This window comes from Sander lucioperca, chromosome 1 (assembly GCF_008315115.2).
Source record: "Sander lucioperca isolate FBNREF2018 chromosome 1, SLUC_FBN_1.2, whole genome shotgun sequence".
In the NCBI taxonomy this organism is placed as follows: Eukaryota; Metazoa; Chordata; class Actinopteri; order Perciformes; family Percidae; genus Sander; species Sander lucioperca.
The window spans coordinates 28085288-28207183 of NC_050173.1; the positions used below are offsets into that span (position 1 = coordinate 28085288).

Consider the following 121896-nt stretch of genomic DNA (forward strand, 5'->3'; position numbering starts at 1 on the left):
TCTATTAGAACTCTGGTCTCTCGCTGTCTCACACACAATTAACCCCCCATATCTAATACCCCTTTGCTGTTGGCTGCAACTGGAAAGCAAGGTGAGCCTGTATGTGGGACATCACAGAGCTCATTAATGCGACGGTGCAATCAAATCAGGTCAGATGGATGCAGTGGCGCCTAGAGGAGGGATTTGATAGCCAGCTCAGAAATGCCTTATAACAAGTTAATTAGACATTCACTTACTGGTCCTGCAGCTATCCTATCACTTGATAGTTCCTTGATAGGTTTGGGTCTTGAAAATTGAGTGTCACAGACTAGTGCCTTATCAGTCCAGTGAAGTAATAGTCATTAGGATTAGAAACAGCCCACTTCTTGACTTGAAATTTGTGGACAAAATACAACAATAACGAATAAACCAATTTGCGGCCAAGTGAGTGAAGATTGAAACATGAATTAAGGTTTTAGGTATGGGTATTCTTCTAACTCTTGCAATATTGACATGGCCTATATTTGATGCTTGGAGCAGGGACATAGCTGTGTTTGAAGCCAAGTGCTGGATATATACACGTTCTTTTCTTGGGGTAGTCTGGACAATAACAAGTAGAGGTCTTTAGTTTGTTTTTATCTAGGGGATGACTGGATGCAGGTTTTAATAGCAGCTATTCAAAGTCAAGTTCAGTGATCAAATTTTCCTGCCCACAGTTTGAGCAACAAACTGTTCAGTATTTATTAATGTTGTTAACATCACAATCCGTGATCAAAACAAAAACAGGAAGGCAAACCACAACACCAAAATATAGGATTAGAAACTGCTGTCACTCTGAAATTCATGGACAAGTGTGTTAAAAGAGAAACTAATATATATATATATATATATAAAAAATACATTTTTGTAATTATCAATTGAGAAAATCTAATTCTTTATATATTCTTTTATATTTTAATTTACTAGTACATCTTTCATTTTTCTCAATGCCTGCCTGTAGCTTAACTGTAACTGAGTTGTGTTTTTGTGTTAAGTTCTAGGCAAAGAATAATGTTACCAATTAAAACTAATTTAGCAAATTGATTATTTATTGTAGCATTTACTGGTACTTTTATGCGAGTGTGTTCAAGTGTGTGTTACAATTTGGAATAATGTTTGGTATATAAGTGACTATGTCTGTGCAATTATGTTATTAAGTTATATAATTAATTCATGAAATAATATAAACGGGGAGGTGGCTGGTTCAAAGTGAGAAAACATTTAGTACAGTACTTGGTTAAGTGAACTGGAAACTCTAAATTGTGTTTGCCTTGTGATAGACTTAAGACCTGCCAAGGTTGTACCATGCCCTGTGCCCAATGTATGCTGGGAAAGGCTCCAGCCCCCTGTGACATTGAACAGAATAAGTGGGAATAGAAAACGGATGGATGGATATAGTTAATGTAACAGTAACATCTGTCTGTCCCTCTCTCTCATTCCTTCTCTCCATTCAGGGTTTTCCAGGATTATCATTCTTGTAGTGCTGCTGTACTGTCACAAGGGTCCTAAACTCTGATACGTCAGTTCACAGGGGACCTAGTCCTTTTCCTCGAGCTTTAGTTTCAGTCATCTAGGCCCTATCCCTCATGGCTGCCGTCTCAGGGGAAAAGCCCAGACAAAGTGGCATCTGTGGAATTACAGGAAATCAAGGGTAACAAGATAACTTTGAAGAAATAAGAGCTCCTGGCTCAGTTGTTGCAATGGTAATTATGTAATTCACTACACAGTGCACACTACATTTGTAAAGGACTATACACACACTAAACACTAAATGACACTAAATGTAACCAATGAATAATCAATATATCAGCAAAGTGAATAAGGAAATTTAGTTTAACCTTCATCATCACCTAACCAAGGCATCGTAGTATTATTTACTCTTTCCTGTAAAGTAGCAATATCTGCAGTAAATTACGAGTGCCATACTGCATTTAAACACAATGTATATAAAAGGAATTAGGCTTTTTTCACCTTCATCAATTTGTTTTTTTTCTGCCTGAATAGTAACAACTTTGTTGTAGAATATTGGTATTCATAGTCTGACTGTTGTCTGTTAAAGACCCTTTATACAGTAGCTGGCCCAGCTCTGGGGCAGGGTTATTAGCTCTGCATTAAGATGAAATCCATAAATTCGACAGTTGTTTCCCTCTATGGTGATGCCAGAAAATGATGGAAAGATGTTGGACAACCATTGTCACATTGTGACATCAGTGCATCTTGTTAAATCCATCCATGCAATCCAAGGTTTACCGATATAGTAAATATGGAGAAAAGGGCATGGCAGGAAGGTGGGCAGGGTTGGACCTACACAATGCAGAGGGTTCAGTGATTATTTTCCTGTACTTGAACAACTTTATTGCTTAAATTAGTCCTGGCAAAAAAATAGTTTGTATGTTAGCTGCTGTTGCACACATAGCCCATTGCTGACCAGGTCTTTTTTTATCTGCTCTCTTCTTTTCCTGCAGCTCACTCAGTAGCAAAAATGTTCAGCTCACCTGAGACCAGTGGCAAGGTCACTGGAGATCAAGAACCCAACAGTTCAACTTTATTTATAAGGGTGGGAGTGGGGCTATGCCTCTGGCTGGCAAATGGCTGAAAACTACTTTGGTTAGAACAGATGTGTCAATTGTAAAAAATAAAAAATAAACCATTAAAATGTAGTACTACCATTTTTGGAGATTCTCTGAAAAATGTGTCACGGTCAGCTTTTAAGAAATACAGTCACCAGGAGGTCTAAGAACTTATTAAATCTAGTGATGCAGTTGCCAATTTAGGAGCACTGCTGTAAGCAGTTATGTTTTCAGCTTTGCACAATTTCTGTGTTCAGAATGCGAGCAATCACTTTGCTGTGCTGCAGTCAGTGGGTGATTCGAGTTCACTGATTGAAAGCTGTAGTGTCAACGGTGTTGCAGCAGTAGGTGGGACACAGTGTACAGCAAATATAGCATGTGATTGGCTGATAATGCATACTGTAATAATGCATGCTCAGTCACAGCTGATTTGTAATTACATCTTTGATACTGTCCACTATTTCTTTAATCATTCTGTCAACCAAAAGCCGAATTAAGCATTGCATGTCTGTCTTCAAAAGTCAATTATTGCCTGTTTTACATTTGGAAATGCTTGTTATGAATTTAGATGAAATGAGGCAACATCTTGTGTAGAAAGCAGTGCATTATGGGCTTTGTTAGTAATCATAATAAACTTAGGTTATTGTTTGTTTATCATGCACATTTAGGGAATTAATTTCAATGATCAATTGAGGAGTACAGCAAAACATTGCTTTTCTCTGGCAATCAACCAGTGTAAATCAAGGCACTCATTAAGACTAGCATTGTAATTTCTTGGTGGTGTTACACTTTGATTTACTCTCATCGATAAATAAAATACATTCACTGCTGTTTGATTATACTGTGTTCGTTATTCTGAAGTGATGAGATGAGGCTGTTAAGAAGGTAATGTATGATATACTTGAAAATGTAATCTAGAATAGATGAGAGTTCTTTACCGTCTGTAATGTAAGGCTACGTCTTATTATTCTTGCTGTATACCATACCGTGCTGCACGAATTGGCCTGGCTTGGCAGATTTGATGGCTTCAACAATAGGGAAATAAAATAATTCTGGAAACGTTTAGCCCAGTGGTGTTTTGAAAAAGGCCATTTCAAGAACATAAAGAGCCAGAGGGAACATTTCTCGGAGGCAGAGTTTCTTTTGTGTTGTATCAATTTCTTATGGCATGCTGTTGTTACCCTTCTCTAGTGGTGCATAAAGCCCCAAAACATTCCTTTAGGAGCCAACCTCAAGGGTTTTTTAACATTGAGTTGTAAGTCAACTGCTGTGGGATTGTACAGTTCATGTCATTCCTCAATGTTAGAAGGACGTGTAATTTGCTTTTTTGCAAATTTGGTTTGTAATACATTACTGGGGATATAATTGTACTGTATATGTTTCAAAGCAGTATTTCTCACAATGTCACAGTCACAGATGATAATGTAAAATAAAGCGCTATCTGATCGTTGATGATGAATTTATGATGAGCAGTCCACCAGAAACTAAATTAAGTTTTTGTTTATGAGAACACAATCAATAAAACATGCATCATCTTCATCTTACAAATAAATGAGCTTTCCAGGGAGAAAAAAGGCATCTAGATTTGCTTTTGCATCTTCGAGAGTTTAACCTCTCAAACACATCTGTCACATACTAATTAATGGAAGTAGCTAGTGAATGGATTGCTGTGTCGTTCCATACAGAATATTACTGTATGTAATTAGAGTGACATTCACTGACAAGGAAACAATTAACAGTTCATTCTAAAGAAACTCTTCTCTTTAAAAAATATCAGGATTATTCAAACTAAATCTCCCACTGGAGCAAATAGATTTTTTTCCGTATCAAAGTTTTTATTGAAATTTCTTTTGTAAACAAGTATCTAGGGATTCTTTCAATGGCTCCACGCTAACTGAAGGCATTGCCCAAAGCATTTAACTGATAGTATCAAGCTTAGGCTAACTAAGTAATGTAATATTGATGAGGGACAATTATCCATAATGGCATACAGCACTTTCTGGTCTTTGTCACCTATTAGCTATTTTAGTAGCAAAGCCTGGACAGTAGTGGAGATTCATTGCTAATAGCAGCTACAGCCACAGCAATTCAGTTGGTTAACAGATTCATAATCTATTTGATCCTCTCATGGTAAGTACTGAAAAAGCACTATTTTTGCAGCAGCAGTGGAAGCAGCAATGTTTTCTTTTGGTTTATCAGACCTTTTGGAGTTCACATGGAAACATACTGATGACAAATACATCTGTTTGTTACTTTCTGACGACCCTTCATCTGCATAGAAATGCTACAAGGTCAAGGAGAGATGTAAAATAGAATTCATAAGGATTTAGAAAATGACAGCCACAGTGCTGAGAGAAACCTAACAATCAGTAAATACCAAATACCACACTATAATGCATTAAAAAAAAGACTAAGCAGCCAGATATCTAAGTTAAGATTGTGAGTGAGTGAATGAGTGAGTGAGTGAGTGAGTGAGTGAGTTTGTCCTTTGCATATATTGAGAACCGTTCAGCCGATCTAGTTCACACATGCCGGTCATATTGCTGAGGACGTTATGACGTGCTTTGTGTCGAAATTAGTGCAAGTAATCAAAACAATTTTCCGCCATTTTGAATTCTGTCCACATCTGTTTTTTCGCTACTCCTGCTACAGATTATAAGCAATCATCACCACATGTGGTACAGTACATCTCTGGACCAAGCAGGAGAATGTTTTTCAGATTTTTCATGTTCCATACAAAGTTTTCTCAAATTCTGTGGGCAGTGCTTATATTACAAAAAATGTCATATCTCCTGAATGCTTTGCGCTATTACAACCACATTTGGTGGAATTGTGTAATATTAGAGATGGTAAATCAATTCTTAGATGCATCGCGATTGTCTCTCAAAAGATTAAGTCTCAATGCAAAAAAAGTCAATAATTGATGCAGAGAAAAAAAGTATTGACATATATGCCAGTATTTAAGTGCCTTAACTGTTACAGTAAGAATTATGCCAATGAGCCACCAGTGAATGTTGACATTTTTCAAAATAAATGAAAATACATACATTTTCTGCATTTACACCCCTAATGCAAGTTGTGTTTAACTAAACTAAAACTAATGGAAACAAATTAATCTGTTTATTTTAATCATGGATGATTACAAATAAGCCATGTTTTAAAAGTAGTAAGTAGTCACAGAGTGAGACAAAAATAATTCATGTATAGAATAAATAAAAATGTATGCAGCGATAATCGTATTATAAATCATAAAGTAGCCCCTAGAATCATAATCGAAAGGTGCCTAGAGAATCCAACCCCTAGTAGATAAACAAATTTGGTGTCATTTGGCCAGGTGGCACTGTAGCAGCCTCATCTAACTATAAAGGAAGGACTGTCTGTCTAACTGTGTATGTATGCATGTATGTATGACTGTCCTTCACATGTCTCAAGAAACATTCATCCAATCGATTTCACACTGGGCAGTTGTATTGCTGAGGACCCAAGCGAGTGCATTGTCGAGTGTGAAGTTGATCGGATGAGCGGTTTTTGAAAACACTGCAAGCAGCACCTCCATGGGCCAAGCAATCACCCCGCTCCGAACTGGCATGCATTCGGAACAGGCACGCCCCCCAATAACGATGTAAGCAGGGATACCGGGTGCAAAGCCCGATCTTTACAGGCATACACACGTTTTATTATAACTTTAATAGCTTTTTATTACATTTTGTGCATGACAAATGTTACCAAACAAAAAGATGTACTTATCGAAAGTCTCATCTAACAGGGTTACAAGTATGTTTTAATTCCAGGAGAAGCCAAATAAATTTGCAGCAGATTTTCTGCTGTTTCTACTGCTGGAGCCAGTGACACTAAGTGGTGTTTCTAATCTACTATAGTAATAGTTGACCCTCATTAATATAAATTGGGTGGACAAAGTGTTTTAGAATGTCGCAGGGAAAAGTTGCAGCAGTCTGAACCGGCCCGTCTCAGCTCAACTCAAGCCAGCTGTGTGGCTGCAACTCAGCTAGGGTGACCAGACATCCCGAAAAATTTGGGTTGTCCCGAATCCCGAATCCTGCCATAATTGTCCCGAAAATTAGAGCAAAGTCTCAAGAGCAGACTCTCGAGTAGTTATAGTCTGATAGAACATTAAAAACTGTTCATGGTGATTGAGTCGTCCTGCAGCCAGCTCCCGTCGGCTGCTTATGGGCTGCAACAGTACATAGGCCCTACGTAGGTGGCTAGGCGCGAATTTTGATAACACGCATTGCTATTTTTCATTCATTCATTCATTCATTCATTCATTCATTCACTCACTCATTCATTCATTCATTGTTGAAATGGAGGTTCAGTCAGACGTCAGGCTGCATCCTAGCAGCAAACTACATATAACCAACAGCACAACTGTACAGACCAACACTTTGGTCTCATCCTTCTTTAAGCGGGAGGATAACTCCATTTAGGCTATAATAAAATAGCTGCTGCTGAGCTGACCTCTGTGTTTCACTGTGTGACCCAACATAATGACACTTGAGTTCATGATTTTAATGATTTTTTATTTGTATTTTCGGGTTTACATGACAGACAGTTGAGTTTCTGAATAAAAATAATAAATAATTTTGGTGCAGAGTTTTGAAATTCATGTTAAGTACAGGCAGCCACGAGAAGGAGTGATTGGATTTTATGTTGCTGATGTTAAAGCGCAGTCATTGGGTTTGTTTTATTTGTTTCATAATGACACTTGAGTTCATGATTTTAATGATTTTTTTTTACATGACGTTGAATTCCTGAATAAAAATAATAAATCATTTTGGTGCCGAGTTTTGAAATTCATGTTACTTTTTCAGAGATTGAGGCATTTAAGCAATGGGACATACAGTAAGAGGAGGTTCTGACTGAGGTGGGTACGGCTGTGATTAGTCGGTGTGAGCAAGTGGAAATATGTTATAGCTGTGATGAATAGCTACACTCACCTAAAGGATTATTAGGAACACCATACTAATACTGTGTTTGACCCCCTTTTGCCTTCAGAACTGCCTTAATTCTTCGTGGCATTGATTCAACAAGGTGCTGGAAGCATTCTTTAGAAATGTTGGCCCATATTGATAGGATAGCATCTTGCAGTTGATGGAGATTTGTGGGATGCACATCCAGGGCACGAAGCTCCCGTTCCACCACATCCCAAAGATGTTCTATTGGGTTGAGATCTGGTGACTCTGCGGGCCATTTTAGTACAGTGAACTCATTGTCATGTTCAAGAAACCAATTTGAAATGATTCAAGCTTTGTGACATGGTGCATTATCCTGCTGGAAGTAGTCATCAGAGGATGGGTACATGGTGGTCATAAAGGGATGGACATTAGGGGTGCACGATTCAGAAAATGTCACGATTCAATATCGATTTTTAGGTTCACGATTCGATTCAAAATCGACTTTCAAAAACGATTCTCGATTACAAAAACGATTCACAGTATGTAAATGTAGTTACTTTTCCCATGTGATTGCACAATACATACAATTTAAAAGAAACAACAAATTAAATGTAGTTTGATATTACTTTATATGTCATCATACAAAAATAAAAACTTTTGCAACTAAAAACTGCAAAAGTGCTAAGCTTTGGCCAGCTTTCAAATACATTTAATTCAAGTATAAAATAAAACTGTTAAATAAAAACAGCTTTTACATTTAGCTTTAAAGTGCTGTACTGAGATCAAACAAAAAATACTGCTATTTATTTATTTTTATTTTTTTCTTCTGATTATGACAAGAGTGCCCAGGCGTCAGTGTGAATTCGACGCAGCGCCATCTATGGGAATGGCGAGGTAAACTCATTTCAGGACAATTATACATGCCATTACAAAATGAAAATAAATAAATAAATAAATAAATAAATAAATAAATAAATAATATATATGAATCGATTTTTGAAATTCTATGAATCCATTTTTAAATCGGTAGAGCTTGAATCTCGATTTGAATATGAATCGATTTTTTTGCACACCCCTAATGGACATGGTCAGAAACAACGCTCAGGTAGGCTGTGGCATTTAATAATAGAATCCTGAGGACATTTTTACAATTCCTTGTCCGTCTGGTTTTATTTTCTAAAAAAGCTTGTAAAACATCTATAGTCAATCAATGTACATCATTTTTTTCAGGAAAAACTGGGCTATTAGAATATTTGTGCTGTAGTGAGGTCACTTGAATGTAAAAAAAAGGTTGTATGACCTTAAAAAGAAATAAATAAATAAAAAGGAAAATGAATCTCACAGATATATATTGATATCACAGACAGATCAATAAAAGCCAAGCCAATCTCCTGTCTAAATCAGTTCCCATGTGTCTTGGGTGAAGAAATAAACATTATAACTTATACAGTTGACAAAATATGTAAATTTTTTCAAAAAAAGTCCAGACGCTTTTGCCAATAATCAAAATAATAATGTCATATTTATTGATATCACACACACAGCATAACATAAAAACTATTTACATTTCTTCAAAAAAGGCCCAAATGTATCCCAAATATCTAAACAGTGTTGCCATTCTTCTCTGTAGAACGGTAACTCTCTTTTCCACTACATAGTCTTTGTGTGACGGACCTGCCTTCCCATTGGTTGAAAAATGTCAACACGCTCTCACAAAGCATCATGGGAGATTTATACTAGACGGTAGCACAGAGCTAGCGGCAGAAATGACCGAAAACGTGATAAATTATGGACATCAAGTGGATAAATCTTGGATGTAAGAGTTTGGATTTATTGCTGAACAACTCTGAAAAGAGGCACAACTTCCAGGCTGGATAGAAAACCTTCTGTAAAGGCTACGAAGACAACAAAGACACCCCCGTGATGGGTAACTCCTTAGCTTTTAGCAGGAAAAAATCAGTAAGCAGCTACATAAAACTGTTATGAAATTATCTAAATATTAATCGGAGGTGCCGTGTGACGTCGTCAACGATGCCGTAGGGCTCTGGGGGTGATGCCCAATTAGTACTAAGGGGCCTAAAGCGTGCCAAGAAAACATCCCCCACACCATTACACCACCACCAGCCTGCACAGTGTTAATGCCACATTCTATTTACCTCGCAACTCGGTTTTAACGAGGTCAAAGTCGTAAACATGCCCCCTGACCTCGTATTTACAAGCTCGGAACTCGTACAACCTCGCAGTAGCCAGAGTTCAAAATCCAACATGGCTGCCCCCTGTATCAACAGTTGTGAAAAGCTGCAGTAACATAACGTTATAAGCACTTCTGTCTTATTTGTGTCACTAAATCAGTCGTTCACACAGGCATGTTCAACTTCTATCTGTGGACATGTTGTTACGCTGTTTGCATGCACAAAAAACGGCGTAATGCGTTGTTATCAACAGGTATTGCTAACAATGGCTAACCGGGCTAGAGCTAATGAAAACAATGAAAATCCGACTTTTAAATAGAACGCATTCAACTCGGGTATGACGTCATTCCCAGCTCCGGCTTCCGAGTTCTGAGGTAAATAGAACGCGGCATAACATGGCATGACAGATCCATGTTCTCATTCTGTTTACGCCAAATTCTGACTCTATCATCTGAATGTCTCAACAGAAATCAAGACTCATCAGACCAGGCAACATTTTTCCAGTCTTCAACTGTCCAATTCTGGTGAGCTTGTGCAAATTGTAGCCTCATTTTCCTATTTTTAGTGGAGATGAGTGGTACCCGGTGGGGTCTTCTGCTGGTGTAGCCCATCCGCCTCAAGATTGTGCGTGTTGTGGCTTCACAAATGCTTTGCTGCATACCTCGGTTGTAACGAGTGGTAATTTGAGTCAAAGTTGATCTTCTATCAGCTTGAATCAGTCGGCCCATTCTCCTGTGACTTCTAGCATCAACAGGGCATTTTCGCCCACAGGACTGCCGCATACTGGATGTTTTTGCTTTTTCAGACCATTCTTTGTAAACTCTAGAAATGTTTGTGCCTGAAAATTCCAGTAACTGAGCAGATTGTAAAATACTCAGACCAGCCCATCTGGCACCAACAACCATGCCATGCTCAAAGTTGCTTAGATCACCTTTCTTTCCCTTTCTGACATTCAGTTTGGAGTTCAGGAGATTGTCTTGACCAGGACCACACCCCTAAATGCATTGAAGCAGCTGCCATGTGATTGGTGGATTAGATAATAGCATTAACGAGAAATTTAACAGGTTTTCCTAATAATTCTTTCGGTGAGTGTATGTCAGCCTCAGTGAGTGACCTTGAACCTCACTCAATAAGTATAAAGAGGTTGGCTCTATTAGTACATTCAGTTCCCTGCCATTGAAATATTTTTAGTCAATTATCTCTGCTTAATATTTTTTGGACAGATAAGCCCTTCAGTGTAGTTCAGTGTAGGGTTTTTTCAACCTGGATGGTGTATGTATGTATGTATGTATGTTTTTATGTCTAAGTGACTAATAGGAACAACAATCTTTGAAATTGGTCCAGTATTAAGTAAGATCGCTGCAGTCGGCAGCGGCTAAACAGGCTACAATGTAAGTTATGGGGTAATTGTAAAGCTTGTATTTACCGTCACAAAAGTGCTCGTTTTGCCACGGACAGGTTCAGATTAATATTCTAAGTGTCTGACAACATTATGGAAAGGATTTCTAAGTAGGTAGACCTTTCTGTTAAAGAGTGAGATCCCTTTTTCGCGTTCCCTAAATCCACCAGACTCCATGTAAATAAACAGTAATTTTAGCATCGTAAAATACACTTCATTCAAATTCAACAGAAACACAATAAAACTATGAAAAGCAGTTTTGGGTCGTCTTTATCACTTTTCCAACCATCCCAACTCTTGTTTTGGTTGAAATAAACACAGTTTTTTACAAGTTTTTTTACAAGTGAAAATACGTTGTCTCTACACATGCTAACAGTATTGCTTTTTTAAGTGGAGTCTGGTTGGTTTAGCACTTTTGTGAAGGTACAAGGTGGACAATTGCCCTATTAATTTACACTGTAGCAGCGTTCTTGCTTACTACTGGACCAATTTTAAAGATTGTTGTTCCCATCAGTCACTTAGACACAAAAACATAGGAAAATAGGGTCCAGGTTGAAAAAAACGGTAGTTACCCTTTAAGTAAGAGTTTAAAAATGTGTTATGACAATTATTAGCTGACGAAATGCTATATGTTTTTAAAGGAGGGTGATGTAGGGCTGGGTGTTGGCAAGGACCTCACGATTCGATTGATACTTTGGGTCATGATTCAATTCGATATTGATACGATTCATAAGCATGTGATATATGTGCAATATTGATATGGTTTAGAATTAATTGACCCAAAAACTTATTTCACCATTTCATTATTCTTTATTAATGAAAAAAATAATCATTCACAGTACTGTATGCTGTAATGCATCATACTATAATGGCAGGAGTCTTTGTTCGTATGTCCGGATTCTGTCCGGTTGTCCGACCCGCATGCGCGAAAGTGTCTTTCATCTGCAGTGCATGGCACAGTTCAGCTTGATGCATTTGGTTTCACTCCACATAAAAGGTTTTGTAACTACTGTTGCAGATGAAATTTCCATGAGCAAAGGCTTGAGTGGCTTTTTAGCACAATGCAATTGTCTTCAACCTGTGTAAATGTTCTTCCTTAAAATACAGGGGGCATAAGTAAGTACACCCCTATGTTAAATTCCCATAGAGGCAGGCAGATTTTTATTTTTTCCATAAAATCATCTTTTTATTATCTCTTTATCAGGATGCATAGTATCTAGGATACTATGCATCCTGTTAAAGTTCCCTTGGCCTTTGGAATTAAAATAGCCCCACATCATCACATATCCTTCACCATACCTAGAGATTGGCATGGTTTGATTTCAGTTAGCCTAATAGCTGGTTTGATTTGCATTGAGAGATGATTTTATGGAAAGTACCCCATGCCAATCTCTAGGTATGGTGAAGGGTATGTGATGATGTGGGGCTATTTTAATTACAAGGGCCAAGGGAACTTTATCAGGATGCATAGTATCCTGGATCCATGAAATAACTGGCCTTTAAAAATAAAAATCTGCCTGCCTCTATGGGAATTTAACATAGGGGTGTACTTACTTATGCCCCCTGTATTTTTTAATTAAGGCATTAAGATCAATTTCCAAAAGATGATTTTTTTATTACTCTTTTTAGTCAATTTTAGCATGGGTTCATAAACTTGTGCGTGCCACTGTATTGAATGAAAAATCTAATAGCATTGATTACGCTTAAAAAGGCTGTTGCTTAATTGTTGATGTATAAAACTTGAGCTAAAATGATCAGTCGCTTAGTCAATCTACAGTAAATCAGTAAACAGTAAACAGTAACATTTTTCAAGTAACACAGCCAAACATTGCCTAGTCCCTGCTTCTCAACTGTCAGTTTTTAATGCTTGTCTCTTTTTGTATATTACTGTAAATTGAATATCTTTGAATTTTGGATGGATGGATGGTTGGATAAAACAAATTAAATTTTTGATAAGTGTTTATCGATAAGTCGTTCATCTATCAAATTTCAGAAAAGTCGATAAATCATAAAAAATAATTAGCAGATTTATCAATAATAAAATAATTGTTAGTTGCTGCCCTATAAGCAACATACTTTAGCAAAAAAAAATTACAATTACTTTTGAAAATGTCCAGGCCTAGGTAATAGCGTTGTGTTACATTAGCAGCTCTGTTAGATAATGCAGAGTACCAGCAACCACATGCACGTACACTTAGCCCATAACATTTGATATGTAGACACCAAATGGACAGGTGGGACTGTGGCTTCAGACACCAAAATAGCCGTCTGCATTTGAAAAATAAAGTCCCCTGAAGGCACACCGCTGCCAGCCTGTTCCGAGTGTGTTTGTTTCAGTGTACGAGACAGCAGAAGACGTATGTATTTGATGTGTGATATGATGTATTTGTGCAAGGGATGTCAGTAGTTTTGAGAGTATACTACTTGTCAATTTGTTTTTGCATAGCATAGGTTATCGAAGTTATGAGAAAGAGAGAAACCGAGATAGAAAGAGATTAGGGCAGCAAGTAGGGGTCCTAGGGAGAGAGTGTGATTAGTGTATTAAGCATGCATCAGAGCCCCTCCGAGCTGTCTCTGCACAGACAGGCCATCTAGATGAATAGCTTTAATATCCCTGTATTGCGATAACTGAGCAACAGTTGTTTCCCATTGATGGTTTAGGGGGATGACAGACGACCTTTGGAAAGCAGTATGACAACCCCCTGTCCTTTCCACCCCAAAAGCCTGTGACCCGTTGAGACCCTGGGGACAATGAACCAGCAGCACCAGTGGGAAAAGCCCATGTATGCTAGAGGAACAAAGGCTGCCTAATGCACTGGTTTCTCTTTTCATATCCTGGTGGGGGTAATCTGACCTTCTGCCTCTTGTTTCAACATGGTGAAAGCCGCAGCGGTAAGACGTTGACCTCTCGAGCCTTGTCCTCAAAGAATCAGATGATATTCAAATACAGTTAGAAAAAAAAGGAAATTTACACAGAGATATGATAAATGTTTGAATTCCCTCCCATCTTTTAAATGCAGACCATGCAATCTTTTTTCTTTCACACGTTTGTGTCAACATTTCAGCCGAGGAAATGCTGACACTGTGTTATCAGTTTGTGGAAATGCTTTATGAAAACAGACCATTACTCTTCAAAGCGCCATGATGAGGCCCATCATGATGTTTCTTTTAAGCACAAAGAGTCCAAAATGTGTAAAGGAAATGGAATGCATTAATTTCAAACGCTGCCGCTTGTTCTTTAATACTTTGTCAAGCCTTTGTATGTAGACATAATCAACCTGAATAAGAACCACTCTCTCTCACATCTTAAAAATAAACCTTCTCTTTCAAGCCCAATTTACATCACTGCTGGTAACTGCCTTGTTGCTCACACCATCAAATGATTAACGGACAAACTAGCAGAGAAAGACCCAATCAATTAAAAATAGATACATTTGAAGTAAGCAAAAAATAACATTTAACACAGTGTCACAGGCAGGTTTACCTTTTATCCTCAAAATAGGTTCCATTTATCATAATTAGCTGAAGTGAAACCTTTGAAATCATGTGCAAATGTGTAATTTTAAATAAGTAATACTTAGAATTCAATTTATTTTCAAAATTGTATAAAGATACTTTTAAAAATGTATTGTCCACTAATAACAGAAATATGACGGATTCCAATCTTCACTTTTTCAACTTCTGTCTCTAGATATTGATACTGGAAGAAACAAAGTAATTTCAGTCATCTTCCACTTTCTATATACCCTCTATCTTTTTCCTTCACAAAAGATGGATTTGAGTTGTTCAAGATCTAGCTTGAGTGATGACCATCTTGGGAAATGAAATATTTGTTGAAACTCTGTGCCCTTGAAAGTTAATTCACAAGAACACAGGAGGTACGGAGGGAACCGTGAAGAAGAACAGTAATGGGTTTTCTATTTTACTTTGTCAACCTTTCTCTTGTTTCTTTCACTTTGCAGTACCATTCATTTGATGTTCAGAAATACATAATCTCTTTTTGACTTAAATTAAATATGCTCATAATAGTACATAGTGAAGGTTTGCCAAATTCATACTAGGGCTGCCACGTTTAGTTGGCGTAATCGATGACGTAGACACTGAAAATGCTTCAACATCAATATTCAATTCACCATAACAAATGTTTTTCTCAATATTACTAAACTTAAAAAATACAAACATTAAACACGTGATTGCTGTATCATGACCTCAATCCTTTTTGGCTCCAGTAACTGGTCAGATCAGTGGCTCCTGTCAAGGCTACTGTTTTAGAAAATGGCGGTTGCAGCAGAGTGAACTTGCTGAACTGGACAAATATGATGGAAGCGGTGTGATCGGTTGTGCCAAACCTGAATGTTAAGAAATCAAGCTTGCTTTCTTTGTTGCTCTCATACATTTGGTATTTTATTGACTAGCTACGGAATTGACGCCATAAAAGGCACAGTATAGGGGGAGTATTAGGATCAGGCTATACTAGGGGTTGGATGACTTCAGATTTTGTAAAGTCGACTCTGATGTGATGAAAGTCAAGTCAACTAGTCGCTGATGACATCATTGGCATTTTTTTAAGTTATTAGCCTAATAAAATCACAGGAGGAGGGACTGCTTTGCATTCTATACCTGTATTTTATCACCCTTTAATATCAACCCTTGTATTGATTTTCTTAAGAGGTTTGCTTTGTGTAGCTTAGCCTTTCTAGCATTTTGCAACATGTCCAATTTATCAGCAAGCGCTTTGCAGTGAGCTTAACCAACGTTACCCATTTATCAATTTGTGCTTCACAATACTCACAGCACTGGGTTTACCAGCGGTAACTTTACGCACACCAGTCCCGGTAATTATGTCCGACGCTGCGTCGCGCATCTCCGTAATAGTCAGTCAATCAAAAGTTTGCCGTAAACAGCTGGACAGCCTGAAACGTTAGCATTAGCACGTAGCTCCTGTGTGTCCTTACACAAACAGCTGACTGCAAACGTCCTTTAGCGTAGCAGTAATCCAAACAGCTACAGGCAGCTCTCCTCGTCCTCTTACACATCTCCTTACGTCATAAATGTTCCGTGGCTTTCAAATGAAGTTCCAAATGAGCTGGGTTTTGACTAATTTTGCCAGCGACAGTGCTATAGGTCTATGTTGTTAGTGACAAAACCACATGATCAGCGACTAGTCGAATTCAAGCTCAAAACATCATTGTGGGTGAGTAAAGTCCACTAGTCAACTAGTCTGTGCAACCCCTAGGCTATACAGTGCTATATTTGTGTCAAGGATGATGAAGATTTGCACTTAAATAGCCCTGTGTATGGCTTTATCAAGCAATGCACACATGATCCTTTTTAAAAGCCCACTAACATTTGTGGATTTCTCAGCTTTTTGATCTTTGATACTAAACCCCTCAAGCAGCAAAAGTATTTAGTTGAGTCGAGAGTATTTTTCATGAAAGACATCTTTGTGCAGAGTGGGTTTTTTGGAGGAGCTACTAACTGCTTTTAAAGTACTCATAATATGCTTTTTGGCTTTTCCCCTTTCCTTTATTGTGTTATATATCTTTTTTGTGCACGTTATAGGTTTACAAAGTGAAAAAGCCCAAAGTCCACCCCAAACGCACTTACCATCTCCAACAGAAAGCACTGTTTACAAACTGCTCCAAACAACTCTATTGTAGTCCAGCCTTTACTTCCGTGATGAAGGTGCATCACTTTGTAACACATGTTAACGCCCTCATACTCTGCTTCTGACTGGGTAGTAGTCCTTACCTAGCTACTGCGCATGTGCGACTCCCAACAAAGATTGAACAGAAGTGAGATGCCTCACTCGGTAGCTAAAACAGAGAGCTCAACACAAAGGGTGAAAAGAGGAGCTGCAGCAATGTGCAGTACAACAAAAATATGATTTATTTGAAAATTAAACCATGTAAACCTATTCTGATATAACCTCTATACAAGTATGAACCTGAAAATGAGCATAATATGAGCACTTTAAAGGAATGGGCAAGAGCTGATTGGACTGGTTGTCAGTGACACCACACCATGTGGCACTGATTCACATTTGATTAACAACCAAACGGTGTTGAGGACCATCAACCAGCAGACATTAAACATCATAGGCAAGGAAAAGTGACATCCTGAAGACTCATCACCGAGTCCATTCTATCCTTCACCGTAACTGACTATTTTGCAGCAGCCATCCAACATGAGAGCACCAGGCTGCATCTAATCAGCTGAGAAAATCACTGTATGCAACTCGCCCTCCTTCCAGGCCTGTGTGACACCAGGATCAAGAAGTGCACTTAAATACACATCTCTTCTCTGTCCCCTCTCACAACAGCCAGCGCATTTTCCAAACGCTCTCAGCTGAAATGCTATAGAACTGCCAACACCAGCACTACCAACAACAGCTTTTTTTGGTGCCAACTAACCAAAGAACAAAGATCTAGACCCCTATGACTCACCTACGACTGACTGATGCTTAACATAACTAAGTACATATGTGCATATGTACACTGATGTAAACCTGCACATCAGTCTCTCCCATACAATTAGAAAAGCTGTGCATGAACTGTATGTACACCATGTACATTTTCTGCTATTAGATTATTTTGTGTTGTACATTTGTATCTGCAAGGTTCTATTCCTCATATTTCGGTACACTCTGCCATCCATCTTACCTTATGTAACTGGCATGTAATTGGCTAAAGCAACCCTCCAGTATGAATTAATTACATGTGCACATGTACTTGGCAAAAAATAGGTTTGATTTTGATTATGAGGTAAATTGAGTGGTTTAAGGTCTACAGCAAAGATAAAGTCGATGTAGAATTTGTGTGGAAGTCTGCCATTTACTTTAAAAAAAAACATTGCAAAACTTAGAAAATGCTTCTGTTTGCTAAGTGCAGTCCTCCTGCTTAGGCTTATGTTTGATTTTAATAAGCAAAAATACAGTATGTACAAACCTGGCAAAAAAGCATTGTTCCCATGCGCCAACGCAGTTTTTTTGAACAGACTTTTTATTGGCACTGTTAACCAGATTAAGTGTAACCTGATAAGACAAGCTGATCTACATTTCTTAGTAGCACAGTACAAAGAATGTCTCCTTCAAATAGGTACAAGTGCTTGTCTTTTGTTTTATAATATTCCACAGATTGCTATATCCAACATCTATTGACTAAAAAGAATTATGAAGCTTTATACTTAAAATCCTGATAAAAAAAACTGTTTGCAATGAAGGTATGAAGGGAAAATAAAACTAGATTTACTTTACTTGGACCTCAATGATGTTTCACGTCCCCTTTTCCCTTTTTCCAGATAGCCAATTGCAGACCACAGACATGAGTAATTGGCCAAAAGTGTCAGTGGTACATCTAAACCACCTCTTTGTTTACACGTCTCTCCTGTCTTTACAGCTCCTGCAGATGCAACAGCAGTGTGGTGTTCTCGGCAGTAATTGCAAGTAGTGCGAGGGCCAAGGCTTTCTGTGAGGCGCCGAGGTGGCTCAGAGGTGACTGCAGTCCCTGCAGTTTGAAGTACTGTCTGCTTGAAAGGGAAGTTGACCTTGACAAGACAGAAGCTTCTCTTTGCCTTGTGGGAAGCAAAAGGGAGGGCAAAGGGCGCCTCTGTCTGCCCACATCGCATTACTTAGACCTAGTGGCAAATTGTCACTATGGTACACACACCTCAGCCAAAAAAAAAAAAAAAGAGAGGTTTCAGGGACAGAGGCAAAAGCGACCTCTCCAAGGTTGGACAGTCATTGCCAAAGGGGAGTTTTGAGTTGATTCCACTGGTACCACTACCATGGTTTATGGTCTCCAGGCAAAACAAACTCAGATGATGTGGTATTTATTCTTTTTCCCCCAGTAAATAAAGGTGTGAAAAAAATGCCTAAAGCAGTGCCCTGGCACTATTTATGTTAGGCTGTATTTATTCCTTTAGGTGCATGTCAAGTATACTATCTCTAAAATGGCTTATATATTAATCATTATATTCACAATAATGGAATTAATAAGTCAGCATAATTACCATCTTAATGGACCTTTTTCACAGCAGACATTTTGACTTGTCATAGTAGGAAGAGCACAGCTGAAATTGATAACCTTAACGATGGCTCAATTCCATCAAGTGTCCCAGTAAGTTATTTCAGTGAGTCAGCATGTACAATTCCAGGGCCTCTCCTAAGTGGAATGCAGCCATCATTAATGGTTTAGAATACACCTGTGCTTTTCCTACTATGACATGTCAACATGTCTGCCGTGAAAAAGGTCTATACAATGTTATATTTTTCATGTTTCTAAGAAAATATTTATGTCCAAATGTTATTCCCCTTATAATCTATAGGTCAATTTATTCTTTTTTATTTTCTGTTAAGAAAAAAATGTGATGGACATTACAGTGCAGCTGGGCTTCTAAACAGGTACTGTACCCATGTGTAGCCTTTTAAAGTGTCTTTTTGCAATCGATCTGATATTACATTTCATACAGGAGCCATTTAGTGCTGTTTATTTTTGCAGTGTCTCTTATATTAGATGTCAAACTGGTTGTTAGTGGCTGCCATCCCTCATTCATTGTCATACTGCCAGCATTTTTCAACTCACAATTTGCTTCCCATAAATTCGACTCGTAATTTGTGGTTCAATTAAAATGCACTATTACCTGTGTGCCAGGTGGACCAGTTAGATTAGATCTTATATGTGAATGAGGGGGTGCTTGTGTCTTGAAAATGTATTTCAAACACGGTCTCAACTTCTTTTAAAGACTATTTCAAAGTATTCATTACAACAAAATGGCTTAATATGTCGAGTGTGCGTTATTGTTCTCATAGTATACAGTATTTTTGCAGCCATGAGACACTATTAGAGAAATATGCAGATTTGAAACCTTCCGCAGCTCTCCTGATCACATTGTTCCAAATTCCACATCTCTCTCCACTCTCTCCAGTTTGCCAAAACAAATTAAGTTCATAAGTTCTTAGGGAGGGTAATTTACACTCCCTCTCTCTAATCTCAATATCTCCCAATGAATAAAAACCCAATTCTACCGCAGTGTAATTCTAACTACAGTGGCCGGACCTCTGAGAACATTTCCTTTGGACCAGATGAACTGTGCTCTAAATGCATCGTAACACTCTGTTACAAAGAAATTCCCGTTCTGCTGTTTATTTTGTAATTGAGGGCCTTAACATGTAGGCTATATTATGTTTGAGGAAAATCTGATTCAACTGTAGTGCATCCCCTGCAGATGTGAGTAAGACCCTGCTTGTAGTAGCTTATAACTACTGTGACAAAATACTTAGCGGCCATTTCTAAGGCTGAAAGAGTGCTATAATTATATCTTATTTTTTGCTTTCCATACTTTTTCTTTCTGTATGACCACATTCAAAGAAACATTATCATTACTATCCATAAAACAAGTCCGATCAATTTGCTAAAATCATTGTGCATTAATAAAACAGAAGTAGGCTACACAAACTGGCTTGGGTATGTTAAGAATAAAATAGAATAGATTGCCATTATATCACTTTATTGTCAGTGTGCTTAAAACAATGAAAACCTGTTTAGCAGCTCTTCAGCAGTGTGCAACATAAAAGTACAAGTAAATAATAGGGAGGCAGAACATCGGTATCGGACGATATTCTCCTTGTTGACTGCTATTGGCCAATAAGATGGCATTCACCAATGGCAGTGGCCGATGTTTGTGTTGTTTTATTAGTTATATAGCAGGCTACGAGGGCTTTTGAAGCAGTTATTTCTCATGTGAAAAAAGATATAAAGTATTTAAGGTTGTTTCATAAATGTGTGCTTATTCAAAGATAGTGTAATAAAGGGATGAATGACTTTAAAAACAGCTCAGTTATTTCTTATAATTACGCATTCTTCGTTATCCTGTCACAAAAGGGGAAACAACAACAAAACATTGATATCAGCTATCGGCCAAATTGTTATGTTAAAACATGGGTATCAGCCCAGAATTTCACAATTGGTGCATCCCCAGTAAATAAGTAAGTAAATACAGTTTTTTTTTAAAGTTCAAGTTAATAATAGCAAATTAAAATGGAAGCAAATGTATCTAAAGACAAGAAAAAAAAAAAGTACAGTACAATGTTGTTTACCCCTCCCATTCCAAGACTAATCAGCCTTTTGTCCCCATGATATTTTGAAACTTGACTAAAGACAGATTAACTTTTTTCAAGAAGCCCTTTCCTCGTCATCATTTGCTGTTATTCTCATTTGTCTTAACCACACTGCCACTGACAAAACTCAGCTGTCACCCACAGAATCACTGTGTTGCACTACGTCATGTATAAAACACAATATGTAAACAACAAACTGACTACAGTCCAGTCTGCTGCTGACAGCTTGCTTTCAGTCAGATTTAGTTTAGTTTAGTTTATTATTTCAGGACAATGCACATTTGATGAACATATACAGAAGTACACGTAAAAAGTGCCAGATTATAGCCCAAAGGCTAATTTCCATCTGTAGTCCATTACAATAAAAAGAACAATAAATACACAGCAGCAACATTTGCTATATCAAACTAGTTAAAGCAGGACAAAAGAGAAGAAAAACAGGATAACACATTAATAGATGTTAAAACAGAAAAAAAACTAAACAATTCATTAGTATGTGTTAAAACGGAGACACGATTCACCAATACGCTCTACTGGGCTGATACGGTACAGCATGCAGTCAGAGGTGATTGCACGTTTGATTAACTCTGAGCCACACCTTTACCTGGCTCTTAAAGGTGGCCAGAGTGGGACATTCCCTTACAGTTCGGGGTAGTGTGTTCCATAATGCACTACCTTTAATAGATAGTGCATTATGGCTAAAAGAGGTTTTTTTAAAAGGAACCTCACAGTCCTTGTTTACAACAGCTCTAGTAATCCGAGTCTGTTTGTATTTAATAAACTCTTGAAGTGGTGGTGGCCCCAAGCCATGTAGTACTTTATAAATTAAGCATATTGAGGAAAATTTACAGAAATTATCAAAACTTAATAAGTTGTATTTTTCTAAGATCTTGCAATGATGATAAGAATAAGGTTTTTTATCTAGAGTTTTGAGTGCCTTTTTATACAAAAGCTCAATTGGTTCTAGGATAGTAGAACCCGTCATAGACCAGCTGGTGATGCAATAGTTCATGTGTGAAAATATCATCGAGTGAAGGAACATCAGAGCAGCTGCATCTGACAGAGATCCTCTAATTTGCTTAAAATTAAAAAGATTGAATTTAATTCTTTTTGATATCATTTTAACATGATTTTTAAAAGAGAGTTTGGAGTCTATAATCACCCCCAAATATTTAAACTCATTAACAACTTCCAACTCCTCTGTGCCTAAAAACACCCCCGATCGAGATGGTGTAATAGTATAAGGTTGCTTCGACAAATATAAACAAACAGTCTTTTTTGCATTTAAAATAAGACAAGATCTATTGAGCCATGTTTGTATATGTGTAAGAGCTGTTGAAAGGATGCGTGCTGCCTCCTCAGGATTTTTTGCTTTTGTAAAAATTACAGCATCGGCAGCGTAAAGCTGGACATCAACATGTAAACAGTATTTAGGTAAATCATTAATAAATAATGAAAATAAAATGGGCCCCAGTATGGACCCTTGAGGGACTCCTACTGGACAACCCATATAAGCAGAACTAACCCTGCCCACCACAGTACATTGCTCTCTATGAGACAGGTACGAATGAAACCAATTAATAGCTTGAACCGAAAAATCTAAATGGGACAATTTAGATAGCAGGACGTTGTGATTGACGGTATCAAAAGCTCTTTTTAAATCTAGGAATACGGCACCAACACATCCATTTTTATCTAAGTAACATTTGATTTTTTCCATAAACATAGCCAATGCAGTCTCGGTTGAATGTCGCGGCCAAAATCCAAACTGCATAGGATGTAAAGGTTTGGCTATTGCTAAGGAATTCAATAATTTGTTTAGTAACCCATTTTTCAATGACTTTAGAAATTATAGGTAGAATGCTAATTGGTCTGTAATTATTTATGTCAGATTTATCCCCAGCTTTGAATACTGGGGTAACTGAGGCCAATTTCCACGCCTTAGGGACAACTGAATTTTTGATAGACAAATTAACCAAATGCATGATTGGATGTGCTAACGCCTCCTTATTTGATCTTATAAAGCTAGTATCGAGCCCATAAATATCCTTGGCTTTGGAATTGTTCAGAGTCCTAATGATATCAATAACTTCTAGTTCTCTGATTTCTCGAATGTAAAATTTAGACTGCACATTTTCAGAAAGAATAGGAACGTGTTGATCAGAACCCTCAGAAGATACAAATTGTTTCACTAAATCTTCTACTGATTTAATGAAGAAGTAGTTAAACTCTTGTGCCAGGACAACAGGGTTTATGACCAGCTGATTGTTCATTTTTAATTCAATGCCTTTAGTTTCTTGCTTGGGTTGTTTCCCTGTCAATTTATTTATATTCTGCCATATGTTTTTACTGTTACCTCTAGCATTTTCAATAATTTGAATAAAAAAAGTTTGCTTTGGCCTTGCGTAACTCAGACGTCACTTTACAATGGGAGTCTCACAGTGGATGTGCACTGCAACCATCAATAGGTTTGGTCCAACAATAAAATGACAAGACAGTTACCAATTATATGTTCACTTTATAACCACACTGAAAGTTAAGTATTGACATTCTGTTGAAAATTTCACAGATTCATGCCCCCCAGGTATTGATCCTAATGGCACTTTACAAGTGAATGAATCTGAAAATGTTTTCTGCAGGGTAACATGTAGTACTAGTACTATTCCAGTTATAATCAACAATAGACCATACAAAGTGTTGAATCCCCTAAGTAATAAGAAGTTGACTGCAAACATAGTCAATTTAGCATCCAGTTCACGTCAGCCACAACCTGCCCCAAAAAATGAGACAATGTCTGTAACTCGACTCAGATCAGTTAAATCACAGGTAACCAAAAGAGGGGCAATACTTAACAACCTAATTGGAATTACAACTACCACTGCAATGATAGAACAGGATAGGAAAATTAGATGCGGTCTACTAAATATCAGATCTCTGTCTTCTAAAGCAATACTAGTAAACAAATTGATATCCGATAATCAAATTGATCTATTCTGTCTAACTGAAACATGGCTGGGACATGAAGAGTATGTCAGTCTAAATCAGGGGTGGCGAACCTGTGGCTCTTGAGCCGTATGCGGCTCTTTGCCTGCTCTTTTGAGGCTCTTACTGTGTGGCTGGGGGCTGTGTTATTGGTGGATTTTTTTTTTATTTTTTTTTTATAAACTTTTTGAAACATTTCAGATAAGTGCAAAAAAAAATGGTATGCACTTGCCAATACATTTGCCAATTATTTTAAAATAAAAAATAATGCAGCAGACTTTTTAGGACAAATTCTGCAACCCGAGGAAAAAAAATCTGCCACAGATCACCTTCCTCATTAACCCTTTCACTGCTGAATCAGATTGTTTGAAAGCCCCTCTAGTGACAAACGAGTGAAAGAGTCGCTTCGAGTGGCACAACCGAGTTCTAGCAAGACCTGAAAAGGATTGTGGATAACAAAGACTGTCAGATTTTCCACTGAGTCAATCTAAGTAAGAAAAAAAACTATGAAAACTGCTATGTATTGTGACTGTCATCAGACCTGGAAGTCACTGTTGCTGTTGTAGTGTGGACGTGCATGTGTTGTGTGGCTTTTTGCTATGCTGCAGGGTTTTTTGTGGCTCTTTATGCTGAACTGGTTGGCCACCCATGGTCTAAATGAAGCCACTCCTCCCACTCATATTAATACTCAAATTCCTAGAGGCTCAGGCCGAGGAGGGGGAGTTGCAGCCATATTTGACTCAAACCTGTTAATTAATCCTAAACCTAAACTAAATTATAACTCTTTTGAAAATCTCGTTCTTAATCTTCAGCATCCAACATGGAAAACAGTACAGCCTATTATATTTGTTGTTGTCTACCGAGCACCAGGTCCATATTCTGAATTTTTATCGGAATTCTCAGAGTTTTTATCATGTGTAGTCCTAAAATCAGACAAAGTATTTATTGTAGGTGATTTTAATATCCATGTGGACGTTGACAGCAATAGCCTTAGTACTGCTTTCAATTCACTACTAGATTCTATTGGTTTCAGTCAGAGTGTGCATGAGGCCACGCACTGTTTTAACCACACCCTTGACCTTGTGCTGGCATATGGCATCAAAATTGAAGACGTAATAGTATTCCCGCAAAATCCTTTATTATCAGACCACTTCTTAATAACTTTCGAATTCTTACTACCCGATTATACGAAATTAGATAAAAGCTTCTACGCTAGAAGCCTATCTGACAGTGCTATAGCTAAATTTAAGGAATATATTCCAACAGCACTAAACTCATTACCGTGCTTTAATGTAACAGACGATCTTTATGTAAACTTTAGTCCCTCTCAAATTGATAATTTCATAGACGGTGCTACGGCCTGCCTACGGACTACTTTACACTCTGTTGCTCCCCTTAAAAAGAAGACGATGAAGCAAAGGAAACTAGCACCTTGGTATAACTCCCAAACTCGTAAATTAAAGCAAATCTCGCGCAAACTTGAAAGTAAATGGCGTTCCACCAAACTGGAAGAATCTCGTTTAGAGTGGCAAGACAGTCTGAAAACCTATAGGAAGACCCTAAGAAAGGCCAGATCAGACTACTATTCATCACTAATAGAAGAAAATAAGAACAACCCAAGGTTTCTTTTCAGCACTGTAGCCAGGCTGACAGATAGCCACAGCTCTATTGAGCCATCTATTCCTATAGCTCTGAGTAGTGATGACTTCATGAGTTTCTTTAACGATAAAATTATAACAATTAGAGATACTATTCATCACCTCTTTCCCCCAACCTCTAATGGGTCACCTTTAACTGACAGACTGCTAGAAAGAACGACTAGACCTGACATATACTTAGATTGCTTTTATCCTATAAACCCTCAACAATTAATGCTAAAGGTCTCTTCAGCAAACCCATCTACCTGTCTCTTGGACCCCATCCCTACGAGGCTACTTAAAGAAGCGTTACCCGTGGTTAACACTTCATTGCTAGATATGATAAATATGTCTTTATTGACAGGTTATGTACCGCAGTCATTTAAAGTAGCTGTGATAAAACCTCTACTGAAAAAACCCACCCTCGATCCTGAGGTCTTAGCCAACTATAGACCTATATCTAACCTTCCCTTTCTCTCCAAGATCCTTGAGAAAGTAGTCGCTAATCAGTTATGTGATTTTCTACATAGCAATAGCTTATTTGAGGACTTTCAGTCAGGATTTAGAAAGCATCGTAGCACAGAGACGGCACTGGTGAAAATTACTAACGACCTTCTAACTGCATCAGACAAAGGACTTGTCTCCATACTTGTCTTATTAGATCTTAGTGCTGCATTCGATACTATTGACCATACCATCCTCTTACAGAGACTGGAACATTTAGTTGGCATTAAAGGAATCGCACTAAACTAGTTTAAGTCCTACTTCTCTGATCGATCGCAATTTGTTAATGTTAACAATAATACGCTCTACGATTCCCTGCAATGCCCGGCTACGTCCTGCTGCGTCCACAGCGTCCACCCATGCTCTGCTGTGCCACGCTACATCCTGTACCGTCATAACCCCAACCGTCAGACACCGCCCACCAAGAGTCTGGGTCTGCCGAGGTTTCTTCCTAAAAGGGAGTTTTTCCTCGCCACTGTCACAATAGCCACTGCTAATGCTTGCTCTTGGGGGAACTATTGGAATTGTTGGGGCTTTATAGAGTGTGGTCTAGACCTACTCTATCTGTAAAGTGTCTCGAGATAACTCTTGTTATGATTTGATACTATAAATAAAATTGAATTGAATTATAATTCATTTATTATTAATATCCATAATGGAATAACACTGAACTTTATGCAGTGCAGTGAGAAAAACTTTTATTAATATGAAGAAATAAAGACGTGTGTTTTTTGCAGAGCATTACACACACTTGTCAGGATTGGATAATTAAACTTGGCAAACTGAATAAACTCAATGAGGAGAATGGCTGCAGGTGCTCCACAGATGTATTATGAGGTGTCTTTAAATAACTCACTCAATTTCTTTAAATTATTAGAGTTATCACTTTATTTCATTTGGCCTTCCTTGCCCTCCTCAGCGCTCTGTCTCACACAATTTGGACTTTTATTTCAGCACTCTTCATCCACTCTTTCTTCAGCAAAGTATGACCAATGTATCAAATGCCTCTCAAACATTGACTGCAGTACAATCCATTTCTCCACTCTATGGCACATTGGCACCACCCCCTCCACTGGTCAGGAAAAGCAGCAGTCTTGAGTTTGGTGTTTGGCCCTAATTACAGAACACTCACATAGCATGGCTTAACTACAAGGCTACAAATAATCACTTGACATATAAGACACTATGTGCCTCAGTACCACAGTCTGTAATTTTACATACATCTAGCAGATTCAATATAGGCTGCACAGAGTTTAGAGCTGAATTAGGCTAGTCGATTAGTTCATGATTGACTTGTCAACTGACTCAACTCAAGCAACAATGCCTAACATTTGCTGGCTCCCCCTTCTCAAATGTGATGAAATGCTGCTTTTCTTTGTATAATGGGATAGTAAATAGGCTAACGTAATAGGCTATCTGTAGGTTTTGTGGTTTGCAACATATGAATGTATCCATGGCAATGTGAACTGCCACATGCCACTCCAAATACACTATGACATCAATGATCATGTTCCAAATTATACTAAAGTCACACCATAGAACACTATTAGGCCGATATGTCAAAGGAGAAAAAGGAGAGCAGTCACACACCTAATGTGTTAAGTTGCATAATTACAGTATGATATGATAGTCCATCTGAATGACTGCTCAAGCCCACCACCACCACTTCAGCACTAAGTTGCGCTACTCCACTCACAACAAAAGGTAACAGACTGTCAAAGAGCAATAACACCATCCACTGAGCACAACAACAGGGTGTTGGGACAGTGTTAAACTGCAGCTCATGAAAACAATGTGATATAGAGATGAATCCATAGCAGAACTGATGTTCAAGCATCGCAAGCAGCGAAACCAAGCCAAACAGAAACCAGCACGATAAACATCCAATAACCAAGCTCTAAATATTGCACAATAAACAAACATCTGACCTGACTGACTACCATCTGTATCACACCGCACAGAGTTAATGGATTAAGGTCTTACCTTCACAAGAGTTTCTTCCTTAACTTTGTGAGTGCAAACTTATCCATCCAACCCACAAATTCCATCGATCACACAAGGTTGGACTCCACTGGCAGCAATGACAGCACAGAGTCAGTCAGTTCTGGGCCATGACTGCAGTCAATGCCAAACCTCCTGATGGCGATTAAATAAAATATTCTCCTGGTATAGTTTGTCTGGAAGGCAGCAATGCAACAGGTCACTGGGGAGGGTGGGAATAATTTTCCTTAATTCAAGGTCAGTGTCCCACAGATTGGTTCTGCCCTTCTCTGTAAGGTTGCAGAGGTTTGATGAACAGCCACTTCCCTAAACGTTCGTTTTTGGTTTGGTTCGAACTAACCTTTGGGGAACCAGAAACTAACGTTCCCCAACGTTCCCTAAACGTTCTGTGTTAGTGGGGTTGGCATGCTCCATAACAGCTATTATTAATCTGAATAAATATTGTAATCATTTTGCTGTTTTTCTGGCTGGAAAATTTGTTTTCCCATCCAAACTTTAACTGCCTGTATTCCTCTTCCGGCTGGTCCCCACTGCAAGCCCGTCGGGTTCCCTCTCATCTTTGCTTTATCTGCCCCACAAGAGCTGTCCGTTCACAAGCCTTGCCAAGCAAACACTACTTCCGTTGCTGATGACAGCGCCTGATGCTGGCGGTGGGACTAATGTGTCTGCTCCAACATTACCACTATCTTCGCTGCTGATGTCTGACTGGCTAACGTTACTCCTGGCAGCGGGGCTTACTGGTGACAGCACCTGTTAGCCTACTGATGATCCCACTTCAGAGGTCGTGTTCTTCTGTCCCCGCGGTGTTTTCACTGACACAAAGTGGACATTTCGGCCTGATGCGCTAAAGTCGTGCCATTTATCACTTTCTGGACTCTAGCTAAACGGGCATTTGATGCTAATAAAGTTGTGAATTAAACGCACATTGAAATTATGAACCCGCAGCAACAGTTAAAGATTATTTACATCAGTGTCCGGACGTCTGTGAACTAATAAACGAGCACTTACTCCAACAGGTGAATTCCATTAACATCAATACAACTCATTTCTTCATCGCTCACTGCTCAGTGCTGCCTTCATGGATGGCTGTCCCTAGTGGCCGGAAGCTATATATATTACTCTATACTATAGGCTACGTATGGAGCAGACTAATGGCCACTCAAGCTTTGCCTTCACCAGTGGTCGAATGTAACTAAGTACTTTTACTCAAATACTGTACTTAAATACAATTTTGACATAGTTGTAGGATACCTCACTTGAATATTTCCATTTTATGTTACTTTGTACTTCTACTGCACTACATTTTAGTAGGAGAAATAGTACTTTTTACTTGTTACTAGTTACTTTTTTTAACATTGAGCTTTTTACTTTGACTTTTGATACTTTATTTGGCTGATAATACTTCTGTACCTTTACTTAAGTAACATTTTAAATCCAGGTCTTGTACTTATAAGCATTAGATATAAATGTGTAAATTTAATTATATGTTTATTACTCCGGCCACAGTTAAAGGTGGTGTTGTATTAGACTACATTATATTGAGAGGTGTTTCAACATTTTTTGTCCTTCGCATTGAAATACCTGATGGGGGCAGAATATTCGAAACACCTCTCAATATAATGCAGTCCAGTACAACACCACTATGACCTAACTCAATGTTAAAACACAATTGAATTATGAATTAATTGTTTTGAACACTATACACTATAACACCCAGAACTATAAAATACTTGAGAGGGCTGAGCTGGATAGAGCTCTTTTTGAAAATACGACTCTGATGGTTCTTACCTAAGAAAAAGGTTTGCCTCATGGGACAAAGCTTTTTCCGAATTTTTCAAAGAGATACAATCATTAGCATCTCCTTGGTATGAGCTGCAACCAAGGATACTGTGCTTCTGAAAACAACACTTCCTGTGACATTCCACTGTTTGATTCTCCGCAGTAACCTTGGCAATTGCCTCAATCACAGGGAATTAATTCCAGTCATGCCACTCCCTCCCCCTCCCCTGAGTTGTATCGGGCCCATGCATCTTACTGCTGGCCCTGATTCACCCTGAATACCAGCCAAGCCCAACGATTTTTAGGTCCCCAGGCCCCTATTGGGGTCTGTCTGCCTCCACTCTCAAAATGGGCCAGTCTTTTGTCTGCACACATGTTTAGCTGCCAGATTGTGACAGATTCAGTCCTTTTTTTATTTCCATACTCACAGATGATGCACTTTTTCTACTATACTTAACAATGTCCAGCCCCTTTATGTTGTAGTTTTTGTCAAGTGCAATACATTTTCATATGTACAGTATATAGATAATCCATATGAGCAAAATATGTAGAAATGCTAAACAATAAAGTAAATTAAAAAAATCTTTGTGCACATAGTCTTCATAGATTTGTATTGTGTTCAGCATGTAACAGAGACGTATTGCTGTGTTTGATTTCCAAACCTCAAAAGCTTTTGAAGCTGCCATCTTAGCAACATAATAATGTTTCCTGTCTGATACATTATATGTTTTCTGCATGACATAATAGGTCAGCATCAGTTAAAGAACAAGGGAAAGGGAAGGTTATGACAATTTAAATAAACTTATTGTAATGGGGTTGCATGAGAACTTGTCCTTTTAATACTGGTAGTCATTTTACAGCTGCTGTGCATCAGTACTTTTCTGGGTAAATGTACATTCCATCAGGTCATGAGACCATTTTCTAAGGAGCTTGCTCTCTGTCTCAATTTAGAGTTCAGTAGGCAAACAGCAGCTGCTTACTCCCATTGTGCTGAGTACAGCCATACCACTAAGCCTGCCTATTCAAGGGACCATGTAGTTGTGCTATCCAATATAGGGGCTGCTGTGATGCAAGCAGGTAGCCTTATTTCCACTGCTTCAGCTTTGTAATGCACAATTAATGAGCCACCTCACACAGGTTAGACAAGGCCTTTTAAATACTGAGGAATTTTCAAGAGCACTCTTATTTGGAGTCTTTTGTCATGCTAGACTGACCACCTACAGGTTGAAATTTCATAGGTTTTCTATTTGGGGCTGCTGTGTAATGACATCTTTATTGGAAGTCATGATCCAGAGTTTTACAGTACTCTGTTGGGAAGGTTATGATGAATCATATTTGACTATTGAGGGTGGTCACCTCACAGCAAAATGGTCATACCTTCAACCCAACTCAACCAACTCAAGCGTTTTTGTGTTTTGAGTTTGCATGCTCTCCCCTGCTCTCTCTGTCTGTGTGGGTTTCAACAAGCCAAAGACTGCAGAATGTAGGTACGGTAAATTGGAGACAATGAAATTGCCTGTAGATGTGAATGTGAGTGTGTGGTTGCCTGTTTGTAGCCCAGTGATATACTTGTGACCTCTCACACTGCCTCTTGTCCAGTGTATACGGGAATAAGCTCCATCCACCTATGACCCTGAACAGAAGCAGTTCAGAGAATGGATGGATGGATGGATGGATGGATGGATAACTGAAGTAAATCAAACAATGCATTGGATCAAACAATGCATGATTTAACATAGGATCTAGATATGGTTTAAAGGGAATTTTTTTCAATGGCTTTTAGCGCTTGAGTTTTGGCATTTATAGTCCATTGTTGGTCTGACTATCTGTTTTTATCTGCAAAAACATACATAATGTATATCCTGTATGGATTTGTGTCAGGGCAAAATGATGTATGTATGCTCATGTAAAGGAATGGTGACTGGGAGGAGGTGGGGGTTGAGTCTACAGTGGGAGGTTGTCTTGGACCAAAGGCATCTGTCTGGGAGTGGCTGTAATTGGCTGCAGTGTGGCGTTATCTTATTAATATGGAGCCCAGGGGAAGGAGACAGCCAACTTCCTGCCTCTGTGTTTGGTTGTTTGACTGTATCTCCATTGATGCTAAATGCAGTGCTCCCGGGGCACCCCATGCCTGTTGCCTGCTTCGTTAAAAAACAAGAAAATGAATATTAATCTCATACAGAATGGAAGCTGCAGTAGCAGAAGGGGGTCGTCAGTCTAAAGGGTGTTACCGCTGATTTCTGGGTGTACTTAATAGGGTCTATTCGGGAGGGTCCAATCCTGCAGGAAGGCATGCTCTATCAATATGCAAAGTGCTGTTGACACTTTATTTCCCTGTCTACAGGGGATCATGGCACACTGTACCCCTAATCAAATCACATGACATGTATGGAAGAAATGACCAACTCTTAATCACTTGGAATTACTATATGACTTAAACATGCTAGATATAGTTTCATGTTCTAATTCACAGTGGCTACATACACACAAGAAGTTTTGAAATTGTAAATATATATTTATGGAACCCACTGGCGCAGAGTGAAGTAAATTGACCAAACTGTGTGTGCATAGGAAACCTTGATCTTGGGAAGGCAGTAAATAGTGTCAGTAACCACCACAGTAACATATTTGACAGCAACCACTGGCTGTTTTCAATTTACTTTATATATAGTTGGACATTTTGGGAAATAGGCTTATTCGCTTTCTTAAGTTAGACAAGAAACAGAGAACAATACCACTCTTATCTGTCTGTTAATTATGAAGCCACAGCCAGGAGACTGCTAGCGTGTACCTAGCACGGTCTCTATTGGTCTTCTCATGAGTCATCACTTGACAATATTCTGCACTATGCATATTTACTTATTTATTACTATATGTCACCTCCTACTGTGCAATATATCATTTCTATTCATCCGCACCTCACTCATCTGTATATCTGTGTATGTATACTGTCTGTTTATATAAGGTGTTTATAGTGTACATATCACTATTATTATCATAACTCTTATTCTATTTTTTTCTTTTTCTTATAATACGTTTTGTATATTTTTCCTATGTCTATTTAATGTGTATCTGTGTTATTCTGATGTTTGTGAATTTTTCTTTTGAGCTGCTGTAACAAGGGAATTACCCCAGTGTGGGATAAATAAAGTCTATCTTATCTTATCTTATTTTATCTTATCTAACTCTTGGAAAGAACATGGATAAGTGTATTTCCCAAATTGTCTAAGTAGTCCTTAACCATCCATTCATCAGGTGTGATTCTGTTTCACACTGCTTCTGCACTCCATTTTAAAACTACAGTCAGCGCCTGAATATTTCAGGGTACAATTGTGAAATGCAGCAGTCAGGGTTTGTAGAAGCTGACTCTAACTAATAACTTAATGAAATCTCAACATTTTTTTAGTTCAAAGCTAATGATAAACTAAAATACTGTATATGGACAGTATTTGACCATGTACATGGACTCAAAGGAGATCAGAATGCTTTTTGAGAAAAGTCTAGTGAAACTAGTGAAATAGTGGTACAAAGAAGTAAAAAGTCAGTGTTGAATATAGTATTGTTACATAATCAACTATAAACACCTCATTAAGGTTGAGTGAAGAGGCTGCCCCAAGCTACTAATATGTCAGTCCCTCCACCAAACTGCTATCTGTTAGCAATGAGCTGATGAATTATTAATTATATAATACTAGAAGTCTCACTAGGGAGCTACCCTGTATCCTCAGAGCAGACAACCGTAAAGGGACGTTCAAGGGCAAAGAAAATAGGTTTCTTTGCCAACTATGTAAGGATAAAGACACTGGAAATACCTATAATTTGTTTAAAACACTGCAATGTGGAAGCTCCCCACAAGCCCTGCGGTCATATCGGCTCTTTTTCCAGTTGAATTCCGGCAGCATTAATAAAACTTCAATTAACCATCAGGGGTCCATCTTCCGACTCACCTTCATAATATAGTTTGATGGAAGCAGTTAAACTATCAGCAGAGCCAATTTAAACTTCTCCCACCTTAGTAGTGAGTGCCAGTATCAGATACTTGTAGTTATAACAGTGATACCCTTTCACTGTAAGACAAAGTGTGCAAGGCTGCATCATGTAGTGTCACACTTTCTTAACCCTGTTTCTCTTTAGCTTCCCCAATACTTTGTAGCTCTATAAACACTGCCACAAAATGGACCTGATGTCACACTGGTTAATAGGATCTAACCCCTGATGGTTGAATTATTTAGGTACTTTGAAGAGAGAAACCTAACAAGCCTCCCTAATTGATAAACCCACACACAAGCACACACACCGCTGTGAAAGGGTGTGTAGATCCCCGGCATTGCAGAGGCCTTTTGGGCCCGTTGCCATTCTTCTCCCGGCAAATTGGAGGTTTTTTAATGAGCGGCCACCCTGTCTCTCAACATTGTCTGCGGCACAGCTATCCACAGCTGGACTTTAGGGTTTGAAAGACCTTCTATTATGTTTCCTTAGTAAATGAGATGGACTGCAGTATATTTTCTTTCGGTGAATGATCAGTTCTCAATTCTAAATTTCCTCATAGTTCCTTTTACAAATCACCTACATCAGTAACAACTCTTTGTTAATCTGCATTCATGTGTTGTCAAATTTTTCTAAATAAATGTTAAAGTGCAAATTGTCTATTATTAGTTGTCGTTCCATTATGGCTATAGTTAAATGCAACACATGCAACCTTCTGTTAGTTAATGCAAATGTCCGTTAAGTTCAGCACTTATAGATTGTATTTCTTTTTTCCTTTAAATGACTCTCTTTTTTTTTTACAATCAAAACATGACATAATGAAGGTACTTTCAAATGTCAAGGTAATACAAAATGTAAACCATACTTTGGTGTTTCATTTTTACCTCTTTACATACGATTTCATTAAACTCTTCTTTTTTAACTTTACGAAATTAACCAAATTGCAGTTTGAGAAAAAGTATTCCCCTTGTCCAAGTTGGCTCCCTCGTAGAAGCCTAAATGTGCTGAGCAAAATAATCATCTCATCAATACTGTATCAATTTTGTTTGCCTCAGACATCACGCTGTAATTCTACTCCATCTTTTTCCTCTAGGGGTATCTTCAGAACATTTGAAGGACTTTAAGGGCTAGTGACCAGAGAGCAACAATGAGCAGAATGCCATTTGCGAGCTCCATGGTGCGTAGGTAATAACATAACAGCATAAGTGCTACACTTTCTTGAAAATAATCTTTAAGTCTTTAAAGGGACAATTGCTCACAAATATCATACCTGAGCCAAAATACAGTGCACACATGGTTGTTTGGGTGTTTGTGATGGCTATATTGGCTTTCATCTGTTCTGTCTGGTTTTCACAAAATGGGAGTCAGATGAGTTTTCAAAGGGCATTTCATGGACTAGGGATTTGTTGTTTTGGTGAAAACAATAAATAAATCTTACAACATGTGCCGCTGTGATCTACAAGAGAATAATTTCTATCTGTCAATCTTTACTTCACTCATCTATTCTTACTGTTATGTACTTTATAACCACTTAAAGCACTCGAAAAAGTTTTTAAAGTCATATCTGTTGTTTATTAAGTTATAACTATGTAATGCCTTAAATGTAAAACATAACTATTTCTGACCTGGGCCCATTTTTCCTACTTATCTAGCACCCTAATCAATTTTGACCCGAATCTCATCAACTGCTTTACTACAGCGACTTGTGCCTAGCTTGCCAGTTCATGCAGCTCCCCTGTACACTCCAACAAAGGCCAATTGCTTTAAGATGTCTATGCTTACTCCTCAGCAGCCATCTGCTGCTGTCTGTTTACACATGCCACTGTGTAAATTGTCACCCATAGTATGAACTGAAAATGGCCTATTAGAATAAGTGTATCCGCATATGTCAGTATGATGTCACAAAACTTCTACAAACCTCTTTAAAGAATGTCACAATGTACAAGAGCTCACCTGCAAACAATTTATCTACGAACTTATCATCTGCAATATTGTAGATAGGCCTATAAAGCTAAAGTAATTGATGATCATGAGAAAACAACAATAATAAAGCATTTTTTAATAATGCATGGTTTGTAAAATGCTAAAAGCTGTATATAATCTGATAAATTATTTGATCATACCATATTAACTATCAAGTCAGACCTTATTGCACAGAGAACATACAGCTGATCAAATCAGCACTAAGAGGCCTGAGACAACTCAAAGTTGCTGTTAATTCATTGTTATCATATGTAATGGTCATGTTTTTGTTATAGACAATTAATCGTCATTTTCTGAATGAAAACACTTCCTGTCGATACACGCAAAGAGAAGTGAAGGGGGTCTTGCAGCTGTCAGTTAGTCAAGCAAGGTTAAGGGTGATTTAATGCTCCCTCCATATGCTTAATCATGTAAAACACACAAACATGGGGGTGATTTGTTGGCTGCCAGTCTTCCCCACATCCAGGGTGAGCAAGTGGATAGATCAAGCCAGCTGGATGTTCCACATCCTCTTTGACTTTAAAGCCATTCATCCAGGCCTGTCTTTGTGTTTTTACTTTATTTGATGGAAATAAAACAAAAAAATCCCAATCTGTTTCATTTGCTAGCAGTTCCAAAACGCCATACATATTTCAGTCAGTTAGCAGTCAGTTTTAACGAATGCTGGATTTTAAAAAGTTCTCCTGTCAGTGTCAAATTGAACCCACACATGCTTGGTCCTTGTCTGTAAACATTTCTTTACTTTGTCATTATGAATCTTCTGTTCATCTAGTATGTGCCCCCTTTTACCTGAAATTCAAGTTATCAGGGAAATACTATATGCAACCCACATTAGAGGTCAAACTCCCAGGTTAGGTTACATCACAAGGTGCACCTCAATCGGGAGGAGCAAAAGACAGGGGCTGCATGTACAGAAATGCGTGTATTTTTATGCATTTTCTGTCCTCTTCGGTCAAACCAAACCACATTTAATCAAAGAAGTCATGAATTAATCTAGTTTTAAAGTCTAGGTTGATGCCAAGTGTAAATATGTATGAGTTATGCACTGAAACCCATTGTTGTCCATTTATGTAAAGTAGTGTGAAGAGCCACGTTGAAGAGCCAGGTATATTCAAAACGTATTTAGAGTTAGAGTATGGTCCCATAGTTGGGTCTCTCTCTATCCATCTCCATCTACATCCATTTACATGTATGCACATAATAGAAATACAGGCATATATGGCTGATGGACAGACTACACTGTAAAGTTAATTAACTAGATGTCATTTCTGACAGAAAAAAACATACGCTGTTGTTATGAAAGTTTCTCAGGCTGGATGTGCATGTTTTTGCTCATGAGAAAAACGCTTCCAGCACAATACATGTACTGGCTGCCATTTCTAATCTCTGAAAAAGCTATTTATATACTGTATGGGGTCTTTCATGCACATCTTTATGCTATGATCAATTGTTGAAACTTATCTGTTAAATTTAACTGGAAAGGGAGTATTTATGGATGTTTAAGTCAGGATTTGCAAAGGTTAAACTTTGCTGGCATGTGAGTCGAACAAATATCAAACAAATGAAATGTCAAAGTTGGTACCTGTGAACAAATGAAATGTCAGGGACAATACCTTGGCCCAAGCCCTCCTTCAACTGGCTCATCATGTCCAGGCAGTCATATTTGTAGTCATAAGTGGGCAGACCAAATAGGCTTTCTTTCACTGAGCTGACCTATTTGCACCCTATTATTTGAACTACTGAATGAAAAGTGCCAGTGTCCCTTCAATACATCGCAGAAAGTTAAGGTCACAAAGTAAAATTCTTTGGTACTTTTCTCCGTCCTTTGGCTCCTGACTCTGCTTTCTCCTATTTCCTCTGCCTGGCACAGAGCCTTGATTCCTCCCACTGTGGACATTCTCCCATGCACCAACTCTGACTATCAAAACAACAGTCATTAGGCAAATTTGCTTTGGTGCAGGATTACGTTAATTATCATGGAATTATCACTTCATTAAAGCAGGCAGAGATAAATTATCTCTGATGAAACGAATGCAAAATGAGGAAATAATGATCAGGCAAAAAAAAAAGAAAAAGAAAAAAATTAAGAGACTACTCGTCGTAGGAAATCAAGTCATTGTGTTCCAGAGAGTTGGTCCCTGAGAGGCATTGCAGCACAACGCAACATGACAGAGCAAGTGGGTTTCCACAGAGAGGAGTGAGGACCACCCACCCTTTTACCCAATGCAGTGAAATCTTCCTCCCCAAGCCTCAATAGAGCCTGTTCTTTTCCCAGCAAATTGCAAGTATCATTAATCATGCGAAATACCATTTTTAATGAATGCCTGCATCAGCCTGGTAACAGTCTTTGTTTCAGTGCAAACGTCTGTGGCACTGCAGCACTGGGATTTTTAGAACTGTACTGATGATTTTTTTTATTTTGTGGTGACAAGCTTTGCTGTTTTTACCTCACTGCGATGGTGATCCAGACGACACTGTCCAGCCAGGTTCATATTGTGTATTTGCTTACAACCAAAATGATTAAAATCTGAAACAGCCTTGGCCGTAATATTTGCTCCTTTGTGAGGGCAGTGGTAAAAAGAAATTTGGCAAGCATGCACTGATAGTTATTTACAAGCCAGTGTGCTCAGTTTTAAAGCTATAGTGCATAGTTTCTGTCACCACCATGAGGAATTCTAAGTAATGACAACACCACTGTTGTTGCATCCACATGATACAAGCCTTTCGTAATCGTGCACGCGCCTCCACCCCTCCTCCACACAGTTGCTAGTAGCCAAGGCGGACACAGGGGATTAAAAAAACATGTTGGAATCTTCAGAAGACGTAATTATCTTCACTCGAGTTTCTGCGCGTACCATGTTCTAAACACAGCCATGCTGAGAAATACAGAGAGAGTTTTGTGAAGCTGATACTGTAGTCTTAATTAGTTTTGTATCAACTCATTTGGCAATGGCTTGAATGTAACGGACGTTCATTAATATTAAAAAAGTTACTCACTAAAGCTTTACCATTGAATTAATCATTGAGACACCCTTGTTTTCCACATTACAAGAGAGGACTATGGGAAACATAAATTCAAAGCATTGATATTGCAATGTTAAAAACCTATTTCTTGCTTGATTTAATGGAAGTACTGGTATCATAAAAATTGTTTTGTCACACCATTAGCTCTTTTCCCATTATTTTTTTAAGGTGCTACAAAGGAAAATAAAACCCATGGGTTTGATTTATAATCATTAGAATAATCCTATTTCTATGGTAAAATTCTGCATCTTTCCATACCTTAGAAATATTAAATGATGTGCAGTATGTAAGAAAGTGTGTTCCTATTACACCTCATACACCGGTTGGGAGAGAATACTGTGGGAGAATCATGGGGAAAATATTGCCTTAAATTACGCTTGACCTTTTATCGCCGGTATCATTCATTCATGCACAACTGATTATTTATGTGTTGCTTATTCTTGAAGCCAAAACTGTAATCTGTGATGTCATCTTGTCTGACAGATTGTTGCTCGACAAACTGAAAAAGCTTTTCTCTGAATGGAGCGTAACAGTTTGGTGATTTGACTCTTGTTGCCTCCATTACTGTCTCCAAATGCATTGGAAAAAAAACAAAAACATTTAGTAGTATCTCCCTGTCACGCAAAATGCAGCAAACCTGACTCTGACAAAGGATGCAGGAAGCCCGCGTGAGTACAAATTACGAATCAGTGGTAATTTCATAATTATTAATGTGGTAGAATAACATGTTGTTCAGACGAGAAGTAGTTTCACAATTCTGGAATGTTTAGCTGAGTTCTGAAAACAGGACGTGTGTAGGTTCATTAAGAGGACAGACAGTTTACTACAGTCCACAACAGTGAGTGTGGCCTGATCATGGGTCTGATGAGAAACATGTGGTCGTCAGATGAAGTACTGTGCTGACGTACTGTACTGTGCTGGGAAGTCCATCTCCCCAATGTATAAAGTACTGCATGCTATTAGAATGTCTTCAATTCCTCTGCAGAGGGCTCAGGTCTTTTGATTGAATACAGACCTTATATTGCAACATCTCGGTCTCCCCTTAAAAAATGTATTGATCAGTATAATCGGCAACTATAAAATCCACAACATCAATAAAAAACAACATGGCAGCTAAGTAATTGTTTATAGTTGGTTCATACTATGGTCTAACCCGTGAGTTTGTAACTAAAAAAGATCACTGGTAATACAAAATCGTGGTCTATCCCCTCTCCTGTTACTAATAACCTTCCCTCTTCCATTGCAATAGCCTGATATATACTGAGCTGATCTAGGGAGTTGATGAGCTGCACCACTGAAGCTGTAATACAGACTCCACTAATCCCTTAAGGACCTTCTCGTAATGGTGGCACACTGTTCCATAAAAATGCTAGTTTGCTTTGGAAATTGAGGTGCAGGTTCATTAGAAACCATCCTGTTGAACTTGAAAATAAGCTCCCAAGTGATTTAGGGAGAGAGGCCAAAGGAATCACCAGAGACAGGGGAGGGAACTTTCTAATACACACATTTTTTCTTTGTGGATTCTCTGTAGTTTGTACCTTCTCTCCCTTTCCTGCAGTGCTGGCGGTATCACCCAAGCTTTTCATTGTTGTGTTTCGGGGGGAAAACCTCACACCAGGTTAATTATTCTTCATGAGCTCACATTAAAACAAAAACACTTACTATCCTGTGCTTTTTAGTGAGTCCTAAAAGCATTGCCTTGCGAGAATGTGCTGCATTAGCTAGATGAGTTAGAACTTTCCAAACAGGACAAAATACTTTCAAAATGCAATCACCAGAACTGAAGTTTCACAGTTGAAAGAAACCATTGGAAACTGTAATAATGGAATTTGACAACAAAAATATGATCAGCACAAATTGCACAGGAGATGTCTTGCAGGCATGGTAAATCAAAAAGTGTGGCCACAAGTGCTGATAAAACTTTAGCTATTGTATGCTGAAATAGAGGATTTTAACAGTACAATACTCACAGCATGGAGATATATACACTGCTGTGCTGACTATCCCAGTGTCGCGTAACAAATTACATAAACCACCCACAAGAAATCGGTGAAGATGTATTTGTGATGATGCAGCTACTTGCCACCCTGGCCAGAGATTTCTATTCTCGCTTTACTCCAGACACTATTTCATGTTCTGCTTTTGTGCTGTGGAGAAATCTGTCTCGAACTATTTCTACAACTTAGGCTCAACAAAAACCATGTCCAATTTCTTCTACCAGCTGCACTAGAAGCTACACACACCTGTAGTCAAAGCTCCAGGTGACCCATTCACTTTCGTTCAGAGATTTAAATAACATAGAGAACAATATAAGTAGCGTGCACTCTACACAACGCAAGTAACTCATTCTTCTCTGCAGAATAGTGAAATCCACTCAACCCTTTTTTTGTAAATGCCTAGAGTACAAAAGCATTTATTTACAGCAGGCTTGTGTAAATATTGTGCATATGTAAATATGTTAACTGTTTATTTGCATATAAGTTCTTAGTTTGATGATTTGATTTAAATTTTGTGGAACGTATGTATGCACACTATGTATCAATGCATACTGAAAAGATACATAAACAGATGATGCTCCCTCACATCTCCTAACCTGATGCGCCAGATGGTTTGTTACACAGAACCATCTGAGAAGCTGTCATTGGAAACTGTTTGGAAAAGGGCAGGCACTTTAAAAATACCTGGCAAGTGAATGGATGAACCATCTGTCCATCACGTCTGGCATTGTTGTTTTGAATGAACAGTTGTGGCCGTCACACCCACCTAAACCCCATCTGAAGCTACGAGCTCCTTACCGGATGCTGATTGGTTTGGTTCGCTGCTGTTTCGGACACAAACGCATTACTTGAAGCCTGACAAGATTGATTTTCGTGTGATATGCATTACAGTCTATGGTGATGTAGTCTGGATCACCGGAAGTACATTCCCTGGATAATTGCCTGATATCTGTTGCGTGGTTTATGCACTGCATGCCCTTCATCTTTCGCTCTCTGTGTTACCGTTCTCAAAATCCCTTCGCTACAGGAAACAACAACAAACTTCCAGCTAGCAAGATACAAGCTGAAAATAGCAAGTTTTGAAGATTTGGATCGTGCACTAAGGCAGGCCTGCTTGGTTCTTTCGGGGAATAATTGTAAAGATTTACAAGGAATATGTTTACGGCATTTACTATGTAACTGGGACATTTTGGGACCGATTGGCAGGGATTGCTGAGGACGAAGTACACACAGCTATACACTGGTAAGAGCAAATTACGTTTAACTATGTATCCAGCCATGAATTTAAATAGCTCACGTTACTGTATTGTGTGAACAGTTAACTTTTAACGAACACTTACAGTTGTCTTTTGCAGGGAGCAAATGTTCAAGTTCCTTCCCGAGACTATTTTGCAGAGACACTGTCGCTGCGTCTGGAGCTAAGACAATTGTGAAATGTGCAATTCTCGCGTTATCTTGTGAGAATCGTGATAATCCGGCTGCCGTGCAAGGTAACACATCGCCACCCTTCGTAATCTAACATTTGATTGGCTACTTGCTAGAGGGGAAAAGAACATTTGATCAGGTTGGCATTGATAGTGCGATCAAACTGGCTGTTTGGAAGCTGATGCACAACTAACTTTTTATGAGTAATGAGCTTCAGCATTGACTTATTGACGAATGGGGTGAAGGGTTTAACTTTTTAAATCTCCTACTTTTACTTTGTGTAAAAGTTGAAGTTTTAGTGATCCCTCAAGCTGTCTGCTAAATTACATTTATATACTAATGGCAAAAGAAAATACGTTTTGAAAGAAACATAATGCTGCCCGAATTATATATTTATTTATCAACATAATTAGGAAATGTTCCTAATGGACAAGTCTGCCAAGTGACAAAATATTCATTTTCAGATATTGAACGTGTTTCCTTTGTTTTCCCTACAATAGCTGCTCTTGAAACACAATTATAGCAACTATAGTATGATAAACACTTTTAATGGTTAGACCCAGATACTGTCTAACATCATATTTTGATCTATAGAATTAAAAGCTGTGGTAGGATAGTTTAGCATAAATCTCCATCGCTACTGCTGGTCACATACAGCTGGAATACAGCTGAATCACATCAATCACATCACTATCTCAAAGCAACATTTCTTGTTAACAATAAACAACAATACTTTATAATAGTTAATAACTAATATTTTTGTAATCAGATGTTACTCTTTTTTGTTCTCTACTGCAGCCAGAAACAAAACAGCCTTATTCTGTCACAATGGGACAAGTGTTTTTTTTATATTCTAGCTGCCAACCTTTTATCTTGCCACTGTTTAAATAGCTGTTTGTTCTGCCAGCATTATAATATATCTTTTTTAAGCAGCATATGCCTTTTGTACAACTGTCTTTCAGCCACATAGTATATCACAATAGGTAACTGGTTATACACAGGACTAAAGCACTAGTATTGAAGTTGAAAAGAAAAAAAATCTTTAACAGGAGTGAAAGCAATAACTTTGTTTTGCCATATGTTTTATGGCCCTTTTTTTATCACTGACATACACATTTTTATTCTCCTTTACGCAGTTGAAGTGTCTTGTGTTGGGAAAGGAATAAAAGCGGAGAATGAAGCCATATCTTGTATATGTGTTTGTTCATTTACAGTCATTTTTGCAGTAGAGCTGACAGCCACCATATTTGAAATTTATGTTCAGACGGTAACTGTCTCAAACTCCCAGTTCCAAGTTGCTTAAACATGACATAAAGTTATTTAACTAGGGGCCGTGACACACCTGATAGCTGACCTCAAGGAACTAATTTCGACAGAGGCGGACTCTCCATCACCTTGTGGTCGACTCATTTGCAGTCTTCTTTAGAAATCTTTTAGTTCAGAAAAGAAGAAAAAAACAACCACCACTTGCTAACTCACATGTGCACACATTCTGCTCCTGGGCGAGAGAAAAAACTATATCTGGTCTGTAGTCTCTATTCATAATGGGAAGACAAACTAAACAAATTAACCTACCTCTCCACTTTGATCATGTGTAGTCTGTTTGCTCAAGAAACCATTGTCAGCTTAATTGTCACAAATGGCGATTCCAGCCAGTGGTCTTTTGCTTTTGAGAATGAAAAGAAAAGATGCAATAATAGGGAGAAAAAGCAATGAAATGGAGGAAATCACTGGTTTACTAGTCAGTCAGACAGCTCTCTCTCTCATTGACTGCATCCACTGACAGTTCAATTCAACATGTTGAATCGGCCTAATGACTGCTGATTAGGGCCAACTACAGTCAACAGTGTCGGACACACTGCAAAAACTGGTGTGCTATGGTTCTAAAGTGCTCATCTTCATTCACCATTAGCTCAGTGCTTGCAGATTATTGAGTTTTACAGGCCTGCCTTCCAAGAAGCTTATTTTCACTGCTGCATTCTTCTTTACCTGCACACAATGGAAGCATTATTTCCCCTGGCACTCCATATGAACAGAAGGGCCAAGAAACAAGCACTGAACCGTGTAAAATGTACGGCTTGTTAAAAAACATTGTGTTGTATAGTAGCAAAAAAAAACAAAGAGGTTAAAATCAATATGTCATCAAATGCATAGTAGATTATAAATTAAGCAGGTTAAATTGAGTTACAGTATGAGTCACGCAGATGCAAAAAAAAGGTGTTGCAGTGTTTGAAAAAACAATTCAGTTTATATTGTGTCTAGACTTCTTCAAACTGCACCTAAGTATATTGTCAAAAGATCACAAGAAACAGAACAGCTATAAACACTTCAGAAAACAGAGACCTCTCACTAGTACAAGGTTTTTGAAGATATTGCATATTTCAGAAAACTACTCACTTGTCTGCAAGCATACCTCAGTAACGATGAGAACTGACATCCGAAGTGACGCACTCTTTTGGTTTTAGCTTTTCACAGCACATTTTGGTCTCACTTTGGACTGCAATCCATCTTTCTGAATTACTGTAGCAGTGGAACAATTGATCCAATCATTTCAGTCCCCTGTATATTCCTGGAAAAAGCTTTATTCACAGAATTATACTTTTGAGATGGACTTAAAAATGAAATAAAAATGGTTCCTACATTTTTTTTAAAAACGTTTGTACCACTTATGATCCAAAGTCCAACACAATTCTGGTGTTTTCTGTTGACAGAGAGGTCAGGAAACATACCTTTTGCCTGGGTAAAAAAAACCCATTGCCAAGCAGAGAGTTTGAGGTCAAATAATCACCCCTCCGATAATGCATGTCCATGGAGAGGGCTGGGGAGATTCATTGCTGTGCTCCAGCTGACAATAATGGAGGCTTTCAAAGGCCACAGTCTTTAATTTCTAGTCCCTGCTATCAGCGTTTTATCCTCTAGAGAGGGGGAGGTCAACTGCTCCTGTTCCACAGCCCTAGAGCCAGCATCCTGGGCATTAAGGGCTGAGAGAGGTGGCTGAGGTCAGACTGTGATTGCTGCTGGAGATGGCAGGCTGAGGGGTCCTGGGGCTCATCGGACCCTTCTCCGACAAAGAGGCTTTACAGAGCCGCTCCCAGGTCAGTCTTATCAGGGCATCACTAATGGTTATGATATGATCTGTCTAGCATCACTTCCAATTAAAGCTGGCTGGGGGAATGGGGCTGCTCCCCATCTCACTGAGGCTCAGCAGTGTTCAGTGAATGTAGACTATTGTTTGAGCCGCTCATTTCAATGGCGATCAAAGTTTCATTGTGACTACCACAAAGGGAAGTGGCCACTGGCCAGGCCTATTAGATATGTAGTTGTGGTGGGGAGATGGAGAGGGTAATCAGTCTTCTTACTGATAGCAATGACCAGCCCACTTCTCACTGTGACAAAGACTAACCTCTTCAATACAATATGAAGCCATAACAAAAGGTTATTCTTCTTGTTTGGATAGCTTTGTCTCTGGGCCAGGAAAAATACGTTCCCTGAGAGTCTTTATAATTTCTACACACTTTCGTCTCTAAACTAATATCTCATTCTTAGAGCCGGCCACCTTCAAATGACTGTGACTGCAGCAAAGCCGCAACAGTGGCAAAGTCTGAACTTGTCATCCACAGTGCAGTGCAAGCAGGCGTCCACCAAGGACCTCAAATCTCCACCCAGGCCCAGGGTGAGAGCTGTGCAGATGTGGTGTGAAGACACATACAGGAGGTGAGCCTAGCTCTGGGCCGATATAATTTATCTCCAGCAGTGTTAATAATCGTCTTGCATAAAGGTGTGGATCTGTGGAGCAAACCATTAGCTGTTAAGTAACTCATGCAGGGAGAGTGTAAAAATTGCACAAAGACTTAAACATAATATTGCATTTCTTTAAAGATACTTAGTAGTTTTAAATTTGCAAGTTTGAGTTACAAAGAACCGCTGTCAAAGTAAAAAACCTTTTTTCATGTTTGACCAAGCTTACACACCTTGTAACTCCTCTATCTTGTAAAAGTCTTGACCACTTCACCTGCTTTTCTGTGGAAGGAAATTAGTAATGAGATGTAAGCCTAAAGTGCTCGGAGTCAGTGTCTCATTTGCATGACTGAAATAAAATGAATATGGCAAACTGCAGTGGACCAGGGAGAGAAAATCATTATTTGTAGAAACTGTATTTAAAGCAGAGTCATTGAAATAAACAATCGCATATGGTGCCACTGGACTTTCCAGCCACATCAAATAACAGATAAAACGGAATCAGCCCGTTTTTTTTTGCCACTGCAGACTGTGGCGAACCTCCACCAGAGGTTAGTGAAAAGGAGTTGGTCATAATGAGGCAGGAGCAGCTGCAAGCCCTGTTGATAGAATGAGGTCACTAGAGCGACAGAGATCAGTTCGCCTGATTGGGGGTTGGCCGCGTGGGGGAGGGGGATCTCACTCAAAAGAACTGGCGACAAACTATTTTGTATTGAAGGAATGCAAGGCTGCAGGCCCTCCTCCTGCTCTTTTTCAATGCATGTCTGTGTCAGAAATAAATCATTTTAATTGTTCTCTGATTCCTCCTCTCACCATTTTGCAAAATGATAATTGAACCATTAATAGGCTGTTAATAGGTTGTATGTCCTGGTAACCTTTGATATAAATCTCGCCCGTAATGCAGAATATTTTCCATGACCACCATGGATCAGGAGTAATTAAATGTGTGGCAAGCACCATTTTGGGAATTTACAAATGCGGTTCCTGCTTTGCAAATAAGGTTTGACGCTCGGTGATACTGTTGATATGAAGACATTTTTTACGTATGATTTGAAAGAATTACGGCAATATTGGGCTACTGAGTCCGTTTTTCAGGTTAATGATTATGAGACTGACTTATTCATAATGCATATTTTGCCCTTCAGTTGGAGGCAGTACCTTTAGCTCAGGCGAATTTGTTGTGGAGACCCAGGGGTCTAAACACTACTGAAAGGGCATGAGTAATTCTTATGAGTGGGGCAGAATAGTGGTATTGCCCATGAGAAGAGAACTTGCTGGAAGAAATAAGATCCTCCTTATAGACTAATGGATGTGTTAGCAAGTGCGCTTTCAGACCAGCTTTCATGTTGGCTCCACCAGAGGGTATAGAGGGAATGGCAAATTAATTATAGAAATGAAGCCAACCTCCTTTTCTTATCACAGAGGGCAGCTGTGTGTTTCCCCCTGCTCGTTTCCCTTCTTCTCTGTCTTCAGCGCTGGAATGTGTTCTGTTCGACATCAACTCTCTGCTTCTCCGCATCAATCCATACAAACTTACTCAAGAGCAAGAGCTGCTGTGTATGAGGGAGGTGAAAAGTGGAGCCTTTATTGAGTGAAACTGTCATAGAAATTGTTGCAGACCAGCAGAGGAAGAATCAGGCTCTGCCTTTCAACTTATTTCATAGCTTTTAGACCCTTTCTTTCAAAGTCGACTAATAAATCAATATTTCTAGTGGGATCTAGAGTTGTAATGACATCATTATGTTGGCTGTGAAAGCACATTAACCACCAGCCGAATGTGAGTCTCAATGACAGGCTACATTGTCCTGATCAGCGTCTGTATTGTAGTGTTTTTAGAGACATTTGGAGATGTTAAAAGTCTCGAAAATGGCATGTGCGACCCACTTCAGCAAATGAAAAGAGCACTAAAATCAGAAATAGACACTCACCTCACTTGTTGGACCATTCCCAAAGGTCTGCTTTGGATATAATGGGAAAGAGCAACAGTGAATGCATGGAATATTAATGCAGAGTTAAAGCCAGCCTTGACTCAAACTGTTAATTTCCATTTTAACATGACAAACAGAAAAGACATTGCTCTATGTGTTATCATGCTGTTTTCAACAACGACGACTATCACATCACAGTACAGATTGTAAATGTATTATAGCAGACCTAAATCTAGTTCAAAATAGAAAAATTGATGCATACTGTTGTAGCCCACATTCACCTCCATTTCTGGTTTACATACTATTCAAGTTAATTAACATGCATTTAATGCAAATTTAACCCAAATGTTTAAGGGGCTGTACTCACAATACTGAAAAAAGAGGTCTGGGATTGCCTCCACACGCTTTCACAGACTGTTCCCCAACTCGTCAAATGCTGATGATTTGTCGTGGACCGTCTGATACCAACTCACAAGGCACTCACATGCACGTGCGGCCAGACAGGCTATCAAAACAAAGAACAGAGAAGCTCAGATTACAACACACACAGAGGGAGTGTGACTACATTCTCTGCTCAGGACGCCATTACTCCACCATATCTTTACATAGAAAAATTTTGTTTGCTGCTATGTTAATGTGCTGGATATCGCCTACAGCCCCTTTAAATCAAACCTAAAAAAACATGTTTTTGCTAGAAATTAGTAGACATATCCTTGTTTTTTTGTTTCGGCTTGTGTATGTATTTGATAGTAATTGTAATCACCAAAAAGGAGGAATTTAAGTTTTATTTATTTTTCTGCTGCCACAGTGCACCCTACATAGTGTTAGTAGTGGTAATCTGATTGGTGCAATATCTGTGTGGACAGGCACTAAAAATTGTTTAATGGTCACACTCTTTACACATCCACGGATCACACAGGCAGTTGACCAGCTGGGAGGCTGACATTGTTAGCCATTGCTTAGTCCCTTCTGTTATTTAAGAAAATATGTTACTCCATGTTCCATCATATCTATAAAATATCCCCCGCATCAAAATTAGGCCCTATGTTCCCTCAACCCTATGTTCCCACATTTCTGTGATATCAAAAAATTAGGCCCTATGTTCCCTCAGCCCTATTAAATTAGGCCTTATGTTACCTTAGCCCAAATACAGCCCCCCCCCCTTCCATTTTCCAGTGGAAGCTAGTAAGCCTAGCTAGCTAACTTCCAGTTTCCAAGTAAAGTACAAACTTAACAGTGGGCTACAATGGTTGCAACCAAATGATGAATGTTGCTAACCATGCTTAACCAATGCGTTAGCTTGTTAACAAAGGAGGGAAAACATTTTCAATCTTTGTACTGTTGCCAAGGTGAAAGCCCACCCAGAAGCCTGACACTTAGAAACTGTTTCCACAAACAAGTCCAAAAAGTCTTATTCGCTTAAAGAAAAAAGAATAGCTCCAGGATCATTATAGTTCATAATTACTTACACAAAGAACATCTGTAAAATATTTGATTTAATATTGACTTGTGATGAGTAAATACAAGGAAACAGAGCAGAGGACATTTAATAGTTTAATTATAAGCTGCTGTATACATTCAGTGATTATTCCGATTTTCATGTTGCCAGAAGCCATGGGTGAGACCAGCAAAACATTCAGCTACAAGATCTAGTTTGTTGTATGCAATTTGTCAATTTTCATTCATATTTTTCCACATTGTACATAGTTTACTGCAAAGCAACATAAAACCACATTGCTGATGTGCAACACGGTTCTTCCAAGACCTTAGTTTGTTCAAACATGATTCCACCCAGTCTGTTGTGTGGTGCTTGTAGGAGGGAAGAGCCCTGTTTATACCACTCTGGTCTCAACCTTATCTTTGAGATCAACTGAAAACAGATGGCACAGGGTGACAGCAGTGCTGAGCAAAGCTAGTCTTTGTGTCTGAATGCCCTCAGTTGAGGCTGAAAGTCTTGTCTAAACTTGATTGGGCCCAATAGGAAAGGCGACTCATTAGACAGATAAAATACAGTAGCTGACACCCTGCTACCAGCTTGAAGAACACTAGGAGATGTTCTTTCTCCTCCTTAGATACTAAGTTTAAGCAACATCCTGCAATTTTTAAGGTTTTGTTTGCATGTTTTTTGGTTTCTTTTGCTATCTCACTCTAAGCTCATTGAACTGACACACTAATGTTGGTGCTGATATTGCTTTTTTTTTTTTTGTCTTTTTACATTTTCTAGTAGCCCACACAGAAACTTGATGGCACAAGAACTGACCAATAAGAAACTCTTTACAACAAGGTAGACTGCAACAGTTGCCAGGGGTCACACAGTAAACAAAAAATAATCCAAGTTCATTTTGAAAATAAAAAACAAATCCGATTCAATATAAAAGCAAAAGACAAATGAACAAAAGCAAGTTAATTTCAAGTATAACTTACTCATAAAATAACTACACAGCATTAAATATTCTCATTATACATTTTTTAAATTATTTATAAAATATATTTTGGCATATATGTTTTTTTTTTATTTTTGTGTTTGTGTAACAAACGCTACTGTAGCTTCAGTTGAACACCAATGTTTATTTGTTTTTTTTCTCTTGAAACAAAACATTAAAGGGATTGTCACATAACAACAGGTTATTAAAAATGGTAATAGTAAACCATATAGAGTTTCACATAGCAAGACATGAGTGACGATCCCTTCTATCCTAGCCCCATAGTCAAAAGTCAAAAAAAGTACAAGACCAGAGCACAAAGTTCTAATTTGTGCTCCTCTGGCTACAATCAAGGTTGGGCACAGGAGATTTCAAAAGCAGTAAGTCCTTTTTTTCATACAACTCAATTTGAACACAAGGATGTCTGTCCCACTTTCAGTGTTCAGAGCGGCTGGGCAGATAGCGAGAGTTCATTTAGCTCCATCCTTGATAAAATATAAATACTGTAAAGACCTCACAGTCTGATGACACTGGGATGTCCTCAGGGATACGCAGATAAAGTTTCTCTTTTTAGTCAAGGGAAGAGGCAAATGAGACTGGGAGGCCTCTCTTTCCTTCCCCTGAATGCACTGACAACTGTTGAAGGAGTAAATTGAGAATATTTTGAGATTGAGTCCTGTGTATGTCGTTTATAACATTGATGGAGCTCACTATACAAAGGAACAAAGAGCGATTTTGGCAGCTAGAACAAACTGCAAAACCAAAGAAGGCAAATATCAGTTTGTGATACAAAAGTAGTTCAAAAGGCATAACTGTACTTATGAATTGGCACCTCAGGTGTCCAAACACGCAGTGTCCTGCTTCGGCGCAAGCGCTGGAGAGGTCCACTGGCCATGTCCATGCAGACAACAGTAACCTGCCTGTCCACTCCTTGAAGGCTGATAGAAAGAAAACGGAACAAAATGCAAACAAGGAAAAAGTACTGCGACTACAACAAAGCCACATCCACTACCTCGGCTTAAGCACACAACTAGCTGCAGCATACTACAGTTCATCATCCTCAGCACGAGCTGGTTCTTGAATATTGTATACTGCAAATGGGTGTGTCTCTATACTTCCACAGCCTGACTTTCTTCTCCTGTACACACAGCTATTGTGGGGTACATATATGTGAGTTTACACGGTGTGTGTATGAATGTTGGTGTGTGTCATAGAGAACCTCGCTAAAGCACAATGTCCTTCAGGCGCTTGCTGCTGGGGGATTCCTTGTCTCGGCCATCGTGGAGAAGCGTGTTGATCTCCCTGACAGCTGGCTCACTGTCCTTCCCCTCCGGCTGCCGCAGCAGGCTGTGGTTGGCGATTCGCTCTGCATCGCGGCATTTCAGCGTGTTGTAGGCAGATGACGGCTTGGACACAGGGCTCTTCAGGTGCACAGGGGAAGTGATGGGGCTGGCTGCCTCGCGCCCATTGCCAGCTTCACGGACAGCCCCTCCATTGGCCTTGGGGCTACACACCTGAGACTCCTGAGTCCGCTTTCCCTTAAACTCTCCCCGTTCCACGTCCTCAGGCCCATCCTTGCCGAAGGTGGCAAAAGTCCTCTTGGTGGTGCCATTCTCGTAGTGGGGCACGTCCACTGTGGTGGCCTCAATAGACAAAGCGATGACATTACGGCCGTGCTCGGGTGACTTGGCACGCGCTGGGATTGGGACACGAGGCATCCAACAGCGGTCAGAGTGGCCTAGGATGCGACACTCGTCCTGGCAGTGAAAGCCTTCGCTGGGATCTGTGAAGACACAAAAGAAAGAGAAAACATGATTGTTAGATTTTTCTGTAAAACCAGCTTTACTTTCGACATTTATACTCATTTGCACACAGATCTCATCTCTGTTTTCTCTCCCACATGGCCTTCATTTGATTTAAGTAAGCCAAACCTAATAAATAAATAAAAGAATAAATAAATGAAAATCAATCCTGCATTTTGTTTTAATAAAAACAGCCCAAATTAAACATTTCTGAATGATTTGCTTTCACTTGCAATGCATCCCTGAATCTGCTCAAGCCCTGTTAAAACTGTTCACTGATAACTAGTGCTGGAGGTCTAGGGCACTTCTAATATGCCAATTGAATTATGTATTGTTAAATCAAAAGTCCATTTGCAACTCTTGTATAATTGAGTTTTCTGTAGCAACACTAGATGAAAGGCAGGTTTAAACAGTGCGATCAGATATCTCACAGAGACACCAGACGAGTTGCTGTGTTGTTGCCTGGTTCGTCTCTCTCTTGCTCTCTGTCTCTGTCATCTGGCGCCGACTTATAAATATGTAATGATGTTTAACGCTGGAGTGAAAAAAAGATTTGCCTGAGTCTATATAACTGCACTCTTTCGTACTTTGTTGTGTCGGAGGGGAAGTACTTTCAAGACAGTTTTTACACCGGTATAATCAACATCAAAAGTGTCATGCTCTCAAACTGAAAGGCTGTAATCAGGCTTTTACTGTTTGTTTTAATTCACATATATGTACACAGTAAATGCTGAAAGAGCTTGGTGCTAGAAATCATTAAGGAAAGATGTATAGTACATACTCTCTAAATGATTCAGCCCTAGAAAAGAGAACAATTCCAAAATCTCTGTTGTGTTTTCTACCTGCCTATCTTGAGAAAGAACCTGCCACACAGATGTGCAATGACACATTTCTGTGCTCCCCTACTGCTTGTTTCACTTCTAGCAAGAGCCATCCTCCGTTCCAGAGGCCCAAGGTGACAAGAGGGGATTGTGAGAGGGATTGCCATCGACCCAAATGCATACGCTTACATCTGGCAATCGCAGCTTGACAGATCACCTAATTAAAATCACTAATGATCTGTTTTTCTCCCTTCTTCCCTGCACTCATGAGAGGCACCTCAGCTTAGACCCTGGGGATCAATATTTAAAGATTGGATGGGCTTTTCGGGGACAGATATGCCAGAGCTGTCTCTCATAAAGTATAATCTGATGAGACTGACAGATAACATGGTGACTAAATGACTAGATGCATGAGTAAATGGTATCATAGGCTGTTTGAACACAAATATGGGAAGTGGAGTTCTGAAGGCATCATCATGCTTGAAGGCTGGAAATGAACACCAGCACACAAAAATGCATGATTGACCAACGTCCACACGCATGCTTCATAGTGAGATAGAGGCGGCACAGAATTAGCTTCCTTTGATCATGTTTGTGTTTAGATGCACGCTGACACACACACACACACACACACACACACACACACACACACACACACACACACACACACGGTATTCTCCCCAATAAATGCAGACTGAGACATCCTCTTCCCTACAAGGGACAGCATTGTAATACGCCTCTCACATGTAGTCTACAATTACAACATCTAAAAGGAATTTCTTTTACACTTTCTGTGTAAAAAATATAAGCTTTATAAAATATCATTACACACTATCATCCACATTATCCACACTCCAGCATATATAGTTAGTTTTATAAAATTACTATACAGTTAAAATAATTTTATAATGCCAAAAAGTAAGAAAGAGAGAATGAGATATTTTCCACTCCTGTATGTATGTAAATCTGCAATAACACTGATTGGTCCAAGAGACTGCAGCGGCTGCAATCAAGGAGACAAAAGGCACGAAGCCGGGGGTTTTGTTTAAAGAGAAGGGATCCAATCAGAATGTAATAATGTAATCAAAAGTCTTTACAAAAGTCTTTACCAGGTAGCATGAACATAATGTAGGGCGATGAATAAAAAAAACTAAAACATGCCCACACACGAGATTAGACTGTCCACTGCAACGGTATTTTTTTATTTATTTTTTTATTTTATTTTATTTTTAAAAAAAAGAGAGAGAGGGGGAATGACATGCTGCAAAGGGCCGCAGATCAGAGTTGAACCTGCGGCCGCTGCGTCAAGGAGTAAACCTCTATATATGCGCGCCTGTTCTACCAACTGAGCTAAACCGGCCATGTGTAACAGCATTTTTAAAGCCCTTTCAAATCCCATGTTCCCCTTTTTAATCCTATGTAACTGCTTTGTCATTAACTCTATTTTGATATCCTTTTTGATGCATTTCTTTCAAAAGAAATGCAAACAATAAAGATGCCAATATGGCAGGCATAAAAGCAATGTAAAGTATATTTAGGAATATTATATTTTAGTACTTGCTGGCATTGAAAAACTCTGCACGTAATATGCAGTTGAAAGTTGAAATGTAAATTTCAAACTTTTAAGTAAAAACTTTCAAACACATTTGACTTCAATACATTTAGTAATCTGGAATTCCTCTCCAAATCTTGTTTGACAAAGAAGATCTTTTTTCTCAGCTAATTAAAGATTTACAAGCATCTTGGTTATAAATGCAATTTCCTCTGGATACTTTGGCTTTTTTCTATAGCCTAAAGCATGAAAAGCCTTGAGGCACAAAGCAATATACACAAGTTGTATGCTCTCTACTTAGCAGCGCATGCATATGCAGTGAATGGCATTTTCTCTCCTTTCCTTTAGGGGTCTATGGGAGAGCAACTGGGTTGTAAATGACATTGTTATGAAAGCCAAGTGCCATTAACACTCACACATCCTGCCTCTGCTCAGAGCTTTATAAAACACAGATGTTGCTCTAAAAGACCTACAAAAAATGGAAGAGACTAAATTTAAATAAAAAATGTAACAGTCCATTGACCTCTAACAAAACACAATCTCCTCCTATTCCAAAAAACGTGCAAACTGTAATTGTAAGAGATGAATTAACATTTTTTACTGCGATGATTAGGTTTGGAAGTCAACACGTACAGAACAGAAGTGAAAGCACCTCCTGCTGTGAATGTGTATTCAAAGTCATCAGGAAATTAAGCTTGCCAGTCAGTTCCAGGAGCAGACTTAAAGTACAGTACAGAGCAGGATGTCATTGGGAACATTTCCTATCTACGATTTAATACCTATTAATTACTGAGGGAGCTCCATCGGGAGGTGGAGGCTGCCTGAGTTTTTTAGTGTTCCACATTTACGTAAAATATAAACACATCCACATAGTGGAGGCACACAAAAAAACATGTTACAGGTAGCACAGCACTGTTACAGTACATCAAATCAGACATACTGCAATTTAATACTGAATTAAGTCGAAAGACTTCAAATGCACTGGGGATACCTTTAAATGTGCATGTACTGATGTGCATGGTTACGGAAAATAATAAATATTGCCACTTCAATTGCAAAAGACAAATTCTCCTGATAATGTTGGTCATATTTTTCTGTTTGTAGTTACCTGGAATAGCATCACTTTGCATCAGCACGGGGAGAAAACCCACATGTTCCCTGCCATTTCATCTCGCATCTGCAGCCTGCCAGCAACCGATTCAATCCTGACGGTTTCCCTCAATCAGATGAAGGCGTCTTAACTTCAAGTTACAGCAGACAGATCTTCAGCTTCAGCATGGGGATCCCATAACTTGACAAGCTCATTGCTCAATTTACCCCTGTGCACCGCATACAGTATAATGATCCCTTCATGTCATACAGCTGGAGGTGCTATTTGTTTGTTGCCAATGTAGCAAAAAAGAAGAATCAGCAAAAGACTAAAATCCCCTGAAAGGGAAGGGATGTGTTCACTGAAACTGAACTGAAATTAACCAAGCTTTTATCCAGCTATTTTGCGTCCTGGTTGGCTCACACATGGAGCCTGGCTTGGAAAACACAGGCGCTATTCCCCTCCAAAATTAGCGCACACAGCCTCAAGGTTGAAAACAATGATGTAATCCTAAAAATGAGTGTAAGCAGCCACAATAAACAGATGGCCAGATTGGAGGGCCAGAGACGGGGTTGAGTTAATGTGAAACCAGATTCAGGTGACAGAATCTTCATTTTCTATTTCTTAGTTTAACTGAAGCCACAAGGCGATGGGGACTTGCTGTGTGACACAATTCAGTCAGTTTGGTTTTACAACATGATGAACCCTAAAAAGAATTTGGAACAGCAGCGTGGCATGATAAATCATGTTACAAAGAATGTCTGCCACTTTTGGCTTAAACTCCTTTTTGTATTTCCTCTGTACGCTTACATTTCTGTTGTAGCGGTAACAATAAATGTCCTGATTCTGTTTGTCATATGAAAATAGACACCCCTGAACAGACAACCAGACGGTATAATAGATATGACTGTGATGTAGCGGTTATGAAAGCAAATAACTTTCAACAATTTTAACCTAAATATACTTTACTTGTGGCCTGCATAGACTTTAGCGATTCCCTTTGATTTAACTTGCTTTCCTGTTCTTTTCTTACCGTCTTTGATATTACACCCTATCAAATGCTGTGACAAAGCTATCAAATACAGCTTGTCTATAGTCTGAGAAGCAATTACTAAGTACTGATGATTAAAAGAGCAAACAGCAACTCTGACTTGATTTAAGTCCCTTTTTATAGCTGTGTGAGAGAACTAGTATATAGTCCAAAAGAATTCGATCTACAGAAAGTTAAATACATGTGACCTCAGTATCCTTTCTGAGGACAGTCTGGGAGCGGTGGTGTACAGAAGGATTTTATTTGCTGCAAAAATGCCGTCCACTTTTCTGCTCTCATCTTGGTGTATCTTTGACAGTGAGATGGCTGCTTTCTAATTGCACTCCATATTAATTTTCCATCCTGGCAGTCACATGGCAAAGATTGATTAAATCTAAATTGTTACTACAGAGTCTTGATGGAGCCTGTGATGCAGAAGCTGATGAAAGTATCACAGGGGAGGAAAAAAAATCTGAAAATATGGCACCAGCCGAATAGAGGATGACTGTCTGCAAAGCTCGATGGTGTTTTAAGCCCCCAACGTCGACTTCAAGGCAGCGCTGCGTCCATCGACTTCAAGGCACCTAACCCTAACCCTAACCATTGCCTAATCCTAGTGCCTAGACGACGTTGGGGGCTTAAAATACTAAACACCGTCTGTGAATGGTTGGTGCTCAGACTCCAAAGCATGCTTGAGACAACACATTTGGCCCTGCCTGGTCCTAACACTGGGGATGGAGCTTAACATCTAGTCTGCCCTAACTACAGCAGAGGGCAGGTCTACGGCCAGCTGAGGCTGCAGCTGGGCAAAGCAGCCTCCCACACTACTCACCAGGGACAGTCCAAGCACTGCCGTCATCCCTGCCAGCCAATTCAGTCTGTGGGCTATAAATCAGCCTGGAGGCCTGGCTCCTGCGGGAGCGGCAAGATGGAGTGTGATGGTCTTGTTTTTACAAACAGTAGAGGGGCACCCTTACTGCGCCATGCAAGCCATCATTCTCTACACAGCACAGAGTCCTCTCCTTCTCCCCTCAGCATCTGGTTCAGTCACATCAAGCTATCCCCCTCCGACACCCCCAGATTCATCCCTCGCAGCTCCCTGCACAAGCCAATCCTTTATGCTTCTCCTCCTTCTGTCCTCCTCTCATCAGTACTGCTGTCTCACGTACATTGCTGTAATTAAATAAATCTTTCACCCAAGAATCTCTTATTTCTGCCTATCTGACCAGAATTCCTTCCACTCTTCCTGTCAAATATTAATTGTAGAGTAAATTAGACTCACTGGGCGGTCTTGTTAGTACTGTCGTACGGCTGGTAAGTCCAGGAGTTCACGTGCCACCGGTTCTGTTTCTGAGCGTTAGTACCAGTCAATTTATCAAGAACGAATTCACTGTCTAATCCATCCCGCACTGCAGAGAGTGTCTGACAGTCACTTCCACCAGGCCTGCCTGTGCCAAAAGCAGATGCAAAATGGCAGGTTAACTTAATTTTGAGCCAGTCTTACAGTCGCAATTCTTAATAAGCACTTGTCAGTAACTGTTATAAAAGCGAGCCACAGTTCGAGCCAAATTCTGCAAATGTTTACTTCTTCTGTCTGTATCCCTTCCCTCTGCGGGCCCATCCAGCCCAGCCTGTGCATTCTCCAGCAGGTCTTGGTATAAAGAATGAATTTCCAAACTGGTGTTGACAAACAATGCACTAGCTTCTAAATTGGTACAAACAGCATCTGTTTAACAGCTGTGTAACAGCAGCGGGAGGAAAAAAAGCAATCGCTATGCTGTTTTATAAATCACTATGTCATCGCAGAGCACTGTTTTGTTTCAAAGCAGGACCACTAGCCAATGGACTGCTTGATGTAGTGGAAACAATGCGAGCTGGTTGTCATGATGACATGCATGGGTCGGGTGGCCTGGCTGGCTTTAATGCCCCGGTAACAAATATTATATTATAAAAAAGCTTGCTAAGTAGACCTTATTGTGTGGTGCTCCTACCATCACTGGCTCCTAGAGGTTGCAGTGTATCAGTAAGGCTGTAGAAGCATTACCTTTCATGACATATGCAGCGCTTGGAGGGGCAGGTTTTACAGCGGTCAGATCTTGTGTGATCTGCAGGTATTTAGACCGTAATTCATGCCCTGGTTTTCATACACTACATGTGCCAGTGGCTGTTTAACTCTCTTTCAACAGGCACTCTGAACTGGATTTAACTCAGGGACAAAGGCACAGATACCTAAGCCTTGCTGCATGAGGTGAACTTGACTAAACACAAAATATCAGAAAGCCTGTGGGAAGGCCGGCAACATGTCTGCCTGAGCAGGGCCCAAATGTTCAACCACACTGCCAATCCAGCAACATGCTTGGCAGAGAAAAAGGCCTTCTTCCAGACTGTTATGATGAAAAAGTAACCACAGACTGAACAGATTCTGTTAAGGATTTACGGTTTGTGTCAAATCACTGCTTTTAGAGCAAATTACTCATGTTGTTACCTGCAATTTCTTCTGAACCACTTTAGCTAAAAGGAGATAGATTGTCATTTTTAAAAAAACATTTCACAGTTTTTTGGAATGTGGCTATGCAGTTGGATGTGTTGGGCACTTGGGATAAAACATCATCATTCTAGTTGCAAAAAATGTCAAATCACAAAATAACCAAAAACATGTACATGGTGTTCATGGTGTAGTACATGGTGTTCGAATACATGGTGTTGGAAAATAAATTCATATTTATTACTACATTATGATGATGGGAGGAGGGTCAGGAAGTGTATTTTGGTTAAATGGTTATTTGCATACAGCTGATTACTAAAAACTGTAAAATAACTTGGAATATGTCTGTGTTTTCATCCATAACCATATCGCTGTCACTGGAACAAGAAATCATCTTAATAACTTTGTGGCAGTAAATTAGATCATTTTTGTGGCCATACTGTATAAAACATTTCCAAGAAAAACTAATCAGGGGTATAATGTAGTGATGAATTTCATCAGAGAAAACCCATCTTTGGGTTTGAAGTATCTTAAAAGGGATAATTATTTTAAAATATGAAAGATACAGGATGAAAAAGAATGCAATTAGACAAAATGAAACTGCAACTTGAGCTCATCTTACTCACATTACTTGATATATTTCCACTTAAAACAGGATATTGTGAGGAAACAGCATGCAGGCAGGAATTCAAAAGTGTCTGAAAGGCAAATAGGAGAGAATTGTATCTGATTGAAGGGGCCTTTTTTTAACGGTAGGCTAACTATACAATTGCAGCTATGTTGGTTGCTTGGCAGTCTATTGAGTTCCTGACCTTCACAACACTTTCCACATTCAACACTTTGGTAAGTGACAGATACCAAAAAACATAATATCATCTACAATAAAACTTTGAAATGTGTTCCATTCATATAACACAGGAGATCTTTGACTTTTTCATAGGTATTTTAGTGCTCTCATGGTTTGAAGAAGCAAGAATGTCACATTCACTAATATTTTCCAGCTTTGTATTCATTTTTTGATCAAGGTAGAAGAAGTATTGGGTTGTACTTTGATGTAATGTACTTCACTATAATGCCATGATGCAGCAAATGCCACCCTTGTCGATTCTCACAACCAAATTGCCCTTCTAATGATGGGCTTTGAATTAACCTGTGTTCAGGTGCTCCAAGCCCACACCAACAATACAATGCACTCCCCAGAACTCAGCACAGCAGGCCGCTGGCGTCCCAGTTGCAGACCTGCCGACTCCGCCATGCCAGCCAGCCAGATCACCTGCCTGCCTGCCTGCCTCTGTCTGCTTGGCTCGTTTCCTCAACAATGCATCGGCAGAGGACATCTTTAAATATACTGGCACAAATGCAGCGTTTCTGTGTTTAAGCTTGACCGAGCTAGCAAGCTAATTTGCTCCTAAACCCTTGAGTCTGGGAGAAGCAAGGGGGACAGAAACACTCTTAAATTACATCTGTGAATGGGGTTGGGGGGTAGAGGAAAGCTACACAGGGAGAAGGGATGGAGAGGAGACACTGGCTTAGGAATGGCAGCGCTATGGACTGAGATCATTGAACAAACCCTGCTTATGTCAGCTGAGTCACTGAGGTCACTTTGTTTAATACCTAAACCAGGAATCTATAAGTGTGTTATCAGCTGGAATAAATCCCTATTATACTAATATTAAGTGTGAGTTTTCAGCAATTATAATGGGCAGGAGGGAAAATACAAACTGCAAATGTCAGGGAAATATAACACTGGATGATGGGAAAACAATGGTTTGTGTGGCATGGAGTTTTCAATTAATAAATGAGAGGTCCATGACAAATTAAAGATGTTTCGCCAGCACCAAGATTTCCCAACAGTCAAAAATCATAACTCATAAAATGTGTGGAAAGTAGATTTATGATTTAATTGGTTTTGAACAATCTATAACCCATAAACATCATAGAGTAAGAAACCATTATAGTCTCACATTTGCCATAAAGAGACATTTCTCATACTCATTCTTTAAGATTATTTTTTCCTCTCTCAAGTGCTATTTCTATTAGCCATCTGAAATAAACACAATACTTCAACGCCTGTCAATGTGCCCAGCTCCAAACAACCGGGCAGCATACCAATATCTTAGGATTTCCTCTCTCTCCCTCTCTCTGTGAGCTTTAGCTTTGCCTCAAAAGAGTGGCCTTACATAATTAATACAATGTGGCTTCTCATTCAGTCATGTTCACTTTGTGTCAGCCAGGACTGTGTTTTATATTCCATTTTATCTTGTCGCAGAAGCACCAGCATGGTTCCTAGTCTCTCTCATTTTCTCCCCTTTTCTGCTTTTTTTTCTTCCTTTTCTCGACAATTTTAACAACCTCTGAAAGTAGGACACTGTAACATGGTGAGTGTGGTGGTATGTAGTGTGATGGACAGGTTGAGCCCAGCATGCAGAAACACATACAGTAAGAGGGGGTGGGCCACATTGGGACAATGATCATGGTTTGAACCATAAGCCATATTGACAGTGTCACTCAAAGGCATATAAAAGAAAGAAGAAAGAAACAGCTAGGCCCTTGCTACGTGGAGATGCATTAGATTTACACCTACTGGGCAGAGGCAAAGCAAGAGGGAAGCCTTTCTAACACTTTCTATTTCCCTATCACAAAGGCCATTTAGTTTGGCATCTGGGAGGCATGCAGACACTCCAAGGTTCTCCATTATTCACCAGAGTGAGGTCTGCACCATGATACCACTTAATATCAGACAGTCAGAACCAATGTCCGTAGCATTAGCCACCCACCAGCCAGTGCTACACTATAAAGAGGATTGTCAGCAGTGAGGCAGTCTATGAGAAGAGATGCAGCTTGTATATAAGACACACAGATTGAAATGGAGGTAGAAGCCTGGTCTGAACAAAAGAGAAGGAACTAATAGGCACATATTTTCGGATTTGAGGAAAATGACTATAGCATACATAAGGAAGATGGCAGGGGTCTGACACAGTGGTAGTAATTGGATTTCTCAGGCCCTGTGCCCACTCATGATACCATGCTGAGCTGTGACATGAAAAGTCCTTATGTGTGGCAAGGGAGCAAGGTGCAGCAGAGTGGAAGTGACAGGTGTCATAGATCAAATTCCCTCGCTCCCCTCGATCCTTGAGTTCCTTTTCTCTGGAGACAGCTGAGGAACAACCTGCCCTGTGGTAAAGCCAAACACCAAGCTTGACATTCAGTTGCAAATCCAAGCAAGTTAAACCTATGTTGAGTGTAGCGGAGGAGGCGGAGGAGGAGGGATGGAGGGGGGCTGGAAGCACCGTGGATATAAGAGGTCACGGCCTGATTGCTTGCTTTATTTATTTTCTGATGCTAATGTGAGCTGAATATAAAAGGAGCGCAGGGTTTCTACAATGTGAACAGACAAAGGAGTCTGAGACCCCCACTGCAGATCTTACAGATGCTGGGGGGGGTAGTGCAGTGTCTGGCCACAGTTCCCTCCCTGTCCTCTGCATGCATCCTGGCCTCATCTTTAACGAGGACTGCATGAGAGCAGGCACATCATTAAAAAGAGCCATTCTGAGACTTTCCTGTCTGCCATTAAACTTAACAGCCGACCTCTCCCATTACCTTTTATCCTCCCCTTTAAGGAGGAGGGGGACAGTGGGGTTTGAAAAGTCACATTTGGTTGGCAAGATGCATCCATTGAGTGAATTCTGTCCCTTAGTCATTTGTACATGAAAGTGATGACAGTAAAGTGGAATGTAAGACAGGTGTTGTTTTTTTTGCATACTCATACCTTATAAACTGTAAATAAGCAGATTAATGTAACAGTTACTGTAGTTTTTACATGGATAACACTAACCTGATTTTACATAATATACTAATGTGGTATGATAATTAACTTAATGCCCAGAAAGTGGTAGCCTAAAGGAAACATCTTATTAGCAGAACAATACAAACATACCCTTGTGAATAATGTTTCTAATGTTGATGAATTTGCTCTAATTTGATTATCCACCACCGCCAGCTACGCCACAATGCAGAAACACCACTCTGCATCCTTTTTAGCTCTTGACCTTTCGCACACATGAACAGAGTCAAAACAGGCAGAAATCTGAATACAGTGTCTGTATAATTCAGATTGACTAATAAACTCATTGTGTTGCTCAGGTTATGCACATTACAATTGTGATCTTACCCAGACAACCCTGTTAAACTCTGTAGTCAATATGTGTGTCCTTAACCTGAATTACTAGTGTGCATGTGAAATCTCTGAATAAGGAATCAACAGAGCAGAGAGGTTAAAAAGACCGGGGAGGTTCTTGAATATGAAGACGTGTTGAAAGACAAGTCTTGTGGAGTCCGGTGGCCAAGAAAAGGTCGGTGGAGGCTCCCTGGGTCTCCACACACCTCAGCAGGTCCCTCTTCTCTGCTACTGTGCCTTCACTCTCTCATCAATAGTTTATAATCTGGGTCACTGGCAGCAAAAACGTGCCTACCACTATTGAGACCTACTCAAAATGTCGAATTACAACATAGTGAGCTCATCCCTGCAAGGCCATCTAGGGGACAGCGAGGGATCACTGACACTAATTGGTGAATGAAAGATAGTAATGGTAGTGGTGGTTTGGACGACTTTTCTTTAACCTCTGTTTAACTTCTGCTGAGCTCAAATCCGAAGAGCACATTCTGCCATGCTATGTTTTACAGCATATGCAGAGAAATTCGGCATTTCAACGGCTATAAAATGTTACAGAATAAATCATTCGCACTGAATATACATGAGGAGAGCAAAATATGGAAATATTATAGAAGTATGCCTGAGGCAGTAACCTTTTGTTGCCACAACTGAGGAGGACGACATAACTTTACATATTCCTGCTGCATATTCCATCTGGGTTATAATGTTGTCAGGAGAAACAAGGTGACGTGGGCTAAGATAAAAAACCAGGGGGGAGATGAGACAATGAAATGAAAGAAAAATAGGGACGTGGGAAATCTCAAATGGATTAAAGAGGATGGAGGTATAGTGTTTTTCCCACAGAAAGGAAGTAATGGGGGTTAAAAAAAAAAATGCACGTTGCTGCAGCACAGGAGACCCCCCCCTCTCTCCCTTCCTCCGTTACCCCAGCTGCAGTGATAAATGTCTCTTTGTATTCTGGACAGAAAACTGCAGGCTACAATGTACTTGTCAGGAGACAGCTGGTTTTCCCCTTAAACAGAGAGAGTATATTCTTAATCTTTCCTTTCACGGAGGGAGAAGATAAAACAAATGCCTCGTGACAAGACCCATAATGCCCAGAAATTCTCCTCCCATTCACAACACGTGTGTGGCACGAAGCTACGAATGCGCTCCTGTGTGTATAACGTATGTGTCTGCAGCAGGTGTAGTTATAGCATGTGCATGCTATTTGTGCTTTTTCTATATTTCACAGCATCCCTAATCCCCACAGTATAGCCAAGGTTCCACTATGAGGGCTCATAAATGGGAGCCAGTGCTACAGGTAATGGAGCTGATTATAGCTATCTGGGCTACGGGCCAGCTGCCAGACTCTGCCCTGCCTGGAGGGAGCACAGGCCGCCTGGTGTCTGATATCCTGGGATCCCTGTAATACAAGCCTTGCTTTGGCAGGATAGTCACTCGGTGACTATCCTGCCCACTTCCAGCCACACACTGAGGCTCCTTTGAGTTAGTCTATGTGTATAGTATGTCCTCATCAGGTTGTTTACTCCACATGGCATTGGTCTATAGTCATACCATTACAGCAACAAGGCTGTGGTAAGTCATGCTTTTTGTAAATGTGTATTAGAGGAACCAAAGTTGTCACCACAGGCCCAGGATCTGTTCTGGAAGTATACTATCTGCTGTTTTCTGTCCAAGGGGCAGAGTGGATCTGGTGGCCAACTTGTACGCACGCAAACAGACAGACAACAATGGCTAATCAGTACATTCCCCCGGCAGTGCCATGGAAATCTTTCTCTCAGCTGACCAGCAGCCATTAGAGTTACCACATTCATCAAGCTTCCTTATTTCCACTAAAACTCCAATATATTAGGATATCTGGACCAATGCTGGGGAATGAAGTGTTAAAAGATACCATGTTCATCAAATTAGCATTCTCAATAAGACAGTAATGTAATTCACTACGGTGTCATTTTCCGTATATTAGAGTTGCTGGCCTGGTTTAACTGTTACTCATTCCAACGGCCATGCAACAACACAGTGAATGTATGTGTTTAGCATCTCTGAAGGAAAAATGACTTGCCTTGGCTTCACTGTCTCGATATGGGTGCGTGAGACAGCCTCTGTACTTGAATTGTTTGTGGGTGGGAAGGACGTAAAATAAAGAACACCATTGTGGAGGAGGCTTTATTAACCTCTCATTATGTAGAATTTGCACATGAAGATAAGATCATCACTGTTAAATGCAAATTGTGTTTAGATTAGACTCCATGGCAAACTGGAGGTACAAGATCCTATTCCCATTAAATATTTTAAGTACAAATGGGACTGCACACAGCCCTCTGTTGTAACCCACAGTCGTATTACCTGCTTTGTTGCAGTGGAGAAGGGGTTGTGCCCAAACAGTGGCTGCAACAGTGACCTCAAAGTATTAAAAAAACAACGGTGCGATTAGGAAGAAAATGGCTGCTGCCTCGGTTCCTCGGAGAAGAACTAGAATCAATCGGAGCCACAAAAGACTAGTAGACTGGAGATGATGCTACAGCTCTGCTACTTGAATTTCACTCTATTTACCCCAATCCATAGTATTTCTCTCCTGTGCCATCTCTTTATCTTCCTCCCTCTCTCTCTTTCCCCTCTTCATTCTCTGATTAACCTTTAAAGACACCCTTGCATCCACACACACACACACACACACACACACACACACACACACACACACACACACACACACACTCTCCATATACTGTGTACACACACTCTAAGACAAGATTTAAAATTCAGGTACTTTCTCCTCCTGTTTAATACACTCTCGGCCCACATCAACTTCAGCATATTACCTGTTCTTAATCTCCCTCCCTCTGTCTGGGATCATCCTGAGCCCCCTGTTTTCCCATCTGCTGTCGATTGGGGCCCAGCTTGGCTAGGTGTTCAACAAACAACTGTGATTCACTTGGTTTCTGCGGAGATTATTAACACACCTAGCATGCCACAGCGTCATGAATAGGCAATGGAGATCCGGAGCCCTATTTTCTCTCTGTCTCTGTGTTTCCTCTCTCTCTCTCTCTCTCTCTCTCTCTCTCTCTCTCTCTTGCCCTGTCGCGTTGTGAACTGAATGCCAGGATTGTCTAGAAAATGAGCTGTCAGTTGAAGGCCTGCAATGAGATACATCAGGCTCATTGTGAGCCCTAGAAAATAATGAACTATTCTCATTTCTCTCTCTGATATGTTCAATACGCTATCCATGACAAGTGCAAAAAGATAAGCAGTCCCCTCTTCAGCTGATTAAATACACTGGGTATATTCAGGAGATCTTTGGCAGAATGAGGGTTCAGGGGATGCCAGTATTATAACATTACTATGTTTTCCGTCTGCGCTGGAGAAGAAGACCTTTTGCATGCATTTTTGTATGTGTCTGTATTAGAGTGTGCATTTGAGGAAGAGCAAGCTGGAGGCAAAAACTTAACAGAATCAAAACATGTCAAGTTTGTTTAAGCACTTCTTTACATCTCTTAATTTATTCCCTCGTGGAATTAACTACAGGGATGGGATCACATATGCTTTTTTTTTTAAATAATTTGTTGGTTTACTTATGTGAGTACTGCAAACAAATACTACCAAGAGGCAACAGCCAATTATTTTAATTTAGAACAGACATGAAAGCAGTGTAGGAAACCAGCTTACTTTACTCAGTGAGATATGTTGATACAAAGATGGAGGAAAAAAATCCATGTATTTCCTCTAAGTGATAAAGATCTGTATTGGTCAGTTCTTTTTTTATTATATTAGGTGGAATTTAAAAAAAAAGACGGAGACCTCACTGAGTCACAGTTTCATTCAGAGATGTAAGCACGATAAAAAAGACGAGCACAGATGGACACAGCTTGAAATGACTTATACAGTACTTCCTCAAGTCTCTACATCTGAGAGGCAAAATCTGCATCTTGGTTGTTTATTACAGACTTCACTACACCTGCTCTCGAGCAGTCTCTGGTGTGTTTGAGCATGTAATGTGTGTGCACTCTATCTTCCTTAATGCTTGTATTGCACTGAGCTCTTTGTCACTGTCAGCCATTTTACCTCCACCATGGGTTACACATTAGATTAGGCCAATCAAAATCAAAATGGATGGTTCCTGTATAGAGTTTGTATGTTAATCTAATCATAAAATATCATAACGCAACACGTGTTGTTGCCAGCCCGAGTTTTGGTGCTTAATTCAATCAAATGTTGTTTGAGAATCAGTTAAATCCTCAGGCACATTCACAGAGTTATCTTGGAGTGAGAGAAGGAAGAAAAGAATCACTCCTACCTGTCAGAGAAATTGTTTCCTCCTTTCCTCTTTTTATTTCCCCTCGCTAAGACTGCTTACTAGACTCTCAGCTCATCTCTCCATCTCTGTCTCCCTCACACACACACACACGCACTGACTCTATCTCCTCCTCTCGTGTTGTCAGCACAGCCCTGTTCCTGTTGCCTTCCGGATTCTGACACCTGTCAGCATTTTCGTTAGTAGATCAGAGAACTGCAAACTAGAAATGTTCCCGTGTTGAATTTAGGGCAAGTTTTCAGCAGAAACATGGGAGGTGCCTTTACTCTTTCTTTAATTCAACAGGGGAAATGGAACTGCTTGACTTGCACAAACTTGGAAGATGTGGGTTGGAGATGTTTGCAGTCAGTAGACAGAAACAGAAGAGGAAGACAGAAAGACATATGGAGGGAGAGGGAGAGAGAGAGGGAGAGAGAGAGAGAGAGAGAGAGAGAGAGAGAGAGAGAGAGAGAGAGAGAAGTGTGTGTGTGTGTGTGTGTGTGGCTGAAATCAATTAGGAACAGTGAAACCCTGCGGATCTGCTGATGGAAGGAGGGAATATGGAGAATTCTGCGGCCCACGTAGGGGGCTTTCATTCCTGGGCTCCAGCTTCAGGCACACACCCCTAGGGAGCTAACAGATAGATGAGAGATATTCTCCAGAGGTAGAGGCCGAGGAATATGTCAGAAATAAAAGAGGCCTGTTCCCTGCTCTGGCTAATTGAGCAGTCTTGGATCCCTTTGAGTCTAATACGCCAAAAGTAAGGGCTTTTTTATTTTATTTTTGAATAACACCCACACATTGACCTGGAAATAATTCTAAAACCAAGACCACAAACCTCTAAAGTCGCAAATCGGACACAGTGAAGCGACATCATGCTCCCCCTTTTCCCTCCCGCAGAGATAACTCGAGCGATTTAACAATACATGAATCTTAATCCTTAAAAACCATGGCTCATCCATATCCGGGAGGAATTAAAGTGTGCTATGACAATCAAAGGAAGTCGAAAAAAATAGATTTAGCTCTCTTTGTCACCAGCCCCCTCGGAGTCTGTTCCCTCGCTTCTCCCTTGACACTTATGGTTCTACAGAGCCAAAGCTAGCATGTCGCACATTTCAACCAAATCCCCCTAACTTCACAGACATGCCTATAAAGATAAAGACAAATTCATTTTATAAAGCTCTTCTTCTCAGTTTATAGTTACAGCAATACCATCTATTTTTATTATTCTATTGGCAGATATGACGGAGCCATTACATGTTAAAGATAGCTCTTCCTTTATAGATTTTAAGAGAGTCAATCTAATTTGTTCTTCAGATACTTCCCTAATCTAATCCACTGGGTGAGGATATTTCAGGTCAGGTTTTCAAAAAGACACACCTCTTTAGACTCTTGGCAGGGATTCAACAAAGAGGCATCAGATTTAAGTGTAAAATCTCTTCACAAGCACTTCACTGAAAGTTACCTTGGTGGTGGCTGGTGCAGGAATAATGAATAGCTGCTGTTGAAACCGCATCACTGAAGAAAAAAAGCATAACTCTGATGGACAAAAGCCAAATATCAAACTCGTAAATTGATACAGAGGAAAATGCCCACTGTGATTCAGAGCTGGGCTAGTTAGCAGCTGAATCTCGTCACACAATTGGATTCCCACATGAAAGCCCACAACATGATGGGGATGCGGGGTCTTTGTGTAAAGGTAACGGCTTGTCTCCTGGGCAAACAACACCCTTACATGGCACTGGGAATGGTAAACATTTGCACTGTAAAAGCCCGAGAGTTTAACCCTTCCGCCTTCCCCCTTCAAGCTTCCTTTTGTTCTCAGCACTTATCAACACAAGAAAACAGAACAATAAAAACACACAGAAAACAAGGCTCTTCTACCCTCGACTTGTGGGTGTTGTCGTCCTTTGGCAATTGCAGTCTCTCAACTTATTTTCTGCTTTAGATGGCAGGAGAGGCACACTACATAACAGTCCCAAAAGATATCTAAGGAGTTGGGTGTTTAGTGAACATGCTTATTTGTTTTCTGACAATTCCCTCCATTGACTCAATAGAACCAGCAGATAGTGTCCATTTTTTGTCAATTAAGACAGATGACCTCAAAGTGAAACCACATAAGCATACATACATGTCTGTAACCACTGCAGCTCTCATATTGTACAAACCCCAACTGTTCTATTTCTGCCTTCGTCCTCAAGTGAGTTTGCACAGACGAAAATGAAGGAGGGAAAAGAGGAACCTAGTGTTCTCCTGAGGAGCGCCACAAAAAAATCTGATGATGTAAAATCCTCATACAACAGGAGAGACAGATTCAATTGTGCGTCATGCTGAATCTGCCCATCTCTGTCAGCCCACCATGCCCTTTAACTGTGTAATTAGACCGTTGAGATGGTAATAGAGGGACGATTTCATTTGCTATGTCATTACATTTCTGCACGTGTAAGGATCTTTGGTCAATTCATTTAATAATTATGAACAGACTCTCATTACTCTCTGGTGTGACCACTGCTGCTGACTGACTTTCAAAACAAAGGGAGGGGGAAGCTTCCAGTGAAGCCATTTTGTTAAGTCCTTACTGAGGGAAATTGCTGGCCAAAAGTGAGTCTGGAGCTGAGTGCAATAAAACAAAAGTCAATAACAAACCATCTAATTGTAATTCCAAACAGATACTTTGTTATCATCTCTTTGTTCTGGTCAAAAGAATGGACAGCGCTGTGAAATAGCCTCTTGTTCTGTTTACCAGCAATGCATTACACATTCAGGAGGTATGCATCCATTTTGCTGAAACAGATACAATCATTGATGGTGTTAATGAAAAAAGAACTGCCTCAGAGAGCTCTCCCCACTTGTAATATTCCTCATGTACATCATTTGTAATTGTCTCCAATAATGAGATCCCACTACTAGAGGACCTGTCAGCAAGCATTTTTTAAAGGCACAGGACATTTTTTTGTGGGTTGTGAAGTAATTACAGTTGGCTACCAAAAGTCAGCAAATTCACTTTTCATTGTTCATTGCTGTCTGATGCCGCCGAGGGAACGCCCAGTACAAGTTGATTCCAATAGTAACCATACTTCCCTGACTATTATTCCCCAGTCAAACAACATTAACAGCCAAATTGCTCCAAGTGAAGCATCAGGTTAGTTAAATGTGCCAGGAACTAGACAAGGAAGAGCCTACACATGTATATTACTGCTTCTGCAACCACACCCACACACTTCACAGTCCACTGATAAAAATATCATGCATTTTCACAAACTAGGATTCCTTTTTCGTTATCGCTTGCTCATTAAAATGTCTTTCCTGAGCCGAGGAGGAAGACAGTAGAGTAGTGAGAGAGTAGACAGCCTTACTGGGGCAGTGTTAGTAAGAAGGAACCAAAACGATGTCGACGTTAACTGAGGGAAGAAAAACTAAAATTGGCACAAGTACTCAAATTGGAGCACAGCGCAAATGTAAAGTTCAGATACGGCGAGTGATCTGCGAGTGCTGTCCTCGGGAGTGTGCTTTTAAAATAAAATGTCTCGTGTTTCCACCTCACTCAGAATAAAATTGCTAATACGAGTCTTTCTAAAATGTCTGCAATTTTCACACACACACACACACACACACACACACACACACACACACACACACACACACACACACATGCGCTGCTGAGCTGTTACACCTGTGCATTTAGTTTTACCTTTGAGCTTAGTAAATACCCTCAGGTGCATATAGTAACATCCTGGTCTGCTCCAGACAGCTTTCTCCACTCTCTCTCCCTCTCAATGACCCACTCTCTTTCTCAGTCTGACTGGCAGTAGTTAAGAACGAACATGACCCTTACACTGACTTCTGCCAACCAAGTGGATGTCTTTTTAAACGGTGAGTCAGAAATGAAACATCAACATTAATTCCCTGCTAAATGATCCCACTGAATAATGGATGAGGGCACGTGGAGGTATGTAGATTTCCACCTTGTACCTTTGTGAGCCTAATTGCTGCCATTCAAGCACATCTGAAGTCGGCCCCCACTTCAAGAGCAGACATGGTTACTATCAGTCAATAATGCTGCCTAAGCCTGTATCAAAGGGTAGCTTTAGCTGTCAGAGATCCCTCACATTAGCTGCTCTAGCAGGACATCAAAGACACAAAAAGAAAACTGTGATGTTATTCATACTTGCACATCTGAAGCTTGCAATGGGTATAATGCACCTTAAGAGATGCTCTTGTGGCATAAAAACAAACTCTGGTGCGCACATGAGTACACACTGGTCTTATCTTGAAACTGGCAAAACACACTCCAAAGGATGTGGCAATCCTCCTCACACACAGAGCGCACACTCACGTACAAGCAACAGATTTTCTTACCTTGGTCTGGCAGCTGGCAAACATTGGGGGGGACAGTCATGTTCAGCACGTCATTGACAGCCGTGTCAACATAGTGTCCTCTCTGGACATCATGTTCACTGTCGGTCTGGTCGCTCTCCTCGTGGCCGCTGTCCTTCAGACTGTTCCCCTCCAGGTCCTTGAATGTCGACGTGCTACATGGGGGCCAGAAGGGAGGAGAGGGATATGTTGATTAACTGTCACATCACCTGCTTTTACATGCTCTCCTTCATCCCTGTGTCTCTGATGGTTTGTGACAAGCTGTCGGTCTTTCTCTCTCTGTCCTTTTTTATGTCCTTTTCTATGAATTCTTTGCCCTTTTACGTGGTTCGTGTCCATGAATTTGAAATCAGATGCATAGTGATTTTGTTGCTGCTTTTGTTGTAAGGCTTAGTTAAATACTATGCTTTTGCAGAGAACAAGGCCTCACTCCAGTTTCTACGCTTGCAGTAACCATAAAATAACAAGTTTAAATCTGTTGAGGGTCTTTTGGATTAAGTGAAGTTCCCCCCCCCCCCCCTTTACAGATAGCATGGCTAAAGGATGTCTCAGACAGGGACATTCAGGATGGATGCACTGACTCCAAGGACATCGCATTGAACAAACAGGAGGCACTCACTCACTACAAACAAATACTGCAGTAATCAGGAATTCCTGGAAGGAAGATGGATGTAGGAAATGCTGGAAGTATACAAACTGAGCATCTGTCTTGTTTGGGGCTCACAGTCAATAAAGAGGGTGGGGTGGGGGGCACAATCAACAGCTGCACAGTAACAGCATGATTTCCCTTCATTTGATTTCCATCCCACTGGAACAAATGCAGCTTTACAAACAACACTAAATAGGGGTGAATATATGAACATGTGTTCTTGCAGGAGAGAAAAAAAAAATATATCGATGAGTTTATGTAGTGGGAGAAAAGAGATTAGAAAGGAGAGAATGGAACAGACAGAGGAGAAAATGAGAGTAAACACATGTGTGCAAACAAAAAGAAAGGGAGAGGAAGTGAAGGACAGCACAAGGTAGCTGCATTCCTGGGCCCGAGCCTCACATTCTCCAGCCTGGGAGAGAGGACTGCAGGTAATGCTGGCGCTCTGATGTTATCACTGTAATTGCACCTGTCCCAGACCATAGGCTCACTGGCTCCTGAGGGGATTTCTTTGTAGTGTGCTGCAGAAGCCCACACTTGAATGCTCTTTGTTTACATTAACGCTGGGAATCTTTTTTTTTTTTTAATGGGTTTTCAAAAGGCCAGGATGGCCTCAAACAAAAGAAATGCTGGAATGTTTCCTAGCTGCGGGTAAAAAGGCAGAACTGTAGTTTTCCAAGTGAGCCTACAAAACTCAGGCTGGAGGGAATTATTATATGACCCCCATCCCAACCCCCAACCCTGCATTACCGCAGCCCTATCTAATATCCTGGTTCAGGTGGACTGAAATACAAAGCACAATGAAAACATGTATTCTTCACTTTTTCACCCAAGGGAAAAAAACAACATACTTATTGACTATTCATGAAGCTATTCCTGTTTTTAAAAACAGTGGAGGAAAAGCACTTGAGAAATCTCTCGAATATCATTTAATCATAAGTAGTGGTTTTAAGCTGTATCCTGATGCAATTCAAGCCACATGTGTTGCTAATGAAGAGAATTACAGCAGAGTAATAAGGTTATCTGTAAATACAAAAATCATTACTTGCTGATTCTGCTGCTGTGTGTAATCTAATAATCTGAAAGTGTGAGTTTGTGGCTCATTTCAACAAATGTCTACTAAACGCACTGTGGAGTAATGCAATTGATCCCCAAATCTTATCCTCCCATTGCAATTATACTGAATGAGAAACATGCAATTACACATGCAAACTGCTGCAACGGTAGCTGTGCACTCATTAGATAAAATAATTACAGATAACAATGGTAACGAGGTGCTGGTAACAATTCCTAATCAAGACATACCTTTTAATGAGGTGGGCTCTGCTGTTCACGTAACTGGAGTCAATGGAATAATTCTCCGTCTGTAACAAAGCGAAGCAGGGCGTTGGGGGGGTGAGTGGTTGGGGTGGGGGTTGTGGTTGAAGGATGATGGGGGGGCAACAGAGAGAGGTACTTTTAATAATGGAAGCAACCAAAATAATGTTACCAGTAATTGGCTTTCAGTTGAAATGTTATTTTACACAAAGGCCCCAGTGAGCAGCCTCGGCTTTCAAAGGGCTGAATCCTATTCTCTTTCAAAGCACACACACAGAGAGGCTGACTGGGAGCTGAGAGTCGAGGAGAGTGCTGCAGTGAGCGCAGCCTCTCTTCTCCTCTTCACCCTCCCCGCTCTCGATCCCTTGCTCCCTCCCTCCGCTGCCAGTCAGCCCACCGTCTTTAAAATGGAGTCATTAGGGCGGACAGACTATCATGCAGACAGAGGGAGAAGAAAAGTTTCCCTTTTTTCTTCTCTGAACTTTGTGTTAACCATGTTTGAGAAAACATTAATGTGGAAATATTAAATAAATAACTGCAAGAGAAGTAGATGAAATTAAAAGTGCACCAGGGGAATCTTAACTCCGCAATTGCAGATGAAAAGCCTTTCGGAATATGCATACGATAGATCCCTGACCCACATTAGAGAACACAGTTCAAAGGCATCCTACATTCATTCTTTTTTTTTAAACATTTATTTAGCAAGGAAAAGTCTGACGATTAAGAGCACATGGACAGAGGAGTTAGTATACACTGAGCAGGTAGCGCCTCCTGCGTCTGCCAAGCTTCTACTCACACTTGGTAAGATGTCAGAGGGCCAAAGGGTATCAAAGCCTCTCAAAGGACTTCCCCAGTCCTGCGAAAAGCCATGATACGACCCTTTTGACAAACTTTGATAAGATGCAGGTGTTTTCTGCAGAAAGAAAGCAGAGCCTTCACCTAAAGTTCCACGGCGCAGATATTTTATCCTGATAAAAAGCTGTGAGTCAATGGCTGACTTCCGAGGGAAGTCTACAGTACCGATATCAAAGCCATGTTGAAAAAAAAGTCACCCCTATGATAAGAAAGGTTAATGCAGGCACTGGAGCACAGTTGCTGATTATCAAGTGAGCTACACATTTGACACAGGCCTGCTGTTGAGGTAGCAGTGGCCCTGCACAGCTGTCATACATGGTGACCAAACAGATTTGGATTAAAACTCAGTGTGCAACTGTGCGCACACTCTCCTCATTAGATGTTAACGGAGTTGAACATTTTGAACTTTTTCAGCGACTACGTGGAAGTGAAACCACAATGCAGAGGAGTATGAGCAGTGAGGACGGGGGAGCAATGGAAATGTCAAACATTAGTCCCAGGCTTCTTGGATCTCTTTTGAAATAAATAAATAAATAAATGCATAAATAAATAAAAGTGATGTTGGCAGATCACAGCAGCCAATGCATGGTGTTTACCTCTGGCAAATAGCTACCATGACCTGTTTGCAGTCTATGAAAAATGTAAGAGCTTGTTAATGCTACCAAATACATGTCCTTGTTTGTTTAGATTTGCGGTATTGATGCCATTTTCTTATATGCTGTGCAGCATTATTATTCGAATGATGCTGTTCTCGTCTCTTTAGTTGCTGTAAACCTAAAGGAACTTGTATGTATGTCAGGGATGTAGTTATCTTTCAGTATTCTCAAAGGTGCATAGGTCGACCTTCAATCATTAGGAGATAAACTGTTGTTTGCCATCTCACCTCCTTTCCTTCTAATTATTTTTGCAGGCAGTTTGTATAATGCTAAGCAACAATGCAAGGGCAAACCTCTGATTGGGGTTCGCTCAATTATGATGTAATGTGTTTGCGCTGAAGGTTAGCATCATTCTGTCTCCCTTTACCATTTACCCCTAATTAAACTTTAACTCATTAATATAGAGAAGATAATTCATAAAAAGGAATTTAATTAACATGTTATTGTTTGTTCTCTTGTATTACCCCTGACTCCTTTTGTTCCTGTTCAGCTTGACTTTATTAAATATCAAAGGTAGCGACAGTGGCAACACACTGCAACTCATATTAGTTATTAATGAATGATTAACACATTACCTTAAATTTATTTATAAATCATGCCATTCTTTAGACAAATAGTTGGTGTTTTATCAAAGAATATGATCTTTCTCTTAAAAGATATTTCTATATATATAATGCTTCTATGATAGATCAATAATGTTGATCAATAATGCTATTATGCTATAGCAAACATGTACTGTACTGTACATGTTTTGTGCTCTCCCGTGCTCCACTTTGGTCCCAGTGAACACGAATCAAACTGTCTCTTCTTCTATAGTCACTGAGCATCCAGTGAGAGACTAATGAAAATGCAAGGCATGAGTAACAAGGGGAAAACTTCATTTAAAAGACAAGATAGAAAATTTCTTGAGAATGTCACTCTGGCTGCAGCCTGTAATTGGTTTGGATGGCAGGTTCTGTGTAAGCATGGCCTGGAGAGGAAGGCCGTATGCCCCAGCTCTAAAGCTGCTCAAGTCCAGAAATGGAACTGTAGTTTCCATAATGCAATTCCCTCTCAGGGTTTTTACATGGAGCTCTCTTAAGTGGGTAGTCGGTACATCCAAAGTTGACTCTTCATAGTATTCGTCCATGCAATGTTTTTGCTTCCCCATTTCTTCTATAGCTCATGATTACTCAAAGGATTAATTGGCGATAACCACATATCCTGCTTTTATTATATTGTCAGTGGAAATGCCAAACATGTGAAGGCATAACCTTGGGCATTGGTGAGTCAGTCAAATGTGCCTATTCTGAGAGAGAATCAGATGCATTAGCCCAGGCTTCCTGTAAAGAAATGTAATGTCTTCCCCCACATTTCTGACCGACCTCAAATTGGAGGAAATGTCAATATATCTTGCTGAGAGGTCAAGTTTCAGGCAAGAGGATGAGGACTGCTTAACTACAGCGAGGACGCCACAAATGGCTACTTAATCAGGTTGGACAATGTGTTGTTGTGATCTGAGCGGCCCCAGTTTGGCGGCCAGAGCCACTCTATCCCCATAATTATTGTTCCGTTTCATCTGGAGGACTGGAGGGAGGAATGTAGAAAACCAGTGTCGCCGGGTGACTGATAGGTAGTGTCAGGATGAGTGGGGAGGGAAGTGGAAAGAGAGTAGAGAGAGAGAGAGAGAGAGAGAGAGAGAGAGAGAGAGAGAGAGAGAGGGTGAAGATGGGGGGAAATGGGTGAGACTTGACCTGCGGGAGACTTGCGGTCCAGCTGCTGCAGCCCAGTAGCTTTCCCCTTTCACCCTTTGCTTCTTTCTCTCCAGTAAAACCTGGGGCACAGGGACGATGGGCTCGCTCCTCTGCCACTGAGAGGAAAAGCAATCTCCTCGCCTAGTTGCTGCCGTAAGATTTGATTTGCCTTCCTTCCAGTGTGACAATTGGTTCTGTAGTCTGGATGCAAGTGTATTCATTGTGTGGGGGCATGGGGAGCACCAGAGAGAAGAGGAGGGGTGGGGAGTGAAGACACCAGTTGTTACACCAGTAAACACCCGACAAGTTCAGCAGATGTCACACAGATAGGAGAGAAAAGAGAGAGAAAAAATGTCACACAGCTGCCCTACTGTATGTATTATTGAGGCTGATACAGCACAGTATAACATTTAAACAGGGAAGCAAGCGCGAAAAAAACGGACAGATGCAGCGACATGCACTGCCACGACTGGCACTGATGATGCCATCAGCAATCTGTTTCTTATTCAAGAATTTAATTTGTAGAGATTTGTTTCTTTTCCATTTCCATTTCCATTTCCATTTCCAGTTTAAAAAGCAGACTGACATGAAACCAGAATACTGCGATTTTGACAAGAAGTATTTGCCAGGCTGTATCTTTGTCAGGAATACCTGCCATTTAGCAAATTACAAAATTAAACCTTGCTTAAATATGGATACATACAATCAATCTTTTAAGCAAAGTTAACAGTTGGGATAAAGTGTATCTATCAAACATGAGTTAAACTGCTTAAAAACAGAAGGTATTTAAGCAGGGTGGAGTGAGTTGTCAGGACTGTGTCTAAAAAAATTGAGTGTCTAAAAGAAGAAAAATTGATTACAGAAGTGAGTGTTTCATGTTGGTCATGGATGCAACTCTTTAATGTCATCAATTTAGCTGACAAAAAACATCAAGCCACGATTGTTATGGATACCGCCACACTAAAACGCACAGTTTAAACATACAGAACAGACTAGGCAGAATCAATTAAAACTGTCAGATCAAATTTTGCTGCTTCATTCTGTGTTTAAGCAGTGTGAGGTTGTGTCTTCGTTCATTGTTGCTGCTGCTCGCTCACAGACTCCCCTCGGTCCAGGAAGGAAATGTTACACATAATGTGCCTTGTTATTGATATCCCATTGCTAAAGGACGAGATGAGGAGAAAGAGATCCAGGGGGTTTAGAGGGCAAGCCAGCTGCAATTAGAAAATAAAAAAGGCTTCATTATCCAGCTAGGTTTGGTTGCGATAAAGAGTAGTGATGAAAAAAGTAGGAGAGAGGAGGAAATTAGGAGAAAAACTCCACTGGAAGAAGGATGGTCAGTGTTTAAAACTGCCTGTTTACAGATGCATGTATTCCCCTCATGTAATTCTGCAGTGAGGATGCTGAGGAGAGAGAGAGAGAGAGAGTGAGAGTGTGTGTGTGTGTGTGTGTGTGTGTGTGTGTGTGTGTGTGTGTGTGTGTGTGTGTGTGTGTGTGTGTGTGTGTGTGCGTGCGCGCCTGCGGCTGACTTTTTCATCCTATACACTGCGACTATGAAAAGAAATGCTTTACTTTGAGCCTCTTGCACATTCACATTCCTGCACACACAGACTCTCTCTTTCTGCTTCCCTACAAAAAGCACTGCTCCAACAATCCCTGACTTGCAGGGCTGAGCTGGCGCCCGACCACCTCGCCTCTGGGTCTGCACCCAGCAGCACCTCACAGCAGCTCACATTCAGTCTGTGAGACACTTATGACGAAAAAACACAGACCACCAAGGCACCTGCTCGGAGTGGATTTTGTCTATTATTTATGCGAGAAGGAAGAAGCACTCTTTGGCCCTGAGTTGCCGTAACCCTCCACCCCTCTGCCCACTCTACCCCAACGACCATCATCATCATCACTTTCCCGATTATAGAATTTCCCATAGATCCTCTGCCATCTGCTAGATTATAGATTTCTCTCTTCCTTTATAGAGGGCAGGGCCCCTAAGGGAGGATCAGCGGTAAAAAGGGTGAAAGAGTGCCTGAGGCACAGCCATGGTTGTGGATGAGATTACATTTTCTATTTCTGCCTGTTAAAGGGGGCCTGCTGTGATGAATACAGAGAGTTGTTACCATTTAATATCAACTGGCTCCCCTGCAAACTCAAATTATACACAATCAATTGTGACAGAAGGGTACACGTGTGACAAATAACCTGCCACATTCTCTGCATCATTTCACTTCATCACCCATCAATTCATCCCAAACCCAGCAGCCCATTTGGGAATCAATCATGTTATAAAAGCGAGTGATACTGTGGTGAAAAGGTTTTTAAAAGCTGCCTTGCTCAGCTGTAGCTTGTACACTTCTGCAGTCTTTGTGAACTGAGCAAAAATAAATAAACAAATAAACTGGGTGAACTGAGCGCTATTATGAGGTCAATTGTGTCCTTGACCACATGTGTTACGTGTTGAGTATTGTTTGAGCAAACTAAATAACAGCTTCTCTGAAACACAATGAAACCGATTTGTGAACACAACACCACTTCCTGCTTGCACTTCCTCCTCATTTAGCTTGACTTTCTGTGGGAAATTGAACAAATATTTGCTCATTCTGACCAAAACAATCACCCCCTGCTCTCATAAAGTGAGGAAAAGGGCCAAAGTACTAAAGCTATTGCTTGTTCCACCTGTGTATCACCCCCACATAGGAAACTGCAGAAGATAATGCGGCTGTCTTTTATTCTGAAACAGAGACAAAAGTCTCCATGTCACTCAGGACTACAGGCTCCACAGAAGTCCAGTTAGTAGAGATGTGATTTATTATGCATACATTGATAGAAACCACATTCATTATTCATGAGCTTCTCAACGTCAAAGATATTTCCCTCCCTTTCAGCATGATGAAAAGATTTTAAATAATAGGCTCCCTCTGCAGACGTCTGCATTCCAGCGGAGTCGGCTGACGCTAAAGAGGCTTGAGTCAGAGCTGTTGTCTTACCAGAGAATCACTGCTCAGGACCAACATGTTTCAAACTGTTGGTGGCTGTGTGGGATCCGGAGTTGGTGTTTTTGTTTTGTCTTTGTCTTAAGAGACAAGGCTGGTGCTTTTAAGCCTCTCAGATGGGAGTCATATTGTCCACTTAGAATGAACAGGGGTCTACTGCATCACCAGACACATGAAGCTGGATAGAGTTTCATTTAACACCTGTTCAGCATTCAGGTCTGCATGTGTTTCCAGACTTATTCTATCTCTAAGTCAGAAAGAAAACCTGAGTATCTCTATAAGATTAGGATTCATGGTTTTACATAGTAAAAAGGGAAGAGGGAGGAAAAAGACTTGACTATCGAGGCTGTTTCCTAAAAGAAATCGGCTTACTTTTCTTAGAGCCGTCAGAGCCTAATCAAACTCAAATAGCAGGCACTTCCCCTTTAGGCAAGTCTTGAGGGATTTTCTTTAATTTGGATGTCAGACCGAAAGGTTTTCACACTCCTCACATCCCCAAATCCATTAATGTGTGTATGGCGCCAAGCGAGAGAGGTAAGTGTTGTGTTTTTTTCTAGCAGACGCCGGAAATGTTGAGTGTAACATCTAATCCAGGTAGATTTACTGTTATTCCAGACCCTCTGGGAAAAAGCACTACAAACATATGTGTTTAACAGTCATTTCAGTTTTAGGGGAAAATTACTAGATAGCATTTTCTCATCTCAAATGTGCCCTATATTAGCCAGTGTTGAGGGGGAGGGGGGGCACGCTATATTAGTGCACAAGGAATTCCCAAAGGTTTCTCCCACCTCCCCTGGGCAGGGCCTTAAAAATAAACACTCAGAGACACTGCAGATTATGTAAACACATTCCCCTTAAATGCTTACACGAGAGCAGTGAATAAACAGCATAACTTTGAGTCACTTTTGAAAATCAGTAAACTTAGAATTAATTTTTGATTAACTCAATACACATGGGGACGACGGAAATGAGAAATCTGCGAATCTGCGAGGAGAGCTGATCAACTTGCACTCTACAACACTCTGGAGCACGACGCTTGATACGTTTTCTCTTAGCAGCTCAAAGGTGACTGCCAGTCACGTCGCTGCTGCTGTAGTCTCTCTGTCTCCCTCCCTCTCTCTTTTTTCTCTCGCTGACTGTGACAAGGCATCTTTCCAGACATTTTAGTTGGATGGAGATTTGCAGCAGCTCATTACAGACTGGAAGTCTCTGTGAGCGGATGCAGTCACTCGGAGATGGATTGAGTGGGTCTGTTTATTGACATGCCTTAATCTGACACTGGGTAAAGGGAATGAGTCACCGCCTCCAGACACACTACCACATCACAGCCACTCCAGCAAATAGGGAGGCAGCACCCAGGTTACAAGTGGAACTTCATCAGCGCTCATTAATCCAACTACCCCCGGCCACTCGCTCAAACAAACCATGTTTACACTGCATGTTGGCTGGATGGAGGGGTGATGGAGCTTTTCAAAGGGCATGTGTGCAGGTGCTCAGATCCGCAGCGCACACACACAAATGCGCATACTGTCGACAAACACATACACACACACACACACACACACACACACACACACACACACACACACACACACACACATACACCAGACTCCAGCTCTTCAAAAAGCAACCCGCCCACCTAACCCACAGCCTGCTAAACACAATATCTGTGTACACCAGCTGCTAAAACTCAGTTGGTGCACTTTGTCTCGCAAATCAGAGCTGGTGCACAAATCAGGGGTGGACGATTGGGCTCAATGCCAAAGTGCGTATCACAGAAAGGGGCTTTTTATTAAACAGATGGGCATATGAGATCTTTTAGCTAGCGTCACAACAAGGCTACTCCTATCAGTGATCCAGCTATGAAAGCCTAGTTAGCTTTTGATCCTGTTTGCTGTTGCTTCAATGAGAAGCACATCTGGTGCTAATATTTGGGTTGGTCTTTCGAGGCAGCTGTCAGCACTGGATTGACAGCAGAGTATTAGCTGCTTGCACATCACCACCGCATCTTTAAATCCAGCTTGTTAACAGGACTGTGACAGGCTGCCATCAGGGCACAGGCAGAACAAAACATCATCCAACACTAAGTGGGTCGGACGCCACTGTTTGTTTTCCATTACACTGCTGTTAAGTAGTTTGTCTGCGAGATGTGGACATCTGAATTCTCTGTATTTTACATTTAACTGTAACTTTACAATTAAAATCTAAAACGCCAGCAAAAACAAGAAATGTGTGTGAATAGCGTAAGACGGTCACAAACAAAAATAAAGCTTTCTCGAAGAAATGCTCACATGCAAACATGCAGGCGCAAAGGCAATACAAGCACAAGGGAGTAAACACTGTGTGAGTCAGAAAGGGAATAACACAGCACAGATTTACAGTGAAACACACATGTTTACACAAACGCACACATACAGTCGCAGTGGGAAAAGTCGGAGCGAGGCCTGCTGTTGTCTCCGTCAGGGACTGGGAGCCCAGCAGCTTAAGAGCAGGGCCAGTGGAGAGGAGGCCAGATGCAGCGGGCTTGACCCACTCATTCGTGAGGGAGGGGGTTGTTTCAGCAGTTGAAACACACAGGGATTAGCCGCACTGACTTCATTTAATTTAATTTGTATTAGGGCCGTCTTTGGGGGCAAACATGGTTTTTCACTGCGGGGGGATATACAGGGTCATGGAAAACAGCAACAGACGGTGGATCTCTACCCCTGCAGTGGATTCACAGGGGAAGGCAAGGCACTGTATTCCCAGATCTCAGTCTCACACACAAAAAACACTCGAGCACATATCTTGTTTCCCCATAATTATGTCTATATTATGAAGTCAAATCTATCTAATTGAAATGCATCTTAAACCCTGCATCCACCTTTCCACAGCTTGATTTCTTGAAATGAAGACCTTGAATCCTTTTGTTCTGCCACCATAAACAACATGTAGTAATTTTCGTGCTTATCAAAGCTCTGCTCTGTGCACTTGTGTGTCTGTTTGTGTGTGTGTGCTGTTATCTACCACGAACATATCTTAGGGGGTGGATGTTTATCTGTGCCGATTGGAGTTGTCTTTGTCTCAGTGCAGTGGTACATCACATTATTTGTCTTTTTTCATCATTTATTTCTCCGAGGCTGATTTAGTGAGCTATCCTATAGGAGAAATCCTTTTAGTTACCGCCAGGCATCTAATGTACTTTTACTTGTAATCTGGGAATTTAATAAATGAAAAGGAGAGGGGAAAAATCTGTACACAATTGAATAATTCAACTCCCCACTGTATTCTGTGGAACATGACTTACACTGTTAAGCAGAGGAGGAAAACAACTGCAGTGAGTGAGTGAGTACCCAACATGCCTCCTCGCAATTTACAATAGCTCTGTGGAGAAATATGGCAGCGATCGGCCATCAAGTCTGCTGTAGCCAAAGCCTGCGGTCATATGAAAGCTCCCTTTCTGTCTTGCGCAGGTGACACGGTCTGAGAGAAAGCTAATGTACCATGCACTGGGAAAAGTAGTTTTATTACAAAAACATATATAAAAAATAAAGGAAGAAAATGTGTGAGCTGCAAAAGCATTGCTTTGTCTCTGCTAGACAGAAAGGACTGTAGTGCTGGAGCCTGTTCAAGACTATCAGGCGCTCGCTAGCAATCGTTTTCTTTTTCCTCTCTCCCCCAGCCCCTATCAAAAGATGTTACTGTGTGAAATGTCAAAGAAAAAAAGGCAAGAGAAGTAATCTCCTTTCCTTTTTGATCGCAAGTGGAATAATTGGAACCCTCTTAGGCTCATTACACGAGTTGCCTGCCAGCCAAAAGACGGCTCCAACTGCCCTTCTTCATTCAAGATGGAGCTTTGAAAAATATCGCTTCCTCTAGTAACAACTCTTTATGAGATGCAATGACTAAAGGTCCTGGTACCTACACTAGGGGGTAATCCCACAATGCCTTTGAAAATGTATCTTTCAACTACCACTGTCAAACATAGATTCAGAGGAAACAGCAACAATCTGGCTCATCACTAATGTCATTATGCATATTGCACAGCACTTCTCGCATTTTTTTTTGGCAATGCCAATTATATAAGGTATTGCATATGTGTAGCGAGTTAATGTTGGACCCCTATTACTAATAACCTAGTCTTCATTGTTATTACAACTATGCTTGTAATTATTGTGACTCTAATTACTATTACTGTATTACCCATATTAACCTCATTCTGGTTTTAGATCACCCACACTGACAGTAGCCATGACATGCCTATGAAGAATGGCACCAATGTCCCTTCAGATAAATCCAGTATAATTAGCTGTGTGCCTTACAGGGCCTGTGTGATGGTAATAATTAGTGCTACTGTAGCAAAGGTCATACAAAACAATTTAGAGAGGATGCTGGCTGCATGGGTAATAGGACGAGAGGGGAAGCGATAAGAGGAGGGGAAAGCTCGGATGAGTGTGGAGACTCTTCTCCTTTTCCATCTTACAGCGATGGAAGACGTATGGTTGTTACTTTACCTCTGCACTTGGTTCATTTTTAACCAATGCTTTCAAAATAATAGAAATTAAAAACCCATTTTAATGGCAAGTAGACTCCCAGCTAATGTAGTTTAAATGGATCCATGATTAGATTTGAGGAAAGTGCTACAGGGTGTATCTGTGAACTGGTATCAGCTGAAATCGATTCGCTGCCGTTGAGGTGTGATAGCTGCCCTGTCACCATGTTGTTGCATTTGTTCATTAGCTCGACTCTAATGTGTTTATGCGTTCCCTTAGTTATCATTATTAATTGTGAGAAAGAGGGAGAGAGAGACAGAGAGCGAGAGATGTGTTGCTTTACCCAGGTGCACAGGTTAATGAGCTGAGTCAAAAATGTTGACACTGAGGTAAACAAGTGCTCGCGACTTCTATTTCTACACTCCCCCCATGTGGCTTGGCTCTCTCTGTAACTCCGAGACTGCTCCCGAGATGAGAGCTCAGAGTTCACAGTCTGGATCCACCAGGAATTCACTCCGCTCCCTCACCTCACCACCATCACACCCCGATGAGATAAGTAACAGACTCACACTCAAATATAGCATCTCAAACAACACATGTGCTAGATTGGTCTATATTCCCTATTGCAACACTGACGCCCCCTCCAACTCCCAACAACACTTCATTAGCAGTGAGCGATACAAACACCCGTAGTATGCACCTTTTCTGTAGCTCCTGTCTTGTTTGTCAAAATCACCTGAGCTGTGCGATAGCTGTTTAACAAAACAGTGTTTTGCATTTTTAGCTCATTTATTCGATTTTTGTGTTTTCCAGCCATCTCGGCAGCTCATTGTTTTGCATTCATTTCAGTGCAGCATAAAAGAAATAATTTGACATTTTGGGACTATATGCTTATTCACTTTCCTGCAGAGACTTAGATGTGAAGATTGATATCAATCATGATATCTGAGCCGGGAGACAGTTAGCTTAGCTTTGCATAAGGACTTGAAAGAGCTAGCCTCTGTCCAAGGTGAAAAATCCAAGTACCAGCACTTCTAAAGCTCATAAATAAATGAATGTGTTATATTGTTTTTGCTTAATCTCTACAAACGACAAGTTGTGGTTTTACTGAGGGTTATGTGCCGGACTATTTCTTGGCCGGGAGATGCGGTGGACTGGAGTCTCCGCTGATTGCCTGGCAACAACAAAATGTCAAACTATTCTTTTTTTTAAATAATGGTGGAGATGCAAAAAAAATAGTATGATGCTTTAATAGTATCATTATTTCAGTGATTATAAGCAGAGCATATGTCAGCAACACTGACAATATAAACTGAGATGGGCCATTTACCATCTACTATTCTTATTACAAAAATGATGAACATGGAAATAATGTTAAATATTGGCAAACTGCAAGTTCAAGCACAAGCTTGACATTGTGGCTTTGATCAGTTTATCTTTGACAAGTGATTTCTGATATTCCATTTGGTCGCAGATCCATATTTTATCCGCAACAAAGGCGGGAACAGTTGTGTTAAAACAGTTCATAAATATCTGTGTGAAAATTATTAAAGGCAATGAACATAAAGCGCTGCAGGACATCTGATTTAGCTGCTTCATTCAGTTTGACTCAACTTACTGATGAAAATCACCAGGGTGGGATTGGAGGCATATGCTCAGATCCATATGCCTTTGTGACAGTGGGGGTTTAAAAACCATAAATTGTGATTATCATTGATCTCAGTCAGATGCCTAATCACTATGAGTCATATCCACACTGGCCACATTGGGTGACGATGAACCGTCCTCCCCCACATCTGAAGTCTCAAACAAGTGTTGAGGGAAGCAGTGATAAACAGGTCCTTATCCTTTTAAAGACACTCCAGTAATCCAACAGTGGTGGGGGGAGGGAGGGGGCTTCAGCTTTAAAGGATTTAGTCTGGATTATAGCTAGTCCTCCAAATTAAACCAAAAGTCAGCTTTCTGCAGTTGCTCATGCAAGCTGGCAACTGGCTTGTTACCAGCATTACTAACAAGGCAAACGATGGAGGTCTATAATTAGAAAAAGCTCTCATTTAGCCACCAGCGAACACATGGACGTAATTCAAAAGCAAACCCCGACCCGTCCTTACCTATACTAAATATTCTGCCTTTGTCCCCCCCCTTTTACTTCCCAGCTGACCTCATATGACTGCACTCAAAATGTGTCCATGCTGTGTACCTGACTCTCGTTGCCAACCGGCTTAGCCACAGACAAGCTTCTCAGCCAGGGCAAGGCTGCTCTGTCCCCATCGAGGCTGCTTCCCATAGCAAAACAAGGCCAAATCTGGGGCTTAGAGGCTAAAATAATCATTACTGGGTAGCAAACAAATGAAGTCAGAACACCAACTCCCATGTATGTCCTCCCCCACCACCCTTGGTATTTTGTCTGCTGTCCTATCACACACATACAAAAGGGGTCAGCTACACATTCACATTTAGGATAGACAACATTTTGGCCTGATACCGCAAAATGAGAGAAAAACAAAGCTAAGACTGGATTTATTTATTTTTTTCTAGAATATAACATTTAATCAAGGAAAACATACATGTATGCAACAATGAATTATAATGGTTCAACATTTTGAGTAATACACTTTCTTGCTGAGAGTTAGATGAGAAGATTGATACCACTCTTATATCTGCCGATTAAACTGGAGCCAAGAAGCAGTTAGCTTATTTTAGCATAAAGACTGAAAGTAAGGGGAAACAGCTAGACTGGCTCTGTCCAAAGGAAAGAAATCTGCTTACCAGCACCACTAAAGCTCAATAATTAGTCTTGTTCGCTTAATTCATCCAAAAAATAAATAAGCGTATTTCCTAACATCAAATATTCCTTCAAACGTGAGACTTTTTTTCTATTCTGAACCTAAAACAACGTTTTATGGTAATATTCAACCATTTCTGGAAGTTAACTGTTCCCCCTGCTTGCAGTGCTTGTGCTAAGCTAGGCTAAACACATCATAGAGCAACCTTCTCATCTAACACTCATTGCAAAAAGCAAATAAGTTAATTTCATATATGTCATATTTTCTTATTGTAGTGTTTATGATTCAAATTACTGTTCCTTGAACGGTACACAGAAAAGTTTCTAAAGAAGTTTTTCTTAACTAAACAGTGTATTCATGTTCCCATGTGTGCATGCATCATATTGTCAACGCATTATTTACAGCCTGCTTTAATGTAACAATCTCTGAACTAGAAAACGGCACTCCAACTCAACCTCCATAGTGACCCTCCATAGTGCCATGCTCCCCAACGAAGCAGTCAACTTCTCTTATTAAAGCATAAAGGGTAACACTTTACTTCAAGGTATCGACATAATCATGACATGACACTGTCATAACTATGACATGACACTGTCATGAACGTGTCACAAACATTATAAACAAGTCATAAACGTTTATGACTTCTGTCATTAAGTGTCATTTGGTTTTTGTCATGACAAGTTGACATTGTTTGGGTTGTCTTGATTATGATAACTTGTCATTAATAAAAGTGACATTACCAGAAGTTGTCTTGGTCATGACAAGTTGACATTAAATTAGTTTGGGATGTCTTTGTACTGACAACTTGACATTAAATTTCTTTGGAGTGTCCTTATTAAGACAACTTGGCATTAAACAGCATGACATTATGTCAAGTTGTCACGACAAAGACATTCTCTGGTAATGTCATCCTGGTTAATGTCAAGTTGTCATTACAAAGACATCCCAAACAAATGCAATGTCAACTTGTCATGACCAAGACAACTTCTGGTAATGTCATTTTGATTAATGTCAAGTTGTCATAATCAAGACAACCCAAACAATGTCAACTTGTCATGACAAAAACTGAATGACACTTAATGACAGAAGTCATAAACGTTTATGACTTGTTTATAACATTTATGACACGTTCATGACAGTGTCATGTCATAGTTATGACAGTGTCATGTCACGATTATGTTGATACCTTAAGTAAAGTGTTACCGCATAAAGCTTATAAGCAATCTTCTCTTTGACAAGTATACATATGCTGCCTTACCTTCTCAATAGCTTCCTACAAGACTGAACTGGGAACAGCTCTCAAACAGAGAACAGGTACCAGAGAGTAATCTTGAACTAAGGAGGTTACTGGGGAAAGGACTGCACTCGGAGCAGTCTGACACAGACCAAGTGCTTTTCATTCATTAACTTGGCTGTCTATGCTGTGGTATGTCAAGCGGTGGACGTGAGGGGAAAGTCAAAACTGACGTCCCATTGTGCTCCACAGCCAGACACAGACTGAACCCTGAATATTGTTTTCTGATGCCATAAGAGAGCACAAAGACGCTGGTGAAGTCATTATCAATTCCTTTGCAAGGCAATCATAACTATTATCATTAGTAGTGTTTTCATCTTCCGAGCTCAGCCCAGAGTGGATATCTAATCTATTCCCTGGCACACATTCTTGTCTTTCCAACTTAATCTGGTATGAGCAAAGAAATGGTTTCCCGCCTCCTGAGAAACTAGAGATGGGTGTAAATAATAGGCCAGGACTCTTTCTGAAAAGCCCTAATCCCAGGAAAACAAACCTGAGCAAAACAGGCCCACCTGAACTGATTTCAGGAAAACTAGATAATCAAAATGCAAAACAGCCTCTGATAGAAAAATAAGCCGACTTCTAACAACAAATCCCCTACACCTAACATCAGCAAATTCTCCACCTGAACTTTTATTTGTATGCTGTGTTTGGGTTTTTAATGTAATCACACTGCACACGGTGCTCCATCAATGAGCTATTCTGATGTATGTCAGCTCGAATCAGACTGACTGCTTAGGGCATTACAGACATCATGAATGAGAAAAGGAGCCACACATAGAACACATTAGGGGTCCCACCATCTCCTCAGACAGGGGGACAATGGGTAGGGGAGTGGAGATAAAGGAGAGGGATAACAGGGGTGAAGGAATGGTTGACGCTGATCGGGCAAAGAAAAGGGGGAGAATGGGAGAAAAGAAAAGAAGAGGCCCAAGACACTGGCCAAACAGAGCAGAGGGAATGCAAGGGCTCTGAGAAGGCTATACTCGGTCATAGCCCATTAGGCTGGCTGGGTGAAAATGCTACAGCTCATTACATGCTCTGCCTCTGTTCTGTGGATGAACAATGCACAATTACGCTACCCTGCTGCTTCTCTAGCCATACTGCTGCATGGCTCTGAGGCGACCGATATTGCTGCTATAGTGGCTCGCCTGCCAAAAGCCTCCGTGCTCATCAAACATCCCATACATGCACTCCCTAATGCGCATCCAGGTTTATGTCTAGAAACAAAAGCACTGTATGAATTTACCGAAAATGAAAAGAGGGGAGAAACAGGAAATACTGCTCAACCACTGGAGCAAATAAAACAAAGGTATAATGCAGCCTTTGTGTGTGTGTAATACAATGACGTTTGCTCCCTTTTGTCTGCTCTGCCTTAGATAGACATGTCACAAAGTGATAATTCTTTTATTTCCAGCTGAATTAAGTTACATTTGATGTTGCAACTAATGTAAAGCCAGGTGCTAAAGTACAGATCTAAACATGACAGAAATAAAAGGACGTAAAGTTTAAGCAGGAGACACTGAAAGTATTGTGACAATATCTGCAATGCAGTGAATAACTCAGCTCAGGATTCGTATCTACCAACAAATTGGTTCAAGTCTTCCTCCTTTCCATTCGGCAATTATGCATGCAGAAGTTGACATTTATCTGTTGGGGAAAAACACTAACTAACATCCTCCTGCTCCCTCTTTGGTTTAGGCAAAAAAAAACAGGACACTTGGAAAGGTCATTCTTCCCTGGTGCCAGAGCTGGCTGCTTGGAAAAGTTTCCTTTCACAGCCAGTATTGTTACGTTTCACAGAATCTCCCCCACCCCATTTCCCTGTCATTCAAAATGCACAGCATCAGCACTCCGGAGAAAGCCCTGGGAACTCTCTAAACAATGTGGCAACAAGTCTGGTAACCTGCAGTTCAACTAGACAGGACAGTGAAAACAAAATGACAGGCCTGATACCTATGAATTTTATAATACCTTTTCTCTCTGCACATTGGATGACATTTTTTGAAAGTTTTTGGCCCACTCAAAATATTGATGGTGGTCATTACAACAGAATTGTAATTTTCTCACTTTGTTTACTTGCTGAAAAGTATTCTGGTTTTGTTCAGAAAATAAAATAAAGATTCCCCCAAAGAGGAGGCTGATTATGAGTCCCTTGTTATTCTTTTCTGTGAGGAAGGACAAATATATTGAGGGAGTGTCGATGTTTTCTTACACTGCATGCCAATACACATTGTACAAATGATTCTGTTTTAATATTTCTGAGCCAGAGGGACGGAGACGGTCACATTCATCTTGACATACACTGGGTACGACAGAGCAAATATTATTCCACTGCAAATAGATTTCACTCCTGGCCATAACAAGTCTAAAGTTTGTGTTTTTAAACATGACCTTTTCTATCCTATGTTAATGTAACTACAGGCATTTTCAACCATGGGCAGCTAAATCCGCATTAATGAGATATAGGTTATATTTTTTTTCTCCTGGAGCATTCCCTTGTCATAGCTTTTCTTGAGACTTGTTTGGCTTCATTAGTTTTCTCCACCTTAGTTTTGCTTCACATTTGACTCGCAAACTTTGCAAGACGAACGTGTGAAAGGCTGTATATGATGATCGTTTCAAAATGTCTTAATAAATCCTTTTTCTTGATGGTCAATTTACACGTGTTAACTTCCTCTATGTCGGGACTCTAATTTATTTGAAAGAAAACAGAATGCTGCATATTTGTGTCTGAGAGTTTAATTTGAGAAATAAAAAAAAAACAGTGCTGCGGGAAACTCATTTAAATGGGTAATTACGTCCACGCAGCATTGCTTGCAGGGCTTAACAAGGTGCGTAATGATGTCCCCTTCCCCAGCGATAAACATCATCACTATGTCCATTTCCTTCACTCCATTTAGCCTTCTCTCATTTACGTGTGGACCCATCAACCTATAAGCCCAATGCCATTATATCCCCTTTTTTCCATTTAGGTACATCTCCAGTAAAAAACTTTTAACATAAATTTTTGGGGGACTAATGTCATTATGTGCCTATCTTTGGCCCCACAAGAAAATCCAATTCCTTTGATGTTTAATAGGTTTACAAGAAAGTTAATTATTTCCACATGATAGAGCTTTTAAAGTCATTTCACATATTTTTTTTCCTTTTCAGTGCTGTCGGCTTGAACCACATAAAAACATCTCAAAATGATGGATGAATGATTAAGTTGATTAGTACCACATGATTTTACTTTTTTATTTTGATGTAATTGTGCGCTCGCGTGTTTCTGGTGTATAAAACAGCTTGAAAACGTCTGCTGTTGCATATATATATTTATATATATTTTATCAAGATGTTCAACCATTTGATGATTTCATCCTGGACTGTCCAGATTGTAAGCAAATAGAGTTGCTGCAAAATGTATACTGAAACCACTCTACTTTGTTAATACCACCTCCTACGTTTGCAGGTACATTGAAATAATAATACAGTATTTTTTTTCAGGGGAAAAACATATTGTACTAACAATAGAAAAGAGACATTATTGCTTTCTGTAGATGTTGATATGGTTTGTGCAATAAAATCTCTTCCCCATCCTAACACCGCATTTTACAGAGAAAAATAACACGTTTCAGGCAGCAGCAATACAGGTTGAGGAAAATCATTGGGATTCTATAAATAGATCTCTCGCTCCTCGTTTTTCTAGGCCCTGCCGTTTCTCTACAGTAGCTATTACTCCCTCTGCATGCTCCTCACCAGTCACATGTGGTTAAGGACACATACAGTGATGTGTGGACATCAGACGCCGTCACTCATGTGTTTTGACTCTTCAGCTCTTTGGCTGTATGCCCTGATCCCGACGAAAGGGTGGCGACCCGGCGGGCCCGGCTGCTTCTGAATGGCTGCCTGGGGTTGTTATGTCATTTCATTGTACCTCTGCAACATCGAGAATGACGTGCAGTGATGGTGTGTTGCGGGTTGGGGTCAAGGCTATGAAAACCCAACCAAGTGTAAAAGTAGCACTGGTTGTGCATGAAGTGAAAACCATCTTGTGAGTAATGTCACAAAATCACCCTACAGCTTCACCAGCTTTGAGTGTTAAACACGATGGGAGGAGCCAGCTGAGGAATGCAATAAAGAGGGCACTGAGTACATCACTGTCACACTGTTAATTTATTTCTGACAGACAAGGCTTTATTTCACCTCATAAACACTGACACTTGAAAAGCAGAGCATTTCTGAAGTCTGTGCCTTACAAATAACCTCTCTAAATAATTAAGAGGTTCATGTGTCACTCAATCAGTGCATATCTGAAGCTTTTGGAGATAAAACGATTCTTTCTCAAATCCTTTGAAAAGAGGAGACTTGCAACATACACCTCCCACTCTTTCAACGCATCAAAAATCAATTTAAAAACTGACTTTTAAGATTAGGCAGTTATGTGTCTCTTCCCTTATTGCACTGTATCTGTATATCTGTCGTTGTTTACTTTCCACCACAATTAGTCTTTCTATCGCTGAACTGTTCAGAGCTTAGGAGGTTTAGTATCATCAGAGAATCTGGCTGTTTTTTCTCATAAAGCTTTTTGACCAAACATTGGCTATATGCCATTCAGTTTCTTGTACTGTATACTGAAATTTAGACTGGTTAAAGGGATCACGTAATCAATAAATTTACAAAAATGTAGCCTATACTTAATTGCTTTTAAATCAAAAGCAGGGATCTCGTTGCCTGGGAGCAGACAGGGGTTGGTTTGAGCTACTATTGTGCCCATAGGTGTAAAGGACAGAAGGGTTATTTCATTTATGTAAGTCTAATGTTCATCCTGTTTTAAATGCGTAGACCATAACTGGGGATGTTTTTCAATTAGTTTTTCTGAAAATGTCAGACTCATTCACTTCTATTCACTTCACTGGCATTGAAAACTGTGAATACAAAGCTGACACTCAGACATAGAACAAATTTAAAAGCAGGCATGTGAAATGTTGCATTTTGAAAGAAGTCTCCCTTTGCAGTAATGCACGCATTCAGCAACGTGAGAGCTGTACACAAGTTTTACTTCCACTTTTTGCTTCTCTGCTTGCCCTGTTGTCATCTCCCAGTTACACTTTCAACCAATCGTGAATGAAGATACATTTCAGATATTGGATTTCCACATATAAAATCTGCACCATACTTTTAACTAAAAAAAAAAACTAAAAAAAAAACTTCAAAATGTTTATACATTTTTCACAGTTGGGGGGGGGTATAAATGATTTCATATACTGTAAATCTGTCCTAACTAAGGAAAACAGTTAGCAACTGCAGTAAAGTGTTTCATTAACACTAGAGCTGTCTTATGAAATCTATGACAATGACTATTCGGGAAATATTATTAGCAACATTTATAGCTAAGCTTATCTTATCCAGGATGAAGACAATATCCAAACAACATTAAAATAGTGCTTTAAAGCAACTCTGTGTAACTTTTCCCGCTTCGGTCCCCCTACAGGTTGGAAGCAGAATTGTCCATTACATTACATTGTCCAGTTCATTCGAACTACAGATCCGCTACCCGATCTGGCAAACTTGCATAATGTAATGTAATGGACAATTCCGCTTCCAACCTGTAGGGGGACCGAAGTGGGAAAAGTTACATAGTGTTGCTTTAAATGCATAATCACAACCATGTTTGATTATCGAATATATTGGATTATGCCTCTCGTTTCTCCTTTCTTTGAGATTTCTGAGTCGGTCATAATGATGTAAATGATAATGTCACAGCCCATATTTCAAATAAATGTGACACGCCATAAGAAATATTGTGTGTGCGTGTATTCATAAGTACATGTGTGAGGGGGAGATTGGCATTTTCAACAGATGTGTAGTGTGCACTGACAGCATGACATCTACTTTGCATGCTCAATATGACACGTTTGATTGCTCCCATGCATATGGGATGCATGTCCTGATGTGAAGTGATAGCGAGGGATGTGCAGCCTCGCTGGAACCACTCCCTGTTGTCTCTTCTACATCAATATCAAAACACCTTCCTTACTAACAGGGAAAAGCAGCAAGACTGGTGCACTGACATACCCTGTCAGTTGTTTCAATTTTCAATTTTCATTTACTCATTTAGGTTCCTTTGATTGACTGTGAGAACTGAACAAACAAACGCAAAATGTACATCCATTTCTCTTTTGTCAGAGTCTGAACCTGACACTGTGGCGTAGACTACAATACAGGATCACTGAGACTTATGTAGCTCCAGTATCTTTAAGGAAACAGTGCAGAGAGCATCCGGAGAATGATTGCATCAATTATCAATTAACTAAACTTGTGAAGTGCACTCATTACCAAACATCTTACACCATGTAGTGCAAAGTCTAACCCCCCTTTATTTAGATTTATTTATCGCCTTTTTCTGATTAATTTATCACCTGTGTAACAGAAAAATCTCCTGAAATAAGGATAATCGATAAAGTAAGATATCTCATTTGCCCGCTATGCTCATTATTTGGAATCACAGGTGTGAGAAGCTTTAGTACACATTACAAATTAAAAAACATTCTAGCCAAAGGCCATTCCATTGCTTTATAATTGTCTCCCCCACCAAGTGATTCACTATAATTAAGCTATAGAAGACAGCTCTATTCTCCTGTGAGCGTTCATATTAGTGCTACCACAGGCAGGTCTAACAAACATCTCACAGCTGATGCTTTTCAAAACAATGGACAGCAATGTTCAGGAAGGTATATACTGGTACACATTCTCACAAGGGAAAATACAATATACACAATGCAATTGCAGGTATGAGGCCTTCAGGGAGACCTGTCACTGTTATCTTGGCCAAGTGTGCTGTGTTTGTGTGTGGACGTGTGTGTGTGTGTGTGTGTGTGTGTGTGTGTGTGTGTGTGTGTGTGTGTGTGTGTGTGTGTGCCAGCGTGCTTTGTCTGAAGCAGGAAAAGCTCGACTCCAGCTGCTCTGACATGAGCAGGATGTTCGCTGCCCCACATAAACTAACAATGGAGGAGAACTTTGCATCGATCAAAAACATAATTTACAAATAGACACTAGCCCATATCCTCTTTACCTCCATTAGCAAACCTAATCTGACCTTGTATCCACATTCTGAGGGCTATGATCATTTATATCTACATGTTTGGAAAATAAACAAGCCCAGAGTTATCCTTGTGCCCTGGTGTAAAAACAAAAAGCTCTTCCGCCACGGATAAATGAATCATGGATAATTATGAGGTTGCCCTCAGGATAAAAAACTATTTTTTAGGGGACATAGCAGCCTTAGTAATCACAACAGTGCAGCCACTCGTGTGTCCTAGCCAGTCAATGGGATATGGGTTGAGGACTTGTGGAGTCAAGTGGTTTCAAACCCAAGCTTGCTCATTGTAACAAAGCAATTATCAGTCATTTCACTGCTGTTTGTTTGTGCTATAAATGGCATTGTAATTATACTGAAAACATTTTTTATTTAAGAGCAACATTTGTACATACTGTATAGCTTTCTGTCTCTTGCAAATCACAATGGGGAGGAAATACAACAATGACAACTGCTGTTGCGCTGGGTTTACTCTGTTGGAGGGTATAAGGCATGCTTTCGCTACTGCTATTTCTGACTGTTTTTCTCAGTCGCAGGTTCTCTTTTTCTATGGAAAATATGCAAAGGCCTGGTCAAAGAGATGTTTGTCAACATCATGTGCAAGGCGGAGAGCAATGGAAGCTGCATGCTAAACAGGCTGGACTTCTTTCAAGCCAATCAACTGCCTCTAAGCAAATGAGAAAACGTTGTCAGGGCTCAGACACCTGGCACTAAGACTCATTCACCCTCGCTCACTTCTTCCCCTTGTATCTTCCTATCTGCCCTCACACGGCTCTATCAAGACTACTCCAAGCTTTGCATATGGAATCATCTAAATCAATCTTCAACCCTATTTGTCTCCCTCTCCACTTTTTCATTAGCTGAAACACATAAAGGCTCTCCTAATCCTGCGGCAAATGTGCTTTTATTGGATGGTTAAGCCACAGAGACAGGATGCTTGCTAGAGCTTTTTACAACGTTTCTAGTAAGAAACGGTAAAAAAAAGACATGCACATCCCTGTGCCCAATAGGATGGATGCTGGATCAAAAAGATGTCATAAATTGGTGTGCAGCTCTAGTTGTTTCAATGATTTCTTTGTGTAGTCAGACCCACATTGTTTTGGCTGAGGAAAGGCTGGTGCTGACCTGCATAGCACTACTTACCAGCCAATACAATCACAGCATACGGGTCAGTGTGTGTACCTGCTGAATCCCCCACCTCTGCCTCCACTCACCAGATAACACCACAGGACAACCCCCAACAACATTTCTCATTCCTTCCGCCTGTGTTACTCTCTCTCTCTCTCACACACACACACACACACACACACACACACACACACACACACACACACACACAGTCAGAACCAGCTCAGACAGGCCCAGTAAATCAGCTTGCCTGTAAGTAGGTCTCATTGACCCCTCAGGATCCACCAGTGCCTGGATCTCTCTGGATCATCCAGTCAATACATCAATATCCATCTTGTGTTTCTTGTTTTAAGATCCACAGTCCCAACCCCCCACCTTCTTCTCACTGAATGTCAAACGGAGATTGGAGTCATCAATTACAAGTGTGTGTGTGTGTGTGTGTACGTGGAGCTGGAGCTTATTTGCTGCTGTCTATAGGAGTGAGCATCATACACATTCTTATACAAACACACACACACACACACACACACACACACACACACACACACACACACACACACACACACACACACACACACATACACACACACACACACACACACACACACACACACACACACACACACACACACACACACACACACACATACAAACATAAATGCCCCTTTCTCCCTTGGGATCAAGGAGAAGTGGGTCATGAAGAGAAATATTTCCAAAAGAATCCAATAGACCAGTTCATACATACAAAAATCAAAGATCAGGAGGTTTGCATACACTCCGTCAGCCTGAAAGTCTTTCAAGTCAGATGTTTGCTCTGCTGGAGCCATGCATGGTATGTCAGGGTAATTCAATGGCTGGCTGTGCAGACTAGAGCAGCCATGCGGTAACACTGCAGCCAAATGGACAACACACAGATGAAGCACTTAAGCAATGATTTTTCTTTCTGCTAGCACCTAAAATGACGAGTGGTGGAACTGATTAGCCGGGTCAATACATCTGGCAGGTGCTCAAACTCCTGTTCTTTTTTTGCAATAGCTCAGCACTGACAAATAAAAGCAGAAGAAAACATGTGGAGTAAGAGAGGCCAAATAATCTACTTTGTCAGGCATCCAAATACTGCTTGGCAAAGCGCTCTCAGTCACAGGTCAGCCTCAATGTCTCTGCCCCTCGAAATGCCTTGAAGGATTCCACTCAGATTGACTGACAGAGCGTCACACATGGCATTTCAGGGGGTGGGGGGGGGGGGAAGACATTTCACTGACATTATAATCTGTGATGGAATGCGAAATTTCACTTGACTTTGAGATAATGTTGAAAGGTGGTGCATTGCTTCTTTAAAGTTCATTCTTAAGATTCAACACAATCAAGGAGACCTATTAATAATTAATGAAAATGCGTTCCTTTACGTTTAGTCATGAGAATCCATTTTAAAACCAAACCTCCCATTTTCCTCAACCCCAAAGCAGCCCAGCCAAGTATTTAGGACGGAGCACAGCGGAGTGTATCTCACCTCTGGCAGTGGCATGCCGTTGATGATGAGGTCTGGCTGCTGGTGGCCCTGCCCAGTGAACGGGTGCTGATAGCCATGGTTGGGAGCTGCATTGCGTGAGTTCTGGTTCTCCACGTTGAGGAAGGTGCTCTCGGAGCGCCTGCAGCCCAGCGGCAGGCTCTGCTGGTGGTAGTCGAAGTAGTTGAGCGAGGAGGTGAGAGACGAGCAACTCACCACATTCATCTTGTCTGTCTCCTCGACGTCACGTGGCACCAGGCGGATGTCGTTCTTGCTCAGCTTCTTCTTCTTGCTGGACTTCTTCTGGTTGCCATATGAGTACTCCGCCACCCTGCGCAAGTAGAAGAAACTGAACAGACTCAATAAAGCAGTGTTCTGCCTTCCCCTCCCCTGTCCACACGGTCAAAAAGCGTGCCCGCCATGCCAGCTAGGGCGCTGTTCGATCATGGGTGCCGCTCATTGTCCATGTCCAGGAGCGGAACAGCACACTTAGGTGACTCCCAGCTTGCAATGGAGCTGTTATCCCTTGTTTGTTTTAATTTGCATGCTCAACAATTGACATGTCACAAACAGGCAGACAATATGCAAACATGCCAAAACCACAGAGGCAAAGCAAAAGAACACACTGGTACTGAGCAGTACTACCGGTATATGCAATCATATTCAAAGCACACAACCCACACTAATTCCACTTTTTTCTTTTATTATCAAGCGAGCCCACTAGCATCACTGAGTGCACGAGAACTGCAGATTCAAATTCATTTAGCTGCTCTCAGTGGCTGCTGCAAACTTGAACGAAGTATTTTGACTTTAATAAGAGCAAATGAGCAACACGGCCATGTTTTATCAAAAGATCCTCAGACTGAGGAAAAAAATCCATTCTTCGCACAGCCTTGCAGTTTTCCACACGAGAACAGATGCTATGTTCTTTATAGTGATGACTACAAACGTCACTTAACATATTCCTTATAATTTGTGATGTTTTTTTTACCATCTGCATTACTTTAAACTCTGGAGGAGGCAATTTTTTAACCTTGCGGCATCGAGCATATGGTTTATTTTCTGTTAAAGCCCACAACAAAACTATAGTTACCCATGAAATTGCAATATCTCTGTTCCTGATTCTGCTATACTAGCCCCCACTGGCCTCTGTTCCTCACTAAAATGCATCTCTAATCCTCTGTCGCTTCTAAAATCACCCTGGCTAAAATGCTCAACTGCAGTTTGTCTTTTTCATTTTTCTTTTAGATTGCATCTTCAAAACAGCTCTCTCCCCCATTCTGCAAACCCCTTTGATTCAGAGGAAAGAAAAAGGGCAGCTGGAAGAGTAGAAAATACTCCATCTCTTTTTCATTTATCATTTAACATGTTGTCTCTCTACTCTGTGTCCAATTTGAAATCTGGGAGGGAAAATCTTCAGAGTCAGACAGACTGACAGGACAAGCAATAAATTGGAGATAACTGCTCCTCATATTCGAGGTGGCGACTAAGAAGCAGAACACATCAGAGCTGATTAAAGCACCCAGCAGAGAGAGTGGCTCACACTAGGAGAGTAAAGTACTGAGAGCAGTTTTGATTTTGGAATATGTATTGGTGTCTATTATTTTTTACATATAACTGACATTAAATAGATGATACTGCATAAAATATTGATCAGGAAGTCAACATGTTGGCATCATTCTGAATCAAATCAGGTTTGAATAAAACACGTTTGAAAGTATTTTTTTTGTATTCCTATAATTAGATGTGGGTTCATCCTTTTAACACTGTAAATGTAACTGGAGTGCTTTTTCTTAGAGCTACTAGAGAGAGAACAATAAAGTATTATAAAATTGAAGTTCTGAAATTCACAAAATGTTGAAAAGCACTTCATGGTGGTGACAATTTCAACCATACATTACATGAGAATTAAAAAGACGCAATTCATAATCTATATCGGTAAAAAAAAATCCCACCAGTACTGGGGGAGTTTTAGAATTGTTTTTATGACTACATGCATGAAAAATGACCATAGTAAACTTTGAATTAACAAAATTATGTTTGGAGCAAAATATGATTATAGCTTTAGGTTAAATTCTCAAATCCAATCTATATGTAAATTTTTAGTGGTAACGTGGCACAGGGAAATCAAAGCCAGAGCTGATGTTCAGATTGATGAACAAAACAAAATGTTCAATAGGCAAGGTCCAAGAAAATTATAGTCTCCTCCTTTCCAGGAAACTGGGTAAATAGTTAATGATGATGTGATTTACATATTTTTTTGTATAATCTAAACTACTTTTTTTTCATTTTATTGTTGCTGCATATATTTCTCATGTTGCAGAACAAAGCAGAGGCAAATCTGAGTGATCCTAGAGGACTGTCCATAATCACACTGGATTAAAGCTGATAACAGCCAATCAGCTACGGTCGACGTTAAATAATAAATGTCTGGGACTGCTATTGAACCAGTGGGACGTTAATTGTCCGGCAACACACCCGCAAATTGAACATGACAGTTGTTGAACCGTCATATTTATGAGTCAATTGGTTACAATGGAAGGATTAAATCAATCAATCACGTTTCCTTGACATGGAACACTGGGCCTGAGCAGAATGTGTGTGATTTAAAGCAGTCGGGTTTATCGTCTACCTCAGTTTCAGCTGTGGGGAAAAAAATCTGCAGTCCTCACAATTTGAGGCCTCTACATGCTGCATGACAAAAGCAATGCACTTACAACTCGCAGTTTCAGGCACGATCGCGGACACAGGCACGGGCGCACGCTCTCTCACACACACACACACACACACACACACACACACACACACACACACACACACACACACACACACACACACACACACACACACACACACACACACACGAGATTTAGGCAGTACCTGCAGTTGTACGTCCGGATCTCCTTGTTATCCCTCTTGCACTTGATCGCCACAAATATCATGGTGACAAACAGGATGGCTGCGATAGAGCCCAGGGCGATGATGAAGATGAGGGACAGGTTTACAGGTCCAATAGACTCCTGTGCGTTCAGATCTGGTGAGAGGTACACCACGATGTAGGCCGAGGCGGACAGGGAGGGCTTGCCGTGGTCCCTCGCCACCACTGTGATCTCGTAGGTGGATTTGGCGTTTTCTCCAAACATCCTGGTGGAGCGCACCTCTCCGTTCACCTGGTCGATTTCAAAGAAAGCCCTGTCCCCCTCTGAGATGGTGTAGGTCAGCCGCCCGTTCTCCCCCTCATCATAGTCGTCTGCTTTGACTTGGGTCACCATGTAACCCACCCCAGCGTTTCTTGGGATGGAAACCTCCGCTGTGCCATTAACTAGTGGAGGGTTTGTCATAACAGGTGTGTTATCGTTGACATCCAAGACAACAATACGCACCGTAGCGTTACTTGATAGAGAGGGATTACCATTGTCTCTGGCCAACACTTTGAAATCAAAAGTCCTGGTGTATTCATGGTCGAATGATCTCATGGAGTAAATGCGGCCTGATGGGTTTATGCTGACATATGTGTTTACATCCATGTGCTTAATCTCACCAGGGACTATGGAGTAGGAAACTGTGCCATTCATCCCCAGGTCCGGGTCTTCTGCTGACACTGCTAGCAGACATGAACCAGGGAGGTTGTTTTCCATCACCATCTCTTGATAGTGTGGTTTAAGGAAGTGGGGAGGGTTGTCATTTTCATCTGTGACTTTGACTACCAAAGACTTTGTGGCGCGTAAAGGAGGCATGCCACTGTCCTCCGCTTGGATAGTCAGGTTGTATGTGTCCTTTTGCTCTCTGTCCAGCCTGCCATCAACAAGTATAGTGTAGAAGCTCTCATATTCTTGAAGTCTGAAAGGAACATTGCCCTGCAGCCTGCACTGCACTTTGCCGTTTGCCCCAGCATCCTTATCTGACACCCTCACTAGCGCTATGACATATCCACGCTGCGCGTTTTCACTAACTTCGACCATCTCTGTGTTCACAGAGAGTAAACTGATGACAGGTGGGTTATCGTTCGTGTCCATCACATTCACTGTGACTTTGCAGTGAGCTGGGATAGAGTTGGGACCTAAATCTTTGGCCTGGACGTCGATCTCATATATTTGCGCCGTTTCATAATCCAAAATACCGTTGACAGTGATGATCCCGGTTCTGGGGTCAATTTTAAACACATCCCTCGTTTTCTCGGTGACGTAACTGTTGAACGAGTACACAATCTCTCCGTTAGTGCCCTCGTCGGGATCCGTTGCATTCAAGTCTACCACTAATGTATTGATGGGGGAATTCTCCATCACATTAACAGTATACACTGGCTCGTCAAAAACTGGGTTGTTGTCATTAGAATCAATTACCTTGATATTTAACTGGACCGCGCCTATCTTAGGAGGGTCTCCTCCATCTTCTGCGCTGATTTCATATGTATAGTGGGACTGGGTCTCCCTGTCTAACGATTTTTGCACAACAAGCTCAGCAATTTTGGTCCCATCCCCTCTGGTCTTTATTTCTAGTCCGAAAAGCTCATTTGGGGTGATAGAATATGATTGCACTCCAAAGATCCCCGAGTCCGGATCGCTTGCCCCCTCTAGGGGAAACCTGGTACCAGGGGAGGCATTCTCAGAAATTTCAATGTCAATGTGGCTCGTTGGGAATCTAGGTGCGTTATCGTTTAAATCCTCAATTTCAACTTTGATGACACAGATCTCCATAGAGTCTGACATCACTTCTAAGGAAATAATGCACTTTGGATTCTGTCGACAAACTACGTCCCGATCTATTTTCATTTGGGTTGTAAGGATTCCGGCTGGACTGAGTTCCACCCATCGTGGCTCTGAATTGGAAATAACCTTTAAGTATGGGGGCTGGAGTGCAATCTTAAATCCTTGCTTTAGTGCGTCCTTTGTCACGTTTCCAATTACTGACCCGGGCTTCATCTCTTCGTTTATTCCATACTTTAGGTTGATTACAGCCTCAGCCCCGACCCAGAATAAGAGGAAGAAAGCAATTAATTGTATTAATTCCATCTCCTTGGTTTGCATTGTACCTGTTGAGTTTTCACTGCCTAATAAGGACCTTGATATTTACGCACAAGAATGTACGTCAGAAAAAAACAGGAAAACTCTTCCAAATTAATCATCTCATTCAAATGTCCAGTAAAGTGTTTGGGTGACGAGTAGCCTAGCTCTTGTGTATGTAAATTATATCATGGTGTGAAAGCTATAATTGTAACAAGTGCCTTAGCCTATTTTACTCTTCTCAGGCAGAGCACATCCTCCGGTCTACTGCAACGGGCGAAATATTGGGGACGACAGATCTGTGAAAACATGCAGAATATTCACAGTGATTTAACCGTGTAAATCCGTGCAGCTCTTCTCAAGCGGCAAACTGGTCTTACATATGACTCATATGATGAACTGTCCATTTTCAAGTGGCCTGAAAGGAGGAAAAATATTCGTTCTGCAGAAATGAGAATTCCTGTGAGCAAGTCCACACAATTTTTAAATCTTCCGTGCAGATGAAGTAATGGGGTTCAAAAAGTCCGTGTTAAATTCTCCGCTTTGATGCCAGCAAATATTTAAGTCGCATTTTGGATAAACATCTTGCTCTGTGTGAGATATTACAAGCAGTGATAAAATTTCCTCTTCGGCTATATGCTTTCAAACTGCACATCTGATAAAAAAAAGCTAAAATGTCCGGATATCTTTGCCTAAAGAACAGGGGTGCGATTGCAGGAATGTCTCATCACATCACTTAAGTCCCGATTACCTTTTTTTCTTTATTTCCAGCAGATATAGTCTTTCATCTTGTCCGAAGTGTTGAAGCTTTTACTTACTAATTCATTTCATCGTATCTCACTTGGAAAAGGCAGCAGATATCCCGATAATTAGTCCATGCAACAACAACAAAAATCCGTTGTAAATGTAGCCAAAAGCCAGTGGGGAGGAACCGATGCAAGAGCCTATATGTATAAAACGCATTTCATGCTGGGCTGCAGCAAAGTAGAAGCAGTGTAGCCTATATCCAGCCTGGTTGAGGCAGAAAAAAAAGAAATCACCACTCGTTGCCAGTAGGCTGTCTAGTTGACTCCAACAAGCGCTCCTCTCGCTTCACTGGTGCACACTGGCGGCCGCGCAGCTCCGAGCCGAGCGCTCAGTCTCAGGACCTGCAATCCCCTCAGCCAATCAGGGGTTACACAGGAGGGCTGAGCTGCTGGTGGGTGGGGCAAAGTACAGCTATGAAACACGGCCAACTACCTGTTCTCCTGCAGATGGGCGACTCAACGGGCAATTACAGCGTACAAGTTGAAACACGATGCTGTGTATGAGATGATCGTGAGAGCGGCGGTTCCAAAAGTGGGGTCTGGGGACCCTTGGGGGTCTTTGAGACGGTGCCATGGGTGATATACAGAAAAAAAAAGACAGACACATTTTCCCCAGCGGAGGCACAGAAGGGATGCTAAGGATAACTTTTCACAGATCTGTCCCTGTTTTCTCTTACAGTATGGACAATTACTTGGAACAAGTCTTTCAGTGGAGATCCTGGAGGTTATTATGGACTTGTATGGATCTGTTTGACCCTCAGCGACATGTTAGTTTAGTAACCTGTGTGCCAAAGCAGATAGCATCACTGAAGAATCAGATATCATTTTCTTCTTCCTTCTATTTTAAGTTGCAACTGTACACATTTTGTTACATCATTTACACGCTAACCTGGGTCTCTTGTCTGCACTAGGCTACGTCTGAACTTATTAAGCAGCACCGGGCACCGTGGTGAAGCAACTCCCAGAAACGAAAAAGATTTTAGATCATGGTTTGCCATCGGCGAAATCAATACATAACCCACGTATTTATTATCTTTTAACAATATATATATATATATATATATATATATATATATATATATATATATATATATATATATATGTTATATATAACAACTTAAAAGAGGTTTTCCGACTAAATATTGCCCTTGAGCCTTCTTATCAATTACACAACCCCACGGGGACACAGTTAAATATCATACATCATATTCTTTAAAATGCTAAGGTCAATAATAGGTTTCATTTTATTTAAGATCACAACCAACGGTCTGTTTCACACCTGGTTACTGTTGATGACTGACAGTTAATACATTGAATTTTACATTAAATACTTTTGGATATACAGCAGTAAACACGTGCCTACCGTATAATGGAGTGAGATTAATAATAGAGAACGGTTTCGTCCTATGGAAAATAATATATTGCCTTCACTGTAATTACATCGTTTGTTTGTCAGCTGCAAAGCCCACATGTAGGCTACACAATGTTAATAATGACGTGGGTGGACTATGACCTCCAGACTGTCGCTTATCATTATAAGAAAAGAAACAACAAATCAGTTATTAGCTATTATTCAGTTCGTCACTTATCTCCATGTAACTCAGGTCGACATCATATTGAGGCTCCTTATGACGTTAACAATTCACGCCTGTCGACAAAATGAGAAAACTACTCTGCCAAAGAAAAAAAAAGGGGGGGGGGGGGGCGGGGGGGAATATAAAGTCCCTCTTGTTGCTCTGCACATATTCTCTCATCACCACCCTCTCTTAAATCTTTTCATTCAGATAGAAGCAGCGACACTATCACAGACGGTCCCTCTCACGCACGCACACGCACGCACACACACACACACACACACACGCACGCACGCACGCACGCACACACACACACACACACACACACACACACGCACACACACACACACACACACACACACACACACACACACACACACACACACACACACACACCTCCTAAGCAGCCAGCCTGTCCGCCTGCTGCCTCTCACCGGCGCGCGCAGCCGCCATCACATCTTGTCTTGGGCAGGCCGATTTCAAAGTCACAAGGGTGACACCTAGCGTCCGCAGCCGCCGCTCGATTCTGTTATTCCAGCTTGTCCATTTTCACCCCGATTCTGTTTCAGCCCAATGAGCAGCGTGCCACAAGAATAACAATGAAACACACAGGCAAATCAATTTCCTCCTTATACTGGAATAGATGTCGGCAGTTAGACCACAATTAATATGCTGTCCAAGAGGTGAATTAGTTCTGAGCCATATCCAATCTTTGGCAATCAATAAAGAGTGATTGAACTATGTATGGGAAGGAGAATAAGGTAATTATTGTGCAATATGGACCTTACTTATTTATGTTTTTATTTATTACAAATACACTATTGAACACTTGAGGATGAATAGCAGCTTCACTGGGCTCATTTTAGGGTACTAGATAGACATAAACTGTTTATATAATTCAGAATAAATGTATATTAACACCTGTGTTACTATATCATACAGGTTACAAGAGCAAAGGGAAGTTCAGAATCACACACCACTATCTCTGAATAAGTGTAGTTAAATAAAAAAGATGAGGCCTCAGATGTGATATTCTTTAAGTGAAAATATTTTCTCTTCTCTTGCATAAGGCAAGCATAACCTTGAAAAACAAGCAACTATCAACAAATCACTTTTCAAGGCATGTTGCAGTTGCATAAGAAAAGCGCCAGAAGGATCTTTAAGCTCAAACATTCTTAATGTCAGCGACTTAAACAACCGGGTGGCAGGGGACTTTCTGATGACTGTATGTACAACTTAGTGCATAGTACGTTTTTGTATTTCTATCAGTCTAAGATGGTGTTACAGAGGCTTGAGTTGCCTGCTTGATTCTAAGATGAACAGATGCAAGTTCTCCCTGGTAACAGTGCCAATTAAAGTACTGAACAATAACACAATACAATGTGCTTTTATTGTTACATGATGTCTGTGAATGATCAGGAGACTAGACTGCTTGTATAATATACAATAAATAGTGACTATTGTTAGCGTGCCTTGTTTTTCAAGTCAAGTCAATTTTATTTATATAGCCCAATATCACAAACTTGCCACAGGGGGCATTACAATCTGTATAGCTCACGACACCCTCTGTCCTTTTCGACCCTTGCTTCAGCTAAGGAAAAAACTCCCCAAACAAACCTCTTTAACAGAGGAAAAAGTAGAAGAAACCTCAGGAAGAGCAACTGAGGAGGGATCCCTCTCCCAGGATGGACAGAAGTGCAATAAATCGTGTGTACAGAATAGCCTAATATAATAACATTACAATATAGTTAATCCATATGACAAAATGATACATAGAATGAGAACATATATGAACAAGATGGATTCAGGAGGATGTCAAGCAGCTTCCAGGTGTCGGCAAACAGCTAGCGCCTGAGCCACACGACTTTCCTCTCTACCATGTAACCTGGAAAGGACAGGCTACACAAACACACAAGAAGCAAAACTGAAGCACATCATTAACACAGATAGGAGGATGAAACAAACAGAGAGAGAGAGAGAGAGAGAGAGAGAGAGAGAGAGAGACAAGAGGAGTGGCGGAATCTCCTGGAGGACGGAGATCCAGATCCAACATGTGGGATGAGGCACCAAGCCAGGAGAGAGGGAGAGGTCCCAGGATGGCCGATGGTCAGGCACTTAAAAGAGTGTTAAAAGTTAAAAGAGAGTGAGAGAGAGAGAGAGAGAGAGAGAGAGAGAGAGAGAGAGAGAGAGAGAGGGATGCTCACAGAAGTGCTTGTGAAACACAAAAACAGAGGGTTATTGAGAAGCAGTGGCTTTTAGAAAGTTGATATTTTCTACAGGACTACTAGGCTTATATTATACATTGAGACTGAGACCGACCCGCAAGTTAAGGCAAAAAGATGAGTAATATGTTTGGATTTAAAGGCCTCAACAGAAACCGACTGTCATGTTCATAGGTCATCGTGCATTTATGCGACTAATATTGTTTTGAGGCAATTAGAGTTGGTGAATTGGTTCATGTCAAAAGGGTTGTGCTGAGACTTCTGCCATTAACCCTACAATGTAAGGGTTAAACATCCTTGGGTTTTGCAAGATTTGGTCCAATTTGGAGTGCTACAATGCCTGATGAGGTGAGGGCTAAGAGAGTTAAAAATGTACCCCCCCCCCACCCACCCCTTATCCCTGCAGTTGAGTGCAGTGTGGAAAACAAGGCTACAGCACTGCCTGGAGCAGCAGGCTTGATCATAAACTATAGCGCAGTAATTTAGCCACAATGTATTTCTTTCTCTCAGAGAGCGGTGGCATATTTCATTTATGAGCTACCTATCTACCTCAATTTCTTTCCTGCTGTTGGCGTTCTATTGTGTCCCTTATTGATTTTACCGCTTTGTTAAAATCCTTAAATGTTTTGTTGTGAAGTGGTTGTGCATTGACTGTTTAGCACCAGTGTTTGTTTACATCGCCATTATTTTGGTCGGTGATAGAAAAAGGGGAAGTGATTGTGAGAGATAATATGTTTACTTGTCTACGGATTCATTAAAATGTCAGTTATTCAAGCTCAGGAGTGTCACTTTATATTCTGGCTTGATTTCTGTTTTACACCATCGTACAGTACATTCACTGATAAAGCTACCCTCAAAGAAGACTGCCAAACATGAGGTATTTACCCGAGAAAACAAAAAAATTAATTATTAATTAATTAATTAAAAAAAAAAGTTTATTACTTGCAGTACACTGTTTAACACCTACACTACAATGCTGTCAAAATCACCCAACAGAAAACTGAAAACTGTGATCTTACCAAAGGTTTGATGAGTTGAATTAAAGTTCCCTCTTATTGGTGTTGATGATTAAAAACGGGCAGAAAATGGAAGAATGGTAAATTAGTCCAAACTCGATGTGTGTTTATTGTCCATCAACATAGTTTTATATTTTAGAGAAAAATCTGTTCTTACAACCATTATAGAATATTTCTTCCTTGAGCATATATGAATATTTAAATGTATTTCCTAACATATATGTTGCACTGCACTGTGTGTGCGTTAAGGCTGTGCAGCGGATTATTCTTAAACTTAAAGACAGGAGGCAGAGCTAGGCAATGTAAATCGATGGGAATTTCACAACCTGGTTTTTGAGCAGATTTCTGAAGCATTTGTGGCGGAAAGCCTGAACCAGTGCAGTTGAAAGTACACAGAGAATGACTGATTTATTTCATATAATTTTTTTCTTCTGCTGCCAAGGAATGGCACACGTCTGTAGTCTGTCCCTGCTGCTTGCTTGGAAAGGAATATCTAAGCTCCTCTGACAGAAGCTGGCATTATCACCCCTATGTCCTGCCCAACACTGGAACTCGGCCCATGCACAAACACAGACTTACAGAAGCTAGCACAAGACAGACAGCAGCGCATTGATTCTGAAGGAGCAAAATGGCCACGCTTATTTTGGCCGGAGCTGAAGATGACGTTATTATTATGGTCCTCATCTATACAGCTTCTCAAAAAATTGATTTCTCCTGAGCACCCCTTGCCAGAGGCATAAAAAGGAAGGGGAACTGACAGGCTTAATCTATGGGCCTCTCGTCAATGACGATACGCCCTCCACTCCATTCCACACTGTGCCCGTCCATGATACATCAATTAGTATCAACTCTCACCATCCATCTGAGGGTTCACAGAGTCCCTTGGGCTCACCAACATGACTGCAAGTACAAGTACAATTCAACAGCAAAATGGGCTTTTTTTTCCCTACTCTTCACCAACTATTTTTTTGTTGTGCTGTTGGTTGTTGTTGTGCTACTTTTAATTTAATCCCGTTTTTAAACCTAATTTCCCCAAAGCACTGGCCTGGGACTCCCATCGTGGTTGAGTTGAGGAGGAAAGAGTACAGTGGGTACAGCTCGGCTTTGTGTCATTCAATCAGCGTTAATACCACTCAATAATTATTTTCCTCGCCGTCACTTCTCTGTGAATCAGTCAGTCGAAATAAAAGTGGAAGTATTTGTGTTTGTGCCTCTTCTGGACACTTTCCTCTTTCATCTACTCAAGTGTTACCACAGAACAAAAGATCATTTTTTTTTTATGGCTGCTGATGACGCACTTGTTGGACACAGTGTCCTTTTTTTTTAGCAGCACAAGAGCTGCTTTTGATTTTCACAGATTTGATTTGATGTGTTCTGGTAGAAATGTCAAAGGTTCTCCTGAATAGCTTCCCTCAGGTTTAATGGAATTACTGCTCTCGTCTTGTTTTGCCTGACACGTGCAGGAAATGGATGCGGATTGTCTTGTATTAAAATGGATGTGGACCTTGATGCATACAGATGCAAATGAATGAAAGGATTGTTAAATGCGGGCGTTTGTAGTCGCATGGTTGGTGGAGCTCCTGATCATCAAGAGCTGCATTGATTTAATATGCAGTTTGTTGTTTAAACAATTAATAATTAGTAACCCAATGACCCATTTGCTTCTGAAATGAAAGACGTATAAGAGAAGCTTGTTGTATTTGTGCATAATTGGTTTAGCTATTTATGCTGTTAGATGGCAATTAACAGACTTTGTGTTCAGTCCTCTCATGTTTAGAGCCAACTGTGCTCTCGCCTGTTTATCTTGTATGATAAATAGCAATTTAAACTCTAAATGGCTATTTGTTAAAGTACTCCTCTTAAAGTGGAATTAGTTTTAGAATACTTTATCGTATGTCATTTAAAATTATACTTGATCCAATTTAAGAGAAAAGTAGACTAAAAATGTTCTCATTTCTTATTTTTCCTGTAAAATAAATGTAGACATGCATTCCTGTGCCAAACCGTTCATTGAGGCTACGGAAGATAACACAGACAACCATTATCACAATTAATGAGACAGTCATACATTCAGAAAAAAAATATTTGGTTCACTTATTGATTTTCTCTTGTCTGCCTGCAGGGGCTCCATGTTAAAGAGAGGACATGCTTTATAGATTGTTTGGAGCCTCAAATTATTCTTGATATTTGCCATTTACAGTTGAATTTCTCCCGAATCAACAAAGTGCTCCATATAACACATTTCATTTATTTACCTCTGAACAGCATTCTTTCAAACATATCTGAATTGGGATATCGAACATTTTACAGTAGCTATGAATGCTTTAGGCAACCTAGGCCAATAAAACACATTCTTTGAGTCAGGGTGTTTTGGACCGAGTCTGCTATATTGATTACAGATTTTGGAGCTGCATGTTTTTAATGCTTGACTGTTTAAACCACCATAGTTCACATTTCTTCTCCGTTTCCATAGCATGAAGCACAATAGGTGTAATCACGAGCACACTACCATGCTGGAGATTTCATTTTGGTCTAATTATCCTGCCGTGCAAAATCAGTTGTCTTTGTTTGGAGGCCTGGGTCTCTTAAAGAAACAAAAAATAAAAATAGAAAAAGAGCCACACAAACCCAAGGCTCTGAATAGACAATAGACAGGATCTGTGAACACAGAAGTTTCTGTTCACCCTGCGTACGGTCAATTAGCTTTGTGTTGCTGTGTTTATTTAATGTCAGCTCTGATTAATAGGCACAACATGGTGTATAGAACACCTGAAAATGTAGTATGTTGCCTGGGTGGGACATTGCTGCCATCCGATACCATCTCCACAACACGGTGCTTATCTCCCCCCCCCTTGGGGGTGTTTACAGCTGTTTTCTCGTCAAGACAAATTATTGCGGCTGTGTGCCTCTTTTACGCCCTCAGAGTGAAGCAGTGAACGGCGACATCATGGTCACTACCTCTTGCCATGCTTTTGGATTGGTGCATGCTTGGCCATGCTTAGCGGCATTTTAAAGTTGGTGACATATGTCAGTTTTATGTAAATGTGTTTGTTGATCTTTGTATTCATAACCTAGGGGTCCAAGAAGAGGATAACATATTGTTGGGGGAGGTGTGTGTGTGTGTGTGTGTGTGTGTGTGTGTGTGTGTGTGTGGGGGAGGGGGGGGGGGTTATTCCCTCTCTAATCTGTCTGTCTAATCTAATATACAAATTATTATTTTTTTGAGCGGCTGTGGCTGATTTAACCGATAATACTCTGGTAAATCCGGACTAGCCTGACCAGGCTGTGTGCTGTAAAATGAGAGAACAAGGTTATATTCACAGGATAACCTCCCTCCACAGAACACACAGCACACATCCGAAGTGCCTGCCACTGCCCCTTTCTATCTCCCAAACACACCTAGCAAAACAGTTTTGCACTTTTGAACTTAAGACAGAAACCTTAGTGATACTCCTAAATAGGTTATAGTCTCACTCTAATAAATGTCAACTTCCTGCTGGTGAAAAAATAGGTTTTGTTAAGAAAATGACATTTCCTTTACCACTGACCATAATTGTTAGCAAACCCCAGGTGGGTAAGCACAGCCACTCCTGCCCATATGTTGCCTGCGTGATAGATGCAGCAGCAGGGGGGTGAGGGGGTCACGTTTATTGCTTTTCATAATGTGCCACCAGTGTCAAGTAATGAGGACTTTGCCCTATGATTGTGCCTGTTTAAAATGTTACACTTTATCACCTTACTACTGGGCTCCAGCGACATTTGATGGCACAGGCTCCATAAGGCTCGCCACAAATTAGTAGGTCTTGTTATTTCAGCATTAGCTTGTCAACACCTCATCTTAATTTCACAGCTGAACCACATCTGAACCGTATAAATGGAGACCTCGAACGCTTTGGCTGCTTGTGTTGAGAGGAGATAGGAGGTGAGAGTGTGTGGGTGTAAGCACACAGGCGTATTTGTGTCTATTCCACTATGTATGGATGTGAGTGTGCGTGTCAGCATGTGTCGAAAAGGCATTCTTCTCCTCAGATGTGAATTCAAAATAACAGACACAGAGATAGAAATAGAGGGAGAGAGACAGCAAGAGTGAGCGCGCGCTCGAGAAAAAATAATCTAATGCTATGTTATCCCTGCAAAACCTGACAAACCACCCCAGAGACTGATCTGGCTTAGCATTCAGTGTGGTTAGGGGCTTGTTTGTGCTCCTATGATTGGAGCAGGCTGGCTAAGTTGGCCTCATAACAGTCCAGTCACAGTGGAACCCAAGTGGAGTCACGCTGCCTAGGGATGGCAGGCCTGTCTCTATCTGGCCACAGATATCAATAAGGGCAGCAGTGCAGTCTTCTGGGAGTCTGGACAGTCCAAATTTCCTCCTCTGTAGGAGGGTTATTAATTGTCCCGATGTTGTATGTGGTCTGCTTGCACAACATGTTTTTTTGTTGAACATTCTAAATTCCAGGCATGTATCCCAGAATGCAATTAGTCCTCTGCCATTAGATCAAGCGACACATGTCTTCTCGCCTCGTGCCCGGTCTGGAATTGCGGTGAGGGGAGGCAGAAAAAGAAAGAAATTAGTATGGAAATTAGCTGTCTTCAAAGCCTTTGGCGTTAAAGGTGGTGTAAGGTGCTACAGGAAGGTGGCAGTTCCCTTTGCAGATATCCAAGTAAGAGAAAATACAGGGATGCAGGAGGATTGATTTCCTTGGAAGACTCATATCCCTCTGTGCAATGTGGGATTAAGGAAATGGCACATGAAAGGCATATCATGCTGTTTAGTATACACTAATTGCCCATGCCGTACAGCGTGGTCTGGGAAAAGCAGATTGTATTTTAACATCACACCGTGATTTTTGATCCATGGAGAGTTGGAGGTCCTTAACATTTCAAAATAAACACATTAGAGTTTGTAATCTTTACTCGAGCCCAGGCCTGAGAGATGAGTCTGCTTTGCCTTCTGATGCTTTTCTTCACTTCCTCTGGGCATTAGAAAAAAATACGACAAACTGACACATGTTGAAGCTCCACTGCAGTAATGCATGTATTATATCAAATAAGTCAGCGCTTCATAACATCAGCACCCAGGGCAGTATTCAGGGCAAATGGCAAAAGTGGCAGCATGCACACAGGAAAAACTGGGCACATTGAAAATGAGAAATGCACCTCCTACAGGTCAGGTTAAAATTTGAATTGCATAATGGCCTTTATATCATTTAAATTTTAACTATCGGCTCAGTGTTGGTCAGATGTGCACTGGGTTACGGTTGCCAGTTATGTGTTGAGGTCAATGCTCTTTTGAGATGTGATAAAACTGTGTTGAACATAGGGCTGGGCGATATGGAGAAAATCAAATATCACGCTATTTTTGACCAAATACCTCGATATCGATACCGCAACGATATTGTAGTGTTGACTATTGGTGCTTTCACAAAATATTTACACAATGAGATTTTTGATAAATAATCATCAGTAATGTGGATATAATGACTAAGTGGGTAAAGGCAAATAATAGAACAGTTACAACAGCATAGTAAGTTCAGACATGACATAACTTTACTGTAATGCAGCCTTTAAAACCAGGAAAAGACAACACTTATGCCATATTACGATATTACGATATCCAAAATCTAAGACGATATCTAGTCTCATATCAAGATATCAATATAATATCGATATATTTCCCAGCTCATGTTGAACATTATGCTAAGATGTGGTAATGTGTGAAAATGTGAGACCTGAGGATTGTTAATGTCTTGGCCCATCAGCTGCAGCGTGGAACGATTTCTATATATTGTAAAAGTTTGTTGTATTGGTACGATAGTTGTTGGTTGTATAGGGTAATTTCTTTTCTATTTTACAACCTTCTAGTAGCTTTGCATGTACATGGATAGATAACATGTAAGCTCATGTGGTTATTAATACAGTTGGTTGCTCTCTGCATGCATTCGAAGTGAAGAGAACAGATTTTCAACCTGCATGTTGTTGACACAAAGAAAATATCATGGTTTTGGTTAAAATAACAACCTGGTTAAAGTTAGGAAACAATTATAGTCATGGGTAAAGGAAGAACTACATGGTTAAGGTTAGGGGAAATTTGCAGTGATGGTTTAAAAAAACAAAATGTTGACTGTTGGTAGGACATGGGATACAAACCGCCAACATCTAGAGAGGTTTTGAGGAGCTACTACAACATCACACTACTTCCACCTTTGCTTATGACAGACAGTAGTAGTAGTAGTAATGTAGAGGTTCTTGTCAGGTAAACATAAGTCGCATTTGGCACTTGAACAAACAACTGATGCTGTCTTTTTTTGGTGTGAGCAGTCTTGCAAACTCACTGTTTAAAACTCAGCTTCTTTCATTTTCAGGCTTCAACCACTTCTTGGTTAGTCATTTTTGGCCAAAATAGTGTAATAGTGTGCTTGGTATAAGCACAAAGAAAGTCATTCAGACTAGTCCCAAGGTTTCCTCTTTTATTCCATACAACTTTAAAGTCCTTATTAACTGAATATCTAAGATAATTGCTCTTTCTGGCACCCCCTGGCTTCATTATCTCTCTTACTATGTGGTGGGGTGGTGCTGCTTTTTTTGGCAAGAGGCAATCTGGCCCTGAGGCTATAGGAATTCCTTTCCCCCATGTGTCAGCTAATGTTTACTGAGGGCTGAGGATGGATCACAGGATTTCATAATCCACTGCCCGTACAGTGGAGCAAGGGCAAAAAAATAATTCTCTTTGTGTCAACAGTTGTTTTATTCATGGGTAATTTCCCCATAGCCAGACTCACGCTGCAGCCAGAAATAGAGAGAAAGAAAGAGATAGCAAGAGAGATGTCCACACTCAAGTGCTCTGCTTCCCTGGAAACCGCTTCATGATATGGTTGTAAAGCCTTGCTATTTGTATTCCACCTTGTTGTGAGTTGTTCCTTCTCATTCATGTGTTTTAACCAACCATGTATTTGAATTTATAAGAGCCATATAAGTCAAGAGATGCAGATGATGTCAGCAGTTCTTTAAGGTGTGTGTGAGTGAGTGTGTGTGTGTGTGTGTGTGTGTGTGTGTGTGTGTGTGTGTGTGTGTGTGTGGCAGGGTGCATCTCTGGAAACGCTATTCAACAGTTTTCTTTTTGCTTCCTGGGCACTGGCTATTTTCCAAGATGTAGTTCAGGATCAATGCGCTGTGGAAGAGAGCTCTAAATGGCAGCACTGGAGGTAAAACTCACTCAGACCTGAGCATAGATTGTGGAAATCTGAATTTCAGAAATGTGATATTTCACATGGTATAGAGCGGCTGTGCCTCCTCTTTGATATTTTCTCTTTTATTTTCTTATAGTTATATACAGTATATATAGTTATAGTTTATAGTGGTTGATGGGTTTTATCACACATAAGAAAAGCCGGTTGTGTCAAGGAACCGTTTTTAAACACTAATAGATTAAAGCAGTGTTACTTTCCTCAACGCAAATTAAGACAAAAAATATTCTTAGGCAATCGCAAAATGTATTTTTCGTCAATTGAATGAAAACTCAACAACAAGGCGAAAGACGGACAAATGAACAAATTACCGTTAATGCAAAGTCCTACTCAAAGACCTGCATGCATCTGCAGACTCACACTGTTGCCTAGCTCCTGATTAGTAGAAATGTATCCTCAGCTGCACAAAATTAGCTCTTGCTTAGAAGTTGATTTAGCTGCGTGACCTGTCAAGTAGCTGCAACAAAACGGCCAGGCAAACTATGAAAACAAGCACACTGACATTTATAAAGAGGTAAGCTAATGTAACATTATAAAGTGTGAATGTCAATCTAACGTTAATGTTACTTTCAGTCGTCTATCTTTTGCGCTACTATCTAAAAGAATGAGTATTTTTCAGGATTAATGTAAAAAATGATGACAAAAATCGGAGTAAAATGGCTTTAGTTTTTGAAACCAAACTAGAACTAACTAAATCAAATGACTAACATTTAAACAAATAAACCTTTTTGTCAAAAGACTAAAACTAACACTAGATTAAAGGTGCTCTGTAAACATTCAGTGTTGCACGTCAAAACACATTGGCCCTCATTTATCAACCTAACGTAGAAACCAGCGCAGATATGAGCGGAGAAATCATCTTACGACAGGCTTCACGTGTGATTCATGAAACGTTCGTATCACACCAATCAGAGCGTAAGAATGGTCGTACATTGATAAATGCAGCTGGAAACGATCGTAATTTAAATATCACGCCCCAATATATTCTCGGTTTTGAGGCCTCGTCCCTACAATCTACGACCTGGCGAGACGTAATCCGGCTAAGAAGCGGCACTTTTCAGAGGTGGAGCTTGAAACCCTGATATCTCAGGTTCATTTGCACTAACGTGTGTACTATTTGGCAGCCTGAAAACTGGTATTAAAGGCTGTAGAAAGAATGCGGAATGGAAAGAGATCACTGATGCAGTCAATAGTGTTGCCGTAATAAATTGGAATAAAGTTTATTTAATTTATACATTCATGACACATGTATGCTTCAAATTATGCTTCCATTGTAGTCCTAATAGTAATATACAGGCTTATATCGCAATCTCTTAGGCCTACATGGTGTACCTATATTTAAATAAACCCACTGTAGCGGAGTTTATGCAGTGTCTTTTGTTTTACTCGTGTTTTTTTCATGAGTCAGAACCAGACAACAGCTGTGAGGGAGAGGATCACCACCCCGACCCTGTCTCCTGACAGCAGAGGGGCTGGAAAAACAAGCCGAAATATGTCGGTCAGTGGCAGAAATAAATCGTTCACTTGTGGCCATTAATGACACTTTAAAAGAGAAACGAAAACCTGAAGAATAAATAAAAATGTTGTGCATCGGCAGGTTTCCTGTACTGAATATCATTGCCAAACATAACACTATACCTTTTAAAAGCGAGGAATACTATCCTGTCTCCTTCGTATAGGCCCAGTTGGGGCTGTGCAGGACACTGCTCTCTGGGCATCAGGTCATCTGGCTCCATCACTACATTTATGGCACCCTGTTTTCCTGCGCAATGTTGTGCAGAATCCCACAGGCTAAAACAATGTTGCAGACTTTTTCTGCCGTGTATGGGTACCCCCCACTGATGTGAGACATAGCCATCTGCCCTTAATCAATCCGATGGAGCGCTCCACCGTGGCCCGTGCGCGTACGTGTGCACTGTTGTACTGGCGCATAGAGGTATTCTAAAAGAGCCAGATCTGCCATTGCTGATAAGTGATGCACCGCAAGTTCACACTGACTCGAAAACTTGCGTACACGACTTCAGACCAGACGTGATATTTTATCGCAGCCTACGCTCACGTTCAAATTGATAAATGCCTTGCTTTGCATAGGAATCGGCGTACGCCCGTCCTACGCCTGTTTTAGGTCGTACGCAGGTTTCATAAATGAGGGCCATTGTGTATATCCTTGATGCCAAGCAAACACTGCCTTTCCTTCCTCATAAAAGGCTTCAATTTTTTGCTTTTTTTTTTTTTTTTTGAGCTGTACTCGAAATACTAAAACAAACAGCCTGCATATAGCTCTTACAGACCGTTCCCTAATACTTAAAATACCTACATTTTTCATGCACATGCGGTCGGACCGACTATCAAAACAAAGAACAGAGAAACTTGAATTACAGCATATACTGTACACAGAGTGTAACTTCATTCTCTGCTCAGGACACCACTAAATCTTTGCATAGCAAATATTTACACTACTAATGGTCAAAAACTCCACAGCGTGCCTTTAAATGATGCACTCTGCTACTATCACACAGACACTCAGACACTTTGTCTTACCAAGACCATTTGCCCACCAAGTGTAGTCACATAACAGAGAGGCTAGAGACAGCTTCTTCCAGGCTCTGCTGCAGCTACACTGTTAAACTTCCCCATCAATATGTGTTTATACTGCTGTCAGAGCTGCAACCTGGGGGCTCCTCTGCTGTGTCCCTCACTGATCACAAAGGTGGAAAAACCCCACAGTGTTTGTGGGCAAGCCAGCATGGCCCTTTGCAGACCTCAGGATGTACATTCTATGCATACTTGTGTATTTTTTCTCTCCTCTGCTCTTGACTGATATCTGGGCTGCACAGGACTGCAAAAGCAGGATCATCTTAAGGTGGATAAAGAAGGACTTTCACTATCATAACCCTGTGGATTAACTGGTGCCTTCTCTATGCTGATATGAAAGGGCACTGCATTGCAGGCAGAGTATATGAGCACTGCAGGCAGAGTATATAAGTCAAAGGTGCATTGTTTGGCATTCTATCAGTGAGAATGGGTGGCTCACAGTGTTTTGTTAGATGACTGGTATGGTGGCAGAGGTATGCATCCAAGAGTTTGTTTCAAACCAATGTAAACACATATAATAGAAAAAAAGGAACTAAGTTAAAAAATGACCACTTTAATTCCATAAATAGCAACAATAAAGAATTGTGAATAGGAAAATCAACAGGATAACAATAATAGGGAATTAGAAAAAACATTAACAAAACATTAAAAACATCATGCACAATCAGTGACCACCACTTACAGCTACAAATGATTGACTTTTCTAGGACATACTGTCTGCTGCATTCATGTCATATATATATATATTTTTTTTTTAAGTTGTTAGTATAACTGTTGTTGTGGTCTATATCCGCTTTCTTTGTGTTGGCATTCTAAACTGGTCGATTCAAAAAACATCCTCCTAGCTAGAACCGACAATCAAATTATATTTATCTTTTCTTTGAGTAAAATTCTCATCACACACTCGACAGCCATTATAATTCCAGAACTCGCCTCCCTACGTGGACATGTTCCACCAAAACAAGTTCCTTCACAAGGCTATTTTGCAGAGTCACCATTCCTGCATCTGGCGTTCAGCGCCACCCAAGACGATTGTGATTGGTTTAAAGAAATGCCAATAACCCAGAGCATGTTTTTCTTGTGTGGACTAGCCACACCTTCCTCTGCAGCGCTGTGAAGGAAGGTCTGGCAATGCGAAACTACTGTTGTTGTTGCTGAGCATCTCTCTCTCTCTCTCTCTCTCTCATTTCTTACTTTCTGTGTATCATTTTGTCATATGTATTGTTTATACTGTAATTTCATTACGGTGGTCTGTTCTGTATACACAACTCTATTGCACGTCTGTCCGTCCTGGGAGAGAGATCCTTCCTCAGATGTTCTCCCTGAGGGTTCTACCATTTTACCGTTCCACTTCCGGGATTGCTCTGGTGCTGCAGGAAATTCCGCCGGATGCATGTACTTCCGTTTCCTTCCGCTTTCTTTGTGTTGGGATTTTGAATTCGGTGGATTTATGAGGACTAACTTGTCAACTGCTCCTCAGATCTCTGCATGTTAAATTGAGACAGCTAGCTAGACTATCTTTTCAATCTGAGTTTTCTCTCACACAACTATTTTGCAGCGGCTCTGTGCGGAGTTTAGCACCGCCCATGACGATTCTGATTGGTTTAAGAAATGCCATTAAAACAGAGCATGTTTTCCTCCCATCCCCAAATGCTATGTGGAGTAGCCAGACTCTCCTTCAGCGCGCTTTGGAGGAGACTAGTTTTTCCCTATCCATAGGGTCAAAGGATGAAGGGTGTCGTATGCTGTACAGATTGTAAAGCCCTCTGAGACAAATTTGTGATATTGGGCTATAATAAAATAGAATTGAAAACTGAATTGAATGTCATATTGTATCCACTATAAATCTGAGCTTCTGAGAGAGAAAAACAGTCACATCAGCCTCCTAGTTGTTGTCATCAGAAATGTGAAATTTCTGACAGCTGTGATATCTATTACTTGCTAGAAAGAACGGTTAAAGCATCAACAAACTGACCATTTTTGCAAAGCAAACATCATTGGCAGTTCAATGTAAATAGAATCCATTATTAACACAATTAAAATTGATTCATGTCACATCCAGTCCCCGCTCTTATTTTGTTTTCTGTTTGTTTCATGGACTTCCTGTTTTATTTTGTAATACTGACTGTCTGCATTCCCGTTCACTTGTCTTCCTGTCTTTGTTTCTTTGTTTCCCGCCGTCCCCGCCCTAATGTGATTCACCTGTGTGTAGTTGTCTTCCCATCCCCCGTGTATAAATACTCACCTTGTTCACTCCCCTGTTGCCAGATTGTTGTAGCTCCTCGTGTGTCTCCTTGTGTCCAGTGTTACCAGACCAACTGCTTGTATTCCTGACCATGTCTTCTGCCTGTCGATTCTGTACCTTTGCCTGCATTGTTCGTCGAACAATAAATCCACTTACCTTTTTACCTCTGCATCCTGAGTCGTGCATTTGAGTCCGCCATTGTACCCTGACAATTCAGTTTCATTTAAAAGGAGCTATATAGCCTACACAGTTTGTTTATATCTGGCTTAACTTGCTAATTAACAACTAGAAATATGTGACTTATATGGTGTGACTACAGGACTAGCTAAGTGAGTAACCATTTTTGAGTAACATGGGAACACTCCTACGTCGTAACAACATGATGTTCCCATTTGCCAAACATGTCATGAATGTAGCAACAGATCTGCAACTTTGCATCTGAATGTGCTACTGTGTGATATTTTACAATTCCTGCAGGTCT

General features: G+C 40.4%; 1 protein-coding gene across 8 annotated transcripts; it reads right to left on the bottom strand.

Annotated features, from left to right (window-relative positions):
• Positions 1-49735: 49735 nt before the first annotated feature.
• On the bottom strand, positions 49736-104835 carry pcdh19 (protocadherin 19). 8 transcript variants are annotated; one of them, XM_031303276.2, is made up of 5 exons: positions 101588-104835; positions 98924-99038; positions 74194-74252; positions 72222-72394; positions 49736-52400 (listed from the first exon to the last, which is right to left on the bottom strand). In XM_031303276.2, the coding sequence occupies exons 1-5, from the start codon at positions 103732-103734 to the stop codon at positions 51841-51843; spliced, it is 3054 nt and encodes a 1017-aa protein (XP_031159136.1). In that variant the 5' UTR covers positions 103735-104835; the 3' UTR covers positions 49736-51840. The 8 variants fall into 8 exon arrangements, with proteins under 8 accessions (XP_031159136.1, XP_035857406.1, XP_031159133.1 ...); XM_036001513.1 differs by having other exon boundaries at positions 72222-72406; XM_031303273.2 differs by having other exon boundaries at positions 98711-99038.
• Positions 104836-121896: the final 17061 nt, after the last annotated feature.

What these genes read in the sequence shown, in the direction of transcription:
- pcdh19 (XM_031303270.2), bottom strand. Translation starts at nt 103,734, where the DNA reads ATGCAAACCAAGGAGATGGAATTAATACAATTAATTGCTTTCTTCCTC. An exon ending in ATCCGGACGTACAACTGCAG is followed by an intron (nt 99,057 to 101,587) that starts GTACTGCCTAAA and finishes GAGTCTGTTCAG; the next exon opens with TTTCTTCTACTTGCGCAGGG. An exon ending in TTGCCAGCTGCCAGACCAAG is followed by an intron (nt 52,401 to 72,221) that starts GTAAGAAAATCT and finishes GTGTCTTCACAG; the next exon opens with ATCCCAGCGAAGGCTTTCAC.